Source organism: Schistocerca cancellata, chromosome 3 (assembly GCF_023864275.1).
Source record: "Schistocerca cancellata isolate TAMUIC-IGC-003103 chromosome 3, iqSchCanc2.1, whole genome shotgun sequence".
Taxonomy (NCBI): Eukaryota; Metazoa; Arthropoda; class Insecta; order Orthoptera; family Acrididae; genus Schistocerca; species Schistocerca cancellata.
In genome coordinates, this window is record NC_064628.1 from 284702238 (window position 1) to 284846416 (window position 144179).

A 144179-nucleotide genomic window follows, 5' to 3' on the forward strand; every position below is an offset into this window, starting at 1 on the left:
GTTCTTATGTTTTGCATTGATGGTTTGGGATCACTTTTATGTAGAACCAAATCTCCTACAAAATCTTGAGGGTGCTCTTGTTCTGTCGTTGCAACTAAAAAAAGTGTGATTTTTTTTCACCAGGCGCATTTCTCTTTCTTGAGGTAAAGCATCATCAGTCGTCTGTAATTAAGTTATTTACATTTTGATTTGCTTTTAGATCGAAAAACACTTCCTTAAGAATATGTTGATTTGTACATACGGTGATTTTCTCTTGATTTCTCATTTACACTGTAAATACCGTCTGCTATCACATCGTTGTTTTCCTGCGTTAGATACTGATAATTACGGTATAATTTTTAGTTGTTCTGCAACAGTATGCACTTCTTATGTTTTTCATAACGAGGAGGTATTGAATGGAATTGGAGAGAAGAGAAATTTGTGGCACAACTCGACTAGAAGAAGGGATAGGTTGGTAGGGCATATTCTGAGGCATCAAAGGGCAGCGCTCGAGGTTTAATTGTCAGTATGGAATGTAGTGGTATCATAGTAGATGTGTTTATTGACCTACCTCTTTGATAGATGATGCAAGTCCCCAACAACTGATGCACACGTTTGTGCAGATTTGGAAGACGACAGAACAGTGCTATTTTTTGTTTACATTTCTCGATGCCCACATGGCGCCATGTCAAGTGCGTGTACCTGATGAGGTGTTCTTCTTGGTCTTATGGTATACAAACATGCCACGATTCGGATTTGACATGAACATGATGGAAGAAAACGTTATTGTAAAGCCAGTAAAATTTCGCTATCTAGGGGTTGGGCTGTTGCTGAATGAAGTGAATTACCTTTCCGATCTGGAGTCTGCGATTTGCACAGTACGTGTGTTTTTACACATCTCAAGACAATACTTGTGACGCACTGTTTCTTTCAGTATGTACATCTTAACCATCATTTGTTCAGGAAATTCAAGTAATCCTTGACGCAACCTGGGAAGTGCATCTGCTATTATATTTTCACTACCTGCAAAGTAACCAGTCTCAAAATCATATTCCTGCAAGAAAAGACACCATCTAGTTAATCATTGATTTGATGAATCAAATTAGAAGTTAGCTGAAAACTCAAAGGCTTGTTATCACAGAGAACTTCTATATGACCATAAATGTAGTAACTGAATTTACAAAATGACCACATGACAGCAAGTGCCCCTAATTATGCTGCCGAGTCAGCTCTTTCACACTCAAATAATACTCTGCTCACAAAACTAATGATATGTATTTCAGTCTTCCCTTCATTCTCTATTATTTGAAAGAGACATGAGCTGAGTCCTGAACAGGACGCGTCTGACACAGTACAAAAGTCCTTACTCATGTCTGGATGGTGAAGTATACTGGAGGATGCTAACGCTGTCTTTACGTTGTAAAAAACTTCCTGGCATTTTTCTGACCATACCCAAATTTAATAGTTCCTGATTGTTCAACAGGTGGTCAAGAACAAAATTCCTGAAAAATGATACGAGGCGATAAGATCCCTTTAATTATCTTTTCGTGGTAGCAGGAGGAAAGTTTTTTATCGCACATATTTTATGGGTAAGAAGATATGACTTGATCTGAGAATTTTATTTGCTTCTGGCAAATTTGGATTTCTCAAGGTTAGTAGTACATCCGATTTTGAAAATTTCATGTTTTGTTTTCAACAATAAAATATACTCTTCGCACGTAGGCTTACCTATCAGTAAATCGTCAACATACACTCCTGGAAATTGAAATAAGAACACCGTGAATTCATTGTCCCAGGAAGGGGAAACTTTATTGACACATTCCTGGGGTCAGATACATCACATGATCACACTGACAGAACCACAGGCACATAGACACAGGCAACAGAGCATGCACAATGTCGGCACTAGTACAGTGTATATCCACCTTTCGCAGCAATGCAGGCTGCTATTCTCCCATGGAGACGATCGTAGAGATGCTGGATGTAGTCCTGTGGAACGGCTTGCCATGCCATTTCCACCTGGCGCCTCAGTTGGACCAGCGTTCGTGCTGGACGTGCAGACCGCGTGAGACGACGCTTCATCCAGTCCCAAACATGCTCAATGGGGGACAGATCCGGAGATCTTGCTGGCCAGGGTAGTTGACTTACACCTTCTAGAGCACGTTGGGTGGCACGGGATACATGCGGACGTGCATTGTCCTGTTGGAACAGCAAGTTCCCTTGCCGGTCTAGGAATGGTAGAACGATGGGTTCGATGACGGTTTGGATGTACCGTGCACTATTCAGTGTCCCCTCGACGATCACCAGTGGTGTACGGCCAGTGTAGGAGATCGCTCCCCACACCATGATGCCGGGTGTTGGCCCTGTGTGCCTCGGTCGTATGCAGTCCTGATTGTGGCGCTCACCTGCACGGCGCCAAACACGCATACGACCATCATTGGCACCAAGGCAGAAGCGACTCTCATCGCTGAAGACGACACGTCTCCATTCGTCCCTCCATTCACGCCTGTCGCGACACCACTGGAGGCGGGCTGCACGATGTTGGGGCGTGAGCGGAAGACGGCCTAACGGTGTGCGGGACCGTAGCCCAGCTTCATGGAGACGGTTGCGAATGGTCCTCGCCGATATCCCAGGAGCAACAGTGTCCCTAATTTGCTGGGAAGTGGCGTTGCGGTCCCCTACGGCACTGCGTAGGATCCTACGGTCTTGGCGTGCATCCGTGCGTCGCTTCGGTCCGGTCCCAGGTCGACGGGCACGTGCACCTTCCGCCGACCACTGGCGACAACATCGATGTACTGTGGAGACCTCACGCCCCACGTGTTGAGCAATTCGGCGGTACGTCCACCCGGCCTCCCGCCTGCCCACTATACGCCCTCGCTCAAAGTCCGTCAACTGCACATACGGTTCACGTCCACGCTGTCGCGGCATGCTACCAGTGTTGAAGACTGCGATGGAGCTCCGTATGCCACGGCAAACTGGCTGACACTGACGGCGGCGGTGCACAAATGCTGCGCAGCTAGCGCCATTCGACGGCCAACACCGCGGTTCCTGGTGTGTCCGCTGTGCCGTGCGTGTGATCATTGCTTGTACAGCCCTCTCGCAGTGTTCGGAGCAAGTATGGTGGGTCTGACACACCGGTGTCAATGTGTTCTTTTTTCCATTTCCAGGAGTGTATACTGTGGTTTTGTCTAACAAATTGGGACCTAAAGTGGTATCAAGGACTGCAGTAAATACACCAGAACTGACGTATTACTTTGAACTGTTACGAACGACCGTAAAAGATGAACACCGTATACTTTCTTGACTTTTCCGATAATGCAACCTTCCAAAACGACGATCCGAGATCGATCGTGGAGCTAACATTTTGCGTATTTCCCGTTTCACTGCCTCATTCTTGGCACACGGAGTGGAATAGGTTTGTCGAGCAAAAGTCTCATGGGGACTGACTTTCAACTTGTATACATAACCTTCAATGGCTCTCAATCTACGAGAAAGTACGTTTACAAATGATAATAATAATTCAGAGTTTTGTTATCTGTTGTTCGCTAAGGTATTGAGCTCCTTGTGCCTAGCGAGAACTTTACTTGTATCAGATAAATCTGAGATTACATCAGTTGACACGAGTTCGTCATTCTCATAATCATCAAGATTGCTGTCTGCCCACAGCACTTTGCTGGCTACTAAATTTCAGGTTCTGGCAAAATTTGCCTTGACATGCCTTAGTGCATATCAAATAATTTCTTTCCTCCCAACATTTAAATGCTGTTTCACTCCGAAGGTCAGCTTCTGCATTCCCCCTTCGTAGCAATTGCATACTGAAAATACAGGACACAGACAAACCCATAACTACGGAAAATGTGAAATTTATTGCTCCGCTTTCGAACAACACGTCAGTCTGTGCCTGTTTTTCAATCCGTTGCGTCCGTGCACCAATGACTCCTGAGATAACTCAGTTTTGCCCTGGCAAAATCGCAACCTTTTTTAATTCACGTAAAAAATGTGAAGCAAGAACATTTAATTACTTCCCGTGTCAATAACTATAGTGTTCGGTATACCTCCCATTGCATCGTTTGCTACTGCCTGCACTTGTTCTTCATAAAATTCTACAGTTGACATAGAGTCATTACATAGTTCGTTTCATATGTCCATTCCTTCGTTGTAACGAATCATGTTCGTCACAGCGTTATTTGTTTCTTTCCCACTGCGTTTCGCGGACGATATCCGGGAGCAGGATAGGACCTCCTCTAGTTTAATGCCTGATTCGTGGGTTGAGGTCGCTCTTCCGCTAACTCGATGAAACCTACTGGTTCTGTGTGTTGTGTTTTTTGTTGCTGATTCTGCCAGCCGTGAGGTGGCTGAGAATAGTTTGACCGAGGTGGCCCCCGAAAATTTGGCTGCCACTGATTCCCGCTGCTACAGTATGAGGTTTGTCCGGAAAATACGTATAAAAGTTGAATAATGTCTTTATGTTACAAGTTGCAATCACCGCCAGGTGGGACTACTGCTGTAATCAATCCCACCAAAGCTCACTTCGAGTCACAGCACTCTGCGTGAAGGTGGGAGTGCGCGGCAGCTTGTTGACAGTTACCCTTTTTCACCTGCCGTCGGCATTGAGCTCTCTCTGATTGAGGAACAGCGCGTCAACATCAAGTTTCTTGCAAAGCTAGGCAAGAATGGCCGTGAGATTTTTGAGTGTTTGAAACAGGTTTAAGGAGACAATTCTCTGAAGGAACCAACCGTGAACAAGTGGTTAAAAAGGTTCCGAGAAGAAGTGAACGATGACCCTCGCCCAGGACGTCCGTCGACATCGAATTCCGATGCAAATGTTGAACGAATTCGCGTTTGTGTTCTTAAAGACCATAGATTGACAGTCAGAATGATTGCTGACGAGCTGTCAATCCCCAAAACAATCGTTCACGAAATCCTGACACAAAAACTTGAAATGAAGAAATTGTGTGCGAAAATCGTACCGAAGCTCTTGGCGCCAAAACAGAAGGCAAAGGGGGTTGAGTGCTGTGAGGATTGGTTGGAAGCAGAGGAACGAGGGGACTTTTTCAACCGAGTCATCACTGGAGACGAGTCCTGGTCTTACGAATTCGATGTGGAGCTCAAATCTGAAAGCAAGGAATGGAATCTAGCAGGAGAAACGAGAACAAAAAAGTCGCGAAAATTAAGGTCCAATGTGAAGACAATGTTGATTGTTTTCTTTGATTCTAGGGTCATTGTTCACAAGGAATTTGTCCCTCCCGGCCAGAGAGTGAACGGAAATTTTTACGTTGAAGTTGTGACACGTCTCAGAGCTCGTGTGGCCCGAGTTCAACCGGAGTTGGCAAAAGGGGGCAGGTGGATCCTTCATCACGACAACGCGCCCGCTCACACGTCGCTCGTTGTGCGCGAGTTTTTGGCCCGAAGCTCAATCACCGTAACAGACCACCCGATTTAGCCCCGTGTGACTTCTTCATGTTCCCGAAATGCAAAATGGTGCTTCGGGGCGGCATTTGGGAGATGTGGAAGCCATCAAGGCGGAAACGACACGGCAACTGAACAACGTCGCAACTGAAGACTTTCAGCAATGTTATCTGTGGTGTCACTGCCAGACACCACACTTGCTAGGTGGTAGCTTTAAATCGGCCGCGGTCCATTAGTACATGTCGGACCCGCGTGTCGCCACTGTCAGTGATCGCAGACCGAGCGCCACCACACGGCAGGTCTAGAGAGACTGACTAGCACTCGCCCCAGTTGTACGGACGACTTTGCTAGCGACTACACTGACGAAGCCTTTCTCTCAATTGCCGAGAGACAGAATAGCCTTCAGCTAAGTCCATGGCTACGACCTAGCAAGGCGCCATTAACCATTTCTAGAGAGAGTCTCACTTGTATCATCAAGAATGCTGTATACAAATGATGGATTAAAGTTAAGTATTCCAGGAGCTACGTACTTTTCTTTATAGCATTCATCACGTATCCTGTTTCAGACCTAGCGCCACCTGCGTGAGTTGACGCGTGCATTTCGGCCTCCTCTTGCAACACAGTGTTGGCTCTTCTGCCAACACTACATTAACAACAGTGGAAACGGCGTTGGCAGAAGTGTATCGCGTTTCAGGGCGAGTACTTTGAAAGAGACCATATTGTAATGCCTGAATAATTGTAAAATTATTCAACTTTTATACGTATTTTCCGGACAAACCTTGTATGTTGTTGTTGCCCCGAGTAACCCTCATTATATGTGTGTCTGTTGTTCTGATATCCAGGGTAATACTGGTTATGATCATTTTGTTCACCAGAAGCAAAACCAGAACCGTTTCTCTGATGATTTTGCGCACTGTCATTTTGTGATCTGTAAGAGGTATGGCGCGGCTGCCGCTACCAGCGTGGTTCTGTCCATTGTTGTGTTGACTTGCGGAATGCCGCCTGCTCCCGCCACCGTTGTCATTCAAATGCTTTCCATGTTCTTCAATTAAATCAAGAGATGCTTTACCTGATAAAAAAAAATTTCCACAGTGTCTTCGGGTGCGTGGATGACCTTTTCTCGACCACTAATCGGCAGTTTCCTTTTTAGTTTCCCAATAGCGTGTTTTTCCTATATATTTTTCGAAGTGGTTTCTGAGACTCCCATGTTTCGGATTATAAGCCTTAGGATTAAATGCTTCTCTCCTCAAACGCGCACTTGAACATGAGGCGACCAATATCTGTTCAAGAATACTTGTTCAAATGTTGAAGATCAGGATGCTGATGTAGCTGCTGCCTGCAGCGCGGATTTTCCCTGCATGTATGAGGGTGCGAAATTAGTCCTTTGCCTTTAATTCCATGTCTTAGGCAATGTTCCTTTAAAACTGCGAATCAAAATTACTGGATACGGGAATTTCTTCTCAGATATACATACTTGGAATTGCCGGTGCATCAAAGACTCTCTGCTGGAAGTACCGCTGTCAATGTGGGTACAGCTGGTGTTCAATCGTATCTACATCCGCAACATGCGCTACTGGGACCTAAATCGTTCAAAATGTGTTGGTTGGACGGTGGAACATTTCAGTAAGTTTGAGTCATGTGTGTCGGCGTGTATGTTGTTTCACACGGCGTATTTATTATTTGCTGGACCTATTCTTTTAGATCTGTTAGCTGGGTGTCAACTTCTCTGCGCCACTCAAACAATTCATCTGACAAAATCAGTCTTACTTGACCAAGTTCTGTACGAATGTTTTCGCCTTAAGCTCTTGGTTCTGATACTCCTTCAGCACTCACGGCCTGAGCCGCTGTACGTATCTCTTTTTCCGATTTTCCCGTAATTGTGTTTTTCTCAGAAACCACTCAACAAAAACTCTACTAAATTTTTCACCTTGAGCAGTCAGGCTCTGAGATATTGTCTGTCTTTGCTCAAGTGGCAATTTTTTATCTTGATGAATAACATTTGATACATTAGGTACTATTTATGTTTATGTGGTTTTGAACTTTTTCTCTTCATCCGACAACTGATTCACAATACGCGGTATTTTATGGTTTGTGTCAGTTAGATTGGAAATCTCTGTTTTGAGCTTGTCTATGTCGTAGTTATTTGCGTTTTAATATATTTTACCACTGCGTCAAATTTGCTATTCTGCTTACCTATTGTTCCTTGGAAAACTCAATAAAATTTTCTTTCATTTTTACCTGTTGCTTGGCAGTTTGAGTCAAATTTTGTCTGATTCTTCTTTTGCAGTTGCTTATTTTTGTTGTTTTACAATGAAAGTAAAATTTGCAATTATTCGCATAACTAATCTAATAAGCGGTATTAATGACTGTGCTGGTGGCATAACGTCCGCACAAATTTGCTCTTGCATGTTCGTGTCCTCAAATAAGACGCTTACATTCGCAAAGCGAGATTCTGACACTTCAGTATCCGAATCTACCGTTTCCTTAGTCGGCTCGACTATATTGTCACCTTCGACTGGAAATTGCTTTCGTGTGTTGGGATCCATCTCCATTTTCTCCAGTTTGTCATATTATTCACACTCCGATGCTGGCGCCCCTAAGCTCATACGGATGCTGGCACCGGATCTGTGAGATCCATTCACTCAAATTAACAATACTTCAAAAATTTCACGTATGGACGAGCTCCAGGATTGTGTAAGGTACCGTGTGTATTTTTAATAATTTTATTAGAGAATCATTTCATAAAAATACAACGTAGAAACGAGGAACTACGCTAGGAAAAATATAATATTCAGGTAATGTTTTACGTGGTATGTACGACATACGAAGTCCTGAAAATAACTTACAACTAAAAAAATGGCAAATAAGAGACGTTTTCATGTTTCTTCTGGAAGAGCACCCAATTCACATCCTTCACGGCAAGCAAAATCACAGTGTTTAAGGCAAAGATATTGTCCGCACGATTTACACGAGTATTTCGTAAGACGTCTTGTACTAGTTGTGAGGCAGGGTTTGCAACGTTTCTTTCTTCCTTTATTGGCGTCGGCGTTGTCGGCTCTCTCACCAACAAGACCTAAAGGTCTGCGATTTTGCAGCAGGATTTCAATAATGCGCGTAGTCAGGGTGCGAGGTAGATTGGAAAGCAGGCTTCATTTTACCAACTGATCTTCCATGAGTTTTCATCCGAGCTGACGAAGAAACAGCCGTCGGTGGAGACTTTCGTGCCATTTCCCATATAAATTATCTGGGAATTTATACCAGTAACATTCAATATCGAATAATACAACATGGGCTTTCGCCGTGTACCCCTCTGAACGTTGTAGGTAGAGCACAATTTGTCAACCACATCAACTCCAATTTTGTGTGTGTTATAGTAAGTTATCGTAATAGGTGTTCTTTTATCTCCTGTGTTTTCGTCAATTTCAGCGTCATAATGCATGCTTGAGATCAATAAAACTTTTTTTTGTTATTTTTGTTTTGTGGGACGTAAGAAACGATCGTACCTTCTCTTCTGTAAGCAACTATGCTAGAATTTGCAGCCCTGCTTTTCACATCCTTCATTTCTTTCGGTATCTGCCATTTATTTATTTATTTATTTTTTCAGGGTTCCAACATACGACAGACGGTGCTTCTCTGACAAATCACGGAGAAGATTTACATCGCTGAACCAGCTGTCTGCACAGACATTGCGTCCAGAATTAGTGAGAGGGGCCACCAAAATTTCAACCACGTCACTGATTATGTTACTAAGCTGGAAAGGGCCATCTGTCTATCTGCCAGCATAGATATCCATGTTGCAGGTGTAAAACAGTTTGGAATCAACTGTAGCAAATATTTTTATTCCATATTTTGCTGGCTTCGACGGTATATATTGGATAAAAGAGCAACGTCCTCTGGAGGCCTCGAGTTTCTCGTCACTGGTGACGTTTTGGCCTACAACGTATCAAACTTTTGAAATAAATCTCGAATTGGTGCCAGGCGGTCCACTATTCAGCGTTCACTACGTGATTGTCTATCATCAAATCGAAGAGCTTGTAACAGAAAACGAAACCTGTACTGCCGGCCGCTGTGGCCGAGCGGTTCTAGGCGCTTCAGTCCGGAACCGCGCTGCTGCTATGGTCGCAGGTTCGAATCCTGCCTCGGGCATGGATGTGTGTGATGTCCTTAGGTTAGTTAGGTTTAAGTAGTTCTAAGTCTAGGGGACTGAATGACCTCAGATGTTAAGTCCCATAGTGCTCAGAGCCATTTTTGAAACCTGTACTCACTCATGATCAACCGAAATATCTCGATTCCGAACCCTTTGGAATCCCACAAATCTTGAAGACTTTTTTTTCCCGCCTTGTGCATTCCAGCTATGTACAGAAGTTCAATGAAGGCTTTTATCTCGACTGTGTCCGTTGGGTGACTGTTTCGTTCTCTCTGGTAATTGCTTCGGATAATTTCAGTATATTGGTTCATGTACTTTACAATTACTTCCAGCATTTCCTGGCCAGATAAGCATTCCCATATTTCTGAAATTCTTTCAGTATTTTTTGCTTTCTCAGTGACACCAGGAAGCCTTATGCAGAGAATGTCGCGTTTTTGGGTTTTCCTACGATTTGTGTATGATGTCTTTTTCCAATCGAATGATTCGATTGTTTTCTTTCCTGTCTTCCCATAACAACGATACACATCGCCATTTTCCTCACCTGAACTTACGTCTGTGTCACTCTGTTCGGTCTCAGAGCCGTCTCTTTCTTCTATGCTTTCTGAGGCACCAGTATCGATCTCTTTGTCTCCCAAATCGAGAATAGGAGCCCTGTGTGCGGCATGTTCGCCCTCGTCGTCGCTGTCAACAAACAAAATTTGTTGAAAATCTGTAACTTCTGGATTGCATGTATCCCGAATTTCATTTGAGCCCGTGTAGACAAACAACAGACCTGTAAACGATGTTGACATTCTATAGTTGCAAAACAAAATAAAAATAAAAATCGTAGTTAAGACCATTGTAAAGGAACGAGGAAGACTAGAACGCAAATGCTGGCGCTGGATCGAAGAGATCCAGTTTCTATTATCTAAGTGCACAATAATAATTTCCACTTCACATACAGAATGCTTAAATTTAAAACACAAAGAAACACTACATTGAGGAAAATTCAATGAATCAAGAATACTTACGGGGATGCTGGCGTGGTAACTGTGCGATCCGTCGCTCCTCAGTAGCTAAGGCGTTGCTCTTGCGGAAGTAAACACACTGTTGCCTGTTGTGAATGTCCGAGTCAGGGGGATAGACGAGAGGGGGTAAATAACACCACAGGCGTTGACACGTAGGGGCAGAAACACTACGTAGTGCATCTGTGCGATTCAGCACCAGCATCGGAGTGTTAAAACGTATCACTAAATTTCAATAGTATTTGCAAAATGAAAAAAAGGCTAATGGCTGAATCCACGGTACACTTAAAGGCGTATGCGCCGCAACAATATTACGTAATCTAATACGACAAGATGGTCGCTCATTTGAAAGACACAAGAGTGGTTAGCGCTCCACCTTCCCGATGCGTTGCTTTGTAGTGGCCATGTTGGACGACTTCAATTTTAACTATGTTTCGTGTAACTTACAACTAAAAGGCAATAAACTGGTTTTCGTAATCTTTAAGCTATGAGCCAAACATTAAATACTCGAATTTTGAAAAGTTGTCGAACATGCTAAGGGGAGCTAACTCCTTATCTTTTCTTTACAGTTTGTGTCGACGATAAATTATCCTTTCAGATACGTGTCCGTGTAACATCAATGGACAGCAATCTTCCCGTAAGATTTGCCTTCCAGTTAGTTGGATACGTGAAAATGAAAATACAACATACATTAGACGTACAAAATTTTGTGTCCGACGCCCCACTTGGGCGCCAGAATGATCTGTTATTGACTCCGGTATTTGAACAAAATGACAGAATTTGTGAAAATCAAATTAGAAAAAGGGTATAGTTACTTCCTCATTGAGCAATGGAGCAACGGTAATAGTTAATGGTGGCGCGCATTCTTCCTATTGCGCGTGACACGCATCTAAGAAGAATCCCTTGATTTCAAAATAAATTGATTCCTGAACTTTTTACCATTTACAAGTCGTAGTAATTTAAAAACACCATCAGCTCTGTGGGGCCTCTATCTGACAGGAGAGAGCAGCAGATTCACAGTTGTGAGACAATGGCCAGGTCATATGTAATTTGTGCTCGCTCAGAATGATCGCTAGTCACTGTTAAATGATCCGCAAATAACCTCAGGGACGAGCTTTGCTTTCAGCAGAATGAAATCAATGGCTGACCGCGAACTGCATTGGGCACATTGCATCTCTCTGCTGAACTCACTCCAGCTAGCTTTTCTGAAATAAATACTACAAAAAATCAGACTCATTTACAACTTAATAATTGCGGTGATTACACTTCCTTTCAAGTGAAACATAAATATAACACATCTTTAATATATTTAATTACAAATCAAAAATAATTCCAGTATAGAGAGAGACTTACATAAAATACGTCTGCGCAGTTCAATAGAGACGAAAGAAAATACAATTTGCTGAGAGGAGCTTCGCTCCTCACTTACATTTCCTATAAAACATTGGAAGTCACAATTCCTCCGATTCTCTTGTATCGTTGATGTGAATTCAAAGTTCATACAGGTTTTATTACGTTTATCAAAGACAACATGAACACTTTCCTTCAGGAAAGTGCGCACATTAGCCCAAGAAAATCAGTTTGAAACACTTGTTTGTAATTTAAAAAGAAGACTTCCTTTAAAGTAATGCTTCAGAACGCTATGAAATCATCGCACTTCAGTGATTAAACCTAAATGCTGGACCTTTTTATTAGTGGATGCGGTATAAACTTATTTCTCGTTATTTAGAAGTATCTCTTTTGTTACTATCATCAATCAATGACTCTTTATTTCCCTAGAGCTCATCTTCCATGTTGGCAGACCTACTAAATTGTTGTTCATCATTACCGGTGGCACTGCAATAAGTGTTCTCCCCCTTGTGGTCACAGATATAAAATTGGCGACGACGATAAAAGTTCGTGTTACATGCGACACTCGTAGGTTGTGCGATTTCTCGGTGTAGTGCTCTTGTGAACACCGTGGACTAAGTTTTACTCTGGTTGTGCGGTCTAAAGCACGGCTTTCCGGGCGGGAAGGAGTGCCTAGTCCCCGGCACGAAACCGTCCGGTGGATTTGTGTCAAAGTCCGGTGAACTGGCCAGTCTGGGGATGATTTTTAGGGGGTTTTCCATCTGCCTCAGGGAATCCGGGCTGGTTCCCCTTATTCCGCCTCAGTTACACTATGTCTGCGATTGCTGCGCAAATTAGTTCTCCACGTACGCGTACACTACCATTACTCTACCGCGCAAACATAGGGGTTACACTCGTCTGGTGTGAGACGTTCCCTGGGGGGGTCCACCAGGGGGAGGGAGGGGGGCAACCGCACAATAACCCTTGGTTTGTTGTGGGGCGGCAGAGAGGTGAAGTGGACTGTGGTAGTCGTCCTAGGGTTGTGACCCACTGAGGCTGCAGTGGGGAGGGAGCCTCTCCGTCGTTTCTAGGTCCCCAGTTAACTTACAATACAATACAAGTTTTATTCCAGTGCTGGAAACAACTACGGATCTTGCCGCAGATTCTGCTCCAGATGTCGGCTGGGAGACTACGGACTTCCATGCCGCTCGGGTATCGGTTCAGACATCTGCAGGTTCTGCTGCCCCCCCCCCCCCCCCCCCGCCACCCAGCCGAGGCTCCGCTCCAGCTCCCACTGTGCCGCCTCCGTCACTGGCCAGCGCTGCAGTGACCCACATGACGCCCAGCGCAGCGTCGCCCCTTGCACTAATGACAGGCCTGCCGCCGGCGCGCACATTAGCAGTCTGCACTTGACACATGCACGTCTCGCTGGGACACCACCTGCTGCCGCAAGCTTCGCCGGCCTGTCCACCACTGGTACGCGCATCACCTGCCTCCCCATCGCCACACTGGCGTCCACCATGGATTATGCTATGCTCCCATCGCCGGCCAACATCCGGTACCCCAAGGTACCGTTGTTCCACTCACTGCCGCTTTGCGAGATGTCCACCATCTGTTGGCTGCCCTGCTCCTGCTGTGCCCAATGCCACCCTCGATCGTCTGAGCCAAGGGCAGCCTCTTCCTGTTGGTGGCATTGCTCCAGATCTTCTTCTGCTATGGGACTTCCATTCCATTTCTTGCTGCTCCAGTCCTCATCCACCTTCTGGCTATCCGCTCTCCTCCCCTTACCCACAACGCTGCTCCTCCTGCTCCATGGTGCAGCCTCAGACAGCTGCTTCTCTGAGGGCATTGCGTAGCACCCGACCATGTGCTGGGGGTTACTGACAGCCCACACCAGGCCACTTCCCAAAACCTGGTCTCTCTTGCCTCACACTTGTGGTCATACTCTTGCCAACAATACAGCATTGGCTCGTTGGCTGATCTCTTACATCTCTTGTTTCGTGCACCTGTAATGTTTTCAGAGGGAGGGCTCTGCACAGTGCGAACCTCCATCTGCAGGTCTCCACCTGACGGCACTCCTCCCTGGTCAGCATCCCCACCTGCCACTGCCACAGTCTTCTCCTCTCGCTGTGTCTAACGCTGCTCTCTCCACTTTGTAAGGCTGTCGCGACCAGACTTCCTGGCAGGCGCACTAAATTGCTCCCTCGCCACAGCATCAGGCCAGACACTGCCGCGCCCTCGCCTCTGAGCCTTGCTTCTTCGAGATGGCTCCACCACCTCTCTTTTAATGGGTGCAGGATGCAGCGTTCCAGTGAAATACCCCCGCACAATACTGCTGTACCAAAGCACATACAGCTGGCCGTTGTGGCCGAGCGTAGGCGCTTCAGTCCGGAATTGCGCTGTTGCTATGGTCGCAGGTTCGAATCCTGCCTCGGGTATGGATGCGTGTGATGTCCTTAGGTTAGTTGGGTTTAAGTAGTTCTAAATCTAGGGGACTGATGACCTCAGATGTTAAGTCCCATAGTGCTCAGAGCCATTTTTGAAACCTGTACTCACTCATGATCAACCGAAATATCTCGATTCCGAACCCTTTGGAATCCCACAAATCTTGAAGACTTTTTTTTCCCGCCTTGTGCATTCCAGCTATGTACAGAAGTTCAATGAAGGCTTTTATCTCGACTGTGTCCGTTGGGTGACTGTTTCGTTCTCTCTGGTAATTGCTTCGGATAATTTCAGTATATTGGTTCATGTACTTTACAATTACTTCCAGCATTTCCTGGCCAGATAAGCATTCCCATATTTCTGAAATTCTTTCAGTATTTTTTGCTTTCTCAGTGACACCAGGAAGCCTTATGCAGAGAATGTCGCGTTTTTGGGTTTTCCTACGATTTGTGTATGATGTCTTTTTCCAATCGAATGATTCGATTGTTTTCTTTCCTGTCTTCCCATAACAACGATACACATCGCCATTTTCCTCACCTGAACTTACGTCTGTGTCACTCTGTTCGGTCTCAGAGCCGTCTCTTTCTTCTATGCTTTCTGAGGCACCAGTATCGATCTCTTTGTCTCCCAAATCGAGAATAGGAGCCCTGTGTGCGGCATGTTCGCCCTCGTCGTCGCTGTCAACAAACAAAATTTGTTGAAAATCTGTAACTTCTGGATTGCATGTATCCCGAATTTCATTTGAGCCCGTGTAGACAAACAACAGACCTGTAAACGATGTTGACATTCTATAGTTGCAAAACAAAATAAAAATAAAAATCGTAGTTAAGACCATTGTAAAGGAACGAGGAAGACTAGAACGCAAATGCTGGCGCTGGATCGAAGAGATCCAGTTTCTATTATCTAAGTGCACAATAATAATTTCCACTTCACATACAGAATGCTTAAATTTAAAACACAAAGAAACACTACATTGAGGAAAATTCAATGAATCAAGAATACTTACGGGGATGCTGGCGTGGTAACTGTGCGATCCGTCGCTCCTCAGTAGCTAAGGCGTTGCTCTTGCGGAAGTAAACACACTGTTGCCTGTTGTGAATGTCCGAGTCAGGGGGATAGACGAGAGGGGGTAAATAACACCACAGGCGTTGACACGTAGGGGCAGAAACACTACGTAGTGCATCTGTGCGATTCAGCACCAGCATCGGAGTGTTAAAACGTATCACTAAATTTCAATAGTATTTGCAAAATGAAAAAAAGGCTAATGGCTGAATCCACGGTACACTTAAAGGCGTATGCGCCGCAACAATATTACGTAATCTAATACGACAAGATGGTCGCTCATTTGAAAGACACAAGAGTGGTTAGCGCTCCACCTTCCCGATGCGTTGCTTTGTAGTGGCCATGTTGGACGACTTCAATTTTAACTATGTTTCGTGTAACTTACAACTAAAAGGCAATAAACTGGTTTTCGTAATCTTTAAGCTATGAGCCAAACATTAAATACTCGAATTTTGAAAAGTTGTCGAACATGCTAAGGGGAGCTAACTCCTTATCTTTTCTTTACAGTTTGTGTCGACGATAAATTATCCTTTCAGATACGTGTCCGTGTAACATCAATGGACAGCAATCTTCCCGTAAGATTTGCCTTCCAGTTAGTTGGATACGTGAAAATGAAAATACAACATACATTAGACGTACAAAATTTTGTGTCCGACGCCCCACTTGGGCGCCAGAATGATCTGTTATTGACTCCGGTATTTGAACAAAATGACAGAATTTGTGAAAATCAAATTAGAAAAAGGGTATAGTTACTTCCTCATTGAGCAATGGAGCAACGGTAATAGTTAATGGTGGCGCGCATTCTTCCTATTGCGCGTGACACGCATCTAAGAAGAATCCCTTGATTTCAAAATAAATTGATTCCTGAACTTTTTACCATTTACAAGTCGTAGTAATTTAAAAACACCATCAGCTCTGTGGGGCCTCTATCTGACAGGAGAGAGCAGCAGATTCACAGTTGTGAGACAATGGCCAGGTCATATGTAATTTGTGCTCGCTCAGAATGATCGCTAGTCACTGTTAAATGATCCGCAAATAACCTCAGGGACGAGCTTTGCTTTCAGCAGAATGAAATCAATGGCTGACCGCGAACTGCATTGGGCACATTGCATCTCTCTGCTGAACTCACTCCAGCTAGCTTTTCTGAAATAAATACTACAAAAAATCAGACTCATTTACAACTTAATAATTGCGGTGATTACACTTCCTTTCAAGTGAAACATAAATATAACACATCTTTAATATATTTAATTACAAATCAAAAATAATTCCAGTATAGAGAGAGACTTACATAAAATACGTCTGCGCAGTTCAATAGAGACGAAAGAAAATACAATTTGCTGAGAGGAGCTTCGCTCCTCACTTACATTTCCTATAAAACATTGGAAGTCACAATTCCTCCGATTCTCTTGTATCGTTGATGTGAATTCAAAGTTCATACAGGTTTTATTACGTTTATCAAAGACAACATGAACACTTTCCTTCAGGAAAGTGCGCACATTAGCCCAAGAAAATCAGTTTGAAACACTTGTTTGTAATTTAAAAAGAAGACTTCCTTTAAAGTAATGCTTCAGAACGCTATGAAATCATCGCACTTCAGTGATTAAACCTAAATGCTGGACCTTTTTATTAGTGGATGCGGTATAAACTTATTTCTCGTTATTTAGAAGTATCTCTTTTGTTACTATCATCAATCAATGACTCTTTATTTCCCTAGAGCTCATCTTCCATGTTGGCAGACCTACTAAATTGTTGTTCATCATTACCGGTGGCACTGCAATAAGTGTTCTCCCCCTTGTGGTCACAGATATAAAATTGGCGACGACGATAAAAGTTCGTGTTACATGCGACACTCGTAGGTTGTGCGATTTCTCGGTGTAGTGCTCTTGTGAACACCGTGGACTAAGTTTTACTCTGGTTGTGCGGTCTAAAGCACGGCTTTCCGGGCGGGAAGGAGTGCCTAGTCCCCGGCACGAAACCGTCCGGTGGATTTGTGTCAAAGTCCGGTGAACTGGCCAGTCTGGGGATGATTTTTAGGGGGTTTTCCATCTGCCTCAGGGAATCCGGGCTGGTTCCCCTTATTCCGCCTCAGTTACACTATGTCTGCGATTGCTGCGCAAATTAGTTCTCCACGTACGCGTACACTACCATTACTCTACCGCGCAAACATAGGGGTTACACTCGTCTGGTGTGAGACGTTCCCTGGGGGGGTCCACCAGGGGGAGGGAGGGGGGCAACCGCACAATAACCCTTGGTTTGTTGTGGGGCGGCAGAGAGGTGAAGTGGACTGTGGTAGTCGTCCTAGGGTTGTGACCCACTGAGGCTGCAGTGGGGAGGGAGCCTCTCCGTCGTTTCTAGGTCCCCAGTTAACTTACAATACAATACAAGTTTTATTCCAGTGCTGGAAACAACTACGGATCTTGCCGCAGATTCTGCTCCAGATGTCGGCTGGGAGACTACGGACTTCCATGCCGCTCGGGTATCGGTTCAGACATCTGCAGGTTCTGCTGCCCCCCCCCCCCCCCCCCCCCCACCCAGCCGAGGCTCCGCTCCAGCTCCCACTGTGCCGCCTCCGTCACTGGCCAGCGCTGCAGTGACCCACATGACGCCCAGCGCAGCGTCGCCCCTTGCACTAATGACAGGCCTGCCGCCGGCGCGCACATTAGCAGTCTGCACTTGACACATGCACGTCTCGCTGGGACACCACCTGCTGCCGCAAGCTTCGCCGGCCTGTCCACCACTGGTACGCGCATCACCTGCCTCCCCATCGCCACACTGGCGTCCACCATGGATTATGCTATGCTCCCATCGCCGGCCAACATCCGGTACCCCAAGGTGCCGTTGTTCCACTCACTGCCGCTTTGCGAGATGTCCACCATCTGTTGGCTGCCCTGCTCCTGCTGTGCCCAATGCCGCCCTCGATCGTCTGAGCCAAGGGCAGCCTCTTCCTGTTGGTGGCATTGCTCCAGATCTTCTTCTGCTATGGGACTTCCATTCCATTTCTTGCTGCTCCAGTCCTCATCCACCTTCTGGCTATCCGCTCTCCTCCCCTTACCCACAACGCTGCTCCTCCTGCTCCATGGTGCAGCCTCAGACAGCTGCTTCTCTGAGGGCATTGCGTAGCACCCGACCATGTGCTGGGGGTTACTGACAGCCCACACCAGGCCACTTCCCAAAACCTGGTCTCTCTTGCCTCACACTTGTGGTCATACTCTTGCCAACAATACAGCATTGGCTCGTTGGCTGATCTCTTACATCTCTTGTTTCGTGCACCTGTAATGTTTTCAGAGGGAGGGCTCTGCACAGTGCGAACCTCCATCTGCAGGTCTCCACCTGACGGCACTCCTCCCTGGTCAGCATCCCCACCTGCCACTGCCACAGTCTTCTCCTCTCGCTGTGTCTAACGCTGCTCTCTCCACTTTGTAAGGCTGTCGCGACCAGACTTCCTGGCAGGCGCACTAAATTGCTCCCTCGCCACAGCATCAGGCCAGACACTGCCGCGCCCTCGCCTCTGAGCCTTGCTTCTTCGAGATGGCTCCACCACCTCTCTTTTAATGGGTGCAGGATGCAGCGTTCCAGTGAAATACCCCCGCACAATACTGCTGTACCAAAGCACATACAGCTGGCCGTTGTGGCCGAGCGTAGGCGCTTCAGTCCGGATTTGCGCTGTTGCTATGGTCGCAGGTTCGAATCCTGCCTCGGGTATGGATGCGTGTGATGTCCTTAGGTTAGTTGGGTTTAAGTAGTTCTAAATCTAGGGGACTGATGACCTCAGATGATAAGTCCCATAGTGCTTAGAGCCATTTGAACCACACGACATACAACGTTCTAGTGGCTGTCTCGCCACCCCAGCCGCTGTAAAACCAACACGAGACTTCACGTCCATAGTTTGTAAACATAAGCATAATTACAGGCCGAGTTACAAAAAGCACCACACAACATCTCAGCGCCAGTATCAATTTAGGCAGCGCCACAATCACTGACCTACGTCCTACACTGGTCACGTGCTGCCTGAAAACTGTTCGTGTATGGCCACAGCCAATAAGGCATTCTGCGAGTTCCAACGCGATCCGTTCTGCAGACTTCAACACCGACCGTCTCTGTAAGCAGCAAATCAACAGCACCGCCATTGGTAGCTAGGAAGGAAGTCCAGCGCCTCACGATCCACAAGCCTCTACGCTGTCACTGCGGAGCCGCCGCGCACACGCCGACCACAGCCTCGCTGCACGCCGCCTGCTGTATGCCCTCGACCTGCCGTATGTCCTCGACCTGATCAGTTGTCATCAAGTGCTGACTTCATTCAACATGGATCCCTGCAGCTACGAACGCTATAAGAGAATCCTACTTCAGTGATTAAACCTACACTTTGACTGAACCATCTTACTGGTGTATACAGTATAACCTTATTTCTTGTTCTCTAGAAGTGACCCTGTATTTTGTTCTTGTCACCATGCAGTGACTCTTTACTTTCCTACTACTCATGTTCCATGTTTACTGACTTAAGAAAATGTTGTTCGACATTGCCGGTGGCACATCAATAAGTGTTCACCGCCTTGTGGTCACAGATATAAAACTATACTGTGTACCCAATGAGAGGTTCCCTCTCCTAACAGAAGAAATGAAAGAAAAATATATTTTTACAAAAGTCATTTTATTGTGTTTCTAAAAATATTCACCTTTAAATTTAATATAGCCTACTTGCAATGGTTTTGATCGTTTTTCGAAATACTGGGTGATCAGAAAGTCAGTATAAATTTGAAAACTGAATAAATCACGGAATAATGTAGATAGAGAGGTACAAATTGAAACACATGCTTGGAATGACATGGGGTTTTATTAGAACCAAAAAAATACAAAAGTTCAAAAAATGTCCGACATATGGCGCTTCATCTGATCAGAATAGCAATAATTAGCATAGCAAAGTAAGACAAAGCAAAGATGATGTTCCTTACAGGAAATGCTCAGTATGTCCACCATCATTCCTCAACAATAGCTGTAGTTGAGGAATAATGTTGTGAACAGCACTGTAAAGCTTGTCCGGAGTTATGGTGAGGCATTGGCGTAGGATGTTGTCTTTCAGCATCCATAGAGATGTCGGTCGATCACGATACACTTTCGATCCCAAAGCCAATAATCGCACGGGCCGAGGTCTGGGGACCTGGGAGGCCAAGCATGACGAAAGTGGCGGTTGAGCACACGATCATCACCAAACGACTCGAGCAACAGATGTTTCACGCATCTAGCAATATGGGGTGTTATTTTTTTGTTCTAATAAAACCCCATGTCATTCCAAGCATGTGTGTCAATTTGCACCTCTCTATCTACATTATTCCGTGATTTATTCAGTGTTCAAATTTATACTCACTTTTTGATCACCCAGTATGTTTCCACTCTTACGTTAGGAAATAAAAAAAATTATTTGGAACGATTCAGCAGCTTCTTAAGGTGCTGAAAGTCATTGTTCACGCATTTTTTAGTTTACATTAGGTAAGACTGTATAAAAAAAGTCGTTAGTCGATAAATGAGATTAATGCCGTCTATGAGACAATATTTAAATGTTTTTCTCCGCCATATGAACAGCTATTTGATATTCTGTGTGACAGCTGGTACTGCCACATTGAAGTACATTTTCGAAAGTTTTCCATTGTTTTTCTTCATTTTATCCTTGAGATACGAAAAAAATAGCTATACACCGTTCAGCATTAATTTATTTCTCCCCTCTAAAAGAAAGGTCGCAAGGCATCCAGTGTAACGAAGGAAAGGATCATTATCTTGGAAGTGTTTCGCTATATATCAGGATAGGTAATGATACAACAACGTGACCGACCTCAGAAAGTTAGACATATGTTACTAAAATCATTGCAATTTATTGCTTCCTGAATCAGTTTTGGAGTTTGTGTATTTCATTAACGGTGTGTAAAGTTTCTTATGTTCTCTTACCAAGCTCTCGTGCAGTGATTTTACTTCCGCGCATAAGAAAGATTCTTCCAACGTCTTATTGTGGCCACAATGTTGTACCACTCCTCTCTTGACCATGTCGCCCATTTTTTAAAGTAAGAACTTTTCTTCTCAGCTTTGGTTAATGACAAGGGCTAAACGTAATTTTGTTTCGTTTGCAACTGTATTCTTGCTATAAGTACAGTTGCGATACGTTACACCTGACGCATTTATCACTTCCATGATACGAGGGTCGTTCAGTAAGTATTGCTCCACATTTTTTTCTCAGAACATACTTATTATTAAGAGTCAGAATTTGGTGGTAATATACATCAGCATGTCTTGTCTATGTCCTATTTTTCTACCTAGTCTCCATAACGTTCTATGGCCTTACACCAAAGCTGTGGGAGAGTATGTATTACCTGCTGGTAAAAACTCTTGTCCTGTAGGCATAGCCACGTTTTCACTGCACGACTGGCACTCTCGTCATCTTCAAAGTGTGTTGCCCATAGAGAATCGAGATGGAAGTCCGAGGGTGCCAGGTCGGGACTGTAGGGTGGATGAGGCAATGATGTCCAAGCCAATGTGGCGATGTGTTCCTGGTTCTCAGACTTCTGTGTGGGCGTGCTTTGTCGTGTTGGAGCAAGATTTCTGCTGAATTCTTGTCCAGTCGAACTCGTCAGAAACGGTTCTTGAGTTTAATCAGAGTCTTCACGTGTGCCTCTGAACTGATGGTTCACCCTCTTGGCATCACATCCACGAGAATGACGCCATCACAAGCCCAGGAGACTGTCACCATGACTTTTCCGGCAGAGGAGATTGTCTTGAATTTCTTCTTTTGTGGTGAATGAAGATTGTGCTACTCCATGGACTGCCTTTTTGTTTCCAGCGCAAAGTGGTGCACCCAGCTTTCGTCCCCCGTAACGATTTGTGACAGAAAGGCCTCTCTGGTAGTCTCAAAACGCTCCAACAATTACGATGAAATGGCCTTTCCTTGAATTTTGTGGTCCACTGTGAACATCTTGTGTTCCGCTATGGAGCCTGTCGTGAGCACCTCTTTGAATAACCGAGAGTCTCGATCATTGCAGACGCACTTCCAATACTGACCAACAACTGTAGAGCCTATTGTCGAGTTGTGATGCGCCAGTGGGCACGAATAACAGCATCCGAACTATTCAGTATGTCTGGAGCAGTGGTTGTGAGAGGACGTCCCGAGAGTGGCTGATAATGGAGCTCTGTTTATTTCCTGAGGCTGTAACTTTCTTTACCCATCGCCCAGCTGTACTCCCATCAAATGCAGCACTGCCATACACTGCACACAAACGTTTATGGATGTTTACCACGTTTTCTTTTTCTGCACACAAGAATTCAATAACAGCACGCTGCTTGTATCGCAAGTCGTACGTAGACGCCGTTTTGACGCTGTACTACGGCTCTGCCATCTGCCAGAACGGTTCGAAACTTCACCGGGGCACAGAACAAACATAAAATATGAAGCACCAACAAGGAATTTGATCTATTTATGTTAAACGCTTTTTTTTTAAATATGGGGCATTATTTATTGAACGACCCTCGTACAATAACTTTTGTTTATTATTCAGAAATGACTTTTGGTGTAGCAGCTTCGTTAGTACCCACGGAGAAAAGGTCAAATAAGGTAATATAGAGTTCATAAGACTTCATGTAATAACATATCGCGCCTTTTTTATATCTCTGTTTCGCCATGTTTTCTCCTGTATGTTATTTTCAATGTCTCCCTTTTATGTATTGTCTCTCGGCTGAAGAGCGGCGCCTGTGCTGCTACCTGCCCACCCCGAATGGCAATTGAAATTCAATATAGATTAAAATCATGTAATAACACGTCTTCAAAGTTCAATTGTCTACAATGTAGTGTATTGTCTTACAGTAATTGTTCTTTGACACGGAATGTTTATACCAAAAGCACAATGAATTTTATGTTTTATAAAATTAAAAGTTAAAATATTCTTATTTTGTTTCCTTTCTCATTTGGGAGATTCGTGAGGATGAACTCATTAATTTTAATCATCAACCTACAGCAAGGGCCGAACACTTAAACGATACATTATACCTCGGACAACTGATTCCGGTTCCGGAATACCCAAGCAACTATTGTTTGCCGCTTAGTGATGACGTCGTATACGGGTCCTACATTTCCTTGGTCAATATGTTTCGCGCAATCCCATACACCAGCTGACAGAAATCTGTTTTTCAGGTTCGGCCAGACTGTGCGGTGTCCAACGCGAACAAATCTTTTCCACGGTCAAGTGTTCAAGAAAAATCGAATTTACTGCAAACTTCGATACGTCTGTGAATGTCTTTAGTCGCATGTCGATCCTCTTCTATCTTGTTGCGAATAGCACCGACGGTTTTCGCGACGAAAACCGTTTAAACTGATCTTCACACAATTCATCACAGACGGCAGCACGACCACGATAATGTTCTGTATACTGGATTTTCAGCAGTCTCTTCCGAAGCTGACTGATTACCAACACTTTAAAGTGTGCGATTAGAGTCATTGTTGTAAGTTAAGCCATTACAAAACCCGTACCATTTTCAGCCAAGAGAACTTTGACTTCAAATTCACATTTTTTTCACAATATTGGTAGCCACACACTGTAAAGAAACTACTCTATCAATGTGTAAGGAGTCATTTTTTAACAATAGCACATGACAAATATAAAATAATATTAACGTTTCATCTCAAAAATGACATCCAACGGCCACTTGTAGAAAATTACGAGCCAACCCTCGAGTATAAACCACGCTCTTCTGGGAGGAGCAAACTGTATTTGTATTTTGGAGCATTGGTGGCCTTCATTCCATGTAACTTCCCAATCTTGTTTCCATGCGTTGCATCCGGGCATAATTAAGTGGCCGCTGAAATTGAGTCTTTTGCGAGAACATCCATGTACTCATTTTGTTGGTGGTCTTGATGAGCAATGGTATCCAGTGAAAGCCTATCGCAGTTCGACATCGCCATAGCTCAATCAGTTTCTGCGTCACCTTTCTGGGGAGGTCACTATTTTCTTCCGTGTTGCAGGGCAGGGGAGCCGACGGTATACTTGACGAGTCAGACAAGATCAAGGTCTTGCTCAGTCCATCCAGCCTAAACAGCTGGAGAGCTTGCGTGGTGGCCACTTTCTATGTTGTAAACATTGGTGAGCTCTGAGGCAGGGAGTACGACCGCTCTGTCTGATCATCATGACAAAAGAAGGCCTTCAGTTGTTCCCTTATTTTTTAAACATCATTGTGTATTTGAAGCATATCAAATCAGTTTATTTGCAATATCATCTTGAGTTCGTCGTCAGTTTACTTTTAAAATATCCGGGATGAGAGGCCGTGGTCCAAACACGGATGTTAATATTCGCCACGCCATGTTGACGATCATCGTGAGTACGTCGTCAGTTTACATTTAAAACATTCGGCATGAGAGACCGTGCTCCAAACACGGATGTTAATATTCGCCACGTCATGGTGAGATACGCAAACCAGCCAAAGATATACGTGTCTAAGAGAAGTCTTGCGTGAGTCGATAAGATTACCGGCTTGTGATAGCAAGGAAACCCGCGTTTTTTACGTCGCCGGATACGTTGTCTGGCAAGGTCAACCAGCGCGATTTAAATGGCTGAACGTGTGCATGTTGCAGCCAGTTGCCCCAGAGGCTGTTTCAGAGCCTATGTTGACACTACCGTCGCTATCAAGCGCAAAGTTCTTCAGCTCCTGACACCGCCGTCATATAAGCAGGTGCAGTGCTCTTTGCTTCATTACATCACGTGTAGCTCGTTTATGTGCGCTTACCAAATAAGCTGTCAGATCATTTCGTTCCGCTGATTGTCTGCTTACTGTGTGCTTCCCGAAGCTAGAGAAACAACGCTCAGTTCTCAAGATCTCTCAACCGTATACTGTATCCGATGTACGCCTACTACAGTTTCTCTGAAAACGAGTCTATCGTTAATTTATTCGTAATACCAACCCCTGCCTCTATACTACCGCTCAGTAATCACCTGCGGGAAAGAAGTACTCAGCAATTCTAGAGTGAAGGAAACTGTCGATTTGCTGTTGCTCAGAGGACATTGTAAGGCCGTAACCTAACAAGTGGAATTGCTGTTAATTCACTCCATAGCTCTGTGTAGTTCACTACAGTGTTGTTTTTTATTTGTTCATGCAGTGATCTGTTATTAATGTTTGTGGACGTTAAAAATATTCGATTTGTTATTTTAGCCTAGATCTTCCGTCATAGTTTCTTATAGTACTGTAGTTAGTGCTATAAGCTAGATATGAATTTGATAACGCTTTCTGTCACTCCCCTCGTCTGCTTTTTACACGAATAAAGAAGTGCACATTATATTGCAGAGTATCCTTTCCGCAAAGTCATCTGATTCCTTTTCTCTTATACTGACGCATGCTGTGCTGAAAGATGGTTGATTGTACAGTTCTGAACACGCCTTTTTCTCTTTAGTTAATGATTACAGTTTCCGTGTGATACATACATTTAACACCACAATATTTGGCTGTAGAAATCACTACCACTTATTACGGCCTATGAGTTACTACTACATACGAGAAAGTTTTTTAGACTATGTTTGGGTCATTATGAAGTGAGACATTTGCGTCCTATACTGTGTAAAAATGGCCTTTCATTTCCCTTGATCGATTAAATTAATTAACGAATGCACTGCCATTATCGAAAGATATAATGCATACTACGAGAGACGAAAACATTTCCTGTCGACGATCTGCCATCCTATGACGATGGTTCCTAGTTGGACTTTAGTTCTTTATTATTTTCTGTTTTTATTTTTTACTTTTAATGGGTGTTCAAAAAGTCTCTCCGTATTGCCGTATGATTGTTAGCCGCTCGTGCCGTATGCCGCAGTGAATATACCGAAATAAAACTCAGTGAAATACATTGAATATTCATTTTTACTTACATATTTTCGCATTAAACGTCGAAAGTGTGTCCCCCCCCCCCCCCCACGTTATTGAATATATAATTCAATCCGTCTAATCACGTTTCCAAACAAGCTGTAACATTTCTTCTGTAACAGAAGCAGTGAAAGTGGATATTGCAGTTTTCAATTCATCGATGCATTTTGTACTGCTTTTATAGACAGTTGCTTTCGCTGCACCCCAGAAGAAAAAGTCAGGTGGTGGTAGGTCAGGCGATCGTGGCGGCCAAAGTCCATGTGAAATTATGCGATCACCAGAAACATCGGCAAGCAGTGACATTGAAACGCGAGCTCTATGCGCGGTTGCACCATCTTGTTGAAAATAACTGTTCGGTAATTCACTTAAGACAAGTTCTCCTATGAATGGGTACAGAATATCCACTTTAAGGGAAGTAACCCAGGCAGGCGAACAGTCAAACTTTCACGCGCGGCGAACAAACTGCACCCGTGGTGGAAAATCATACAACACTGCGGAGAGACTCTTTGAACACCCCGTATAAGACACACAAACACGTGAAGTTAATTTAACTCTTTAAAGACGATGGTTGTTATCTGCAAGAAAAAAATAATTAATTCCAGTGACAATTTATAAAAATAACTGACATAAACATACAAATACACTGGCAGCAATTTTTGTTGTAAGCTCGCTAATTTAGGATGCTTCTACCTTGCGCAATAAACAGTGACAATAGTCGAAAACTTAAAAGAAATCAATTTCGTCACTTATCATCAGCTGCTTATACAGTTTACCGACCACCACTAGCAGTAGCGCCGAGGGGCCTGAAAGAGAAAGAACTGGCTACCCTTTTTTTTTTTTTTTTTTTTTTTTAAATCCAGCGAGACTTGGCCAACTGTTACCACAACGTTCGCTAAAGGAGACGAGCGCTGGAGCGCACGGCTAGCCACATGCTGTAACAGTAACCGACTTTCTCATTGCTGGATACTTGATTAAAACTGAAAGCTCCTAACGTGAAAATAAGAGCACCTGTAGCTTTCACATGAAAAGATCGTCCTGGATTTTAAAAATTAAATCTGTCGTCAGAGTTACAACTTACATTTGAATTATTCGTAATATTAGCTCCAGTTAAAAGAATATAGGTTGAATTTAGACACATTATTCAATTTATCAATTGAAGACACAAAGTCTGAAAATGAGTCCGTGGTCATATTTTTGGCGCTTTATTTTACAGGTCCGTCTTGATCACATAAATTTTTACATTTCACTATAGTGAAAGCGTTGTGAAATGGAAGAAGATATTAGGATTGCAGTAGGGAAGGAACAACCAACTACAGTTTACTGGGAGAATTTTAGGAAAGTGTGGTTCACGTTATAAAGGAGACTGCATATAGGAAACCGTTACGACCCATTCTTGCGTACTGCTCAAGTGTTTAGGATCTCCACCGGGTCGGGTTAATGGATGAGACAGAAGCAACTCGGAGCCGGGCTGCTAGGTTTGTGACCGATAGGTTTGAGCAACACCCAAGTGTTAACGGAGATGCCTCTGACCACAAACGGGAATCCCTGAAGAGAAAGCGGTGTTCTTTCCGTGTAACGCTATTGGGAAAATTTAGACAATCGGCATTTGAAGCTTACTGCAGAACTGTCTTACTGCCGCAAACGGACGTTTCAAACATTACAGGATTGTTTTTCCTACTCATCTGTATTAAATTACATTTTCTTTACAACTACAGATGGCTGCCATTTATCACATCAACTCGTAATTTTGTCTAAGTCGTCTTGTATCACTCAGTGACGACACCTGCTCGTACATCACAGCACCATCAACAAACAGCCACAGACGGCTGCTCACGCAGCCCGTCATGTCATTTCTATATAGAGAGAATACAGCAGAGTCTCGGTATTTCGAGTCTTGGAATTACGAGTTTCCTATATTTCCGAGCCTCGTAAAAAACGAAAAAAAGCTATTGTACAGTGTAGTGACCCCAGCTATGTTTCCCCCATCCGCTCATAGCACAAGCAAAAATTTTGTTGAAAGCGCTGTTTTGGATTTTTCATTGTCGGTACAGCACTCCGTTGATTCATTTTCTTTATTGATTTTTTTTGTTTGTACACCTAAAAACGAGTGTTATAACAAAGGAAAGGGAATTTGCGACTTTGAATGTTAATTTATAAAAACACTGAAACGACTTGAGAAAGGAAAAACAATAAAGAAACTTGCTCTCGACTACTGTGTGGGTGAGGTTACTATTGGTGAGTGGCGTGAGAACTGACGTAAATTGAAACAATTTTCCTGTAAGAAATACTATGAAGGATCTCTCAGAATGAGACATCACACCCCAGCACCCGTCAGATTAGTGATAAGAAGGCCCAGCGGACAACCCGTCAGAAACCGAAAACAGGTAGAAGGTGTACTGGAGTATGAAAAAAAAGCAAAATAGAAACAGCGAACGGTCCAAAAACAGAAGTGTAATATAGAGCAGGGGAGGGGGGGGGGGGTGCGGGAAGGAAAATGATGTGGTTAAGTAGTTAAATTGTTCGACTATCAATCACGCTAGCCGTATTCATGAATCCCTCATGTCAATTTTTTTACGCTCTTCGCTTTATTCAAATTTGTGTCTGTGTCGTGGTGTAAGTCCGCTTGCGACAGCGAGGTGTAAGGTAGGGACCTACAATGACAGTTGATTCTGCACAACTACTCTATTAGCAGCTGAAAGGAAGTGGCTTTCGAATGGGAACCGCAAGAGTTTGATGACAAGGCGACAAATCAACCGCATCCCCTACCGGGAAACAAGTCTGGTGTGTCATGAACGGGATTAGTAACAGTACATTTGTCATATGATAGGAATCCCCTACGACGCACCTAATTTGTACGACGGGTAAGGGAGTGAGATATGCCTCCTTGCTCGATATGGATGTTCGTATGACTGCGAATGTGGTCACTCCCAAGGAAATGATGAAAACACAATAGAGTGTCACATAACCTGCAACAAATGAACGCAACAGCTTCACAATCACACAGTTTCTCTGTGCTCTGACAAAACATGTGTTTTTAACGTTTTTGAAGTTGCGTTTCATTTTGGAAGTTTCGACTCTTGAATTCCTTTGTTGTAACACAGTTCACACCCGTTTACTTGTTGTTTTCATTTCTGTGGGACGTCTATATGGTACCTCGCCCGCTCTCGCTATTCATCATATTTACTTGCGACGGTAACGTATTCTTATCACGTGACTCATAACTTATAACCAATGTATAGTACGACAACTGTCAAGACTACAGAAAGAGAACAAACATTTCAATGACCAGACGGACAGTTAACGTTGTCGAAGAAGAAAATTAAATAAATAAAATAATACGAGGGGGTTTTGAACAAAGGGCCCCCGCTTGGTAGTCGAACAACATGACCACTGACCCACGAGACAGTTGTTACTGCGGGTCGTTCTTTATTGCACTTCTTGTTTTTAGACCGTACACTTTCTATTTTGCCTTTGTTCCCTCATTTTCATGCCTGATCTGCGTCCAGCTATTATCGGTCGATCCACTGGAAAAAACATAAAAATGAAGTAAATGAAGCAGGCGAAAAGGAATACAAACGTCTCAAAAATGAGATCGACAGGAAGAGCAAAATGGCTAAGCAGGGATGGCTAGAGAACAAATGTAAGGATGTAGAGGCATATATAACGAGGGGTAAGATAGATACTACCTACAGGAAAATTAAAGAGACCCTTGGACAAAAGAGAACCACCTGTATGAATATCAAGAGCTCAGATGGAAACCCAGTTCTAAGCAAAGAAGGGAAAGAAGAAAGGTGGAAGGAGTATATAGAGGGTCTATACAAAGGCGATGTACTTGAGGGCAATATTATGGAAATGGAAGAGGATGTAGATGAAGATGAAATGGGAGATATGATACTGCGTGGAGAGTTTGACAGAGCACTGAAAGACCTAAGTCGAAACAAGGCCCAGGCAGAAGACCAAATTCCATCAGAACTAATGATAGCCTTGGGAGAGCCAGCCCTGACGAAACTGTAGCATCTGGTGAGCAAGATGTATGAGACAGGCAAAATACCCTCAGACTTCAAGAAGAATATAGTAATTCCAATCCCAAAGAAAGCAGACGTTCACAGGTGCGAAAATTGCCGAACTATCAGTGTAATAAGTCACGGCTTCAAAATACTAACACGAATTCTTTACAGACGAATGGAAAAACTGGTAGAAGCCGACCTCGGGGAAGATCAGTTTGGATCCCGTAGAAATGTTGGAACACGTGAGGCAATACGGACCGTACGCCTTATCTTAGAAGATAGATTACAATAAGGCCAACCTACATTTCCAGCATTTGTAATCTTTGAGAAAGCTTTTGACAGTATTGATTGGAATACATTCTGACAAATTCTGAATGTAGCAGGGGTCAAATACAGGGAGCAAAAGTCTATTTACAATTGGTACAGAAACCAGATGGCAGTTATAAGAGTCGAGGGGCATGAAAGGGAAGCAGTGGTGGGGAAGGGAGTGAGACAGGGTTGTAGCCTATACCCGATGTTATTCAGTCTGTATATTGAGCAAGCAGTAAAGGAAACAAAAGAAAAATTCGGAGTAGGTATTAAAATCCGTGGAGAAGAAATAAAAACTTTCAGGTTCGCCGATGGCATTGTAATTCTGTCAGAGACAGCAAAGGACCTGGGAGAGCAGTTGAACACAATGGGCAGTGTCTTGAAAGGAGGATATAAGGTGAATATCAACAAAAGCAAATCGAGGATAACAGAATGTAGTCGAATGAAATAAGGTGATGCTTAGGGAATTAGATTAGGAAATGAGACACGTAAAATAGTAGATGAGTTTTGCTATTTGGGGAGCAAAATAACTGATGATGGTCGAAGTAGGGAGGATATTAATGTGGACTGACAAAAGCAAGGAAAGCGTTTCTGAAGAAGAGAAATTTGTTAACATCGAGTATAGATTTAAGTGTCAGGAACTCTTTTCTGAAAGTATTTGTATGGGGCGTAGTGATGTGTGGAAGTGAAACATGGACGATAAATAGTTTAGACAAGAAGAGAATAAGAGCTTTAGAAATTTGGTGCTACAGAAGAATGCTGAAGATTAGAAGGGTATCATGTAACTAATGAGGAGGTATTGAATAGAATTGGGGAGAAGAGGAATTTATGACACAACTTCACTAGAAGAAGGGATCGGTTGGTAGGGCATATTCTGAGACATCAAGGGATCACAATTTAGTATTGGAGGGCAGCGTGGAGGGTAAAAGTCGTAGAGGCAGACCAAGAGATGAATATACTATGCAGATTCAGAAGGTTGTAGGTTGGAGTGGGCGCTTTGAGATGAAGAAGCTTGCACAGGATAGAGTAGCATGGAGAGCTGCATCAAACCAGTCTCTGGACTGAAGACCACAACAACAACAATCCACTGGGCCATCTTACAACTAAACCTGATACGGCTGCGAAGGGTACTTTCCCTTGTTAGTCACGGATTACGGAGGAACGGTGCAACAGCACAGAGCGGGGCTTCGTGCCGGGCAGCCGTCGCACTGCCACTCCGGGTAGATGCAACCACAACGGAGAGGTATCTGTTGAGAGGTCAGACAACGTGTGGTTCCTGAAGAGGGGTAGCAGCCTTTTCAATAGTTGCAGGGGCAACAGTCTGGATGATTAACTGATCTGGCCTTATAACATCAGCCAAAACGGCCTTGCTGTGCTGGTACTTCGAATGGCTGAAAGCAAGAAGAAACTACAGCCGTAATTTTTCTCGAAGGCATGCAGCTCTACTGTATGGTTAAATGATGATGGCATCCTCTAGAGTAAAATATTCCGGAGGTAAAAAATGGTTCAAATGGTTCTGAGCATTATGGGAATTAACATCTGAGGCCATCAGGTCCCTAGAACTTAGAACTACTTAAACCTAACTAACGTAAGGACATCACACACATCCACGCCCGAGGCAGGATTCGAACCTGCGACCGTAGCGGTCGCACGGTTCCAGACTGAAGCGCCTAGAACCGCTCGGCCACATTGGCCGGCCCATGAGGTAAAATAGTCCCTCATTCGGATCTTCTGGTGGCGCTGCAGCCGGCGTGCTCGCTTCACTGCGCAGACGGCAGAAGCGCAAGCCGACCATTCGCAGTCTTTCTCAACGGTGTTAGAGTAACTACTTGGAGAAAAAATTGATTCCAGCGCATACCATAGCTTTACTCATCAGTTTCTTGATGAGCTGCTATCATTTCGGTAGTAGCCATAGTTACTGTGATATTTGAAAATTAAGTAACCTACTGCAAGAATTTCGGAAATTTTGAATTGAAAAATTGGGGTCGCTATGAATTTGCGTTTGGTGTATGTTAGGTCATATGTTTCTGCGCATGAAATGTAACTTCATACTGAATTATTCTTAAAAATTAGAAGGATAACGCTGTTGTTGTTGTTATTGTCGTGGTCTTCAGTCCAAAGACTGGTTTGATGCAGCTTTACATGGTACTCTGTCCTGTGCAAGCCTCCTCATCTTCGAGTAACTACTGCAGCCTACATCCTTCTCAATCTGCTTACTGTATTCATCTCTTGGCCTCCCTCCACAGTTTTTATGCCTCATGCTTCCCTCCAGTACCAAATAAGTGATCCCTTGATGCCTCAGAATGTATCCTACCAACCGATCCCTTCTTCTAGTCAGGTTGTGCCACAGATTTCTCTTCTCCCCAATTCTGTTCAGTACCTCCTCATTAGTTACGTGATCTACCTATCTAACCTTCAGCATTCTTCTGTAGCACCATATTTCGAAAGCTTTTATTCTCTTCTTGTCGAAACTATTTATCGTCCATGTTTCACTTCCATACGTGGCTACACTTCCTGACACTTAAACATCTACTCGATATTAACAAATTTCTCAGAAACGTTTTCTTCAGAAACGCTTTTCTTGCCATTGCTAGTCTACATTTTATATTCTCCTTACTTTAACGATCGTCAGTTATTTTTCTTCCCAAGCCGCAAAACTCATCTACTACTTTAAGTATCTCGTTTCCTAATCTAATTCCCTCAGCATCACCTGATTTAATTCGACTACATTCCATTATCCTTGTTTTGCTACTGTTGTATTCGTCTTATATCCTCATTTCAAGACACTGGCCTTTTCCTACTATCGAATTCCAGTCCCACATGACTATTAAATTTCGTCTCCCTTAACCACCTGAATAATATTTTTTTCTCCTCGTCTGCGGAGCTAGTTGGCATACAAATATGTATTACTGTGGTTGATGCGGGCTTCGTGCCTATCCTGGCTACAATAAAGTGTTCACTATGCTGTTCTGCTGTTCATTGTAGCTTATCCGCGTTCCTATTTTTTTTTATTCATTACTAAACCTACTCCTGCAGTATTCGTTTTTGATTTTGTGTTTATAATCTTGTATTCACCGGACCAGAAGTCCTGTTCCTCCTGTCACCGAACTTCACTAATTCCCAGTGTATCTAACTTTAACCTAATTATTTCCCTTTTTAGATTTTCTGACCTACCTGCCCGATTAAGAGATCTGATTTTCCATGCTCCGTTCCGTAGACCGCCAGTTTTGTTTCTCCTGATAACGACGTTCTCCTGGATACTCCGCGCCCGAAGGGGACTATTTTACCTCCGGAATATTTTACTCTAGAGGGTGCCATCATCATTTAACCATACTGTAGAGCTGCATGCCCTCGGGAAAAATTACGGCTGTAGTTTCTTCTTGCTTTCAGCTGTTCGCAGTACCAGCACAGCAAGGCCGTTTTGGCTGATGTTATAAGGCCAGGTCAGCTAATCATCCAGACTGTTGCCCTGACAACTATTGAATAGGCTGCTGCCCCTCTTCAGGAACCACACGTTGTCTGACCTCTCAACAGATATACATCAGTTGTGGTTGCACTTACGGTACTGCTATCTGTATCGCTGAGGCACGCAAGCCTCCCCACTAACGGCAAAGTCGATGGTTCATGGGAGAGGAGGATATCGCTATCACCAAACTCGAGAAGACTGATCGTATGTAAAATGCTTCGTCCCGAACTCGTGCGTCAACGATAAAGCCCGAATGATATATTCGTAACATTCCTCATATGACATAAAAGGTTTGAGAGTCGAAACAATATTTTGGCAAATGATAGTACGCAAAGAGGAGACTATTTTTTCATATGATTAACAGGCAAAACTTCCATATCTACCCAATATTTAAGTTACTACAGATTTGTCCAATGACGTCATTTTAAGGTCCATAGATTAGCTGATGAAACGAGAGATGTTACAGGTTCCTAGAAATCAGAAGCAGTGTTCCAGACATTGCTCTAACATTCAAAATAAGATTCACAAATGTTGTGAGTGTTGTGGAGTCAACTGTTACAGTGCTGTAGGGTTGCCACCAGCCACCTACATGCGAACGCATTTTTCTAAATACTGATTTCCAAACTGCAGTCAGTGGTGTTGAGAGAAAACACATTCGTCTAAAACTCTGGTACAGTGTTTTATAGTTATAAAAATTTTCATTCTGTTGTAATGTAAGCTGTTGCATATCCTTAGCGGAAATTCGTTATAATCAATGTTGGGTGATGTGGAAAAGAAAGGGAAGGTGGTATATCTTATTCTTCTTGTGAATTTTGCTTGATGCAGGAAGGGGAGCTTAACATGCTGCCAGACTTTCCACTACATACATCGGTTTTGTATTCATTGGAGATCATATGGGTATTGCTGAGGCATTTTATCAAGTATTACAGTCAAGGAGTTTTAGTTTCAAGGAATGAATATTTCAACAAAGCTTTTCCGTACCACAACGATTAACAGAATGTGCTTTTGGAATAATGAGCGCTAAGTCGAGCATATTTTGGGAGCCAATTGGAACTTCACTAGAATTTGCTGACGACACTGTTGAATATACATGTTATCCACAGCACTGTCATTGACCTACCAGGGTTCCTGAGTGTTGATGAGCAACATACAATAGACGTCAAGCGTTCTACACAAGGCACGTATCAGACGGGACGAAACTTTAACAGACGTTCAAACGAAGCTGTCCAAATGAGATAGTTTTGAAAACATTTGCTCACACAATGAACGCAATTTTCAGTTATTCTACTTCAGATTTATTATCGCCTCTCGTTTTAAGACAACGAAAGATATAAGAGGTGTTCTGAACTTAAAAGTCTGTAATTCTGTTGCTACTTCGTCACATAACTTGTCTAAAATAATCAGTATGCGATAATAGTTGTTTCGCTGGTCTCATAAAGGACGCGAAGTAAAAACAGTTGCTATCGAAGCTTCTACTGACACTACTTTCTCAGCAGTACAACAAAAGAAACCCAAGTGCCCACACTTCTACCCGCAGCGTCAGTCGAATGGTGCCGGTATTACCCCACTGCAGCCCGAGTCACTCGATCGCGCTGGTCTCGGAGCTCTCATATCGCTGCTCTGCTCACCTCATCTCACTGGTTTGATGGTGCCGCGCCACTCCACTGTAACCGCAGTCATAAATGAAACACTATACAGAAATCGAAGATTGAAAAAACAAGTGAGATATTATCGATGTTGCTTATCCTTTACAGCATCGCTTTGTATCTTTTTCCCGCATAATTTCGATAATCCAAGTTTTCAGTGATTCGAAATGGTCACGCTCCGTTTCACCTGGAACTATCGAAACTCTACTGTCATAGCGGTCCTGCCACACTTCCCTGGGCACTCCTGACAATACAACGGTGAACAGTCGCCGTCGAGGTCAACGTTCCATCTCCCGTAATGCTGCCAAGTCTCAGCTGCACTAACAGGAAGACTATATTTCTATAGTTGATCATGAGAAAACAAGGCCCATACAGAGGCACGAGAACTCATGTTTCCCTCGCTCGGTATGTAAATAGAACAGGATACCACTGTTGTGAAACTGTGTTTCTCCTGGCGTATAAGCGTTCAAAGAATTTACTTACAGCAGCCGGGTGACGTCTTTGACAATCGCCGGTAATTGGACTGGTGCACACCCCGTCATTTTCGAGGCACAATTTCAAAGAGAGAGCACTGTGCAAGGATATTTAAATCATCAGTATGCGAGGCTGCGCTGACCAGTAGCCATGATATGGCTTATGCAGAAAGATAACATGCACACTGTAAGCAGCTGAAGGCACCACACAGACGAAAATGACTGACGTCAGGAATTATCAACAGTGCATATTAATTGCTGACAGGTGAGCCAGTAACATTAACCCTGGTTTTTGACTAGCGAGAGAGTAAGATTCCAATCAGAATTTAAGGGAAAACTTCCGTCACTTGCTAAGTTAATCCCAACTGCTTTTTAAATAAAGTTATCCCTATAGTTGGAAGTGCATGCCAGAATCTCTGTGTCATAGTATGATGTATGAGAAACAAAGATTCTGGTGAGCTCTTCCAGCTATTGGGATAGTGTTTTCAAGGAAACGCCCGACGCCCTCGTATATTTACTTAGGTGACTGCAGCAGCTCGCGTGACATGGAATCATCAAGTCGTTGGAAGTCCCCTGCAAAAATATTGAGCCATGCTGCCTATATAGCAGTCCATAATTGCGAAGTCTTGCCAGTGCAGGATTCTGTGCACAAAATAACCGCTTTGATTATGTCCTATAAATGTTCAATGGGATTCCTGTTGGGTGATCTGTGTGGCCAAATCATTCTCTCAATTGTCCAGTCTGTTCTTCAAACCAATCGCGAATGATTGTGGGCTCATGACATGGCGCATTGTCATCCATAAAATTTCCATGGTTTTTTGGGAACATGAAGTCCATGAACGGCAGCTAATGTTCTCCAAGTAGCCGAACAGGATCATTTTCGGTCAATGATCGACGTAAACACTGTCCACGCCATTAAGGAGCCACCACCAGCCTACACAGAGCCTAGTTGACAACTTGGGTCCACAGCTTCGTGGGCCTACACCACATTCGAAACCTACCATCAGCTCTTATCAATTGAAATAGGGATTCATCTGACAAGGCCATGGTTTTTCAGTCGTCTAGGGTCCAACCGATATGGTCAAAAGCCCAGGATAGGCGCTGCAAGCTAAGTCGCCTGCTGCCATAGCCAATTAACGCCAAATTTCCTCACTTTGTCCTAACCAATACTTTCGTTTGTCGTAAGTCCCACACTGATTTCTGCAGTTATTTCACACAAAGTTGCTAGTCTGTTAGCACTGACAACTCTACACAAACGCCACTGCTCTCGGTCGTTAAGTGAAGGGCGTCGGCCACTGCGTTGTCTGCGGTGAGAGATAATGCCTGGAACTCGACATTCTCAGCACACTCGTGACGCTGTGGATCTCGGAATATTGAATTTTCTAACGACTTCCGAAATGGAGCGTCTTATGCGTCTAGCACCAACTACCATTCCGCGTTAAAAGTCTGTTAATTCACATAGTGCAGTCACAAACACGTCAGAAACCTTTCCACATGTATTACCTGTGTACAAATGACGGCTCCGCTTCAGCATTACCCTTTCATACCTTGTTGTTGTGGTTTTCAGTCCTGAGACTGGTTTGATGCAGCTCTCCATGCTACTCTATCCTGTGCAAGCTTCTTCATCTCCCGGTACCTACTGCAGCCTACATCCTTCTGAATCTGCTTAGTGTATTCATCTCTTGGTCTCCCTCTACGATTTTTACCCGCCACGCTGCCCTCCAGTACTAAGTTGGTGATCCCTTGATGCCTCAGAACATGTCCTACCAACCGATCCCTTCTTCTAGTCAAGTTGTGCCACAAACTTCTCTTCTCCCCAATCCTATTCAATACCTCCTCGTTAGTTACGTGATCTACCCACCTTATCTTCAGCATTCTCTTACACTAAACATACAAATTATAATAAACACACAAATGGTATCAGATAACTGTCATATTAACTATTACAAATACACAAATATCAGTAAACCTATAATATTTATGGGTGTCAGTGCAGGCCACAACAAACAAGTAAAATAATATTCAGCAAATAGGTCGGTACCAATTATTTGGGATTAGGAAAGGAAAACACACAAAACACACTCACTCATCTCTCATCCACATTAACTACTACTGTGTAATTGAATAGTGTTAACTGTGTAAATGCAATTCTGTCCTAAATTTTATGTTCAACTTGTGTATCAAGTAGTAGTGGCAGCAATGTATAACAGTCAATAATAGTTAGTCAACATCGTAGTCATCATGTCAAGACCAATGTTTGCCAAGCCAGATCAAAATGTACGATTGCTGAACAACTGTCAGTGTGCCAAGATATGCAAATACTTCCTCTCTCCAAAAAAAAAAAATATACTACTTAGTGATTTAACAAAGTATGTGTGTAGACAATCTTCTTTCTACTTGAGTGTTCTAGTCTGCTATCTTCATCCTCCTCGTTCCATATAAACCAACAAAAAAATGCTCCTCACTTACTTCACCTCTTATCCACCAAAACTCCAATAATCATCATCATCACATGATCTTAATACTTCAATAATACCTCTTACGTCGATACATATAAACCTTATCATCAATACCATTTACCTTACCTCTTGTCTACCAAAACTTCAATAATCATCAACTTCACACAATCTCAATACCTCAATAATACCTCTTCAATACGTCGATACATATAAACCTTATCACCAATATCATTTCACTTCCATAACAACTCTTTCCTCTAGTCAGTCTCCTCGAACAAGTACAGACAAAATCCTAGTGCAAACTTCAGTTCATCATCCCATACAATCCGAAGACACAATGACCACACACAACCTCTGTGTAGTCCACCTGAGCCAAATCTTCTACTCATTATGAATTATAAAATACATTTTGGTTACCTTTTCCATCACTAAATAAAAGAAATGCATACATGACCTCTAACAGCCTTCAGTTTGAATAACTTTCAGTAAGTAGGTGCGAGTACGTAGTATGAAAGATCACATAAGACTTTAAGTGAATAAATCGTAATATTTCACAGTGTGTACACCACTCAAGAGTCATGGCAAAACCGAAGCAAACATGTGGAGTATTTCTTGTGTCAAGTGTCACTTACTATTTCAATTGCTCACGAAGAATGCAGTGTAATAACTGTCAATGCTCTAAACCTAGTGTTGGTATGTCATGTCGTTAGCTTCCTTTCTATTAGCATAAATATATACAGCTTCCATAAAACCTCCAGCTCATGTGACTTCAATGAAGTTTCTTGTACCAACGTCGTTCGTAGAATTATAGCAGTTCATTCTCTTATCTTAAAATATAAGGTTCTGAGCGTAAGCAAAACATGCACTAGCGAGTAAATATACCAGTAGAGAACAGAATGTTAACAAGTGGTTGTAGCACAATCCCTATAACGAGGCTCTGCCAAGAGAACAATTTATAATTAATACCATAGTGTGATCCTAACTCCATGTTTGTACACCACATATCAGCATTTCTATATACCAAATTAAAGAGTAGTTATGACAACAAAACAGAAATGTATAAATGTGCAATCCATACGCAAAGCAGCAAATATATATCTTACATAATAAACAGGTCATTAGCATCATATCAGCATAAGCAAATAAATGTTCATATGTAATCTTAATAAGTAAACATAAAGGCGCAAGCAGATAAATCACAAGATATAACTTACATAAATAACCATATCAGTACAACTAATCACGTGACAATTATAATTTAAATAAATAAGCACAGCAGGCACATAATTAAAAAAAAATGTGACATCAGTGAAAAAGCAGTGCAGCCAAGCGATGCATAATATACCTAAGTAACAACCCTGTTCATTAATCATCATTGTCAAAATCACATAACACAAAGTATAAATCACGTAATCGCGAGCAAAAAATTATGTCTAGAGTACGTACCAAAGTGGAAATATGTTACCTGAAAAATAAACTCAATTAATAGTTACCTTTTTAGTTTATTAGTTTCTTCTTCGAAATTACATTCTTCCTGGAAATTTCTCGATAGGAAGTCCTCTTAACGTCGGACACACACAGAATTTTCCTGAAGGTCTTAAATATTTTATACAACCGTATCCTGAAAAATACTGAACGTTAATAACATAATTTATCAAGTCACTATAGCTTTATACTGAATTTAATCAGAGAAATTAAACTGTGTATTTGTTTACGGCTGTCAGTGCATTCGCACTGAGCGCTCGATCAGCTGTAGGTACGCGTGACGTAGGAAGTAATTGTTTGCGGTCAACGACTGCCTTGTGCGCCGCGCAGACTTGACTGTTGCTTTGAGTATGTGCCGCCGCCAGAACACGGCGCGGTATCCTTGCATTCTCTGCATGTTTACGTATAACTGTTGGTTTCTCGAAAGTATGTCATTCCACAAAAATTTTAACGTTCGATATGTGATGTATTCCTTTAGAGCGTCGAGATTTAAGAGTTTCTACTTCGATAGTGTTATCATGAATGATTTTGCGAACCCTATATGGACCGTTATAAAGCAGAAAAAATTTGCGACACAAGCCTTTTCCTTTGTGAGACAAACGGTGAGACTTAATTAACACCTTTTGACCAGCTGACAAGATTTTTAAACGACCAGGACGTTTAGCTGATTTCTCTCTTCTAGCAGCCGCAGATGCAATATTTTGTAGAGCGAGATGGACAACTTCAGAATGCCGCAGTTTCCGTGTAGGCGGAAAAGGAACGATTTCAGAAATGCGATTTGTCGGTGCTTTATTTTTTAATATCAATATCGGCGGTAAAGAAGTTGAATCATTAGGGAGTTCATTCAGAATGTTTTGAAAAATATGAAGATACTGATCCCAAGTTCTGTGATTCTGATGACAATAAAGTCGACACAATTTATTGATTTCCTTCATCCATCTCTCTGAAGCGTTAGATTGAGGGTGAAAAAGTGAAATGAAAATTGGTTTAATCTTACGACGCCGTAGAGTACGAAGCCAAATTTTAGAGCGAAACTGTGATCCATTATCTGATATAACCTTATCAACATGACCCACTTCTTTAAGAAAATGTTTGATGAATGCGTTAGATACTGAACAAGCTGTTGGTTTGCGTAAAGGTGTAAAACACACATATTTAGATGTCAATTCCACTGCTACTAAAATATACGCAAAACCATTAGTAGGACGAACCACTGGACCGAACAAATCGACTGCAGCCATGTCCTTTAATTTCGCTGGAATGATAGGAAACAATGGTGCTCTGTGAGAAATAGTTGGCGGCTTAGCCTTTTGACATAATTTGCATTTGGCAAGAACAGATCGAATACGTTTTTCCATATTACTGAAGTAGCAATTTTCTCGTAATTTATGAAAACATTTTCTGGGACCAAAGTGTACGCAACTGAAATGTGTGTACCAAATCAATTTATTAACCCACTCATCAGGAATACAAACTAACCAAACAGAGTTGTCGACCAATTTTCGTTTAAAAAGAATATCATTGTGAACTAAATAATACTGTCTGATCGCTACGCTTTCCTTTCTCCTCCACTTCTCCTTAATGTCCTTCCAGATTGGATCCTTATTTTGCTCCTTAGCGATGTCCTTGAGCGAAGACGAAATAAAATTCTCAATCGCAACACCTTGAATATACATCAAACAATAATTGTTTTCTTTGCAGTCCTCTTCAGCACTTTGTTTCAAACCCATAGGTGCCCGTGATAAAGCATCAGCAATAATATTTGAAGAACCCTGTATGTAAACAATACTAAAGTCAATTTCCTGTAGATACAGCGCCCATCGTGACAATCTTCCATGTGTTAATTTTGCTGACATAAGAAATTCCAGAGCTCGATGATCGATGTAAACTTTAGTATGTCTGCCATACAAAAAGACGCGAAATTTTGTGAAAGCCCAAACAACAGCCAAAGCTTCAAGTTCCGTGATCGAATAATTCTTTTCTCATTTAGAGAGAACACGACTTCCAAATGCAATAGTCTTCTGTACTACAACGCCGTCTTCTTCTATCTCTTGAAATAAGTGTGCACCTAGGCCTTTGTATGATGAGTCCATCGCCAAACAAAAATCTTTAGATAAATCCGGGTGTGAAAGAAGTGGAGCAGCAACTAAAGCATCACGAAGTTGTTCAAATTCTGATTGAGCTTCCTCATCCCAACACCAATTAGATTTCTTTCCAGATAGTTCACATACACGAGGTGTGGCCAAATCGTCCAATCTAACAAAGCGTCTAAGAAAATTACAGACACCAAGGAAACTACGAACATCACGTTTTGTAGTAGAACAGCATAATTACGAATAGCTTCTAGTTTTTCTGGATCAGGAAGAATCCCTTCTGTACAAATAATATGGCCAAGAAATTTCACCTGAGAACGACCAAATTCAGATTTTTTCAAGTTCACTGTAATGCCAACTCTTGCAAAAATACATAATAATGAATCCAAAATTTTGTTGTGCTCACTCCAAGAACGTTTAGCAATAAGAATATCGTCAACATATGAAGTAATATTGTCACGAAGATAAACAGGTAAAATTTCGTTTAAACTACGAATGAATGTTGCAGAAGATACAGTAAGTCCAAACGGTAATTTCCGAAGTCACTTTTGGGTAAAATAGTCATATCCGGTTATTTTTTTCACGCTCTCTAAATAGATTGATAGTCGAAGAGTTGTTTTGATAGATGCAAAGAATAGTGAAAGAGTAGGCAGCAGTGCAGAAAACTAAAAGGGAAATAGCACTACTACAGCTCGGGGCCCTGTGCACGCTGCGGCACATATTCACTTAGCGTAGTGAATCCCCTGAGGACACTAATTATTCGCGTCATTTCGCGGATCAATTTCTACTATTTGCACTTGTCTCTCTGAATTTCTGTCACGTGGAGGATGCCAATTAGGTCCTTCCTGTCTGTTGGATGCAAATTCTTGGTTGTGTCTGTTATTAAAATTTCTGTTTTCCTGGGTATCTGCACGACTACTTCTTGTGTAATTTCGACTGTCACTTCTGAAATTATTGTTATATCTACTACCCTGGTTATTTCTGTAGTAAGAATTTCTATTATTATATGCATAATTTCTGTCTTGATGATACCGATTACTGTTTCCATATGATTGATCATTCCGGTAGGAGTTTCCGTTATTATAACTGTCTGTGTAATTTCTGTTAGAACGTCTGTTATTGTCATAAGCCTGATATCTATTGTCCTGTCTGTTACGTCTGTCAATTTCAAAATTACCGCTATAACGTCCGTTCCGATTGTAAGTAGGCTGTTTAGATTTTTATATTGGTAATGCCACGTAGCACTCTGTATGAAAATCACTGGCTGTGCTGTGTGCAGTATGTGGCTAGTTTGCATTGTTGTCTGTCATTGTAGTGTTAGGCAGCGGCAGCTGGATGTGAACAGCGCGTAGCGTTGCGCAGTTGGAGGTGAGCCGCCAGCAGTGGTGGATGTGGGGAAAGAGATGGCGAAGTTTTGTAATTTGTCATGAACTGATATACTGTATATATTATGACTATTAAGGTAAATACATTGTTTGTTCTCTATTAATAGCTTTCATTTGCTAACTATCCCTATCAGTAGTTAGTGCCTTCCGTAGTTTGAATCTTTTATTTAACTGGCAGTAGTGGCGCTCGCTGTATTGCAGTAGTTCGAGTAACGAAGATTTTTGTGAGGTAAGTGATTTCTGAAAGGTATAGTTTAATGTTAGTCAGGGCCATTCTTTTGCAGGGATCTTTGATAGTCAGATTGCGTTGCGCTAAAAACATTGTGTGTCAATTTAAGCAGAGTTGTATAAATTGGTTTTAAGGGGATGTTTCATATGTCGACCCTTAGCCTAGGATACCTCACTGGAATCTTCTGAATTTTTCTTGTAGTTTGTGTATTTAGTGTAGCTTTTGTTTATTGCTAGCGCGTAATTATAGAGAGAATTTCCTTGGTAGTTGTGGTTTTTCATTGTTGTACTGTAAAACAGTTGTGGCATGCATGTAGGTTTGCACCAAGTATTTCGCAGCTGCGCATGTAATTAACTACATATTATTTTCAGTGCTATGTTAATGTGTTCTCTTATTTTTGCTATTCAAATTGTGCTTTTTTGTGTTATCGTGTGAAATATTGTGACAATAATGGCGTGTGAAAAACGTAACACTCGGCTCCAAAGTAAACTGAGAAATAATAGTGACGACGAGCGTAGCTTATCAGCACCACTGGGTAGTGAATTAACAGACATTCGAAGTAGTAATTTGGTAACTGTGCATAGGGATATGGAGCGGGCGGCAAATAATGGTGTAGACAGTCAAACAGGTAGTGAACAGGGAACCATTATCGATCGATCGGTCGGCAACAGCTCGCCTCAGGAATCCGAAATGACAGAACACAATATTGCAAATACTGTAGACTTAGGTTTTGGGTCCCCACCGGTTTCTCAAATGAGTCAAGACACATTTTCTGCTTGTCAAAATGTGAATGCTGCCGGTGAAAACGCACTGCCAAAAAGCATAGAGAAACAGATTCCAGACACTAATACATTATTATTGCAATTAATGCAAAAAATGGAACAAAATCAGAAACAAACACAGCAACAGACACAATGGGACAAAATCTTCAAAAGTTAGACACAATGGAACAACACCAGAGACAAACACAGCAACAGTTGGACACAGTGGAACAAAATCTTAAAAAGTTAGACACAATGGAACAAAATCTTCAAAAGTTAGACACCACACTTGAACAAACACGTGAAGATTGAACTACTGAGTTACATAACATCGAATCGAAATGTCAAAAAGTCTGTAATGACGTAAAAACACAAATTTGTGAGCATTTCCAACCTATTTTTTCGCGGCATGAAAATGCATTACAGAATCACGAAGCAGCCATAAAAGAACTGCAAACTATTGTTCATGAAAATCATGAGACCTTGCAAGCTAAAATTGACTTAGTTGCATCTACCGATTCAGTTACGCAACTTGCAAAAACTCAGGAAAATTTAAAGGACGCAGTAGATACCCTGAAAATTGGTTCAGAAAGACACATGGAGGAAATAAGTACATTAGCGGAGAAAGTAGCCGAACTTTCTGATCAGGTCACTAACTTATCTACAAAGGTAGATGATGATCTGAATGACACAAGACCCGTAGCCTTCACTGACACAGAAGAGTATGAACAAATAAGAAAATTCAAACAATATCAAAATCAAATTAATACACAGTACAAAAGAGAAATCCGGGAAGTACAAGATCAGTTGACGCAGGTGATACAAGAATTACATATTTCAGAGGACACTCGCGCTGCAACACGGGAAGAGGAACTTAGAAATACGGAAAAGCCACAAAATAATAACACAGGGCATTTCGGTAATTATGAAAGGAATTGGCAAGGTGGACGGAATTTTGAGATGGAACCGCCAACACGACGTAACAATGACCGATATGCTTCTCGCCGACACGATGACTTTGACTACAAGCTGTTCATTACTACATGTAGATTCAAAACATTTAAGAATTCTGCCAACAACATTCATCCACAAGCATGGCTCCATCAATTCTCTCATTGTTTTCCTCCCAACTGGTCATTGGAGCACAAGTTAGAATTTATGTGTGGCTACTTAGAGAATGAACCAGCTGTAAGAATGCGATCGGTCATTCACGATTGCCACAGTGAAGGAGAATTTTACCATGCCTTCCTCTCAGCATATTGGTCACAAGCTACACAAGACCGAGTAAAACATAGCATCATGATGATGAAACACTTTGAACAATCTGAATTTTCCAGTCTTGTCAAATATTTTGAAGACATATTGCACAAGAATCAGTACCTGTCAAACCCATACAGCCCCTCAGAACTCATCCGCATTTGCTTAATCAAACTGCCTGAACATTTACGGCATATTATTTTGGCAGGACATTGCAAAGACGACATTGAAGCTTTTCAGGGACTCTTACAAGAATTAGAAATTGACACAGACAGTCGCAGGATGCGAAAACAGGAAAACAATCACTACAGGTCACATCCGTCACAATTCCGTGACGACAGAAACAATAAATGGCCACGACAAGCCTATTCTTACAACGTAAATCATGACCAAAACAGACACCACCCATATGACAACCACTGGCAGAGTAATAGTTACAGGGAAAGATCAACTTTCCGCGGTAATGACTATCACAGAGACAATAAGAGAAACAGACAGTATGGGAACCAAAACAATTAATATCAAGGGAGACAGAATAACTTTAGACGCAACGGTCCAGCGCGCAGTTACGACTCAGGGAGAAATTCTCCACCATGTGACCGACACGAAAGAAACTGTGTAAACTACCGACAAAACGACAGACCTGAATTCCATCAGAACTGGCGAGCTTTAAACAGAGCTGGGCCCTCTCGGCAAGGCGAATTTGTGGAAGTTAGGCCTCCTAATCCCAGTAACGGCGCGCGCCAACAAAGAAACAGACAATGACTCGCACCGCAGGCAGCCACCTGCGACCGCTGGCTCAGGGAAAAATAACACTGACGCTAACCTTGAGCAAAATTCCTGTATTCTTTACGGACGAATACCGCATGATAATTGCATTCAAGTTGAAACTCGTGTACTGAGAAGAGTAAAGGTTTACACCACATTTCACATGTAAAACCATTTATTGACAGATAATCTGCTTTTTAACTTTGTCTTTGCCATAAAACGTTTCACTTCACGTTACTAGTATGCTTTAGAAACTGTTACCATGCAACAATGTTTTAAGTTAAATATCCAGTCAAGAATCAAGAGAACTTATTCAAACAGAAATTACGAATGCATTGTTATTGCGAACAGACGACACAGTGTTATTGTGTGTATATATTCTTGCTTGTTAGTTGCACGATTACGTAACGACTATAAGGCTCACATACTTAGAACATTTACCAGTACTGCTAATGAGATTTTAATGCAACATTTTGGTTTACTTGAAAATACATTCTGGATTTAAGGTACTTTCTGTGAGATACCAGATGAGACAATGGTTAGTTTATGTGACAGCTACACGATTTTATCATGATGCTACTAATGAGTGACACAATTTATATTATTGCTTTTGCGGTGTTTCTGTTTCGTATCTGCACGGTTTTTCTGAATTCTTCTGGAAAGTAAAACATGTTTAATAGTAACTTTTGTGGTATAGCTACAATGAGACAGCCTTTTCCATAGCACAACAATACGTTACAGCACAGTAATTTCTTCATCATAACAATAAGAGTAATAACTAAGAAATCTACACCCAAAGCATTTCACTTTTGTTTATCATGAGGTAAGTACATTGACTTCTGCAGAACGTAGCTTTCGGAGGACAATAACTACGAGACTTCCACAGAGATGATCTTACAGCAAGACGCACATTTAGCGCTACAGGACATGTATTTGAGTGATTAATTCTGTACTTAAAGATTTTTGAATTACAAAGAAAGGTTTTCCGTAATACATTTCATTCCATTGCTGTAATCTGTAACACCTGAGGGTATAATTACATTAATCCTCAGGGGGGTACACGCTTCCTTTGTGTACCATGTGTTTGGCAAACACAAGGAACCCTAGCTAATATGGTATTTGCTTATACAACTTTACACATCGGTACCATATTTCTCTAAAACATAAATTACACAGCTATCTGATCATTTAACTGAGAGATAAACATGTTTTTTTACTACGTCAGTGACAGATGTTTACGTGATTACACCGTTGGGTAACTTCACATTTACGAAATTGTATTTTGTCTGTACTTTGTGAACTGTTCATATTTCTTCGGACCCATTGTGATACTATGAGAGCTTTGAATGATGTATTTGGTATGAGATCATGATTTTTAAAGTACGTTTGAGGCAGATGACACTATTGAAATGAGCAGAGAATATTTTTTATGGTTTGAAATTATTGCAGAAAGCTACGACTTTTTTGAGATTTGACTGAGGTGTTATGATGTTATTTTCACGACGGCGATGTGTATTATGCTGTTGAGGTATGTTTATGTCAATAAGATGATGCTACCACATATGAGGAATGTGATTACGTGTTTATATGTATATGAATAATGAATAGAAGTTAGGGACTCTTGACTTGTGAAAAAGGATGTTGGAAACCAAGAATCGTACTTTAAGAGTTATGAAATGTGTGTAAATGCGTGAATGTATCACAATGCCGGCGAAAATTTTTTTGGACATTGTTATATTCATAAGATTTTGTTTCTACACATTTGCAACGCAAATTCTTGACCTGTGAAATATTTTTATATGAGACTGTCACTGTAGCAAACTGTTGTCGTAAATATTTCCGTAAGGAAGTTAAGTGACCACCTGCATGTAATGCATCGTGTGCACCCAGCGACAGACGCCTGGAAAAAAGCCATTAGTGCCTTTCAGAGGCAGAGGTGGAGAAAAAAAAGAGACATTAACCTCGCTGTTGACATTCCTTTAGAGAAAACATTGCAAATGCGACACCCTCATTACTTGGAAAGATACTTACATCTGCACACCTGATTATGACAAGCGTCTTTCTCTAGAATTGAGGGAATTTTTACTGCATTATGAAATGCCATATGGCTAATGAATGATGTTTCATGCCGTCCTTTGTACATATTTGCTCATTTCCTTTAATATCTAGTTCTTAGCTGCACTGCAGCATTGGTTAAAATAAAATTTAATATATGTACTAATATAGTTATTTTATGCCTACAGATCCAGTCAATAAGAAATTTATGATCTACTTACAAGAAAACGAGGGCACATAAATAGACATTTCCCTTCACAGGAATTGCATAAATAATTTCTTTACGATTTGGTAACTTATCTGCTAGTGTAAGTTCTCGTGATGCATCACTAGTGTTAAGATGTGACATAGGTATTAGACATGGCCATTTTAGTGTAATATTTTTTCTGCTTGAGCTTTGTCATGTATAGATATAAGTTTTATATTTTTTATATTTTTTATATTTGCTGCTGCTGTTTGCCAGGCATAATGTTACAGAATTTGACTTTGTATTACGCAGTTAAGCCAGTTTTACTACGGATTTAGTTTTCTTGTTGCTGCACATTGGCTCATATTAGTTGTAATGTTGCATTGCTTGGTAATTTAGATTTACTGTAGCTTGCTTTGCAATTTTCCATTTTTTTTGTATTGCTGTTTGTGTTAATTTGTTAGGTGCTGCTGCATTGCCTCGTCCCTTAGTTTAGCATCTGAGCTCAGTAGATTTAAGTTAGCTTAAGAGGGGGTAGCCTATAAGACAACGAGTTATGATGAATTGGAAGAAATGCATTGAGAAGCTATACGAAAAAGGTTTGGCAAAAAAAAGTAGTGTACAGTGGAGAAAAACTATTTTTGACAGAGGATGTGAACAGAATACAGAAGGCAGGCTTTGATAGGACTTTTGGGAATAATGATGAACGAAGGGAGATCTCCATGCAAAATACTGCAGTAAAACAAACCCTGTCCTTTCCTTGTGTTATCCCACTATGTGTTTGTGTACCCTTGTGTATTTGTTTTCTTCCTGTCTCTGTGTAGTTTCATAGATTTTTTTTCTTCTTTTAGTATTAAGCTACATTCACTATGATGAGGAATACTGTTATCCTCAAATATAATTGGCATTAATAATATGTTATTTACTTTGTAAAGATGCTTAGACATTATTTATTCTGTTTTGTTTTAATGCTCATATGTAAAGTTGATGTTTCAAAAGTTATTCTGATCGTTTATGTATCTACTTATCTCATAATTCCTGTAACATTGATTTATATGTTTATTTCTATTCTGTTGTAAAGCCCATATTACTACAAATGTTATCTGTATTGTTATGTTTTTAATTATGTATTTTGTACCTTTGTCATTGTATTCTTATGTTATAAAATCGTAATTGACAGCAGTTCATCAAATTAAGTAACTTGTACGTTCCATTTCACTGCACACGTTTCTGTTGGTCATAGTATGTGGAGAAGTAGGGACTGATAGTGTTTGCACGTGTGTTAATAATTCAGCAAGGGACTGGTTAACAGCATTGCTGGTTCTAAGGACAATTCCAAAAACTTTGTGTGTGCACAAATGGTGGTTATGGACTTGCTATATGAACTGCAAGACTCTTCACTGGTGATTGTGCACCCGCACAGTCACAACAGATGGCTGCTGGTCATCTCTAACAGGACTACAGTGGGCCTGTCCACTATTTCTACAAGGACTGCAGTGGGTCTGCACCTCTGGTGGCCCACCAATACAATACTCTCTACCAGGACTACAGTGGGTCTGCTCTGTGACGACCTACCTAACAATCTTCTTCAAAACGTCGAATGACTCTGCTGTGGGTTTGCTCTGTTGTGGCCCATTACCTGTCAGCATGTCAAGAGTCAGCACTGTCTTTCCGTTGGAAGGACACCACTACTTCTTCAAGACTGCATGGAAATCCACTACTTCTGTGTGCAATTTTTTTTACTAATGAGACTTTGTAAAAAAAACTGTAATTACTGTTATGATGAATGATCAGGACTGTCTTTATGGACTGTGAGAAAATTTTAGCTTTTGACCAACATTGTATCAATAAGTGTGTGCATTGGATATCTTTGTTAGTGAAATTATAAAAACTTTTATCAAATCATTATTGGCCACTGGCCAAAAAAATTTGTAAAATTTTTTGTGGGGAGCATGGGGGCTATGTAAGTAGGCTGTTTAGATTTTTATATTGGTAATGCCACGTAGCACTCTGTATGAAAATCACTGACTGTGCTGTGTGCAGTATGTGGCTAGTTTGCATTGTTGTCTGCCATTGTAGTGTTAGGCAGCGGCAGCTGGATGTGAACAGCGCGTAGCGTTGCGCAGTTGGAGGTGAGCCGCCAGCAGTGGTGGATGTGGGGAGAGAGATGGCGAAGTTTTGTAATTTGTCATGAACTGATATATATATTATGACTATTAAGGTAAATACATTGTTTGTTCTCTATTAATATCTTTCATTTGCGAACTATCCCTATCAGTAGTTAGTGCCTTCTGTAGTTTGAATCTTTTATTTAGCAAGCAATAGTGGCGCTCGCTGTATTGCAGTAGTTCGAGTAATGAAGATTTTTGTGAGGTAAGTTATTTGTGAAAGGTATAGTTTAATGTTAGTCAGGGCCATTCTTTTGCAGGGATCTTTGATAGTCAGATTGCGTTGCGCTAAAAACATTGTGTGTCAATTTAAGCACAGTTGTATAAATTGGTTTTAAGGGGACGTTTCACGATCACTATCCCTTTTCTCTGAAAATTTATTGTAATTACTGTTACTGAAAAAATTACAAGAAGTCCCGTCGTCGTTGTCATACTCAAGTTCTTGTCTTAAAAGTCTCAATGTCGTCTTTACATCTTCCGGCTAAAGCAATTTGTCTTATGCATTGTGGCAGCTTAGTTAAACAAATTCGAATTAATTCCGTCGGGCTATAAGGGTTGGCAAGGAACTGATTCTTTCGAATCATGTCTTCAAAGTATTCTGCTGGCGTGCGGAACTCAGACTGTTTAAAATTACGCTGCATAATAAGACTATGTTTGACTCTGTCTTGCGTGTTTTCGGACCAGTATGCCGATAGAAATGCATGATAAAAGTCATTTAGATTATTACAATCTCTAATAAGTGCGCGCATGCGCGTCGCCGGTTCGTTTTCTAAATATCCACACATAAATTCCAATTTGTGACTTAGTGGCCAATTTGGTGGAAGTGCGTACATAAATTGATCTAACCATGAACATGGATGTATGTCATTCTTAGAATTGCGAAAGATCTTAAACTTCCGAACAGTTAAGAAGTGTTTATAGTCAAAGTTTTCTCCTCGTGGCGACAAAGACCTACCGCGTCTGTCCCAGTCCGAATGTCGATTATTGTCAAGTTCGCGCGCCTGGCGCTCTCTTGTTGCTTCTCGTAAATGAAATAAATTACTTTCTTCAAACCCCTCTGCTATCTGTGATTCTAAATTTCTTCTGCTGTCTTTTCCTACGATTTCGCCTTCAATATGTTTGACTTGCTTTCGTAATGCCTCAAATTCCCTTTTAACGCAATCATTAAATTTTCCCTGATTTTCAACATGCTTATTTATGTTCTGGTACTCTTCGGTTTCTGAAAATGGCAATGGAGCTGTATCATCTGAATCTCTGTCCCCATTTAAACTAAGACTTGTCAATTTATCTGCAATCTCCTCAACTCTTTCCGATAAGTCACCTATTTGTTCTTTCTGTTTATTTACGTCTTCCGTAAGTGTCACGACTCGAGTTTCAGTATTAACACATTTAGTAGTTAACTGTTCATACTCTTGTGTTAGGTTATTTAATGTGTCATTTGGTACTGATCCCTCGATTCTCTCAAATATTTCTTCCTTATCGTGTGCACATTGTAAATTTAACTCTGAAAATTTTTGTACTATCACGCGATCTCTTTCTTCCTGTTCTCTATCCTGTTCCTTTTGTCTAATCTCTACTGCAATTAATCTATTATTGTGAGAATTCAAAATCGCTTGTACTTCTTCTCTAATTTCTTTCTTTAATTCATCTTTCATGTTTCTGAAACATGTCCCTATTCGTGAAACTAACCGTGTTTCCATTGTTTTTAATTCAGATCCTAACTGTGATCCCAGTGAGTCTAACCGTGTTTCCATTGTTCCCATATCAGTTTCTAATCGTGTTGCCAAAGTTCCCATCTCTATTTTAATTGTTCCTATTTGTGATCCCACTGTTTTTAATTCAGATCCCAACTGCGATCCCAGTGAGTCTAACCGTGTTTCCTTTGTTCCCCTATCTGTTTTTAATTCAGATCGTAACTGTGATCCCAGTGAGCTTAACCGTGTTTCCATTTGTGAGTCTAACCGAGATCCCAAATTTAATATTGCACTCATCAACTGCTCCTTGTTAACTTGTTCGAAATTCTTTTCGCCCCTAACATTTCCCATAAAACTAACTTCCTTCGACATAGCCGTAAAGCTATCTGTGTTCGACACTATTCCAGAATCTTCTGTCGTTAATCTCGAATTCTGAAAATTTTTTGATTGTGAAAAGTTTTGAACTGGTTCCGTACTATTTTCCCGACTCACTGAATTGTTTTCTACTTCATTATTCATCATGCCGTTCTCCTGTGTTGGCGAGTTCGCCATGTTAACAATTTCGTCATTCTCTCTATATCATTTTTGCCTTTTTCATTGATCACGTAATCATTTACAAACTATACAAACTCGTCCCTATACAAAAATTACACACAATGAGACTTTATCTCCTACAATACCATTCACACGAAATGCTTCCCGACAAACACGATTAACGAACAATTGAAATCTTCATATTTGCACAAATTGTCAAACCCGTATACGAGTCATCAAAAATTAAATTTTGCAAAATAACATTAGAAGAAAGACAAGACAACTGCAAATGTTCAATTACAAAATGTACACATGCAATATAGACTACAATTACTGAACTACAAATTACTACAACAATACCACTGTCTGCTATTTTTACTATCAGAAGATTTCCAAGGGACGATCCGAAGCAGTGGTCGCCACATGCATGGGGGCTTAATTATTTTTTAGTGCAAATAATTTTAATTTTTTGTCACTGTCTGTCCGGTTACGCAGTCTCGTAACCGGTTGGCCCTGACTAGTATTAGTACACAATCTGACTGCATAGAATAACAACAAAGAATGAAAGAAAACTTCCGTTAACACAATTAATTAATTAAGTCTCCAGCAACTATAAAACCTACGAAACAACAAAACACAAGTGTAGCTGTTCTGTGTGTTGAAGTGTGATTCAACGTACGCCATGATCGGCGTCATTTGAACTCTTCCGTCAGGAGGGTGAACTTGGAGTTGGAGTGGCTGCTTAGGATGGATATAGGGTCCCATATTGGTTTGATTCCTGTGGATGCTATCGATAGGTGGGACTGCACTAGGCATGGCCTTCATCTCAGTGGGAAAGGGAAGGGAAAACTCTCTGGGTTGTTTGCAGAAAATGTAAGGGGGGGACACTGTCACAAGTGGTAAAATACCAGTGGTCACAGGTGTCAGAGGAATGCCTTTTTTAGGATAGGGAAGGGGGAAAGAAAACGAGTTTTAAGAGAGATTGGCAGACACAGTTTGAGAAAACAGATGAACAGGAGTCAGATTTTAGCATACAGATTCCATTTAAACAATGTTTAACAGAAAGTAATTAGAAACTGCCAGTTCATCTTCGCCAAAGCAGTTATAATCCCATTAGTATGCAGTATCAGTTATCTTTATTACACCAGAACATTCCGGGACTCAGAAATAAAATTCATGAACTGCTCATTTGTATTGATGAAATGAATTCATCTAACCAAATTGACATAATCTGCCTCTCTGAGCATCAAGTGACCACTGGCATAGATATGTTAGACATTTCAGGATTTAAGCTAGCTTCTTACTTCTGCAGAGTAGATATGGATGGAGGAGGAGTTGCCACATTTATTAAAAACTGCCATAAATTCAAGAACATTGACATAAATAAATTCTGTTTAGCCCAGCATCTAGAAGCATGTGCAGCAGAAGTAGAGTTCCATAACAGATCATATATAATACTAACTATTTACCGAGCACCTGCAGGAAATTATAATCTATTCATAAATCATCTAGAAGCTCTTTTGGGTTATTTAACAGGAAGAAACAAAGAAATTTTGATTGCTGGTGACTTTAATACAGATTTTTTATTGCAATCTTCCAGTAAACATTTACTGTAGTTAGTAATGTTGTCTTTCAATCTAACTCACACTGTAAACTTTCCAACTAGGATCACTAAATCCTCAAGGACAGCCATTGATAACATTTTATAGACAAATCAAAGGAACAAAATCATATCATAAAACCTGTAATAAATGGACTATCAGATCAGCTCCTTGTTTTAGATGTAAATTCTGAGCAGATTATCAAGACTACTAAGTCTGAGTGCAGGAGAGTAGTCAGTCAACCAAAAATTCAGTCTTTTAGAAAACTGCTCAAAGAAATGAACTGGAAAGATGTTTATAGTGCCCATGACATGAATGAAAAATATAATACATTCATGAACAATGTCAGCACCATGTTTGAAAACTGTTTTCCTCTAAAAGTTACTCAAATTAAACAGAAGTCTATAATAAAACCATGGATTATACAAGGAATAAAGATTTCCTGTAAGACAAAAAGGAAAATCTATCTGTCGACCAAGAATAGCTCCAATACTGACAATTTAGCTAAATACACGGAATACTGTAAAATATTAAAAAGAGTAATTCAGACATCTACACAAATGCATTACCAGAAGAAGAAGATAGCAATGTCAGGGAACAAAATAAAAAGAATATGGGATATAGTTAAAGAGGAGACTGGTAGAACCAGAAAGGAACAGGAGCAAATAACATTAAGGGTAGATGACACGTTAGTAACCGATGGGCATAGTGTGGCAAATCTATTTAACAAGTACTTCATATCCATTACTGATAGAATGGGATTGTCAGGATCAGTAAATAATGCCCTTGAATATCTGAAACTAGCGTTTACAAGTAGCTTCAGGTACATGGATATGTCACTCACTTCACCAAAAGAAATAACTTCCATAATAAAATCATTGAAAACAAAGCATTCTAATGGTTACGATGAAATATCAACAAAGTTAATTAAGGCATGTTCTTGTGAGTTTAGTACAATTCTGAGTTACTTGTGTAACCAGTCAATTATAACTGGGACATTTCCTGACTGGCTAAAATATGCAGATGTTTAAGCCTCTATTCAAGAAAGGGGATAAAGAGATACCATCAAACTACAGACCGATTTCACTTTTGCCAGCATTCTCAAAAATTTTAGAAAAAGTAATGTACAGGCAGCTTCTCAACCATCTGACCACAAATAACATATTATCAAGAACACAGTTTGGATTTCTGAAGGGTTCTGATATCGAGAAGGCTATTTACACCTACAGTGAAAATGTACTTAATTCATTAAATAACAAATTACAAGCAGCAGGTATTTTCTGTGATTTGTCAAAGGCATTTGATTGTGTGAACCACAACATTCTTTTAAATAAACTAGAATTCTATGGTGTCACTGGCAGTGCTGCAAAATGGTTCAAGTCATACCTAGCTAACAGGAAACAAAGGGTGTCAGTACAAGGGACTAGTGAATTAAGTCATCAGTCATCATCAGAATGGGAAGAAATTACATGTGGTGTCCCACAAGGATCCATCTTAGGGCCAATGCTTTTTCTTGTGTGCATTAATGATCACTCATCAGTTACACTGCCAGAAGCAGAGTTCGTTTTGTTTGCAGATGACACAAGTATTGCAATAAATACTATGTTGAGTGTAGTTCTAGAAAGATCTGCTAATGATATTTTTATGGATATTAATAAATGGATTAAAGCCAACTCATTGACATTAAACTTTGAAAAGACTCGCTATATGCAATTCAGAACCTGTAAGAGGTTTCCACCCAGCATATGCATAAAGTATGAAGAGCAGACAGAAGAGGTTGACAGTCTTAAATTTCTGGGATTACAACTTGATAATAAATTCAGCTGGGAGGAGCACACCACAGAACTGCAGAAACCCCTTAGCAAATCTATATTTGCAATTCGAGTGTTAGCAGACATAGGCGACATAAAAATGAAAAAGCTTGCATACTTTGGCTACTTTCATTCCGTAATGTCATATGGTATAATATTTTGGGGTAACTCTTCAAGTCAAACAAAAGTTTTCAGAGTCCAAAAGCGTGTAATACGTATTATTTGTGGAGTAAATTCACGGACATCATGTAGAAACCTCTTCAAAGCACTGGGTGTACTAACCACTGCCTCTCAGTATATTTACTCCTTAATGAAATTTGTCCTAAATAATATATCTCTTTTCCCAACAAACAGCTCAGTTCATACATACAATACCAGGAACAAAAATGATCTGCACAAAAACTTAAGAGTACTTACTTTAGTTCAAAAAGGGGTCCACTACTCAGGAACACTCATCTTCAATAATTAGCCAGCAAACATAAAAAACTTAGTTACAAATAAAGATCAATTTAAAAGGAGCCTGAAAGACTTACTAGTGGCCAACTCCTTCTACTCTATTGACGAATTTTTAATAGAAACAAATGATAAATGATGTATTGTATATGTTCATACTATTAGTATTCAGCTAAAAAAAAAAAAGTTGACATGTTCCACATCCACGAGGATCTCCTCAGCATGGATCTATGGAATGAAAAACTAATCTTATCTTATCTTATGAAACACGCTCTTTAGCATAGGTAGCATGTATTTGTGAACATACATTCCACACTTGTTATTTATTTCTAATATGTACTGCAATCTTCTCAGTGGTTTGGTTCCATTGCTTAAAATTATTCTGTGTACGTACAATGAAAAGTAACTGACCATGTCATACTTTCGTGGGCTGCACCATAAATTATTTCCGTGTCTGCGATTCGCTATCCGTTACAAACACATTATGATTTCTGCCAGTCGACAAGTCCTCAATCCAGTTTTCGACTCAACTACACACACCATACATATAGGACTATGACGTGAAGCTTGATCCCACCCACCACGAGTATTCGAACTGACTGTGTCCTATGTGAGCATCAGCGCATTGCTGACCTTGCCAACGGATTCAGATCTCGTTTGACTGCTGAACTCTTTCAGTGTATGAATGTCTTTAATAGTGGCAACAATGTGACTCTTCTCAAGGAGTTCATATTTATGCTGATTTGCAGTACGCCTTTTGTCGGTATCATCGCTGTTTTCCTTTTCTGTGTTCATCAATACGACGTTTGATTTTGCTGTCATAGATCTGTAAGGAACATTACATTGGAAGGTTTTATTTGCAGGTATATGGTTGACATGTCCTCCATGACAACCTTCGCTTCTCTGGTCCTGGTGTTGTCTCTCGCAGGCCGAATGACAAACTCAGCCAGGATTCTGGGCATCATCCCCTCGGCCTCCATCAGCCACCAGCTGCCATTCCGACTTATAGCTCTGGAGCTCGTCAGGAGAGGCCACCAGGTCACGCTCATGACTACTGATCCCATAAGAGTAAGCACCTGGTTGACTAATCAGAAGTAGATGATAACATACAAAACTGTAACAATTAGAGTAGCATCTTGTTTTGACATGGATTGATGACATTATGCTAGTTACCTCAGTTAACATCGTATAATTGTCTTCATTAAAATCTCTCTTATCATCAGCAGTTTTCTTAATAGGCTTTACTGCAGGTAGTTTTCTCAGTGTAAATGCAATTACCAATGAATTACGCAAAAAATTGAAAAAATACAGATTTTTAACCCCCATGATGTGACATAAGTTACAGTGCTATGCCCGCTGATTGCTGCTTCATCGTCCTTCCAAGTATGACCTTCCTGGACGAAGAGGGATCACTGTTTTGGCTGTTAATTCTATTTTATTTTTTATTAATTTATCAGGTTCCATGGGACAACGTGAGCTGAAATTAGTTGGTCATGGAGCATTTCAGTTCACGGCTTACAGACTACTAATTAGCGAAAGTATAAACAAAAGAAACTGAGCAATTGATAAACCACAAATAAAAACCACGTTACAGACAAAAATTCTCTCAGAATATAAGAATCGTGGCACAAGGAAGCCTTCAGCTTTGGTTTGGCTTGGGGTTTACCACTCAAGTTTCTCTTGAAAATGATACCTGCTGAATAATGTACACCTCCTTGTAGAATATTTACAGGAAGAGTTACAAAGTGAAAATCGTTTTTCCTTCTAGTGTTTGTAGCATGAATGTTACACTTTCTTCTGAATGAGAAATATCGCCAGAATTGTCAACTTTTGAAAAAGGATGTGTTTCTTCTCCTGATCCGCTTCTTCTATTTAAAGGAGTTCTGCAGTTGTCTTCCCAATCCTGATGGATCCTGCTTGAAAGGGTCAGTTGAGATGGTACCTCTGAAATGTTACTGTTTCCATTCCCAGTGATCTACAGAGAAGGGAAGCTCCCTGTAAGATTATACAAACCAAGAGAACAACACCACACAACGAATAATTGCTTATTAAATGTAAATTTCTAAAAGTGGCCAATTAGTCATTAAAGTATGCATACAGTGCTCCGCATGGGCATATTAGTAGCAGCATCCATCAAACTACTAAAGGAAATTAATGGTCACTATAACGATAGGATTTATTGCAAAAGACGTCAAATTATTTATCTACTCAATCACGAATACAGACAACTAATAAGTTGACAAGGAATTGCAAATATGAACTATAACCATAGGACAGGTGGGTAGGTACATAAGGAACGAAACTGTGCTGCAAATATGGAGAACGATTGCAAAAAAGGTTAATGAGTTAGAGAATGTCCCAAAAAATTACGAACAAACTCCAGTATCTCTCCAAATGCATGGTGGGTGCAACTAGCTGGCTGTGAAGGTTGGTTCAGCGAAACGGAATCCTTACTTCTCATACACCTCATCTCGGTGGATGCAAGTCCAGCCCACGCTTACCACCCTAGAGATGTCCAAGGGCAGAAGACGGCTGGATCAGAGCCTGCCGGCCGAGGTGGCCGAGCGGTTCTAGGCGCTACAGTCTGGAACCGCGCGACCGCTACGGTCGCAGGTTCGAATCCTGCCTCGGGCATGGATGTGTGTGATGTCCTTAGGTTAGTTAGGTTTAAGTAGTTCTAAGTTCTAGGGGACTGATGACCTCAGAAGTTAAGTCCCATAGTGCTCAGAGCCATTTGAACCATCAGAGCCTGATAATTCTAAATTCAGCACGGCCTCTGTGTTCTGATATAAGATGGAGACATCTCACCTAGCTGGTCTCTGCTTATATGACACACAGGCGACAAGTGTTCTCTTATTTTGCTCTCCAAAATGTAGCTGGTTATACCGATCCCACCACCCAAGAGCAACAGACCTTGCGAGCTCTGAACAATTATAAATTAATAAACGAAGTTAACAATTTCCAATTCTTGCAAATATTTCGTCATGGTTAGTCACTGAGGTGTATTTCTTCCTTCGTGTGGTGAAGAAGGCAGAAAGATTCTCCCACTAAATGACAGATTTTCATTCATAGCCTTTCAGAAGGTATGCACGTACATACAGCGTGGACTATCCCTGTTAACAAAATAATTACTAGGAGCCAACCAGAGAACTCCTTACTAAAATTGGCCTCATCTGGGCTAATGGCTGCTTCCAAGCTTTTGTGGCTTCATGTTCTCGCTTGTCTTTCAGATTCTTATCTCTGTTAAAAAGGATTCACTTCATTTCAAGCACAGTGCAGCTTTATGGCATAAAAGCCATCTTCATTGCATTGCCCCTCCATTGCATCTGCCTGGAGACTGGCTTCCAGCACTAAAGTTCTTTTCGACTAGCGGCTCTGTCAAGTGAATCTTCCCGCATGTGAGCCAGCTAGAAATTCTAAGTTTGCCATAACTACATGACCATTAGTGTACTGGGAGGAAAGGAGATGTTGAATTAATGAGAGTTGCAATCATTGCCAGTTGTTTTTATTATGCTTTCATTTTTCATGCAGCATTAACGATTTGACATGAATTTCTTGTCAGATATGCACATAGAATTAGTGAAGAGGTTATTTGACAGTTTTTGGAAAAATCTGCCATATAAAATTACTCCTTCCTCTTTCCCAAAATGGATGCTGATGTAGGTGTGCTGAGACACATCTGTTGCACAAGTTCATCAAGGAGATTTTTGTGGGAGTATGTGTACTATTTTTAATTTTATTTTGCACTGTCACTGGTTGATGTGTTTCATCTCACATGTTATGGAGGCATAAGCTTCTCTGGTGCCAAGACAACAAACACTGAAATACACATACACACTTGCACCCAAGCCCGTTCACACTAATATATGAATGCTGGTGTAATGGTGAATTTATTAGGGGTATGTGTAAGAGAACACCAGCTTTAAAAAATTTCACACAAAATTAGTGATTGTTTTTGCAGTATTTACAAGAGAAGGTAATCCCCTGAAAAACTCACATACATATGGAGGACTTATGTTCAAAAATACACATAAATATACTCAATTTGACAATTGCTTATCACAAATTCACACTCACTATATCATAGTTGCAAATCGTTCATCATTTTAGAAAATTGTTTATGACAATAAATTGAACAAATACATGCACAGAAACACACTGACATATGTAAGCACATAGCATTGACATCCAAAACATTATAAAATCAGTCTATACAACGCTTGTGTTATTTTATGACCAGATGCAAGTACAAAGTTGTAAACCATCAAACACACTAAAATATAAAGTCATGGCTTCACTTGTATATATATAAGACCCAGTCGTTAAGATTTAAAACAGTAAAAAATATTCACATAATGACACTTTCATCACTATGTAAACAGATCCAAATAAATATTTCTAGATTAGTGTTGTAGTTGTGATATTGAGCTGTACAAGAAATAGCGCTGACAATCTTAACATAGAACAAGATTATTTTCATATTAGGTTACTCACAACAAAATATTATAAAGTTACAAATTTGCTACAGGTAACAACATCTCTGATGGAACAGGTCAAGATCATTTTACTAACTAGTAATGAACAACTAAATATCATAAAGTTAGAAAAATATACAACTTACAACACTGCCGATGGTGTGTTTCAAGATCATTTTATTAATCAGTATTTATGAAAAGACCTACAGCCCATACCCTGACAACACATTTGCTTAGAAGTGCATGTACATGAAAGCAATAATAATGAATAATAATGTCCCTGAAAATCCACAAATAAAATACAAAATCAAATGAATATGCTTCACTGTTCTCAGCAAAGACACACTGTTCATCACACGAATTCTCTTGACCAATAGGTCGACATATGAAATGACACATTTTCAGAAAAGTTAATGTTGAGAGAGATTTTACATCGGAAGCGTCAAACGATTTGTAAGTTCAGCTTAAGATTTCCTTTGAGGAACTTTTGGCACACCTCTTCCGTAATCAGCGGGCAGGCTAGCATAAATGTTCATACCAATGGCCTGCTCGCAATCAACATTTGGACCACTCTCATTTCTGCCACATCTATCACAATAAATTACAAAATTCGGAGCTCTAATTTATGACCAGTTCTAATAGTTTCAGTGAGTAACATGAAAAGGTTTATGTGCTGGACTCACAAAACTGAGGTGAGTGGAATAGCGACTTTAATACTCACATACAAGTAACAGAAAGAATTTGATGTCATCTGCTCATTCTTTCTTGTAATAACGGTATCACTTTCTCATGGGTTAAGTGTGAACCAGGTAAGAGTTCAAGGCAAGTGTCAGCTGAATACTATTCATTGGTGTAGCGTGTCCTTATGAGGGGAACACAATTATTAAGTTCAGTAGCAATTCTCATGCAGACTCCATACACAGGTTCGCTGATGTATCAGGTCGACTTAAAGCCTCCCTGGTATTTAATGTTGTAGATGCGGATAGTTGATCTATGATGCATAGTTTCTGTTAACGCATAGCACATGTAAATGCCGTTTTTTCTAAAGGTTTCTATCGAGTCATAAGGGAATCCTCTCTTTGCTGGCAAACATGCAAATTATGATAGCAATTGGAGCACCATGATACTGATTACAGTGCAGGCAGTGTGTACTGATGTGCTTCCGTATTTGGTAACAGTTTTTCATGTCTTTCACTGCATTCTTATCTTTTGGTTTCCTGCAATTTTCAAAACAAGTCGGTCATTTTCATTCTCGGATGACTGCCCTGAAACACACAAGATGCAACAACACTAAATATGGTAAACTGCCCAAAAGAACACAAAACAATCTGTTGTGATATTCAATATAACAAAATATATTTTCATAGTTTGCTTCCATACCTGATTCCGTGATCTTACTTTCTCTCTATTTTCAAGTTATGTTATTATTTATCAAGTCGTTTCCTCTATGGGCTGTAACTCTCTTTCTCTACGACATTCATATTACAGTTAAGGACTTCCTCATGATGACAGTCACTGACCCTGAAAACAGTATAAAAAAAAACCACACACAAAAAACTCCCGCAGACTGTGGATGTCAGACATACGCACTTCCTAGTGAATTGTTGCATCTACCATATCGACTGAAAAATTCCATGCTTGACACGACCTCTTATCTGTGTAAATCTCCTAATCATAGGTCGTACTTAACAGCGCCCTCGCTTCTAGTAACTTCAGTACCATACGGTACGGTCTTGCTAGCGTAATTCACATTAGCCTATGGTCATGGCACAGAGGGACCCCGCTTCCGGCCCCCTTTACTTAACATTTCTTGTTGCACCGCTGCCTCGCATCTGACAAATCATCAAAGAAAACATATCTTCCTTGGACAGTGTGACCCCACAATTTGTCTACTTATGACTCAAATCTCGAAATGCCTCACATTTCCTATTACAGTTCGAACTTGCTACTGTCTTCTTGTCAGATTTATTGATATGCAAAAATCGCGACTTCCGCGGCATGTTGTCAATGTTTCTCTTTTAATTAAGTACAAACTACATCGTTCATAATTCCATACATGCAAAATATGTAGACCTCCACTATAGCAACACTCTAATTCATCATGGAAGACACCAAAAGTCCTAATGCGGAAACTGTTACATGTCACAATAACTTCTACATCTAATTCACATAACAATATATTCAATACATGCACTATGACAGCACTTGTAACTTATAACTTTTGTACACTATTCCTGCCGTTAACACCAAATGTACTCCCCCGAATATATAGGCTGTCTAAACACTTTGAGTTCATATGCCCCGAAATATGTTCACTTCACACATGCCTCTGCCAGCTAATACGGTTTCTCTATTCACCCACTGTAGTAGTTTCACAAAAGAAAGCCATATGATTTACCTTGCCATAAATGGTTTATCCAACATGTTATTTCTCACAATCATACTTTTAAAATACTCTGCTGCACTGTTAGACTCGAAGTTTAAGTATTTCGGTAGCTAAGTAGGTCCGTCTTCTCTTGCTTCTGCAGTATTTGTGGCAGTATTGTTCCGTGTACTCCTGCGATTTGGAAATTGGAAATTTGCGGTAACGTCTTATGGGGCCAAACTGCTAAGGTCATCGATCCCTAAGCTTACGCACTACTTAATCTAACTGAAACTAACTTACGCTATGGACGGCACACACAATGACGCCCGAGGGAGGACTCGAACCTCCGACGTCGGGGATCCGCGTGGACCGTGACAAGACGCCCAAGACCGCGAGGCTACTGCGTAATTCGCTGTAAGTACGACGTGCATTTACCCTCACTCTCATAATTGTCTCTGGTTCTCCATGTAGACGTGCACACACGTAACTAATTCTTTCAGCATGCAATCATGATAGTGACAATACATTGATAAATTGGCTGACCCCAATTTTTGGGTGAAGGTCACCGAGCTGGTTCGAAAAATGATATATCTTCTGTACGGCTACATTCTCTGTGTACAGCGTCTTCTTAAATATATTCCTGGTTTTACTCATTTGACTCACTTTAGTGTGCAGAGTGATGATTATCATCGCTTTTCTCTTTCATTTCACACGTAATTTCTGCCTATTTATCGTTACCTTCCCGTCTCAAATCTCATACCATACTGTCCAGAACAGCTAGACTTTGTTTGATAAGCTTAAGAACTAGTTATGTTTCTCTTGCCACATTCATCAAATTCTCGATTTCGCTCTTCGCTCTACACACTACACCTTACAGATCTGTGGCGACACTGTTGTGTGATTCTACATCCTGCATCCTGCTCATCTGATCTTGCAATTACTCACCCTTTGATCTGGTGGAATCACCCCGTACATTCCTTTTCCAATGCAATGAGGCGTTCCTTAGTTACCTTCCTGTGTTCCTCCAAAATTTACAGGACTTTCGTAAACTGTTCCACGATTTGTGTTTCGAATTAGACACTATTTTTTATGCGGTATCCTGCATTTGTAATGTGATCCACTGCTATTCCGTTGGGCTTAAGAATGCGACATACGAGGTTTGGAACCTTAATAATGGCAACTATTTATTTATAGCTCGTACAAAATAGATACGTGTTTCAAAGTTTTACTGACCTTCAAAGTAGTCAGCAGCATTGTGTATAACCCGTTGCCAGGGATGTGGAAATCGTAGGATACTCTTAGCAGTGCCAGTTGCTTTGACAGTTCGAGTGGCGCGGTCTATTACCACCACCACCTAGAGACAAGGCCGCGGCGCGAAATTCATAGCAGGTCGTGACGTCACTCCAAGCGGGCCACCATGTTGTGTTTCGAAGCGTTTGTTTATTTTCACGTTTGTTGGATCGAGTGCTATATTCGTGCTTAAAACTAGCGATTACAGTGTTTGCGTGTAGTGAAGCTACTGTGAACATGGTTTAAAAGTGCTGTGTGCCAAGGTGTCGTGTGAATTACGGAACTCGACCGAAAGTAATGTTGTTTTCCTTTCCGAAAGATGCGAATCTGCGTTGGAAATGTCTTTTAGCGATTCATCGGGACAATTTCCAACCCACTGAGCACACGAAGATATGTAAAAACTATATACCTAGTACAATTGTTATTTTTTCTGGTGGAATATCTTGCATTTTGGATACATTTGACTAAAATTGTGTGCAAAAGTTCGCAGTAAGTAGGCCTAGTATTCGTTATCAAGTGGCTTTATTTTGATTTTGAAAACGAAATATAAATTTGTGGCTCGTGTTACTTTTTATTCATGTTTAAATTTCTCTGCAGTTCGTATTTTGTTACGCATTACCGATACGTTTTATTCTCTATTTGTCAGTGGGTGTTGTTTTTCACTCTCGCATTAGTTAGCATGAGTGCTAACGAATGTTGAAACTGCTGTTTTCATGTTTAAAAAGCGATCTCTCTGTATGAAGCATATCTGTGTTATTTTTCGATGTGTCAAACAATGGAACAAATTAATCTAGAAATAGGTTAAATTTATTATTGACGTTTTTAGCTTGACACATTGTCTCATTCCAACAGCTGCAAATGTCTGCTGAAGGTTTGTAGATTTTCACTGTTGACTTATGCTCAAAATCTGCCATATTTTTACAGGAAAGAAAATTTACATTACAATAACAACGCATAATTGTTTTTGTGAGGTGAGTTAAAAGTGATTGTTTGCTTGGGGAATGTACTCAGCTTTCCTGAGGGAGCTCTATAAACAGCTACACAATATTTATTTAGGATACTGAAGGCAGAGGAATTTAATATTATACACTGTATTAGTGAAGAATTTTTCAAGTGAGTGTAAATAATAGTTGTCTGGTCCAGAAAGAATGTACTTTATCACAGTGCATTTTTCACAAATGTACCTTGTTTTATCATGTATATCGCAATATTATTTACATCCCGCACTCGTACGTTTTCACTGGCTAATGATAAGTCTTATGCAATTACATTACCGGTAAAAAAGAATTATAAACTATAGTTTCTGCTATATCGCGATTGATAAAGTTACTTATTTTAACCATTCGGCAAAGTACTCTCCTCTTTGCGTGGTATCATTTGCCAAGATCTCGTTTCGTTATCTCCAGCGGTTTACGAGATATGACAGGCGTTATGAATATTTCATTCCCGCGCGTTGCGATCGGAAGTGAAGTTGCTGCAGATGCTCAAATTTTTCGAGATTGGAAGCAGATATTGATCCAAAGTTTTACGAAAATTTCAAAACCTCATCTGTATTTCATACTCAGCAATAGAATGTGTAATATGCATCAAACACAAATTCATAGCGACCTCTATTTTTGATGGCAACGTTCTCAAATTTGATACTCATCTGTGAAATACCACAATAGTTATGACCATTATCGAAATGATTGGCACTTCATCATGAAGCTGCCATATAAGGCTAAAAGTATTTCAGAAATTAATTATTTTTTACGGAATAGGTTCTGTAAAACGGTTTGACAAAGATTTGCAGGCCGTGCGTCTCGATTCTTTAAGCGCAGCGCCAATCCAACCCCGGCCCGCTTTGCGTGACGTCACAAGAGCGCGCCGCGGCCTTCTCTTTAGGTGGTGGTGCTATTACCCGACGCAATTCTGAAGCGAATGTCGTGAAGTGTTTCCTTGAGTTTAGATACCGAGTTGAACTTACGAGGGCTTAAGTCAGGGGAGTGCAGTAACTGGTACAGCACTTAGCAGCCCCATCAGTCAGACAAATCTGTAACAGCTTGCATTGTACGTGCTTGAGCATTCTCCTGCAAAATGATGGTCAGGTCTTGCAGAAAGTATCATCATTTCTGTCTCTAAGCTGGTCGTAGGTTGTGTTGCAAAAATGACCTTCAAACTTCTTTTCTCATGTCCCAAGTTGCATCACGCTACACTACCATGGTATAATACACTCCTGGAAATTGAAATAAGAACACCGTGAATTCATTGTCCCAGGAAGGGGAAACTTTATTGACACATTCCTGGGGTCAGATACATCACATGATCACACTGACAGAACCACAGGCACATAGACACAGGCAACAGAGCATGCACAATGTCGGCACTAGTACAGTGTATATCCACCTTTCGCAGCAATGAGGCTGCTATTCTCCCATGGAGACGATCGTAGAGATGCTCGATGTAGTCCTGTGGAACGGCTTGCCATGCCATTTCCACCTGGCGCCTCAGTTGGACCAGCGTTCGTACTGGACGTGCAGACCGCGTGAGACGACGCTTCATCCAGTCCCAAACATGCTCAATGGGGGACAGATCCGGAGATCTTGCTGGCCAGGGTAGTTGACTTACACCATCTAGAGCACGTTGGGTGGCACGGGATACATGCGGACGTGCATTGTCCTGTTGGAACAGCAAGTTCCCTTGCCGGTCTAGGAATGGTAGAACGATGGGTTCGATGACGGTTTGGATGTACCGTGCACTATTCAGTGTCCCCTCGACGATCACCAGTGGTGTACGGCCAGTGTAGGAGATCGCTCCCCACACCATGATGCCGGGAGTTGGCCCTGTGTGCCTCGGTCGTATGCAGTCCTGATTGTGGCGCTCACCTGCACGGCGCCAAACACGCATACGACCATCATTGGCACCAAGGCAGAAGCGACTCTCATCGCTGAAGACGACACGTCTCCATTCGTCCCTCCATTCACGCCTGTCGCGACACCACTGGAGGCGGGCTGCACGATGTTGGGGCGTGAGCGGAAGACGGCCTAACGGTGTGCGGGACCGTAGCCCAGCTTCATGGAGACGGTTGCGAATGGTCCTCGCCGATACCCCAGGAGCAACAGTGTCCCTAATTTGCTGGGAAGTGGCGGTGCGGTCCCCTACGGCACTGCGTAGGATCCTACGGTCTTGGCGTGCATCCGTGCGTCGCTGCGGTCCTGTCCCAGGTCGACGGCCACGTGCACCTTCCGCCGACCACTGGCGACAACATCGATGTACTGTGGAGACCTCACGCCCCACGTGTTGAGCAATTCGGCGGTACGTCCACCCGGCCTCCCGCATGCCCACTATACACCCTCGCTCAAAGTCCGTCAACTGCACATACGGTTCACGTCCACGCTGTCGCGGCGTGCTACCAGTGTTAAAGACTGCGATGGAGCTCCGTATGCCACGGCAAACTGGCTGACACTGACGGCGGCGGTGCACAAATGCTGCGCAGCTAGCGCCATTCGACGGTCAACACCGCGGTTCCTGGTGTGTCCGCTGTGCCGTGCGTGTGATCATTGCTTGTACAGCCCTCTCGCAGTGTCCGGAGCAAGTATGGTGGGTCTGACACACCGGTGTCAATGTGTTCTTTTTTCCATTTCCAGGAGTGTAGAAGAATGAATAATACTACTCCTCAACTAGCGACACCAACGGATCGAACGATGCAAGACCATAAACCAAAACACAGATGTTTTCAATGAAAAAAAAACTTCTGACAAATTCAGATTCTAACGCTGGTATCTCTGTTTTATACGCAACAATGTAAGTTATCACAAAAGTTATTTACCAATAATTTACCATCACTCGACTTCTGTACTTCATTTTCCTTAATCATCGCCTGAATCCTACCCCTGCTATTTCTCCTCTTCATACATAGCCAAGCGCAGTCTTCATATCCCCTTGCTTTGTGTTCATAATGCTGCAAGTTTCACTGGCTTCCGGTTTTGACTACTTACGTCGTGTGTTATGAATGGTTAGATTGCAGTGAGTGCACCTAGTAGGACGTAAATCATCCAACCCTCGCCTACTCCCTTTGAACTGTCACAGGTTAGGCAATGCAGTTTCCTGTGTTACCCTAACTTGGGCTAGTGGATATCGTGACATATTTCAACCTGCAGTACACATACTAATGGACACTTGGTATCCAACGGGATACCTCTACCACCTTACTAATCCCACATACATACGAATATACGCAATAAAAACCTACCAAAGGCACACTAAAATATAACCCTTCAAATTTCAACGTCGAAATTCAGGACAACAGTTGACCGTACTTACCTGCTTCCTTCTTGCTGTAAGAGTAGCACAAGGTAATAAAGCGCATCACAATTGAGTCTAATTTATTTTCTTGAATTTTGTTATCGTTGAAGTGTTTGTTTATCCTTTTCGTATCAAGGACATAATCAGTTAACTATTTGTGCAATTGTAGGCGACAAATACTTATGTATTGACCTGTAAAAACGACAACGAAAATAAAAGGAAAGCCAGGGATCGTAAAATCCTGACCCGGGGTCGACAAATTCCTATTTAATGATCGTAAAAATAACTATGTAGTTCAGAGGATCGAAAATTTATCCTGGACAGGAGTCGCCAAATCCCTATGTGAGGTGTCGGTAGGCAATTAATAAGTGGACAAGGGATTGAAAATTTGATTTTTTGCAAAATGGATTTTTTTGCTTCGTGCACAATGAAAGTTTATGGCGCCAGAGCCGCGCTCACTCCACATCTCCAACGGGCTGGGCTGAGGACCCTTCACCTCTGCACTATACCTGCCTGGAAACTGCCTTTCAGCAGAAAACAGCCATTTCCGCAAGTGAATCATTCCCTTCACGAGCCAGCTAAAAGCTTCAAGGCTACCTAATGACAAGACTGCAGCACCGCACCAAGACGAAAAGAAACGCGGAATGAATGGAGGTTGCAATAACTGACAGTGGTTATAATTATACAGGGTGTCCCAGCTATCTTGTCCACCCAAAATATCTCTGGAACAATAACAGCTACTGGAAAACGACTTTCACCGGTATCAATGTAGGGCTAGGGCCCATGAATGTACATATTTGGAAACATTCTAAAACGAAAGCAAATGTGTTTTTTAACACAAACTTATGTGACAAACTGCCTATTGGCTTCTGTCTCGGGTTCTTCGGCCGTCGTTCATCTAATGATTTTTCTGACGTTTCGCCAGCACGAGTGGTTGGCATTGTCAAAGCTTCACCCTCCATTGCCGGCAATGGAGGGTGAAGCTTTGACAATACCAGCCACTCGTGCTGGCGAAACGTCAGAAAAATCATTAGATGAACGTCGGCCGAAGAACCCGAGACAGAAGCCAATAGGCAGTTTGTCAACAAGTGCCCACGAAAGCCTCAACAATTTTGTACAAACTTATGTTTTTTTAAATGGACCTCCTATATTTTTTCTTCGGCAATCCGTAGCATGACAAAGCACATATACAATGGCGTTGATTGCATCGCAATATTCCCATTACATCCCGAGATATTGAGACGCGAAGTTGACGCTTGAAGCACCCGACATGCGCTGCTAGCGCACGGCCTGAGGCTCAGGCGTGAACCCCATGCTGCCCATAATCGCGATGTGATTGACATGTGTAATCACACCTCCATACTTATCAAGAGGGACACTTACTTGTCAATCACATCGCGATTACGGGCAGCATGGGGTTCACGCCTGAGCCTCAGGACGTACGCTAGCAGCGCATGCCGGGTGTTTCAAGCGTCAACTTCGCGTCTCAATATCTCGGGATGTGGATTGCCAAAGAAAAAATATAGGAGGTCCATTTAAAAAAACATAAGTTTGTGTTAAAAAACACATATGCTTTCGTTTTAGAGTGTTTCCAAATATGTACATTCATGGGCCCCAGCCCTAAATTGATACCGGTGAAAGTCATTTTCCAATAGCTGTTATTGTTCCAGAGATATTTTGGGTGGACAAGATAGCTGGGACACCCTGTAGTTGCAGTTTTGATGCGGATTAAAGATTTAACATGACTTACTAATCAAATATACACATGGCATTAATAAACATGTTACATGTTACGTTATTGGGAAAATCTGCCACATAACACCACATATTACCGTCCCAACGAGGACAAATAGTTGATATTTGCTGGCATCGTCATCAAGGCATCTCATGTTGAAGGGAATATCACTTAAAATTCTATAGTGAAACCACGTAATAGAAAAATTCTGATCGGGACTTGTCTTTTACAAGCAATTCTGTTACCCTGCAGATTTATCAGTATTAGGAGAAGGACTTAACTTTCAGGAATAAAAAATTAAAACTTTGAGACATTGCAATTGTGTCACAGGAAGCAAAGAACTTAAAAGTGCAGTTCAAAACAATGGACAGTGCCTTGAAAGTGGATATAAAATAAAGATTAACAAAAGCGAAACAATGGTAATGGAAAGTAGTCGAATTAAATCAGGCGATGCCGAGTGAATTAGATTTGGAAATGAGACATTGAAAACAGTTGATGAGTTCATTTATTTGGGCTGTAAAGTAACTGATGTTGGCAAGAGTAGAGAGGATATTAAACGTAGACTTGGTATGGCAAGGAAAGTGTACATGGAAAAGAGAAATTTCTTAACACCGAATATAACTTTAGGCGTTAGGAAGTGCTTCCTGAAGGCATCTGTTTAGACTGTGGCCTCATGCACAAGTGAAATGTGGACTATAGGCGGTTCATACACGAAGAGAATAAAAGTTTTCGAAATCTGGTGCTAGTGAAGAACGCCAAAGATTAAATGGGTTGACTGTGTAAATAATTCGGAGCTATTGAATAGAATTAGGGAGAGAAGAAATTTGTGGGATAATTTGACAAGAAGAAGGGATTAGTTGATAAAACCTTCTGAGACATAAATGATTGTAAATTTAGTATTAGGGGGACGTGTGGGGGATAAAGGGAGACCAGGAGAATAGTGCAGCAAGCAGGTTCAAAAGGATGTTGGTTGCAGCAGTTATTCAGAGACGAGCAGTATGCACACGGTAGAGCAGGTTGGAGAGCTGCATCAAACCAGTCTTCGGACTGAAGTCTACAACAAGAACAAGATTTTAATGATCCATTTGCCATGAGAAAATTGTAGTTATGAACACTTATTATTTGTATTTTTTTGTTTGTTTACTATACCTTGGGACAGCGAAATGTTTCTAATTTTATCTCACCTTCTAGGCTGAGAGAACTACGTAGCAACCTGTTGTTGTAATGAGTGCTCTTGGCTGAATCATTTTTCTGTGAAGAACAAGGGTAAACAAAAGAAATAAGATGTACTAGCAACTTTTTACCTTTATCAGGCCTGAATACCATAGATAACAGACAGCTGATATTTAATATTGTACAAGAGATGGATGAGATCTTCCCTAAAAGCGCTATTCCAATAACCTTTAAAAACGACGAATACGCTTTTGTATTGCAATGGATACAAATACAAATTATTTTGTACACGCTGAGTAGACGATTCATGCTACTCCTTTATCAGAGTAAAGTTCCAACTGGTTTGGTTCAAAATGGCTCTGAGCACTATGGGACTTAACATCTATGGTCATCAGCCTCTATACCTTAGAACTACTTAAATATAACTAACCTAAGGACATCACACAACATCCAGTCATCACGAGGCAGAGAAAATCCCTGATCCCGCCGGGAATCGAACCCGGGAACCCGGGCGCGGGAAACGAGAACGCTACCGCACGACCACGAGCTGCGGACAACTGGTTTGGGACACTCTGACAAATGGCACAAGACAGGATATGCGACTTCATTCAGGAATATGTAAGTTGAAAAATTTCAGAATGGAGGCCTAGTCCGTTGTAAGCAAAGTACAAATAGTCCCAGTAGTATCCGAGCGCACAGCGACGTAATCAACACTACAATGGCGACTAAAGTAGTGCTTTACGCTAAGGTGAGAAAACCCATGGGACAGCGATACGCATGTATCCAGAGGGCGGTAGTATCGCGTACACAAGATACAAGAGGGCAGTGCATTGGCGGAACTGTCATTTGTACTTAGGTGGTTCTGTAAAAAGGTTTCCGACGTGATCATCGCCACACGACGGGAATTAAAAGACATTGAACGCGGAATGGTAATGTCAAGAGTACGCTGAGAATACATTTCTAGCATTACCCTCGCCACAAAAAACGTAGTGGCCGACGGCAATCACTTAACGACCGAGAGGAGCAGTGCTTATGAAGAGTTCTCATTAATGAACGACAAGCAACACTGGATGAAATCGCCGCAGAAATCAGTATGGGACGTACGACAAACGTATCTGTTAGGATAGACAGAAGACAGAAGACGACCGACTCGAGAGCCTTTGCTAACAGCACGACATCGCCTGCAGCGCCTCTCCTGGGCTCGTGACCATATCGGTTGGACACTAGACGACGAGAAAACCGTGGTCTGGTCAGATGAGTTCCCATTTCAGCTGGTAAGAGCGGATGGGTGGATTCGAGTGTGGCGCAGGCCCCACGAAGCCAAAGACCCAAGTTGTCAACTTGGGACTGTGCAAGTTGGTAGTGGCTCCATAACAGTGTGGGCTGTGTTTACGTGGAGTGGACTGTGTCTTTTGGTCCAACTGACCCGACCACTGACTGGAAGTGAGTGTGTTAGGCTACTTGGAGACCTTTTGTAGCCATTCAACGATGGAATTTTAATGATTGACAGTGCGCCATGTCATCGGGCCACAACGGCTCGCGGTTGGTTTGAGAACATTCTGGACAATTCGAGCGAATGATCTGGCCATCCAGATCGCCCGACATGAATCCCATCAAACATTTATGGGACGTAATCGAGAGGGTAGTTTGTGCACAAAATCCGGCAAAGGCAACACTGTCGCGACTATGGACGGCTATAGAGGCAGCATGGCTCAATATTTCTGCAAGGGACTTCCATAGACTTCTCGAGTCAATGCCACGTCGAGTTGCTGCTGTACACTGGGCAAAAGGAGGTCCGACACGATATTAGGAGGTATCCCATGACAATTACCACCTCAGTGTACATACAGAATGCCAACGGCCTTGTCGCAGTGGTAACATTGGTTCCCGCCAGATCACCGAAGTTACGCGCTGTCGGGCTTGGCTAGCGCTTGGATGGGTCACGATCCGGATCTGCCGAGTGCTGTTGGCAAGCGGGGTGCACTCAGCCCTTGCGAGGCCAATTGCAGAGCTACTTGGTTGAGAAGTAGCCACACCGGTCACGAAAACTGACAACGGCCGAGAGAGCGGTGCGCTGATCACATGGATGCCTCTCCATATCCTCATCACGTGACACCAAAGGGCTGAGGATGACACACGGTCGGTCGGTACCGTTGGGCCTTCTGAGGCCAGTTCGGACGGTTTTTGTGTTGTGCATTTTCTTTTTGGGTGTATTCAGAATGCAAATTGGTTTCCTGACCGTAATACACACTTGTTTAAAGCGGTCGAGACAGCAAAGGTTTTGCATATCTATGTCACACCTGCTGGTGTTCTCCACTGCTACAAGCCTCTATGTCAGTACTACGTCCCCTACCTCCATAATGTTGTCCACTGGTGGGATATCCCCGTCGCTTCTTGGCAGAAATATGATACATACATTTTAGCTTTTCTAGATTTATAGGAAGCTTTCCACATTATTAACTGTCATACACTCTCTGAAGGCAGCACGGATAAAATACAGGGAGTGAAATGTTATGTGTAACTTAGTACAGAAACCGAACTGTACTTCTAAGAGTTTAAGGTCAAGAAAGCAAATCATTTGTCGAGAAGAGAGGTGAGACAGGGATGTAGCCTATTCCTGATGTTATTCGTCTGTACAGTGAGCAGACTGGGGAAGAAACCAATGAGAAATTTGTATGAGTAAAAGAAATTCATGTTCAGTGAGAGGGAATAAGAATTTTTAGACAGACAAGTACTTGGACGATAAGTTTAATGGCATAGAATTGTCTTGAAAAAAGAAAAACGAGAATAATGAAATGCACTTGAATTAAATAAGGTGACGCTGAGGGCGTAAGATTAGATAATGAAACACTGGAAATAATAGGCGAGTGTTCATATTTGAGGAAAGAAACACTGACTATGTTAGAAATAATTAGGATATAAACTGCAGACTTGAAACAGTAAAAAAAAAACTTTACGGAGAAAGAGAGTACCATGGAACATACATTTAAGAGTAGTTTCTGTAAGTAATTCTCTTGCGTGTAGCCTTATATGAAAGTGAAACGTAGACAATGTGCGCTAAGACAGAGAGTTTCGAATGTGGAGCTACAAATGCTTGGGATTACATGGGTAGATCTGATAACTCATGAAGAGTTGCTGAATGTAGTGTGGCAGAAAGGAATGCGGCAATGTGCAGGAAACACCATGAGATTTCAACGAACAGTTAATTTTGTAGTGGGCAGAAGTGTTGGGATAAAAGCTGTAGCAGCAGACTGAGACCGGATACAGTAAGTAGGTTCAAAAGAATGTAGATTGCAGCAGTTTAAGAGATATCTTCTGGTTAGACTTGAGGGAAGAACTGTATCAAACCAGCTTTCAGACCAAAGACCACAACATACACAATAACATACAGATATTCTCTTTTTAATGTAATGAATATGCTTCCTACATAAATTTTAAAACCAAATATTGTTTTCCCACTCAAGTATAAGTCAATGAGATGTATTCCCAAGACACGTATGTCTTACATGTATTTTCTTTTTCTCCCTTTTTCCGTAGAAAAATATCCAGAATTATACAGAAATAGACCTGTCAAACTCATACGACTACGTGAAGTCAGCGTTTGATTTTGTGTCAATGTCAGACGACAGCCCAGTCGAAATGATCAAAATGTGGCCTGTTGCAGGAGAAAAAATGTGTCAAATGCAAATAGAGTCCCCACAGGTCCAGGCTTTCATTCGGTAAGGATGATGTTCCTACGGCATTAAATGTAAGCAATTTCATAATTTCATAATAAAAGCAGGTTTGGAAAGACTGTGACTCTTAATTTTATTTTGCAGGTCCCAGCCGTCTTTCGACGTTGTTATCCTGGAAAGGTTAGTGTACCAGTGCTACTATGGTCTGGTTCACCAACTGGGATCCCCACCAATGATAGGCTTCGTATCTCTGAGCGCACCATCTCCAGTACTGTCATCTTTTGGGAATCCCAACAACCCCGCCTATTCCCCTGATTTCATGGTGGGCCACACCGACCACATGTCGTTCTGGGAAAGACTATACAATGCCTACATAATAACACGCCTTCATTACGCATGGAACTGTCAAATACTTCCAACTCAAGAGAAGATGCAAACGAAGTATTTTGGTCCTGGTCATCCGTCTGCGCACGAAACTGAAAGGAATTTCAGCCTCCTCCTCGTAAATAATCATTTCAGTATGAACTATCCGCGACCGCTGCTGCCTAATATCATTGAGCTGACGGGGCTGCATCTAGAGAAACAACGGAAGCCACTTCCTCTGGTAAGTAGTACATCCCATGTAATTTAAACCATTAAAGGCAGTTGTTTTACATTATATAATATTACTGTAGAAGGTTTCCCCGCACAGCACGATTCCGGCGAGTATTTATTCAATGCACGCAAAAGAACTGTCTTCATGATGATTGCACAGTGCACAATTCTTCGAATTTAGAAAAACTGAGTGTTATCATGACTGATATGTGTTTTCTTTAAATTCATCGGTCGGCTCTCGTTTTTGGGTAACGATGTATGGTATGCATTCTACAAGAAATCACGGAAATAGGTAAAAAAGGATCAAATTCCCTAAGAGCGTCCCTTTTGGTCGGCCACCCTTTTCGCTATTTACCAAGCACCACTCACCATGCCAGCAATCCACATGCTTCCGTATATTTACTCCATAGGACGAAAAGCACTGATGAACCCTCACACCCTGTCCCGCGTACGCTTCACCATGGTTCTGAGAGACGAAATCCAGATACATTTTCAGTTGCACCTCATATTGCAGCTTCTCGTACCAGCACATTGGATCACGCATTATGTAACGTATCGTTTCCGGTGTCTGCTGAATTGTGACTGTCCTCCAGCCTGGAGCCAAAGGCCGAGGTTCCCCTCATTCGGAAGACGTTTATTTATTTATTTATTGTTCCGTGGGACCACATTAAGGAGAAGTCTCCATGGTCATGGAACGAGTCAATACATGAAATTATAACACGATTGTAGAAACAGATAAAATGAAATATAAGAAACATATTCAGGCGACAAGTCGTAAGTTTAAATAAAGAAAATTAACGATGTAACACTGGAATTTGCTTAATTTTTTAGCTCTTCCAGTAGCTCCTCGACAGAATAGAAGGAGTGAGCCATGAGGAAACTCTTCAGTTTAGACTCAAAAGTGTTTGGGCTACTGCTAAGATTTTTGAGTTCTTGTGGTAGCTTATTGAAAATTGATGCAGCAGAATACTGCACTCCTTTCTGCACAAGAGTCAAGGAAGTGCATTCCACATGCAGATTTGGTTTCTGCCTAGTATTAACTGAGTGAAAGCTGCTAACTCTTGGGAATAAGCTAATATTGCTAACAACAAACGACATTAAAGAAAATATATACTGTGAGGGCAATGTCAAAATTCCCAGACTATTGAATAGGGGTCGACAAGAGGTTTTCGAACTTACACCACACATAGCTCGAACAGCCCGTTTTTGAGCCAAAAATACCCTATGACATAAGCGTATGAAAATGTGCGAAGTAGACCACTTTTCGTGTTGAAATGTCACTTATTTCAGATACTGTTCTAAGGTAAATAAAGCGTCATTTAGTTTCTGAACAAGATCCTGAACATGGGCTTTCCACAACAGCTCACTATCTATCCGAACGCCTAGGAACTTGAACTGTTCCGTCTCGCTTATAATATGCCCGTTCTGTCTGATCAAAATATCAGTTCGTGTTGAATTGAGAGTTAGAAACTGTAGAAACTGAGTCTTACTGTGATTTAGCATCAAATTATTTTCCACAAGCCACGAACTTATTTCATGAACTATATTATTTGATAATGTTTCAATATTACACACAAGATCCTTCACTACCAAGCTGGTGTCATCAGCAAACAGAAATATTTTTGAATCACCTGTAATACTAGAAGGCATATCATTTATATAAATAAGAAACAGCAGTGGCCCCAGCACCGACCTTTGGGGAATGCCCCATTTAACAGTGCCCCATTGGGACTGAACATCACTACCACTCTCAATATTGCGGAGAATTACCTTCTGCTTTCTGTACTTAAAGTAAGGGGCGAACCAATTGTAAGCTACTCCCCTTACTCCATAATGGTCCAACTTCTGCAGTAATATTTTGTGGTCAACACCGTCAAAAGCCTTCGTTAAATCAAAGAAAACACCTAACGTTCGCAACCTTTTATTTAATCCGTCCAAAACATCACAGAGAAAAGAGACTATAGCATTTTCAGTTGTTAAGCCATTTCTAAAACCAAACTGTACATTTGACAGCAAATTATGTGAATTTAAATGCTCCAGTAACCTTGTATATACAACCCTCTCGATAACTTTAGCAAACACCGATGGCATAGAAATAGATCTATAATTGTCAACATTATCCCTGTCTCCCTTTTTATAAAGTGGCTTCACTACCGAGTACTTTAATCGGTCAGGAAACCGACCACTCCTAAAGGAAAAGTTACAGATATGGCTAAGCACTGGGCTAACATACATGGAACAATACTTCAGTATTCTGCTAGATACCCCGTCATATCCATTAGAGTTCTTGGTCTTTAGTGATTTAATTATTAACTCAATCTCCATCTTGTCAGTATCATGGAGGAGCATTTCAGGTAACAGTCTCGGAACACTTTTTTCTACGAGCGCTATATGATTCGCTGTTGGGACTAGGTTTCTATTTAGTTCACCTGCTATATTCAGAAAGTGATTATTAAATACTGTACATATATGCGACTTATCAGTAACACGGACATTCCCACTACGCACTGATTCTATATCCTCGACCTGTCTCTGCAGACCAGCCACTTCCTTTACGACTGACCATATGGTTTTAATTTTATCCTGAGACTTAGCTATTCTATCTGCATACCACATACTTTTTGCCTTCCTAATAACTTTTTAAGCACCTTACAATACTGTTTGTAATGGGCTGCTGCATTTAGATTGCGACTGTTTCTAACGTTTTGATATAATTGCCACTTTGTTCTACAAGATATTCTTATCCCTTTAGTCAGCCACCCAGGCTGCCTGTTTGTGCTAGTACCCTGTTTTGAACGTTCTAACGGAAAGCAACTTTCAAAGAGCACGAGAAAAGTCTACTGTATCAGCACTATAAACATATTGCCACTCTTGTTCCTTGATAAGATTTACAAAAGTCTCTGCAGCAACTGGATCAGCTTTCCTAAAAAGTTGGTAACTATATTTAACATGTGTTGCAGCACAAAAATCTTTTAGACTTAAAATTTGTGCATCATGATCCGAAAGGCCATTCACCTTCTTGCTAACAGAATGCCCTTCTAGTAATGAGGAATGAACAAAAATATTGTCTATGGTTGTTCCCTTGCACTCTCGTTAGAAAGAATACGGTTTGCATAAGATTATATGAATTAAGGAGGTCTACCAGCATCCTTTTCCTTGCACAATCATTTATACAATTAATATTGAAGTCACCACATATAACTTTTTGTATTTCCTATAAAGTGAACCGAGAACCTCCTCTAGCTTTAGCAAAAATGTTGTGAATTAGGAGTGTGGGGATCTATAAATAACAACAGTAAGAAGTTTAGCTCCACTAAATTTAACTACACCTGCACAACATTCAAACACCTTTTCAGTGCAGTACTTTGAAACATCAATTGACTCAAACGGGTTACCGTTTTTCACATACATGGCTACTCCCCCACACCGCAAAGAGCACCTAGAAAAGTTGTCAGCCAACCTGTATCCTGGCAAAGGAAGCCTCTGAATTATTTCCTTATTTAAGAAGTGTTCAGATATACCAATAATTACAGAGTCAACTTCTATAAGCAGTTCACTAACTTTATCTCTAATACCTTGTATATTTTGATGAAATATACTAATTCCCTCATTAATCGGATACCTAAGCTTTGTCGAAAGTGGTTTCTTCGTTAGAGAGACTTCCCTTAAGCAGGAATACCTATCAGCTGACTTCAATCTAAAAAAGGTACAGCTACAGATCACGTGAGGTGATCTGTCTTGATCTGGCTGTTTTTTAAAGGCGAATGGTTTCCACCGGATGGCTGGAGTCTCTTAATACCCTTTGGTAACACACCATTTGTTTCGTGGGCTTTCCGAACGTAGGCTTTGCGACCCGTAACGTTAACGCGGTGTTTCCGCGTGGTCTTCCGAGCGTCAAAAGAAATCGCATCATGGGGGAGGCTTTATCGACCATTTTGTAATAACAACAATCCTTCACAGTTCATCCAGGCTTATGACTAGCTGTTTTATTTTTTTCTTTTACTTCTATAACATTAATGCACCAAATTATTGAACATCTTATTTGATGAATTTTTTTACTCAGCTTTTTGTAAGGAAGCGAGAGATTTTGAACATTATCTGAAATCTCTCGAGTTGTTATATGCTCTTCTTAGGTGTTTTAACAATTTGTCAAGATCTGTGTGCGCTTTTTTTTGATGAAGCATACCAATAGAATCTTTTTTAATCTCAAATGTAGCATTTACTGCTTCATTCGTTAGCGTATCAGAAAGTATTTTGTATGGATGTTTTTGATTTACTGAGTAGTTTCATATATACGTAGGCTTCCTCAGCCATTGTCACATTCAATAAAATTTTTCTGGGTTTGTGACCGCATTGTCAATATACAAAACTACCGACGTTTGGGTCCCTGTTTCAAGTGACCCACAGTAAACAAAAACACTCTGAAGAAGGTCACTTGCAACAGGGACAGAAACGTCGGTAATTTTATATATTGACAATGAGAACACAAATTCAGAAAATTTTTATTGAATAGCATAGTCTCCTTTGTCAACCTTCTACAGCATTGGTTAAAAACTTTCCACATTTCAATCGGTATACAAAGATTTTCCTTCCATTTCAGTCGGTACTAAGATATCCTCCGTTATCACCACCGACGCTTCATCATCACTGTAATTTAGGGTTTCTGTGATTTCCTTAAATCGCTTCAGGCAAATGTCGGGATGGTTCCTTTGAAAGAGAGCGATCGATTTCTTTCCTCACCCTTACCTAATCCGATGGGGCCGATGACCTCGCTGACTGGTCCCCTCCCCCGAATCAACCAACCAACCATCATCACTGTTTGGTGGACGATGTGTCTGTCACTGCAGCAGACAGGCGGTAGAACTATCTGACGTCTTCTCTATCCCTGTATTCCTACGTTAATTCCCGTTTTTGTATTTCCTTCCACAGATGTTTGCTGAAGCGAAAGTCCAACCGCAAAGAGATGTTTCGGTGAACACAGTTTTTATACTTTTAATTGTAGCCAGTTTTCGGTGACCACCCAGGCATCTCGATTTTCAGTTCAGAAAAAGTCCAGGATATCTTCTCTTTGTCTGTACTTCCGATGTCAACGTATGTGGTGTACGGTTGTTTGAGCCGTTTCGAACAACTGTCAAATGCTCTATCCATAAGAACAATTCCATATTCACACGAGATTTTCTCCGCTTCTTCACCAGGAGTATTTTGTCACGAACAGACCCAAAGTCAGTTTTGAAAAAACTGTTATCTTCAATCTATTTCAAAATGTCTGCGCTGTGTTAAATCTCAGAACTAGTACCAGAGATCTGGGTCGTTGTAGTAGCTTTCCTTCTTGCTTTACACAATTCAGTCTTTGAGTTCTCATGATTTCGCATATTTGCGAGGAAATCTAAACTTTTATCCGCTGCTGGTGAACGACTGGCGTAAACCAGCAGTGAGGGAGATTCTAATTGGAAAACGCACGATACAAAACTGGTTGCTCGGAAGTCCTACGGTAGCTGCGGCTCCTAAAAATAAAGGTCGGAAACACGACAGCCGGAAAGCCCACGTAGCCAGACTACTGAAAGTATCGGCAGGCAGCAGCACTTTGCAGAAGTACCCTGAGTCTCAACAGGGACTGGCCAGTAAAAGTGTCTATTTGCATACTTATCTGGTGGCTGATTCGCCCAAAGGCCTGGGTGTAAAAATAATTTCGTGTAACTGTTGGCATCTCAGGAAATGGAGGAGTCAGACGGTTGTCCTGGTAGGGCGTAGCAGACGAACTGTGCCCTTCGGGGAGGAGGTGGTCTGATGGTGCGTATTTCGGAAGTTTGTAGTCATAGATCAATAGTGGTTCTCTAATGGAAAGTTCGGGAGGTGTTCGTAAGTGTTTAGGCAGAGGCCGCCTAACAGAGTTGTCACAATCTACTACACTACTGGCCATTTAAATTGCTACACCACGAAGATGACGTGCTACAGACGCGAAATTTAACCGACACGAAGAAGATGCTGTGATATGTAAATGATTAGCTTTTCAGACACACAAGGTTGGCGCCGGTGGCGACTCCTACAACGTGCTGACGTGAGGAAAGTTTCCAACCGATTTCTCATACACAAACAGCAGTTGACCGGCGTTGCCTGGTGAAACGTTGTTGTGATGCCTCGTGTAAGGAGGAGAAATGCGTACCATCACGTTTCCGACTTTGATAAAGGTCGGATTGTAGCCTCTAGCGATTGCGGTTTATCGTATCGCGACATTGCTGCTCGCGTCGGTCGAGATCCAATGACTGTTAGCAGAATATGGAATCGGTGGGTTCAGGAGGGTAATACGGAACGCGGTGCTGGATCCCAACGGCCTCGTATCACTAGCAGTCGAGATGACAGGCATCTTATCAGCATGCTGTAACGGATCGTCCAGCCACGTCTCGATTCCTGAGTCAACAGATGGGGACGTTTGTAAGACAACAGCCATCTGCACGAATATTCGACGACGTTTGCAGCACCATGGACTATCAGCTCGGAGACCGTGGCTGTGGCTACCCTTGACGGTGCATCACAGACAGGAGCGCTTGCGATGGTGTACTCAACGACGAACCTGGGTGCACGAATGGCAAAACGTAACTTTTCGGATGAATCCAGGTTCTGTTTACAGCATCATGATGGTCGCATCCGTGTTTGGCGTCATCGCGGTGAACGCACTTTGGAAGCGTGTATTCGTCATCGCTATACTGGCGTATCACCCGTCGTGATGGTATGGGGTTCCAGGTCTCGGTTACCTCTTGTTCGCATTGACGGCACTTTAAACAGTGGACGTTGCATTTCAGATGTGTTGCGACCCGTGGCTCTACCCTCCATTCGATTCCTGCGAAAACATACATTTCAGCAGGATAATGCATGACTGCTTGTTGCAGGTCCTGTACGAGCCTTTCTGGATACAGCAAATGTTCGATTGCTGCCCTGGCCAGCACGTTCTCCAGATCTCTCACCAATTGAAAACGTCTAGTCAATTGTGGCCGAGCAACTGGCTCGTCACAATACGTCAGTCACTAGTCTTGATGACCTGTGGTATCGTGTTGAAGCTGCATGGGCACCTGTACCTGTACATGCTATCCAAGCTCTGTTTGACTTAATGCCCAGGCGTATCAAGGCCATTATTACGGTCAGAGGTGGTTGTTCTGGGTTCTGATTTCTCAGGATCTATACACCCAAATTGGGTGAAAATGTAATCACATGTCAGTTCCAGTATAATATATTTGTCCAATGAATACCAGTTTATCTTCTGCATTTCTTCTTGGTGTAACAATTTTAATGGCCAGTAGCGCAGTTAAAAGATATAATCTTATGTTAAAGATTTAACACAATCTGACAATTATAACAGTTACAAACTGTGTATACATTTGGGGCAGCGTAACTCATCACACGTAAATTACCCAGTTCACAATGTGCAGAAAAGGTATCACTTTTTTGAAAACACGTAATTTTCTCCCATTGCGACACATAAGGCCTACAGACTTTCTCTGTAATGGCGCACAATCGTGGCGCCCTGTGACGTCACCCTTGGCGACGCCTCAAACAGCAAGTTATGGATACAAGCGAAAAAAAAAAAAAGGCCACAGCTCAGAAGTTCATGTGACGTGTAAGGTGGGTTAATGATGTCACACTGGCATCAAATTTCATCATAATTCTGCCCAACGCTACAATGGACGTTTCACACGTTGGGAAAGTCGTCACATCACCTCTCACCCACCTTTCAACCTTTCTTTTGATGCCTTTGCGATGGAGGACATCTTTGAAATCGCGCGGGTTTCTTATGGGTGGCCTAGAAAAACATTTCAGACACACCGTTACTGATAATGGACACGAAAAGGCCTCAGGAGGTGGCATAAAGGCCGTCCATGGAGCGACCCATTCACTTGTCTCGTTGACTCCTACACGTTTCGCTGTCGAAAACGACATTTCACAGTGTAATGAAAAACAGGTAGACATTCCTGAGCACGTTCGACACTGCTGACATCCCACCTGCTCCAGACGATTAAATCACACTGACATTGTGGGGTTGCAACTCCATTGAACATATTCTGATCCCTTTGGAGTATAGTGATGTGCCGTCTTTGCTCTGATATACGGGGTTGATTCACTAGGGACCGTTGCAAACCATTCGACGAAACTTGAATGCGTTCCAAATCAGCAAAGGATGTTTTTGCTTTCTCAGTCCTGTTTCGCGCTGTTCTGTGGCTTGATCATGGACGGGTGCAACATTGACCTGTGCGAGAATAAAACGTTTCAGCGCCCCTGCAAAAGCCCCCAGTTCGACAACACCTTCGGTGACACCCACGCTACTTTGTTGTGCACTTTACAATGTACCTGTCATAGACTTCGACAGTCATTCAGCTGAGATGTGCCTTTCGGCTGCTCTAACGCCTGAGGGCAGGCAACCCCTTCAGCACCTCTTAGGTGACAGCCTCCTCACAAAATGAAAGAAAATCGGTTTATCTCTTACCAAATTTTCGCTGCTGCTTCAGTAAAACTACAGCATCCTGCATAACGTTTTTACTACTCTCTTTGCAACAGACGATGCACACGGTATCCACATACACCACGGAATGTACATGCAATATTATTGCATTTCTACAACACATGTTCAGGAGATACGCCACTGTAAACACTGAGATGATTGAAGATCAGCTTTTGCTTAAAATGGAGCACAAATTACCAAACTATATATATTTTTCCAGCGTTTGACAAGCTCCTAGCGACTTCCAAGATACTTATAATTTCAAACCTTTTCTTAACTTTTTTTCGTTCACATGCACGTTTGAAGACGTTTTATACACGAGAGTTAGATTCTACAGAGAATCAGGGGTTTAAAGTGGAAAGAAAATTACCCACACTATACACATTCAGTATTTCATAATGAGAACACTTTAGCGATTTTCCACAAAATTCAAACATAATTTCCAAACTTTTGTAAACTTTTCTTCGCTTACATTTTTAGCGTGAAATATTTAACAGATTAACTTATTTGTAAAGAAATCAGACGCTTGAAGCTACTTTATACGAGGGGATTCGTTTCTTTAAGGAATCAGGAGTTTAGTAGTGTAGAAGAAGTTACTGCATTATCAGTAGACTTACAAGACAACGTCATACGCGTTTGTTAATAGTAGATTGCCAGTCAGAAGTCCATCACAACGCAGCTATCTTGAATGTGCTACAAAAGCGTCAAAACACGACCACCTCATTACAACATTCTAAGTACTGGAAGCACTTATTTGGCCACAATGCTACAGATCGTGTGACGAAAATCTGCAGAGTAATATAGAAAATTTTAACATCGGCTTCGTATTAAATGGCACCAAATTAATAAACATTTTACACGTTTTATTTCAGTGTTATTACGCTGTTACAATGGGTTTCATTTCAAGAAAGGCAGAAACTCAGTATTTTCGTTATTTTGTATTTAGAACGTTCTCATTTGACTGCGTATGCCGCCTACCGAGAAATGTGTATGTAGTCGGAGAGACAGTGTATCACTAAGACGATTACCAGAACGGTGCCTAGACAGAGTGTATAGAATATGAACGGAAAAGTTGCTCTAGGTGCCAATTGTAGGGAGAGGATTTGTCGAAATATTGAGTGAGGTTTTCTAAAGGATCCCACAAAGAATTTCTTTGGCATGGATACTAACAGCTGCAATTACCAACATCAACAGTAAAGAAAAATGGACGGCAGCGAATCAACGGATAAATACCGGTCGATGAAGAGGCAGCAGTTTTATCGGAATTCTTCAGTAACCGAACAGGATGAGATGTTTCCGGAATTAATCATTTGACGAAGCGCCCTGGATCTCAGTAGATACAATAATTGCGACTTAGCATTCAGAAAAATTCTCTGCTGCCATTGAGATCAAGTATGATCCCACTTGTGAAAACATTTCAAAAGAGCATGAGTTCGATCGAGGCTTCTGTGATTATCCCGTAGCTTACGACATGATCTATTTTTGTACTCTGAAATAATTATCAGAATACACGGTGCCAGAATATGACCGAGCGACGTGGTTTGCACACTGGACTCGCATTCGGGAAGACGATGGTTCAATCCCGCCTCCCGCCATCCTGATTTAGGTTTTCCGTGGTTTCCCTAAATCGCTTCAGGCAAATGCCGTGATGGTTCCTTTGACATCCTTCCCTAATCCGATGAGACCGATGACCTCGTTGTTTGGTCTCTTTCCGCCAAATCAACCCAACACAGCCAGAATATGTCGAACAACTAGTGAACTGAACAAGTTACAGCAAGGAAGAGAAGACGCTCGATTGATTGATTTTTATATCAACCACATACACCGTCTTGTACACAAGGCCTCCCTATTCATAGCAGCAGTCTATGTATCCTCCAGTGGAGTGTCGACAAGGACAAAGTTAACGTCGTCCCACTCTCAGCATCGTTACACCTTGGTTCACCTCAACACTCTGCAGGCCTCCTTACGGCATGTTGCAGAGGGGCCCTTGGGTTCCTTTACCATTTACTCCGTATCCTCTCCCAAGCGCGATTAGAGAGCGGTTAGTGTGATTATCCTTAAAAATCTGTATGAGCTACATTTTCTCTGTTTTCACCATCAGTGCCATTTTTTAACATACATAATATGTGGTTCAAATGGCTCTGAGCACTATGGGACTTAACATCTATGGTCATCAGTCCCCTAGAACTTGGAACTACTTAAACCTAACTAACCTAAGGACATCACAGAACACCCAGTCATCACGAGGCAGAGAAAATCCCTGACCCCGCCGGAAATCGAACCGGGGAACCCGGGCGTGGGAAGCGAGAACGCTACCGCACGACCACGAGCTGCGGACGTAATATGTGGATCGACTAATCTTATGTTATGTATGCGTCCTTGGAAATTTCAACTGTAAACCTCTCCACATTGCACATTTCTCTTGCAGCATCCGCATTTGTATGTGTCGAAACGTGCTGCCGTTTATTTTTCCCTACTCTATTTCTCCTCCCTGGTAAGGATTTCACACTGACTACCAGTACTTTTGTATCAGCATCAACTTGATACTATTGGAACCCACAGCAGATCAGCCTGGTGTAGAGTGCGGCGTGAGATGGGACGGCCGATTTTAATGTAAGGAGACTTGTAATCCAATGTGTTTTTAGTCCAACGTGCTTTTATTTAATTTTATTTTATGTGCGCCGCTAATGCGCTCGTAGGCTTTTCAGCGTTTAACGTTACAAGTTTTACAATCTGATGAAGAGAGCACTGTCTCTCGAAACGTGTTGTTTAATTGAGTGTAAAACAAAAATACGGTTGAATGCTATCAATTATTACTGACAAGACATAACAACCGTTACCTCACATTCCTAATGGGTAATATTACTCGTACATAAATATTTCCAAATTTAAGTTGTCTGTGTAAGTTATTAAAATGCATGGAGCTTCCTTATTGACAACATTAAATTCATCTAGAGAAGGCTTGGCCATGGCCTGCGGGACTTCATGTGTGCAGGCAGCTGGCGGCCCAAAGTCCGGCCTGCCTCGGCTTTGCACGATCCTTCTCGGAAGTACTCGGAACGACGCGACATTTGACGGAGTATTGCTATGTGGCAGTTTTCGGTCGGCACAACTCTCTTCAGTTCGGCAGAGTCGTGGTGTCAGCGGTGTTTACCCTTTACTATTCGTTCACGGTATGAAGGACGTTCAAGGATCCAGTGACTGCTCAAAAGCAGGCAATCTAGTGATCTATCGTCATAAGCCTGGGAATGACAGAAGAGAGGGACGATAATGCTCAGTACTTACCATGTAGTCGCATAAGCGACGAATATTGCAAATTTGCTGTTGTTGTTGTTGTGGTCCTCAGTCCTGAGACTGGTATGATGCAGCTCCCCACGCTACTCTATCCTGTGCAAGCTGCTTCATCTCCCAGTACGTACTGCAACCTACATCCTTCTGAATCTGCTTAGTGTATTCATCTCTTGATGTCCTACCAAACGATCCCTTCTTCTAGTCAAGTTGTGCCACAAACTCCTCTTCTCCCCAATTCTATTCAATACCTCCTCATTAGTTAAGTGATCTACCCATCTAATCTTCAGCATTCTTCTGTAGCACCACATTTAGAAAGCTTCTATTCTCTTCTTGTCCAAACTATTTATCGTCCGTGTATCATTCCATACATGGCTACACTCCACACAAATACTTTCAGAAACGACTTCCTGACACTTAAATCTATACTCGGTGTTAACAAATTTCTCTTCTACAGAAACGCCATTGCTAGTCTACATTTTATATCCTTCGACCATCATCAGTTATTTTTCTCCCCAAATAGCAAAACTCCTTTACTACTTTAAGTGTCTCATTTCCTAATCTAATTCCCTCAGCATCACCCGAGTTAACTCGACTACATTCCATTATTCTCGTTTTGCTTTTGTTGATGTTCATCTTATATCCTCCTTTCAAGACACTGTCCATTCCGTTCAACTGCTCTTCCAAGTCCTTTGCTGTCTCTGACAGAATTACAATGTCATCGGCGAACCTTAAAGTTTTTATTTCTTCTCCATGGATTTTAATACCTACTCCGAATTTTTCTTTTGTTTCCTTTACTACTTGCTCAATATACAGATTGAATAACATCGGGGAGAGACTACAACCCTGTCTCACTCCCTTCCCAACCACTGCTTTCCTTTCATGCCCCTCGACTATTATAACTGCTATCTGGTTTCTGTACAAATTGTAAACAGCCTTTCGCTCCCTGTATTTTACCCCTGCCATCTTCCCCTGCCGCCTTCAAAATTTGAAAGAGAGTATTGCAGTCAACATTGTCAAAAGCTTTCTCTAAGTCTACAAATGCTAGAAACGTAGGTTTGCCTTTTCTTAATCTAACTTCTAAGAGAAGCCGTAGGGTCAGTATTGCCTCACGTGTTCCAACATTTCTACGGAATCCAAACTGATGTTCCCCGAGGTCGGCTCTACCAGCTTTTCCATTCGTCCGTAAAGAATTCGCGTTAGTATTTTGCAGCTATGAATCGATATTACAGTACCATGCAGAAAAAGTGTAAAGATTTTGTAGGCAATGAAAGAGCAAAAAATTACAACTATCCATAGATGGAAGTCATTGTTCTGTGCACCAGGAAACGCTCTGTACTAAATTTGCAGGCATGTAGCACGTGAAGAAATTGTTGAAATGAATAGTAAAATTTCTGATGTCACACGCATTATTCCACTGTAAGCTGCAACAGTCTTCGGTGGAACTGAACGAAGAGTATGGAGACTTTATATATTCCTGTGAAGCACGTTGGTCAAGTCAAGGGACATGTTTTCGACTTAATACTTGCTGTTGTTGAATTTATGAACGAAAAAGAGGTGCAGGTCTCGCATTTTAGGTGGACTTGACTACACATAGCGCACAGTGTGGCACTGCACTGTGAGAACCAACTTCTTTCTGATCTGATGGCGATACATTTAAAAAGAAAATTGCATTGTAGAAGGGGCACATTCTGACAACACAATCCATTTCTCTGAGCTCACTGATGTGTAAAGAACACGTGAGGTTTGAAGAATTTATTGTGCCCTTGGAAGATTTACAAGGATAGTTTCCTTAACGTTTTGAGAACACTGCCAATCAATCTTACATCTATTTTCGAGTCCGTGTGTAGTTTCAGTTGAAAGCGCCCCTGCGCATGTGCAGTTGTAAAAGATTGTCCTGCAGAGTACACTAATGGCCATTAAAATTGCTACACCAAGAAGAAATGCAGAAGATAAACTGGTATTCATTGGAGAAATATATTATACCAGAATTGACATGTGATTACATTTTCACGGAATTTGGGTGCATAGATCCTGAGAAATCAGTACCCAGAACAACACTTCTGGCCGTAATAACAGCCTTGATACGCCTGGGCATTAAGTCAAACAGAGCTTGGATGGCGTGTACACGTACAGCTGCCCATCTAGCTTCAACACGATACCACAGTTCATCAAGATTAGTGACTGGCGTATTGTGACGAGCCAGTTGCTCGGCCACCATTGACCAGACGTTTTCAATTGGTGAGAGATCTGGAGAATGTGCTGGCCACGGCAGCAGTCGAACATTTTCTGTATCCAGAAAGGGCCGTACAGGACTGCAACACGAGGTTGTGCATTATCCTGCTGAAATGTAGGGTTTCACAGGGAGCGAATGAAGGGTAGAGCCACGGGTCGTAACATATCTGAATTGTAACGTCCACCGTTCGAGGTTCCGTCAATGAGAACAAGAGGTGACCGAGACGTGTAACCAATGGCACCCCATACCATCACGCCGGGTGATATGCCAGGATGGCGATGACGAATACACGCTTCCAATGTGCGTTCACCACGATGTCGCTAAACACGGATGAGACCATCATGATGCTGTAATCAGAACCTGGATTCATCCGAAAAAATGACGTTTTGCCATTCGTGCACCCAGGTTCGTCGTTGAGAACACCATCGCAGGCGCTCCTGTCTGTGATGCAGGGTCAAGGGTAACCGCAGCCATGGTCTCCGAGCTGATAGTCCATCCTGCTGCAAACGTCGTCGAACTGATCGTGCAGATGGTTGTTGTCTTGCAAACGTCCCCATCTGTTGACTCAGGAATCGAGACGTGGCTGCACGATCCCTTACAGCCATGCGGATAAGATGCCTGTTATCTCGATTGGTAGTGATACGAGGCCGTTGGGATCCAACACGACGTTCCATATTACCCTCCTGAACCCACCGATTCCATATTCTGCTAACAGTCATTGGATCTCGACCAAGGCGAGCAGCAATGTCGCGATACGATAAACCGCAATCGCGAGAGGCTACAATCCGACGTTTATCAAAGTCGGAAACGTGATAATTACGCATTTCTCCTCCTTATCCGAGGCATCACAACAACGTTTCACCAGGCAACGCCGGTCAACTGCTGTTTGTGTATGAGAAATCGGTTGGAAGCTTTCCTCATGTCAGCACGTTGTAGGTGTCGCCACCGGCGCCAACGTTGTGTGAATGCTCTGAAAAGCTAATCATTTGCATATCACAGCATCGTCTTCCTGTCGGTTAAATTTCGCGTCTGTAGCACGTCATCTTCGTGGTAGCAATTTAAATGGCCAGTAGTGTACGTTGACCAAGTCGTATGCAGCTCAGACAGCTTGGTGTGCTGGTGGAGGGGGGGGGGGGGGGGAGAGGGATGTGCCAGCCAGGCTTAGAGCTATGGCACTTGTGCCAGGGCACGGTTCATGAACCGAATTCTTAGCTACCCCTGATTTTGAGCAGTACTGCAGATCTAATTCATGCCTAAAATACACTAAGAAGTTGCGAAGTAAACAACGTCAGTATCGCAAAAACCAGTTCACCACACGACTTAAGGCATAGCAATACAATCAGAATGCCCGCCACTAGCACAGTAGAAAATGTTCTGATGTTATGCAGTGCAAAACTGTATTCCATCTGTAATATATACTGTAATGTTGTTTCCTGTTTAAAGTGAGGATTACAGTGAGAGAAAATTTGCTGTGGGGAATAAATCACAGAGCTTATGATGATGAGGTATAAAAGGAAATATTGTATATGATGTCATGTGTAGGTATGTGTAATGAATATTAGTGATGAGGAAGTACAGTAGAAGAGGCGGATGCGGAAATATCTGACCATAATTACCGTCCATACCATTACGTGGAGAGTAAAAATAGGATTTTTTTTATTTAAGAAATACGTCCTCTTCCTTCCTTCCTAGAATGGGGTTTGTGTATATGTTGGTTCTGTGATATTTTTATTAGATGTTGGCATAGTTGATTAGTTTTAGACAGTTATGGTTCCGAATTCAGCTATTACTTGCAACTAGGTTCAATCATTTGTAATACTCTCCAATCAATATCATTAATTATATTTTTTAGTGACATATTTCCTTCGCCCGAAACTTTACTGGAAAAAAATGTTAGGTGATGACGGTACATAGTATCAGACTGAAGACCCTTTAAGTTATTAAAATATGGTTACGGCTCTTAAATATTTTATTTGTGAGTTTTACGCTATTTGTTTGTGTGCTTGCTTAGTATTTTATCCTGGTTAGGTCAGTTTCAATCTTTTAGACCTAACTTTGAATATCAAAGGCCTGTTTTCTTTTTTAATGTTTTGTATCTCAACAGGTAAAAACGGAACCCTTATAGGAGCACTTTGTTGTCCATCTGTCTGTCTGTCCACCAGTCAAGACCTCTTTCTCTCATGAACAGACAGAGGTATCAAATTGGAATTTTTTTAAGGTGTGCAATCTCTTGGAGGCGTAAAAGGTTAAAGCTACCAAGTTACTGCAATCAAAAGATAGGTCATTTATGTAGCATATTTTGATACAAATTCACTCCTGAAAACCTACGGATGAGCTATCTATATACATAATTCAGTTTATATGGAATCCTCACATTTCTCCGGTTTTTCTTAAACCACATGTGTTTAGGCATTGAAATAACATTGAGACAACTTCAGAGTCGACAGTGATGTTTTTGGTTTCTTGCTTAATATTTTACCCAACGTATTTTCAGGAGTTACAAGACTGGTTATGTTGGTTTCGATCTTCTACGTCTAATTTGGAATGTCAGTGACCTGTTGTTTTTAGGAGTGAAAACAGCACTGAGACACTTAATTTAGAATTATACAGTCATGTTTCAGCCACGAGCTTGACGAATGTGTGTGTAAAATATCATCATGGTACTTGATGTAAACACTGTGATATTCGATATAAAAATGGCAGTTTTTTTTTAATTGCCGATGCTTTTTTTTGCAGATATTTTAGAATATTGTGACATTTGACAAACAATATAGACGGTACCGAAACCTGACATTGTCAGGAAGGAGACAGCGGTCTTAACATACTTTACTGAATAAAAAAATAATATAAAAAGCTTTTACTGCGTAGACCGCAATTTACATTATACGATTAAAACGTGATGACTAGTTTCACCTGCGTTCAACAACCATCTTCAGTTCGTTCAAATAGTAAAAACGAGTTGAATATGCCCTGAAAAGCACCATCGTTTGCAACAGTCATGCAGTGACATGCATTCGTGTTACAGGTCAACAAGACTAGCACAATATGCTGTTAAAAGCATCATCGTGAGCAAGCCAAGTAGTCAACTATTATCTCGCAAGATGCAAGTAATAAAGAAGGAAAACAGCCAGTGTTTACTTATGCAACTTTCTTACCTGCAGTTTGCGAGGTTATGGTTTACAATCTGGCTCGCAGTGATTCTTTTAACAGCATATTGTCCCAGTTTTGTTGCCCTATAAGATAACAGCATGTCATCACATGACTGCTGTTAACGGTGAGATCTTCCAATGCATTTTCAACTCGTTTCTTTTACCATTTGAACCGGCTGAATATGGTCGGTGCATGCAAACGAAAGTAGTCATCAGGTTTTGATTGTACAGTGTAAACTGCGGTCTAGGTATTAAAAGTTTTATTCAGCAACATATACGTGTTAAAAATTAATTTGAGCCTGTGCTATGCCTCGCACTATGGTACAGCAATTGGACTGTGAATGTTTCACCAGTGTAGCGACCTGTTGGCCAAGACAGGCAGCAGGGGACATAAATCACCACTAATATTATTTCTCAGTTTTGATGCTTTTCAGAATATTATGTAAAGAAAAACTTATGTCGACAACTGTGTAATACTAATTCTTTAACTACGTTGCAAAAGCAAACGTTTCTTTTTAACTTTTTATGGAGAGTACGTTTTAAATACATTTTAATATTCCATAACGAATGATATGTAGCTTCCAATGAAATTCACAGATTCGATCGTTCCTTCTCTGCTCGTTATCAACTCCTGAACCTCACCCATCTCCTATTCCAACATCTCAACAACTGCAAATTCGTCCTCTTTGTTTGTCATGACCTAGAGAAAGCATATGACCGTATATGACATTACTGTCTCCTTTTCAAATTCCAGATTAATGCACTTCCAGTCAACTATGTCTGTCTTATTGCAGCCTTCCTCTCCAATCACCCATCCTATGTCATTGTTAACAACACCAATTCCTGTATCTTCCACCCCACTGCAGGAGTCCCCAAGGTTTCATTCTCTCCCCTCTTCTTTACGTCTTACACACTGTTGATATGGCCAATCCACCTCCCCCCCCCCATCCAACTCCTTCAGTATCTTAATGACACTGCTTTCTTCGCTCTCTGTGCTATGCTTCAGAAATCCCAACAATCCCTCCTAATTCTCATCCATCAGAGGACACGTCATCCACACCTTTTTTTCTCCACGACTTCTACTTCACTGTTTATGACTATCCCATCCAGCAAACAAACACACTAAAATACCTTGGACTAACCTTCGACTAACCACTAACTCGGAAATCTCACCTACTAACCTTCCAATGGAAAGCCCACAATGTACTAAATGGCAGAACATGGGACTTCACCCCTCCACTGTTCTTTACACATACATATCCCTGATCTCCCCCATTCTTTCCTTTGCAAATTTTGCGTAGATATTGACCCAACCCAAGTTCTATAAGTCCCTCCATATCCTTGAACGCCATGCTTTCTACCTTGCTTTCCACATCTGCTTACCCTTCCCCACAAGGATCCTTTAGCAATTCTACAACTTTCCCCCCACCCCCCCACCCCCACACCACCACCCAAATCACTCATTTTGAGTACCTCCAAATAACCTACACCACCTGTAAATTTGACTCCCACAATTATATTGTGCCCTACTCCTTTTCAATCCTAGTGTACTGCCGCACCTCTGTCTACACATCCTACCTACCCTTCACCTGCACACCCTTCATGTCCTCTCCGAAAGAAATTTGAATCCTCTCCCTCTCCCAGACCACAAACTCTGCGCTAACATATAGACATATAGCCACCTGCCAGCTCTGTGTCCACCCCACTCTATCCACCGTCACCCAAAGTGCTTCCTCCTCATCCTCTCTCCATACCACATCACCTCCTTTTGCCCTTCCCTGCCGCCCCCACCCCGTTTTCTTCTTAAATGGATAAATCCTAATTCCAGCTACTCCTCTGTCCTTGTCCCCCACTGACAACCCTGACTCGTCACCATCTCTCATCATCCTTAGTCTTCACCCCCACCACTCCCCTACCTCTCTTTTTAAAATTCCGACCGCTGCCATCCTCGATTTTTTTTTCTTTCTGGCATTTTTTTTAAATTTAGCAATTCCTACCACCTTGATTTTTAAATTTCACGCCAACTTTTAAACTTCTTGCCACTTTAAACATAGGAAATTAGCCTATTTTTATTTCCCGCCAACTTTTGAATTTCCTGCCATTTTATACGTAAGACAATTGGCCCATTATGAATTTCCGACCAGCCTCCATCTCGTATTTTTTGATTTCCCCCTACAACCAATCTATGGCGCCAACTAGCGGCAGAAACTTGATCTATGTACTGGAAATTTAATAGATATACAACTCTGCTCTATCCGGTAATTAACTGTGAATCGTGAAATCGAATAATAATGGGTCTTTTTGCTTATTTATGTGAAACTCGTTACATTGATTACGCTACTCCTTGCGATAGCTAAAAATAACAGATAAACTCAGACACTTCGCTAGCGTTCTGCTGAGTCTAGTCAATGATTCTGTGCTGTGTTTTCGCAGGGAGATTCCCCAGTTACGAACACACCATAAAAGGCCCCAGTGCACCAGCACATCCTAAGCAGTCACCTGAAGATGATAGAAAGCTTAATTGCCGAATATCCAATGAACAATGAACGATTCTGGCAGACAGAACTGTTTGCCAGAAAAGTTTCCCATTCCATATTTGGAGGCATTACAACAGCTATGGAGAATATCATACATGATGTACTTGACAATATTTTGGCAAGAATAGTGGTCAGTTTATGCTGCAGCTTCGCTGATGGCACCTCACTGCTCACTGGTCACACAGGCATCTTGTTCTTCAGCTGTTCACATTTCTATCTGGATGGATTACTTGCAGTGTGTGGAGCTAGAACAGTGTTCTACATAACGACTGACACCAGTAATAGTAGTTCATTCACAAAAAAAAAAATGTCGTTGTTGCCAATGAGAAAGAAGAAGAGAAATGGATGCACCCTTTGAATGTAGACCGCCCACAGTGCAGGTACTTTCACCTGGTCTAACAGCAGCTCAAAAGTTATACAGAGTACTTTTACAAACCATTAAGGATGTCGTAACAAGTTGTCCAGTTTAGTTTAACTCACATCAAACCAGAATAGTTTAAGATAATTTAATAGCTAATGGATTTGGGGTGCAGGGGGGGGGGGGGCACTGTACAGCGTGAACCTAACAGCTTCAGATTCGAAATCGATTTATTATGGCTCCCTGACAAGGCACAATACGGCGGAGGCTTATAGCACCCCTGCAATGCTGACAGAGCACAACACTGTCTTGGCACTGACTCGTGACGTAACTGCCTCTGCCAGTAGTAACTTCGGGTCAGGGCCGTCTCGGCTGTTTGTGTTGTGATGCAGCTCACTTACCCTCCACTGTCAAGCAGGCAGCAGGCAGGTGACGTAATGGCCCCCACTGACGGCTGGCTAGCTGCTTCCCAGGCCAGTGCTGGCCGGTGGCCTGATGTGATGATGGCTTCTGGTCTGTGGTTTCAGCATAGACTGCCCTGATGCAGAGTCGAACTGCATTTCACATACAGCATTTCATATAGCGCCAAAGTGTCATGGCCATATGGCAACAGAGCTGCAGTATTAATAGAAGGGGCTGTAGTGTATAATAGCTAGGTATTTACACTCCTGGAAATGGAAAAAAGGAACACATTGACACCGGTGTGTCAGACCCTCCATACTTGCTCCGGACACTGCGAGAGGCCTGTACAAGCAATGAACACACGCACGGCACAGCGGACACACCAGGAACCGCGGTGTTGGCCGTCGAATGGCGCTAGCTGCGCAGCATTTGTGCACCGCCGCCGTCAGTGTCAGCCAGTTTGCCGTGGCATACGGAGCTCCATCGCAGTCTTTAACACTGGTAGCATGCCGCGACAGCGTGGACGTGAACCGTATGTGCAGTTGACGGACTTTGAGCGAGGGCGTATAGTGGGCATGCGGGAGGCCGAGTGGACGTACCGCCGAATTGCTCAACACGTGGGGCGTGAGGTCTCCACAGTACATCGATGTTGTCGCCAGTGGTCGGCGGAAGGTGCACGTGCCCGTCGACCTGGGACCGGACCGCAGCGACGCACGGATGCACGCCAAGACCGTAGGATCCTACGCAGTGCCGTAGGGGACCGCACCGCCACTTCCCAGCAAATTAGGGACACTGTTGCTCCTGGGGTATCGGCGAGGACCATTCGCAACCGTCTCCATAAAGCTGGGCTACGGTCCCGCACACCGTTAGGCCGTCTTCCGCTCACGCCCCAACATCGTGCAGCCCGCCTCCAGTGGTGTCGCGACAGGCGTGAATGGAGGGACGAATGGAGACGTGTCGTCTTCAGCGATGAGAGTCGCTTCTGCCTTGGTGTCAATGATGGTCGTATGCGTGTTTGGCGCCGTGCAGGTGAGCGCCACAATCAGGACTGCATACGACCGAGGCACACAGGGCCAACACCCGGCATCATGGTGTGGGGAGCGATCTCCTACACTGGCCGTACACCACTGGTGATCGTCGAGGGGACACTGAATAGTGCACGATACATCCAAACCGTCATCGAACCCATCGTTCTACCATTCCTAGAACGGCAAGGGAACTTGCTGTTCCAACAGGACAATGCACGTCCGCATGTATCCCGTCCACCCAACGTGCTCTAGAAGGTGTAAGTCAACTACCCTGGCCAGCAAGATCTCCGGATCTGTCCCCCATTGAGCATGTTTGGGACTGGATGAAGCGTCGTCTCACGCGGTCTGCACGTCCAGCACGAACGCTGGTCCAACTGAGGCGCCAGGTGGAAATGGCATGGCAAGCCGTTCCACAGGACTACATCCAGCATCTCTACGATCGTCTCCATGGGAGAATAGCAGCCTGCATTGCTGCGAAAGGTGGATATACACTGTAATAGTGCCGACATTGTGCATGCTCTGTTGCCTGTGTCTATGTGCCTGTGGTTCTGTCAGTGTGATCATGTGATGTATCTGACCCCAGGAATGTGTCAATAAAGTTTCCCCTTCCTGGGACAATGAATTCACGGTGTTCTTATTTCAATTTCCAGGAGTGTATATGCTTCCAAGCTTCACATTTTTAGGCTTTGCTATGTTTTGTGGAACATATACTAAACATTTTGGCGGCCGTTGACGTGGCTTCCAGCCTCTTCCACTTAGGTACTGCTGTTCACCTGTTCGTTCCCACACCTCCCAAGGATGGCCCATCTCCCGCTTTTGGAACAGCTGTGTTCTATTTCGTAAAGCATAAAGACTGTGCCTGCCTGGGATGGTGTTACTGCAAACCACCTCTACTTAGTGTGTATGTGACCAAATATAGTCGGTGAAATACGTTACCTTCTCTTTAACAAGATCAGTCCCTCAGATTGCTTTAAACTAGATTATCCATATGCAAACTAAGGTGATATGTTCCCTGGCGATTAGTCCAGTCAACTTTAGTCCACTCGTTGCTCAAGACTGCTCTGCTCCTACGTTTACTTATGCACTACTTTTCCTAAACTACGTTAGTTCATTTTTAGCTTAACTTAACTTACAGTTATAATTCCTGTTACTGTCTCTTAGTTTCTGGGAATCCAATCCACTGGGATGTGAACATTGGCTGGGTCTGAACTTTTCTTATGTTTCAATTCTTGTACATGTAAACAAGAACTACACTTGTCAGAGTAAGTGATGCTGCCATACTTGGTATAACAAAGATCAAGATTGTTTCTCTCTTGTACTGGTTCTCCTTGTGCTGATCCACATGCTGCCTCAACGTCTCCACAGGATTCAGCCCTCCTGCTCGTTAACGAGCTATCTATGAACTGGTTCAACATAGTCAGATTCCTAGTGCTAAGGCTTCCATAGTGTCCTCTGGCCAATGCAACTGAGGCTGTGAAAAGCCCAGATAGGTTAGTCCCGAAATTGTGGCAGGCAGACAGAAAGCGGGCTCTACTATTTCGCATGCTGTCCCATTTATCAGGAATCGACTTCCTTGTAGCTCTAGACTTTTTGCTGCTATAACCTGCTTCTGTCCATAACAACTGACTACTACTACCACTTTACCACAGGTTGAGTATAACAAATGTGCCACAACCTGCTGGAAGTACAACAGTTGCAATCCTTTTCCATTTCTGACCTAGCTGTAACTTTGCAGGAGTGTTGACCCTCACCCACTACCCTAGTTGGACAGAACGTAACTTCACTCCTGCAACACATCTGTAACTCTGCTTCTTCAATTTCCGCCTGCCTGCTCTTGTCCTCTACAATCATTAGCAACTGCTGCACCCTTACCCTGACAAACTTCTTCAGCATCCACCACATGACAGGAAATGGATGGACTATGTAACATTGGAACTATACCTGCTTCCATTCTACAGGAACGGAAAATGAAATGAGCACCTTTGTTCAATCGATCCTCGCTTCAGCAGTGGCTAGGTTAAGAATAGAAAGGCAAGTTTTTATGGTATGCTCCAAGACCAACTTTAATTCGTGTGGTAGTGCTTTTTCACTTTTCCTAGTTTCTCCAGGCGCTGATCTGGTGGCAACAAGTTTACTTCCAGTCGTCCTTGCGCAGTCTGTTTCATAGCTTCCCGCAATTTCGATATCTCGGAGCTCGTCCAATGACGTTACCACCTCACTGACCTCCTGACCCTAGGGTGACGGTTACAATACCTGCATGCTGGGGCGAAAGTTAGTTGTTTGGACACTTCCAAATTATACAGAAGACTCGTAAACGAAGCTCAATTGGCGAGGAGGTGATTTGACACTATCTCCTTGAGTTGAATTCGGAAATTTCTTGAGGATGAATACACAAGATTCCGAAATACTTCTACAGGCAGTTGAGGGATGCATTTCAAAATATGATGACAGTTTCAGACTGCTAATCTCCGCTTGCCTCAGAATAGCAATCGCAATTCATATTCTTAATTTACTGCAAATTCTTCCAAGAATGGGCTGCGATTTAGTCGACCTTGAAGTATCGTAATAAATACGGCCAACAACTAAAAGATAACACCTCATCCCCAGGCCGTGATGTGAGTGTTACAGTTTGAAAGAATCAAATATTTTTAACCAATAGTTAGCCTGCAATCGTTTGAGAACCGTTGCATAGCGAAACCACATGCTCAACCCAAATATAGGGTGTCTCATTTTTTATGTTACACGTAAGATGTTTTCCGAAAAACTACTTCAGCAACTTTACTTCGTGTACATGCAGTACGCTCTTCCATCAGCGCAGCAGATGACTCAGCTTGCTAAACATATAGATCATGGGTGTATTTTCCATTTTTTTTTATTTGTACCACCTTAGACCGTCTCCGATACATACTGAATCACTCACACAAACATACATCCATGTTCGGTATGCAGTATTTCCACTGTTCGTAAACGTGTTACTTACATCACACTGTGTTCCCATCATTGCCATGAGATATCACTCCAAACTCCGGTTCAGTGTGCAACACATACCACCCATGCTTCGAAACAACTTTCCTGGAGTGCTGTGATAGCAGCGCGTAAGTTACTTGAAAGTAAGTCACGAAAAAATTAAAGACATTTATTTGATTTAAATGGGGAAGGTTTGAAAAATTGTGGCAGGCCGGGATTCGAACACGGGTCTCTTGGTTACTAGGCAGATGCGTTGACCGCTTTTTCTTTTTTTTAGTTTTTTTTTAAGGAAGGTAGGAGAAACAGAAACCTTTATTATTCACAAAATAAACATAGTACGTCCTAACACATTATAACTGTCCTGGAAGGAACCTCGCTGTCGTCCTACCATGCAGCATGAAATAACAATAAAGTCAAAGTGGGGCCACCTCCGGCACCCTAAAGAAAAGCGTTTATAGATATGAAAACAAAATTTGAAGGCCGGCCGGAGTGGCTGTGCGGTTCTAGGCGCTACAGTCTGGAGCCGAGTGACCGCTACGGTCGCAGGTTCGAATCCTCCCTCGGGCATGGATGTGCGTGATGTCCTTAGGTTAGTTAGGTTTAATTAGTTCTAAGTTCTAGGTGACTGATGACCTCAGAAGTTAAGTCGCATAGTGCTCAGAGCCATTTGAACCAAAATTTGAAGTGCATCCCATTGCTAACTGTGTAAGCGTTAGTTTTTCCTAGGTCGCATACTCGCATAGTAGTCCTTAGCTGATCACTTTACTTGGTCGGTTTCACAACGACAGCACCGCCGCTCATCTTTGCTCACCCGGCACACCCCAAGTATATGGCGGGTCCGCAAAAACCGTTACTACGAAACTGGCATACCAATCCTTGTACTTTTGTAGCCGTAACAATTTTGTGTGTCCATCTTGCAAGTATTGCCAGTAATCCAGTACGTTCAGACGTGTGTCTCTATAGACGTAATGGACCGTCATACCTGTGATCCACGCCACTGCGTTCATCTTATGGCGCGGAAAATACGTTTCCTCTGGAAAAAATACTATGTCAGAAGAGACTGCTGTATAGATAGTGCGCCGCGTGAACGCTATTATCTTCCTTGCGAGAGTCCAGACAGCCAATGCCTCGCCGCAGACCAGCCGATGGTCGTCCGTATCCAGCACGCCGCGTTGCTGACACATGGGCGAATCTGCCAAATGTATTGCGTACTTTTTATCATTCGTAGGGTGTTTTCGGTTCACTACATTTTTTAAAATGTATGTGTAATCTTATGGGACTTAACTACTAAGGTCATCAGTCCCTAAGCCTACACACTACTTAACCTAAATTATCCTAAGGACAAACACACGCACCCATGCCCGAGGGAGGACTCGAACCTCCGCCGGGACCAGCTGCACAGTCCATGACTGCAGCGCCTGAGACCGCCCGGCTAATCCCGCACGGCCCACTGCGCCCTTTGGAGCAGTGGTCATCACCACTGCAAGAACTACTCAACAACGCGTACCGTCAGACTTCAATTCTCAACCTTTCCATACACTTCGAATGTAGCGCCGCTCGCCCATTATCATCACTCGCGGCATTTCGCCGATTCCCATACCAGTTCGGGCCTGGTGTGCATCCACACTGAAGAGATCATTGGCCGTCCTCTCCCCAGTTATGCACATGTGGTGTCTGTTCTTTTGGACCTGTGCGAAAGAACAGACACCACACACACACACATATTACATGAAAGTGATGACTTTCAGTTACTTTATCTTGTTCTCTGAATTTTATTGTACTCAATGGCCCATAAATAAAATACAGCACAGGAGATAAGTCGTCTAGCGAAGCTGGGTCAGGTTGATAGTATACTATAAAGCGTGAGCAAAGAGTTTATTTTCTGTATAGAATAAAACATTATACCTCGGAAGGCATACTGCGCGCTTAGTAATAAGTTAATAATCATTTCTTTTTGTAGGATATCAAGAATTTCCTTGACGGTGCAACAGATGGTGTGATTTACTTCAGCTTCGGCAGCAATGTGAAAGGCAGCACGTTGCCGGAGGACAAAAGGCGAGCGTTCCTCGAAGCCTTCGCACAGCTGCCGCAGCGGGTGCTCTGGAAGTGGGAGGTGGACAGCCTGCCTGGACAGCCGGAGAACGTCATGATAGCCAAGTGGCTGCCCCAGCAGGACGTCTTGGGTAAGCTTCTGTACAGTGTACTAGTCCTGTACGAAGAGCTCTGCAGAAACCATCTGTCATACCTTTCTTTTTGCTTTTCCAGCACATCCAAACATTCGTCTGTTCATAACCCAGGGAGGACTCCAGAGCATGAATGAAGCAAGTTACTTCGCAGTGCCTCTGCTTGGCATTCCTTTCTTTGCTGATCAGCACCACAATGTGGCTAAGATGGTGCAAGCTGGTATAGGCTACCGTCTGCTGTTCAGAGATGTCACTACCGATACTGTTCTGAAAGCCATTCACACAGTTCTTGACAATGAAAGGTAAGGATACTCGTCAGCGTTCTAAAACGAAAAATTGATGTTTCACATACATTCACGAACTAACGTTTTTGTTAAATCAAACAGAAACATTTCTATACAGATCATGCTGTTTGTACCTCGCTATGTTCAACTCAAAGTACCACAGTTTTTAATTCTAAACTGGTTGAAATTAAAATATCAGCAATCACATTTATTTGTTAACTGTTGTAACTTCCTATCTTCTGTGCACCATACGTAATTGTGTCGGTTTCAATGTTATTTAGCTCCTTTGCCTCACATAACCACATCTGAACCTAAAACAATGGACTGCATATGGGACGCTATTAACTAAGATGTCTAAGTATCTGCATGGTTATACTAACGTAGTAGCTAGTTTGACGTGCTACAAAATGGGTTCTAAGTGGCTCGATTTGAAATATAACGATCAGCATACACATATCTTTTGCTTTACGATGAATAGTTTGATATTAATCCGTAATGTCTTGCAAAATTAAAAAAGTAAGTTTTATTTAACCTCAGTCATAGCTATAAGAAAAATACCACCTGCAATACATTCGCATTTCGCATCCATACGTTAAGTCTCTGCGGTGGCCCGGTGTAATGTTAAGCGTTTTCGTGGACTTACTTGTTCAAGAATGCTGGTTCTGCTTTCTTGCAGCGCCGATGTCTTCTGCTAGCACCGGACGCTTCTCCGAAGATTTCACTGCTAGGAAGGGGAAATTTTCACTCTCTCGCTCTCTCTCTTCTTATTTAAAAAATACGCTACTCTTGGAATATCATTCAATGCATCAGAACTTATTTATTTCCACTTTGTACAAAAAAACAACTAAATTTTATGACGTAAGCCCACACATTACCGGGCACCCAGAATCAGTTAATTACACATTTTTACACAATTAATACATAAGCTTTTATCGTGGATGACTATCCACGTCCAGTTCACGTACTCGCAACAGACGTTCAACGTCTAATAAACAGTCACTATCTCGAGTCACTCCATTTGTTTTTCAACAATACAATGCTACGTTACTGTTTGCAGCCGGCCACGGAGCTTCTGGGCCGTATTTGATTATTCTTGGCAGGTCGCGCTGATAACTTGGCAGCGCCGACGAATTATCTCCCTGCCAGTTTCGCCTGCACAAACAATAAATGGGTGCAGTATCCCATGCTCATCCTTACACCCTGCTTTAAAATAACGCGTGTTCGAAATGGCTGGAACACAAGTGTCTCCAGACTTTCGTAAAATTCTGTGGGCACTACATCTGTTATCCGCGTTCGAGGTGGCCTGTGGTGGAAGGGTAGCGTCTTTGACGAACAGCCAAGCATTATGGGTCCGCATTCGAACCCAGCCATTGTCGGAACTTTGGCCACCAGCAATGGCGACTGGAGACTCCCAGTCTAAGGAGTAACCCTCGTTCTTCCAACGACCTCGTCTAAGAGGGCCATTGGCAAAAGATTCTGGATTAGTTGACCATTCGGATCTGCAAGAGTGGACTATCAAGGGAGAGCTAAGAGTAAGAAAAAAATTGAACATTCAACAAAAGGGCAATTTCCGACGAGTCAGAGTGCTAGGAAAACTAGAACATCTGAGATAGATATGTATTGACTCAGTCTAGTTATAGTGGGGTAACTGAAGTGAAATGGAATCAAGGTTTCCTAGTCAGACGAATATAGGGTAATATCTACAGCAGCACAAATTGCTGGACGAGTAGGATTTGTTATGAATAAGAAGAAAGGACAGAGAGTGAGTTATCGTGGACAGTTCAGTAATAGTTCTCATCGGAGTCGAATGCAAACCAGTGCCAACAACAGTAGTTAAGGTACACATGCCGAAGAAGAAGAGATTATACTATACAGAATGGGTATTTCAGAATGTAAAAAGTGATGATAATCTTATGATCATGGGGGGTTGTAACATAGTAGAGGGGGAAGCAATAGAAGAAAGAGTTTGGGAGAATACAGGCTTGATAGTACGAACAAGGGAGGAGGAAGACTAATTCAGTTTTGTGATGAATTTCAGCTATGTAGTAAAATTAATTCACGAGATATACTTTACCTATTTTATGAACAGGCTTCTTTCTGATAATTCTAATTTCTTTTGAACATTTTATTCCCATAATTCAGTGGTATCTGTTTCTCGTCTCATGATGACGAAAATTATTTGTAAAATAATTACCTTAAGTTTCTTTGTGTCAGTAACATTCTGGTTGATTAAATGTATTTTTCTTTAAATTTCCTTTCTTTACCTGTGAAATGTGCATCTGTTCTGGTTCCTTTGCGTGCAGGAACTTCGAATATTATTTGCTCATGATACTATTTATTTCCTTATTCCACAGCTACAAGGATAACATGAAACGATTCTCAGCGGTATTCCGCGAGCACCAGGAGAGGTCTCTGGACAGTGCCGTGTGGTGGATAGAGTACGTGATACGCCACAATGGAGCTCCTCACCTGCGTAGCGCAGCCCTCGGCCTCAGCTGGTGGCAGCTGCTGCTGCTCGACGTCATCGCATTCGTAGTTGCAGCGGCGTCCATTGCGGTTTACCTACTGTACAAGGCAACCTGCTACTGCAGAACTTCAGCACGTGGTTTCCTCAAGCAGAAGACACTGTGATGGAACTCGATGGCAAAATTTTCCCATCATGGACATAAGAAATAATATTTCTTAGCATCTCAGATAAACGCAACTGGACGTTAAAAATCGCTGGGGCTATTTGTGGATCCTGGCATGTGATATCTTGTCTTTACATAATGTAATAGAAATTTATTCCTGTTGTGCAGGTTGCCTAAATATAATTTATATCTACTTATTTGTTAAAATAATGGAACTGACAGTGTTTTTTTCTTCTAGTACAACAGGTATCTCGTGTCACGAGCGAAGGGAGACAGCATCCCTGTGGTAGCAATGAAGCGGGGTTTTTCCCGTACGACCATTTCACGAGTGTACTGCGAATGTCAGGAATTCTGAGGAACATCAAATCTCCGACACCGCTGAGGCCGGATCCTGCAAGAACGGGACCAACAACGACTGAAGAGAATTGTTCAAAGTGACAGAAGTTCAACCCTTCCGCAAATTGGTTCAAATTTTAATGCTGGGCCATCAACAAATGTCAGCGTGCGAACGATTCAACGAAACGTCATCCATATGGGCTTACTCATGTACCCTCTATGACTGCACAGCACAAAACTTTACGCCTCGCCTGAGCCCATCAACACCGACATTGGGTTGTTGATGACTGGAAACATGTTGCCTAGTCAGACGAGTCTCGTTTTAAATTGTATGGCTGGAACTGTGTCCCGCTATAATACCTACGGAAATAAATTTACAAACTGCATAAAGTACACTAAGCATAAAAGAGATAAACAGTCCTACCAAGATCAAAACAAACTATCTGTTGTAGGACATGGTTACATAAGTGTTATCACACTTGATCATACAAGAAAAGTTACATATGGATCTGTACCAGTCATGGCTGCAACAAATATGACAGAGAACAGTGACCTAATACCTCATCGGATGTAGCAATGAAAATAAATTACTCCAACTTATCTAAACAGTTGATAACAGAGGTTTGAGAGATGTGAATACTCAGTCATATTTTATCACGGCATCTGTAATGATTTATAGGACAAAATACCAAAGAACAAAAGTTAAAGCAGTTTTATTTATTTATTGTTTAGAATATTTTTCTTTCAAAGAAAATTATTGCTATACAGTAATAGGAAATCAGTTTCTGACCAACAATTCACCACTTCATACAAATAATTGCGCAAAAACAATCTGTTGGATGTGTGCAGAAAGTTACAAACCAAACAATTGAGACATTCTATTCAGTTCCTCATCTTAAGCATGTAAATCTTTTTCATACCATCAGAGCATACACTTTGACTACATTTACTCACGTATTCACCTAAGATACAGATCAAGCTAATAGTTACAGAAAGTTACAAACCAAACAATTGAGACATTCTATTCAGTTCCTCATCTTAAGCATGTAAATCTTTTTCGTACCATCAGAGCATACACTTTGACTACATTTACTCACGTATTCCCCCAAGATACAGAGATCAAGCTAATAGTTACATAGAAACAGTCTCACTTCTAAATTTCTTTAATTTTAAGTTAAAGTGAACTCACATTCTCTTTAGAAAACTGTAACTAATGCTACAATAAAACTTTAAAAAGAAAATATTAATACATAAGTTTGTTATATATTTTATTTCATTTATTGCACATAAAAAAGTTATAAAGCCATAAAATTGGGCAGTAATGTTAACAGCACATTGCTCTATTTCTCTATTATAAGCTATGTTTCAAACTATACGTTCCAGTCGAATATCCTTTGGGCTTTGTAGCTTGAATTTGTATAGAATTATGAATGCAGTTGACTAATTATTATAAAATTTGCAGCTTTTTCATTCCCTTTACCTGTATTCCTTGTTTATCAAATGCAACACTTCTCTTCTAGTTCATTGTTTTACAGCAGTTACTTTCTTTTCTTGATAACAAGAGTACATTACTTTGTACTTCTATAAAGTACTCAACACAATTTCATTTCTTCTCCTGATGTGTTTTACCACACAGAGTACCTCACATTCCATACATTTATTTTTACCTCTACACTGAAGAGCCAAAGAAACTGGTACACTTTCCTGTTATCGTGTAGGGGCCCTGCGAGCATGCAGATCTGCCGCAACACGACGTGGCATGGACTCGACTAATGTCTGAAATAGTGCTGGAGGGAACAGATACCACGAATCCTGCAGGGCTGTCCATTAATCGGTAAGAGTACGAGGGGTGGAGATCTTTTCTGAACAGCACATGACAAGGCAAATCAGATATGCTCAGTAATGTTCATGTCTGGTGAGTTTGGTGGCCATCAGAAGTGTTTCAACTTCGGAAGAGTGTTCCTGGAGCCACTCTGTAGCAATTCTGGACGTGTGGGGTGTCGCATTGTCCTGCCGGAATTGCCCAACTCCGTCAGAACGCACAGTGGTCATGAATAGATGTAGGTGATCAGACAGGATGCTTACGTACGTGTCACATGTCAGAGTCATATGTAAACATATCAGGGGCCCATATCACTCCAACTGCACATGCACCACACCATTACAAGCCTCCACCAGCTTGAACAGTCCCCTACGGACATTCAGGGTCCATGGATTCATGAGTTGTCACCATACCTATGCACGTCCATCCATACATTCAGGGTCCATGGACTCACGAGTTGTCTCCATACCTATACACATACAATTTGAAACGAGACTCGTTCGACCAGGCAACATGTTTCCAGTCATCAACAGTCCAATGTCGGTGCTCAGGCGAGGTGTAAAGCCTTGTGTTGTGCAGTCATCAAGGGTACACGAGTGGGCCTTCGGCTCCGAAAGCCCTTGTGGATGATGTTTCGTTGAATGGTTCGCATGCTGACATTTGTTGATGGCCCAGCATTAAAATTTGACCTAATTTGCGGAAGGGTGGAGCTTCTGTCACTTTCAACGATTCTCTTCAGTCATCATTGGTCCCGTTCTTGCAGGATCTTATTCCGGCCTTAGCGATGTCGGAGATTTGATGTTCTACAGGATTCCTGACATTTACAGTACACTCGTGAAGTGGTCGTACGTGAAAATCCCCATTTCATTGCTACCACAGAGATGCTGTGTCCCATCGCTCGTGCGCCAACTATAATGCCACGTTCAAACTCACTTAAATCTTGATAATCTTCAATTGTATCATGTGATGACCCTACCCCATAGGAAAAATAATTATCAAAATCTGAACTGGGAAATTCTAGTTGGAAAACCAAACTATTTGTTATGTTTCTCAATTGGTCACAATCCCACTTTATTTACGAACTGAAAAGCAGAATGTTTACGAGAAACCGCTCTGAAAATAATTTGAGTCGACAAAATTCTATATATACCCTTCGAAACTTTAAAAACATCAAAGACAATATCTGACAAAATTTAGAAAAGGTGACAAAATTACGTGAATCACATACAACAATGTTAATAATTATATGAACACTGGGAGGATTCACCATGTATCTACTCACTTTTGAGTATAACCAGCATCTCTCAATCCTCCGACTCGTAGCAACACAATATCAAAGCTTTTAATACTGTGTAAACATTCCCCACGTGTTTTGACAACTGGCATCGCGCTCACGGCAGTAAATGGACCAGTAGCAAAATAGCAGCTATTATGTCATTGGGCGGATCTCAGGCAATTATGGCGCAGCCATATTCACGACAAAATACTCTTATTAGTCACTATCACATTGCTGTACACATTACAATACATAAAATCACCCAAAATATTGCGGCTGCAATACTTTTGACATGCAAGAAGAAATATCTCTAATGAGAGGAAGAAGTTTATATTTACTGTTGTTTCAACAATGACTACTGTGCAAATATTAATTCACTAATGGTACTTTCATTTTCAGTAGCAGAAAGCAAACATAAACAAGCAAAGAAATGATCTGAATAGTCCATAATTCTACCACTTTTAATAAGAAAAGGAAGTTTTTAGATCAGGGGATAGCGTTCGGCGAAATATCTTAACTTTTCGTTGCATACGAAACGTTGCGCTGGGCAGCACGATGTCGGCGGGTTGCGATGCTGTGAGCAGGACACAGGCAGATCTGCTCGTTAAGCTTCTCCAGGGAAACGCAAAGTTTCTGCACAGCTGTATCAGTAACCCAGTGGCGATTAACAAACCACAAGACGCAAAGCTCATTACGTAGATAGCGTTCGTTTAAACACTTTGTGCACTTTCCGTGACGCTTTCCTCCATTACTACACAGTTCGTCACATTCATATAGCCGTAGCCACAAATACACAGCTCATAGACTTGTTCCTCTACGTGATGCACACCATAAACAATGACCACTCTGTTCTCGTAGTTAAAACTTCTGTAACGTCATTGAAAGTCAGATATGCTGCACAGTTCATTGAAGTCTCCACTTTCATGGATTGACAGGACGCGAAAGACAACAGTTTCACTACCCGAATATCAGCGCCAGCAAAGTTCATTCGCATAAAAGCACTGTTCGAGTCAGTAACAAAAAGTCTTGTTTTTCCCGCGCTCCCTTCACAGGCGCATCGTCCACCATCCTCCGTCCGACTATCGATATTGCTCTCACTGTCCTCTGTCTACAGATGTTATATCACTGTTGTAAATTACGTAAATCTTTATTAATGTTCTTGAGTGCATTTTTCACAATTAATAATAGGTCAAAAAAGAAATTTACAAACTTTTCCACATTTACAAAGCAAGAAACATATTTATCCATTGGAAAACGAAATAATCACAATTAAATCTTTACATTTAAAAACCACGGTAGTACGTTACATCATCATAATTACATACATAGGTAGGAACAAAAGAAGAAAAATAGAAAACAAAAGAAAATCATGGCAAAAAATTTTATTTGCGTAATTAGCAATGGCTTCACAAACAGCAGTAGCCGATCCAACAGTTTTGGGCCAGACTCTTTTCTTATATAGGCGCTGCCGATCGCTACGGCGTATTCTGCCTGTTTAGATGTCTCTGTATTTGAATAAGCATGCCTATACCAGTTTCTTTGGCGCTTCAGTGTATTTTAATACAAATACTTTTTCTTTTATTATTGCTCACACCTGTAAATGAGTATACAGATCAGGTAGCTATGTCGAGAGGCTTTCTTTAGCTGCACACATGAAAGTATTACTTTCTTTTAAATAACAGTTTAACCTACCACAAATTGTATCCTCTTACCCCTAAAAATACATTCACATTCCCACACCTACAACTGATCAGGTATTTCAATTTGTTCTGGAGAAAAAGGCATATCATTTCATGATACAAGAAAGGTGAAAGGTCTCTGTTGCACTCCTTTCATGTTAATTTCTTAAAACTGTTGTCATTTACGGCATACATTCCACTTCTAAATTTACTGTGGTGTTTCTGACTATCTGGGAGGAGACTGAGCAGTGGAACGTGTTACTTTTACACATAAAAAAGATCGATCTGTCGCACTACTACACTTTAAAACACAGTTTATATGTAATTCATGCCACACAGTCTCATACGGAACCTACATCCGCTTTCTTATATATACTGTATATGATAAGATACTGTCATCCCCCTTCCCTTCTGTATGAAAAAATGAATGAGCAAATGTATTTCTAGTTGCATGCTTGATGGTAGCAGACAAGCCTGTCTGCTAGAGAACAGTAGGACCAACGTCGAAACAGATAGCTACGCTTTCTAAAAGCAAAGAGGTTTCTATTCTTAGTATGGTCTGATCCGTCCCTTGTCATGTTGGTATAGGAAGCTGCCTGTCTGGTCACTTCCGTTTGTATCTGTGAAGCACCCTCGGTAGGGGCCGACGGCAGTCGGTCCGGGGCGAGCGTCTGAAGTAGTAAGATCTCCGGCTAAGCACGTCTCTGATAAGTCCGTAGGACAATGGATTTCTTAAATTCAGCATAACTGAAAATTTAATCACCTTTATTTCATATTTAATTCTAAAATATCTAATGTTATCTTAAATTGCAACGCAGTGTAAGTCCAGTGTGAAGTTCAGAATATCTTCCAGTAGTTGCTTTGTCACTACTTTGTGAGTAAAGTGGAACCACGTGTGGATGATCCGTAACTCTAACTAAGATCATCAATCTTAAATGCGAATGTGCGTGAGATTATAACGTCTCGTCTTGACAATATTTTTCAATATAGCAACTTTTCTTTGTGTTCAACCCACGTGGGGTGTTCTTTGTGAGACCATTACCACGTGCTTATACAATTGTTTGACCCATCAGGTTAATAGTAAAACGATAGTAACCAGTTCGAGGTTTTTCTTTTGTAATTTTTTTTTCGATGCAATTTATTTTAATTATCAAAATTATTATGGAGTTATACTCTTTGTGTAAACGAAGTTGACCACGTGAAGCATGTGGTGTAATCATCAAAGTACCCTCAGCTATTCTTTTTGGGAAGATTTCACAGAGAGTTAGTATGAATTTAGTATACCAGTGTGTAGTAATTTCATGACGGACAGGATTGCGCTACGAACGTAACTTCTTTGGGTGAAAATGTGAGTTTGTAATCTTACGGAACACATCAAATACGGAGCCAAGATTGGGACACTGCATACAACACTGCATTCATAAAATAACACACGAAGAACGTTGAAACATATGCAAGAGGAAATTAACCACAACCAACCGGATCAATTTTCACCCAAAGAAGTATATATATATACACTCCTGGAAATGGAAAAAAGAACACATTGACACCGGTGTGTCAGACCCACCATACTTGCTCCGGACACTGCGAGAGGGCTGTACAAGCAATGATCACACGCACGGCACAGCGGACACACCAGGAACCGCGGTGTTGGCCGTCGAATGGCGCTAGCTGCGCAGCATTTGTGCACCGCCGCCGTCAGTGTCAGCCAGTTTGCCGTGGCATACGGAGCTCCATCGCAGTCTTTAACACTGGTAGCATGCCGCGACAGCGTGGACGTGAACCGTATGTGCAGTTGACGGATTTTGAGCGAGGGTGTATAGTGGGCATGCGGGAGGCCGGGTGGACGTACCGCCGAATTGCTCAACACGTGGGGCGTGAGGTCTCCACAGTACATCGATGTTGTCGCCAGTGGTCGGCGGAAGGTGCACGTGCCCGTTGACCTGGGACCGGACCACAGCGACGCACGGATGCACGCCAAGACCGTAGGATCCTACGCAGTGCCGTAGGGGACCGCACCGCCACTTCCCAGCAAATTAGGGACACTGTTGCTCCTGGGGTATCGGCGAGGACCATTCGCAACCGTCTCCATGAAGCTGGGCTACGGTCCCGCACACCGTTAGGCCGTCTTCCGCTCACGCCCCAACATCGTGCAGCCCGCCTCCAGTGGTGTCGCGACAGTCGTGAATGGAGGGACGAATGGTGGAGACGTGTCGTCTTCAGCGATGAGAGTCGCTTCTGCCTTGGTGCCAATGATGGTCGTATGCGTGTTTGGCGCCGTGCAGGTGAGCGCCACAATCAGGACTGCATACGACCGAGGCACACAGGGCCAACACCCGACATCATGGTGTGGGGAGCGATCTCCTACACTGGCCGTACACCACTGGTGATCGTCGAGGGGACACTGAATAGTGCACGGTACATCCAAACCGTCATCAAACCCATCGTTCTACCATTCCTAGAACGGCAAGGGAACTTGCTGTTCCAACAGGACAATGCACGTCCGCATGTATCCCGTGCCACCCAACGTGCTCTAGAAGGTGTAAGTCAACTACCCTGGCCAGCAAGATCTCCGGATCTGTCCCCCATTGAGCATGTTTGGGACTGGATGAAGCGTCGTCTCACGCGGTCTGCACATCCAGCACGAACGCTGGTCCATCTGAGGCGCCAGGTGGAAATGGTATGGCAAGCCGTTCCACAGGACTACATCCAGCATCTCTACGATCGTCTCAATGGGAGAATAGCAGCCTGCATTGCTGCGAAAGGTGGATATACACTGTACTAGTGCCGACATTGTGCATGCTCTGTTGCCTGTGTCTATGTGCCTGTGGTTCTGTCAGTGTGATCATGTGATGTATCTGACCCCAGGAATGTGTCAGTAAAGTTTCCCCTTCCTGGGACAATGAATTCACGGTATTCTTATTTCAATTTTCAGGAGTGTATATATTATGACTTTTGAACACTATTAAGGTAAATACATTGTTTGTTCTCTATCAAAATCTTTCATTTGCTAACTATGCCTATCAGTAGCCAGATTGCTTTGCGCTAAAAGTATTGTGTGTCAGTTTAGTGTTGATCATAATAGGTAAAGAGCGAAATGCGAAATGTCTGAGTATGTTCAGTTCTGCTCAGCTGTTTGAAAATCAAATAATGTAAGAGGTTCATCAGCACAGTAATTCACTAATTTTTATAAGGGGACGTTTCATATGTCGACCTAAGGGATACCTCACTGGAATCTTCTGATTTTTTTCTTGTAGTTTGTGTAATTAGTGTAGCTTTTGTTTATTGCTAGCGCGTAGAGAGAATTTCCTTTGTAGTTGCAGTCTTTCATTGGTGTACAGTAAAACAGTTGTGGTATGCATGTAGATTTGCAGCAAGTATTTCGCAGCTGCGTTTGCAATTAACTAGATATTATTTTCAGTGCTGTTTTAATGTGTTCTCTTATTTTTGCTCTTCAAATTGTGCTTTTCTGTGTTATCGTGTGAAATATTGTGACAATAATGGCGTGTGAAAAACGTAACACTAGGCTCCAAAGTAAACTGAGAAATAATAGTGACGACGAGCGTAGCTTATCAGCACCACTGTGTAATGAATTAACAGACATTCAAAGTAGTAATTTGGTAATTGTGCATAGGGAAATGGAGCGGGCGGCAAATAATGGTGTAGACCTGGGCTTCCCAACCTTTTCAGCTGGTGGACCCCTTCTTCAGTCTAAAATCCATGGCGGACCCCTAGTCTGTTCCCAATGCCCCCCCCCCCCCCTCTTCCCTCACCCCCTACCCTGATGTATCAATAGTCTTTGGTTTAGAGATGAATGTAAACAACTTGAAGGTCAAAAATCCACTTATGAAATAGGTAGTTCCCTGTCAAAGCAAGTTTAACATTTAATGATGCCTGGGGCCGCATACTTGCCAGCGAGTGCTGTGATTGGCCGTGAGCCGGGGCACAAACGACCTCTGTATTGTTGCGAAACAGTCGATCAGAGAAGCCGCATTCTCCGGCACTAAACTGTGTATGCGTTCTCACTTAGGAAACGCAACGGCTGCTCGGGAATACGACCTGAAGTGAAAGTACACATTTTTTTCACACGAAAAAAAATAGTGATGAATTTAATGTTCACATTTTTATTCCATAATTTTACTCATTATTTTACACGATTTGGTGAAAGGTGGCCGTGGACCCCCTAGAAAGAGCTGGCGGACCCCTAAGGGGTCTGCGGACCACACGTTGGGAAGCCCTGTTGTAGACAGTGAAACAAGTAGTGAAGAGGGAAGTATTATCTATCGATCGGTCGGCAACAGCTCGTCTCAGGAATCCGAAATGACAGGACACAATTTTGCAAATACTGTAGACTTAGGTTTTGGGTCCTCACTGTTTTCTCAAATGAGTCTAGACACATTTTCTGCTTGTCAAAATGTGAATGTTGCCGGTGAAAATGCACTGCCAAAAAGCATAGAGAAACATATTCCAGGCACTAATACATTATTATTGCAATTACTGCAACAAATGGAACAAAATCAGAAACAAACACAGCAAAAGCTTCAAAAATTAGACACAATGGAACAAAATCTTCGGAAGTTAGACACGATGCTTGAACAAACACGTGAAGATTTAACTACTGAGTTACATGACATTGAATCGAAATGTCAAAAAGTCTGTAATGACGTAAAAACACAAATTTGTGAGCATTTTCAACCTATTTTTTCGCGGCATGAAAATGCATTACAGAACCACGAAGCAGCCGTAAAAGAACTGCAAACTATTGTTATGAAAATCACGACACCTTGCAAGCTAAAATTGACTCAGTTGCATCTACCGATTCGGTTACGCAACTTGCAAAAACTCAGGAAAACTTAAAGGACACAGTAGATACGATTTCAACTTAATGGACACTCTGAAACTTGATTCAGAAAAACACACTGAGGAAATCAGTTCACTATCGGAGAAAGTAGCCGAACTTTCGGATCAGTTGACTAACTTATCTACAAAGGTATATGATGATCTGAATGACACAAGACCTGTAGCCTTCACTGACACAGAAGAGTATGAACAAATTAGAAAATTCAAACAAAATCAAAATCAAATCAATACGCAACACCAAAGAGAATTCCGGGAAGTACAAGATCAGTTGAAACAGGTAATACAGGAATTACATATTCTCAGAGTACACTCGCGCTCCAATATGGGAACAGGGACATAGAAATATGGAACAGCAACAAAATAATAACACAGGGCACTTCGGAAGTTATGAAAGAAATTGGCAAGGTACACCGAATTTTGAGATGGAACCACCGAAAAGAAGTAACAATGACCGATGTGCGAATCGCCAACATGATGATTTTGACTATAAGCTGTTTATTACTACACGCAAATTCAAAACATTTAAGAATTCCGGCAACGACATTCATCCACAAGCGTGGCTTCATCAATTCTCTCATTGTTTTCCTCCCAACTGGTCATTAGAGCACAAGTTAGAATTTATGTGTGGCTATTTAGAGAATGAGTCAGCTGTGAGAATGCGATCTGTCATTCACGATTGTCACAGTGAAGGAGAACTTTATCATGCCTTCCTCTCAGCATATTGGTCTCAGGCAACAAAAGACCGAGTAAAACATAGCATCATAATGATGAAATATTTCGAACAATCTGAATTTTCCAGTCTTGTCAAATATTTCGAAGACATGTTACATAAGAATCAGTATCTTTCACACCCATACAGCCCCTCAGAACTATCCGCATTTGCTTAATCAAATTGCCTGAACGTTTACGACATATTATTTTGGCAGGACGTTGTAAAGACGACATTGAAGCTTTACAGGGACTGTTACAAGAATTGGAAATTGACACTGACAATCGTAGAACGCGAAAACAGGAGCACAACAATTACAGGTCACATCCGTCTAGGGTAGGGTGACCAAACGCCCCGGAAAACCGGGATTGTCCCGGTTTTCATCCCTATGACCCGGTGTCCCGAAAATTTGTTTCGGGACGCTCAAAAGTCCCGGAATTCAGTTTTTAAATACATTTCGTGAAACTTTCTCAAATTTTTGGGATTTCGCTGTATTAAAGGAAATACAACACAAGAAATTAATATCTTTTAGCTTATTTGTCTAAAACCTCCATTGTACCGTACTAGTAATCACAATATCAGTATTGATACACTCAGGCAATAATTTACTTTGAGCGGTACTTTGGCCAACAAGTACTAAGTTGTATTATTGTAACAGAGCTATGAAACCGTCCGATTGTCGCGCCATTTACTCACACACTCATTGTCAGAACAGTGTCGTAGTTGATGTTTTGTCAGACAAACTGCAATAGTTTTTTCTCATATTAGTGGTATTATTGCTGCAGTACTGTGAAACGCAATGCCGAAACGTGCCTGCAAGTTCAGTGACTGTTATTCCAAGGAATGGAATTTCATTAAGAAAGGTCGTTTTGATTACGAAGCAGAGTGTTCCGTATGTAACTGTTTTATTAGTATAAGTCATGGTGGACGTTCCGACATAGTTGATTACATCAGGTCAAAGAAACGCTTTAACAGGTACAGTGCACCGAGCTGTAGTAAAACTCTACAAAATTATTTTGTGAAACATCAGTCAAGTGAAGAGACGAAAGTTCGAGCAGCCGAGCTTACACTAGCTTACCACACAGTAAAACATCATTATGTTTGATGATTCTTCCATTGCAAAAAAGTTTAGTTCAGCAAGAACTAAAGTGTGAGCCTTAGTGAAAGGAGTTATTTCTCCCCAGAGTGTAAAGGAAAGCCTTGAATACATCAAAAAGTCTTCTTTCTACGGGATATCCACTGATGCCAGCAATCATAAGGCCACTAAAATATTTCCGTTTGTTGTTCAGTTTTTCGATATTAATCAGGGAATTCAGACCAAACTTTTGAAGGTGAGTTCCCTACCTAATGAAACATCTGACGAAACTTCAAGGTTTTGAATTAATACTATCGAAATGTTTTATCTTTAGAAAAATAAATGTATGGCATTTTGTGGAGACAACACCAATACAAACTTTGGTGGTTTAAAAAGACAAGGCAAATGCAACGTATTTACCAAATTAAAGGCAACATTGCATGAAAACATTGAAGGCATAGGGTGCCTTGCACATGTTTTACACAATAGCATGCAGACATCTGCTGACAGTTTAAGCTGTGATGTTGAAACTAACGTCATGAAGGTATACTCACACTTTTACATATATACTGTTAGAAGAGAGACGCTTAAGGAGTTCTGTGATTATGTGGGAACTGAATATATGAATGTAATGTGTCACTCGAAAACTCGCTGGTATCACTGTTTCCAGCAGTTGAAAGAGTAATCCGCCTGTCTGAACCGTTAAAAGATTTTTTTCTAAATGAAGACAAAGCCCCCAAAATATTGCTTCAGTTTTTCAGTAATCCTTTAAGTGAAGCCTACTTATGGTTCGTTCACAGTCAGCTTAGCACTTTGCAGCATGGGATACAGGAAATTGAGGGAAGCACGAAAAGTGTAATAGAGGTAAATGATGTTTAGAAAAATACTCTGGAAACTGTTACTAAGAGGAGAGAACAGCAGTTCATTTCTTTTAATGTTAAATCTGTCCTTAAAAGAGCAGAAGTATCAGAAGCAGCGGAAAGGTGTTTTAGAGAAGAAGTTAACAAGTTTTATGACACTTGTGTAGAATATCTCAGCAATTGGAGCACCTCATATTTACCCTCATCGCCGGTGTTTGATTGGAAGTTACTGAAGAGAGTGCCAAAATGGGAAAGTGTTGAAGAGACAGTTTCTTATTTGAAGAATAAAGAGATTGAAATCGATGATTCCATTCTCTTTGATCAGTTCGGCATACTGACAAATTTTGTTGAAGAAAGTCTTCACAAGTGGAATGATGAAAAAAAAAGGCACCATTGGAATGTCATAAGAAGTGGGTGAGTTTTTTTAAAAGCAGTGACTGTCCTCAGCATTACTCTGATTTGGTAATAATTGCAAGGTATTTATTTGCAATCCCAGCACATAATGCCAATGTGGAAACAATATTTTCGTTCATGAATATCCAGTGGACTGATGAAAGAAACAGAATGGAGGTGGACTCTCTTGAAGCAATCCTGCAGATCCTGTACAACTACAAAATGGATTGTGCCGAGTTCTATCACTGTGTCTCAAAGAACAAAGACATGATAAAGAAGGCTGGAGGCAGTGAAAAATACCCTTTTCTCCAAGGACAGTCAATTCCATCTACAAGTGCTCAGTAATATTAAAGCTCATGTTAATATTAATTGATTAAAAGTTGAATGGCTGTAAAATTTTGTAAAATCGTAATACATTTCTTTATTACTGTATACATTTATAAAATGTCATTAATTATAGAGATAATCTAGATTATATCAATTTTTTGTGTCCTCTTATTAGTTATAATAATCGGGTTAACAAAATGTATCAACAAAACATTAATATTTAAAATTAAGAAACCTGGGTACATGTGGAATGAGGTGTCCATTGGCACCTGGGTGAATGTGTCCTGGTTTTCACCGAAAATAATTTGGTCACCCTAGTCTAGGGTGACCATATTTTCTTCAGACAGAAATGGGACTTACATACAATTTCTTGGCCAAAAAGTGGGACAATTTTTATTTCTCGTTAAATAGCACTTTTAATGCCAATATTTCTTCTTCCTCTGCAAATATAGCCTTCACTGATATTTGTGTGTATGTGTGTGTGTGTGTGTGTGTGTGTGTGTGTGTGTCTGTGTACAAAACCAAACAAAGAATGGAATGACTGGGCAGATGCACATTTCAAGTTTTCAGAAATATCAGTAGATATTGAAAAGTATTTTGCACTGTTTACAGTAGCTATTACCTGTTTCTGGGAATGCGGAGCTATAACATTGATGATAGTTGCTTCACACTTTGTTCTTCCACACGTAACATTTTCTGCAATCTTAGAATCAGGAATTTTTTTTTGTTTAGTTGAACACTGCAGTCAATTAGAATGATAGTTTTGGTGGTGTTTAACAACGTGGAATGACAGGTTTCCTTTTGCTGCAGCTAGGTTTTTTTGTTCCTGTGTATTTGAAGTTACAACATATCTTATCATTTTTTGCGAGGAACCTGCCGATCGATGATTCTTCCTATGTTTCTCTGATTCCATATGATGCTTGAGATCTGCAGCACCACCATGAGACACAGATACAGCACAGTTACATATGTTGCATTTCGCTGAACAGTCATTGACTGTAGCAGTGAAGCAAGGAAATTTCCTCTGAAGCTCTTCCGAAAACTTTGATTTTCGTTTCGGCATCGCCACAACGTGCTAGCACTTCACGGAACTGATACTGAGTGCTGACAACAATGCCAAGCAAAAGCAAAGAAAATAAGAGTACGCAACAATTATACTGCTTAAGCTGTACATTATCAGGGGGTACCAACGTACGGAATGTCAGTTTCAATTGATAGTTTATAAAATCGACACTCAGAAAATATTTTAACCGCTTTGTAAACGTCTGAAAATAATCCTTGAAAATCGGGACAAATTGCTTGTTTTTAAAAAAAAGTCGGCACAAATTTTTGAGCCTCAGAAAACGGGCCAGTCCTGATTAATCGGAACGTATGGTCACCCTACATCCGTCACAATTCCGCGATGACAGAAATAATAACTGGACACGACAAGGCTATTCGTACAACGTAAATCGTGAGCAAAACAGACACCACCCGTATGACAACCGTTGGCACAGTAGTAAGAATTACAGGGAAAGTTCACCTCTCCGCGGTAATGACTATAACAGAGACAATCAGAGAAACAGACAATATGGGAACCAAAATAATTATTATCAAGGGAGACAGAATAACTTCAGACACAAAGGTCCACCGTGCAGTTACGATTCCGGGAGAAATTCTCCACCACATGACCGACAAAAAAGAAACTATGTAAACTACCGACAAAACGACAGACCTGAATTTCATCAGAACTGGCTGGATTCAAACAGGGCAGGGCCCTCTCGACAAGGTGAATTTGTAGAAGTTAGATCTCCAAATCCCAATGACGACGCACGGCAGCAAAGAGACAATAGGCAATGACTCACACCGCTGGCAGCCACAAAACGTACTTATGAAGCTGACAACGTAGCTGCCGTGGCTAGTAATTATGTAAAAATGGAAGACATTAGGGACATCGTACTCCAGGAATACGACGTAAAACATAACAACATTGCATATCCTGTGATTCACATTACAGTAAATGACGCAAATTTACGGCAGTACTTGACTCTGGCAGTCCCATTTCAGTAATTAGTGAAACAGCCTTTAGCAAATGCAACAAATCGAACGATTGCCCCGCACTTACATAAGATTAAATGACAAGGTGCAATCGTTGGATAAAGTGTAGATGTACGCCAACAAACCAACTTAGAATTCTTTTGTGAAAGCCACAGCTTCTGTATGAACTTTCTTATTGTTTCATTATTGTCGACGGAAATTATATTGGGAGTAGACTTTTTGAATGAATACAAAGCAATCTTAAAATTTCACAATGCTGAAATAAGTTTAGAGAAAGGAGGTAAGTCAATAGCTTTGAAATTTGAAGATTGGCTTTCAAACCATGACGAGGAAATTAATCGGCTTTACCTCCTGTTAGACAACAGTTCGGAATTTTAGACGGAAATTGACACTAACAATCACTCTGCAAGTACTGATAGGGATGATATCGACGGCGTATTTGATACTAATGAGTTAATTCAGAATAAAATTCAAACAACTCAGAATTGAAATGACACTGATAGGCAGGACCTTTTTGAGATTTTACAAGCACATTCCACAGTTTTTACTCACAAAACAGGAACAATCAAGGGATTTCAATACCAATTTAGTGTTCGTGAGCATACTAAATTTTGTGTTAGACCATACGTAATTCCGGCACATTATAGGGACCGTGTTAGAACAGAAATACAATTTATGGTTGACGTGGGCATTATTGAGCCTGAAGTTAGCTCATACAACAATCCATTACATGTTGTTGAGAAGACAAAAGGATCGATCAGGCTTGTCTTAGATTCGAGACAAATCAATACTATCATCATTCCTGAAACAGACAGGCCGCAAACGTTGGAAGAACTTCTTCAAAATTTTAATGGTGTAAAAGTGTTCTCTTCTATTGATCTCATATCCAGCTTTTATAAGATCGAACTTCATCCAGAATGTAGAAAATACACAACTTTTTTTTGTTTCGGCGTTTGTTATCAGTTTCGGAAACTTCCTTTTGGTTTGAACATTTCTTCGGCAGCATTCATTCACTGGCTAAATTCCATATTATCTGAGTTCTTAAAACGACACATCACCTTATATGTGTACGATATTCTAATAGCAGAAGCTTCATGGGAACAACATAATCGCATCCTCAACAGTTTGCTACGTATTTTTGCAGAATCTGGAATTACAGTTAACTTGGAAAAGTTTGAATTCGGTAGGTCAAAGGTGAGATTTTTGGTTCAAATGGTTCAAATGGCTCTGAGCACTATGGGACTCAACTGCTGTGGTCATAAGTCCCCTAGAACTTAGAACTACTTAAACCTAACTAACCTAAGGACATCACACACATCCATGCCCGAGGCAGGATTCAAACCTGCGACCGTAGCGGTCGTGCGTTTCCAGACTGGAGCGCCTTTAACCGCTCGGCCACTCCGGCCGGCTGAGATTTTTGGGACATATTATTTCTTCTGTAGGCATTCAGCCGGATCCTGAAAAGTTAGAAGCAATCAGAGCCATTCCAGTTCCATCCACAAAAAGACAAGTCCGAAGTTTTCTAGGTCTTGTAAATTTTTACCGTCGTTTTCTGAATATGCAAGTTCTAGTAACACCAAAACTTTGTTCTCTCACTGGAAAAAATACTATTTGGAACTGGGACGAACAAGCACAGTTGGAATTCAATTCTTTGAAAGAATCGCTACTTAACGCGCCAATACTAGCTCATCCAGATCTGTCACAAGATTTCTGCCTTAGCACAGATTCTTCTAAAGTCGGTCTTGGTGCCCATTTATTTCAAGAAGCCATAGAAAATGATACTACTGTTCAGAAAACCATTGCTTTTGCTAGCTGAGGGCTAACAAAATCTGAAAAAAATTATTCCGTTACTGAATTGGAAGCTTTAGCTATCGTTTGGGCATTTAACAAATTCCGTTTCTTTCTTTCTGGTAAGCACGTAAAAGTATACAGTGATCATCGTGCATTACAATTTCTTATGTCTTCAAAATTAAATCATGACAGGTTAAAGCGTTGGGCATTGTTTCTGCAAGAATTCCACTTCACAGTAGTCTACATTCCCGGCAAGGAGAACATTGTTGCGGACGCACTGTCACGCGCACCGGTTGGGCTTGAGAAAAGTAACACAGAAGGCAACCTCGAGAAAAATTTCAGTATTCTTTACATTCAGAAAGTCGCCTTTGAAAACTTCATCTCCACATCTTTAAAGGACATTGCTCATGAACAAGATAAAGATCCGATTTGGATAGACATCAAAAGTAAATGGCATGAAAAGACACACACTCAGATTCGGCATTATTACCTGGTTAGAAACAACATACTCTTCAAACGCTGCGCTGTTGATGACAAGCTATGGGTACTTTACATTCCAGACGATTTTGTTAATAAGCTCATTTGGTACATTCATTTCAGCTACGCATATTTTGGTCCACGAAAATGTTATCATATTCTTCGAACGACTTGTTATTTTAACAATATGGAAAAGAGAATTCGAAGAGTCTTGTCTATTTGTAAACTTTGTCAAAAAGCTAGACCATCTACTATCTCACATCGTGCTCCATTGTTTCCTATCATTCCTTCTAAATTAAAAGAATTTTCTGTTGTTGATCTCTTGGGACCCCTTGTCAGAACATCGAATGGATTTTCGTACGTTCTAGTCGCTGTTGAACTTACTTCAAAATTTGTTTCTTTCACTCCGTTATGTAAGGCCACTGGACGGTCTGTATCCAACGCCTTTGTTAAAAATTTCTTACGTGAAGTTGGACACGTTAATAATCTCATTTCAGATAACGGACCGTAATTCAGGGCTGCTGTTTGGTCACGCATGCTTCGGAATCATAAAATCAAACCTGTTTTTATTTCATTGTATTCACCACACTGTAACCCGTCTGAACGGATTATGAAAGAAATCAATAAGCTTTGCAGACTTTATTGTCACAGAAGATATTTACACTTATTTCAAAACGTGCTGAATGAAATGCCTCATGCCTCCACTGCTTTACCACCTATTCTTGTACTGAAGAATGAAGAACCACCAAACAGAATCAGAGAGCTTGTACCTTTTCCGAATACATGTAAACTTCGACACAAAGACATAATTAATTTGGCTATCAAAAATATAAATTCTGCTGCAGACAAAAGGAGAAAACTACACGGTAAAGCAAATGCAAAGAAACTATACAGGGTGATTCAAAAAGAATACCACAACTTTAGGAATTTAAAACTCTGCAACGACAAAAGGCAGAGCTAAGCACTATCTGTCGGCGAATTAAGGGAGCTATAAAGTTTCATTTAGTTGTACATTTGTTCGCTTGAGGCGCTGTTGACTAGGCGTCAGCGTCAGTTGATGCTAAGATGGCGACCGCTCAACAGAAAGCTTTTTGTGTTATTGAGTACGGCAGAAGTGAATCGACGACAGTTGTTCAGCGTGCATTTCGAACGAAGTATGGTGTTAAACCTCCTGATAGGTGGTGTATTAAACGTTGGTACAAACAGTTTACAGAGAATGGGTGTTTGTGCAAAGGGAAAAGTTCTGGACGGCCGAGAACGAGTGATGAAAATGTAGCACGCATCCAGCAAGCATTTGTTCGCAGCCCAGGAAAATCGACTCGCAGAGCTAGCAGAGAGCTGCAAATTCCACAATCAACTGTATGGAGAGTCCTACGAAAAAGGTTAGTTATGAACTACCTGAACGTCAACTATCCAAGGCGATGGATCGGCCGCCAGGCAGCCCGTGACAGAGCACTTCGTCACTGGCCTCCAAGAAGCCCTGATCTAACCCCCTGCGATTTTTTCTTATGGGGGTATGTTAAGGATATGGTGTTTCGGCCACCTCTCCCAGCCACCATTGATGATTTGAAACGAGAAATAACAGCAGCTATCCAAACTGTTACGCCTGATATGCTACAGAGAGTGTGGAACGAGTTGGAGTATCGGGTTGATATTGCTCGAGTGTCTGGAGGGAGCCATATTGAACATCTCTGAACTTGTTTTTGAGTGAAAAAAAACCTTGTTAAATACTCTTCGTAATGATGTATAACAGAAGGTTATATTATGTTTCTTTCATTAAATACACATGTTTAAAGTTGTGGTATTCTTTTTGAATCACTCTGTATATTGGTCAGAAAGTTCTCATTAAAGCTCATTCATTGTCACATAAGAAGAAACACTTGACTCACAAATTCTTTCTGATTTACAATGGACCTTACAGAATCTGACGTATACCATATGATAATTGCGTTGAAGTTGAAACTCTGCGAACTATGAAGAATAAAGGTTTACACCACATTTCACACGTAAAACCGTTTATTGAGAGATAATCTGCTTTTTAACTTAGTCTTCGATATAAAATATTTCACTTCACTTTACTAGTATGCTTTGTCAGAATTAGAATCTGTTAACATGCAACAATGTTTGAAGTTAACTATCCAGTCAAGAAATAAGAGAACTTATTTAAACAGAAATTACGAATGCATTGTTATAGTGAACAGACGATACAGTGTTGTTATTTGTACATTCTTGCTTGTTAGTTGCACGATTACATAACGAATATACAGCTTACATACTTAGAACATATACTGCTAATGAGATTTTAATGCAACATTTTGGTTTACTTGAAAAGATACTCTTTAATTGAAGTACATTCGCTGAGATTAAAGATGACTTAGCATTTGGTTTATCTGATAGCTACACGATTATATCACAACGCTACTAATATGTGACACAATTTACATTGTTGCTTTTGCGGTGTATCTGTTTTATATCTGCACAGTTTTTCTGTATTATTCTGGAAAGTAAAACATGTTTTAGTAGTAACTTTTGTGGTATAGCTACAATGAGACAGCCTTTTCCGTAGCACAACAATATGTTACAGCACAGTACTTTCTTCATAACAGCAATAAGCGTAATAACTAAGATATCTGTACGCAAAGCTTTTCATTTTTGTTTATGATGAGGTGAGTACATTGACTTCAGAAGAACTTTGCTTACAGAGGACGATAACTACGACACTTCCACAGAATTATCTTACAGCAAGACGCACATTTAGCGCTACAGGACACGCATTTAAGTGATTAATTTTTTACTTAAAACATTTATTTTTAAAGATTTTTGAATCACAAAGATACAAAGAATGTTTTTGGTGATACATTTCATTCGATTGCTGTAATTTGCAACACCTGAGGGTATAATTACATTAATCCTCAGGGGGTACACGCTTACTTTGTGTACCATGTGTTTGGCAAGCACAAGGAGCCCTAGCTAATATGGTATTTGTTTATACAACTTTACACATCGGTACCATATTTCTCTAACACAGAATTACACAGCTATCTGATTATTTAAAAGAGAAACAAACATTTTTTTACTACATCAGTGACAGATGTTTACGCAATTACGCAGTTGGATAACTTCACACTTATGAAATTTTATTTTGTCTGTACTTTGTGAACTGTTCATATATATTTTTTTGAACCTTTGTGATATTATGAGAGCTTTGAATGATGTATTTGATATGGGATCATGATTTTAAAGTACGTTTGAGGTAGATCACACTATTGAAATGAGCAGAGAACTTTTTTTTAGGTTTTGAAAATATTGCAGAAAGCTACGACGTTTTTGAGATTTGGCTGAGGTGTTATGGTGTTATTATTATGACGACGATGTGTATTATGCTTTTGAGGTATGTTTATGATCAATGAGATGATGCTATATGAGGAATCTGATTATGCTATGCATTTATTATGATGAAATATTGAAGACATGTTGATGAATATGAATATGTACATGTGTAATAAGGTAAGGAATAAGGAGTAGGGACTCTGATTTATGAAAAGGATGTTGGAAACCACAAATCGTACTTTAAGAGTTACGAAATGTGTGTACATACGTGAATGTTAGTTACCACAATGCTGATAAAACTTTTTGGACACTGTTATATGAGATTTTGTTCCTACACACTTCTAATGTAAATTTCTAACCTTTGAATTTTTTATTTTATATGAGACTGTCACTGTAGTGGAAACTGCTGCCGTAAATATTTCAGTAAAGAAGGTGGATGACCTTGACGTAATGTGTTGCGGAGGCCCATCTGAGCGACAGTCACCTGGAAAAAAGGCCATTAGTGTGTGCCTTTCAGAGGCACAGGTGGAGAAAAAAGGAGGCCATTATCCTCGCTATTGACATTTCTTTGTAGAAAGCATCGCAAATATGACACGCTCAAACTGGAAACATATGATTACACTGTAGAGCTCTTAATTTATGATATTTACTAAAATGCTTAATGAAATGATGAGAAACATTTTACATCTATTGACTTTCTAGTTGAGAGACTTTTTTTGCCTTTGGAGGCGCCATTTGCCTAGTGAATGACATTTCATATTTTGCTTTATATATATATATTTGCTCATTTCGTTTAATATCTAGTTTCTAGCTGCACTGCAGCATTGGTTAAAATAAAATTTAATAGATGTACTAATATAAATATTTTCTGTCTACAGATCCAGTAAATAATAATTTTGTGATATACTTCCAAAAAAATGAGGGAGCACGAAAAGACATTTCCCTTCACAGGAACTGCGTACATAATTTTCTTTTCAAGTACTTGGTAATTTATTTTGTAGAATAAGTTGTGGTGCACCATTTAATTACATAGACATTAAGATGTGAATAGACATTTCAATTACTTGAATTTGTTGTCTTTAGTGTACTATTTTTTCTGCTTAAGCTTTGTCATGTTTACATATTAATTATTGCATTTGCTGCTGCTGTTTGTCAGGCATTGCGCTACTAAATTTCACTTTGTATTATTCTGTTAAGCCAGTTTTACTATTGATTTATTTTTCTTGTTGCTGCACATTGGCTCATATTAGTTGTAATGTTGCATTTGCTTTGCTAATTTAGATATACTGCTGCTTGCTTTGCCAATTTGTATTTTTTTGTTGTCATTTCTGTTTGTGTTAATTTGTTATGTGTTGCTGCATTGCCTCGTCCCTTAGTTTATGCACCTGAGCTCAGTAGATTTAAGTTAGCTTAAAAGGGGGTAGACTATATAAGAAAATGAGTTGCGATGAATTGGAAGAAATGCATTGAGAAGTTTTACGAAAAAAGTACAGAAAGCAGGTATATATAGCACTTTTTGAAATAATGAAGAACGAAGGGAGATCTCCAAGAAGTAAAGAAAGTTTTGTTTGCAAGATATTGCAGTAAAACAAACCCTGTCCTTTCCTTTTCTGTTATTCCGCTAAGTGTTTGTGTACTCTTGTATATTTGTGTTTTTCCTGTCTTTATATGTTTAGCTGATACGAGTCATGTTGTAGAATTTTTCTAATAATATGTTATTTTCTTTGTAAGGATATTTAGACATTATTTACTATGTTCTGTTTTAATGGTCGTGTGTGAATTTGATGTTTCAAAAGCTATTCTGATCTTTTATGTATTTACTTATATCATAATTCCTTATTAACACTGATGTATATGTTTATTTCTATTCTTTTGTAAAGCCTGTCTTACTACAAATGTTATCTGTACTGTTATGTTCTTTAATGATGTATTTTGTTCCTTTGAAATGGTATTCTTATGTTGTAAATTTATAATTGTATAGACACCAGTTCTTCAAATTAAGTTTCATTTCAGTGCACACGTTTCTGTTGGTCATAATATATGTACAGTATGTGAGAAGTTGGGACTGTTAGTGCTTGCATGTGTGTTAATAATTCAGAAAGGGACTTGTTAACAGCATTGCTGGTTCTAAGGAAAATTCCAAAAACTTTGTGAGTGCACAAGTGGTGGTTATGGACATGCTATATTATCAGCAAGACTCTTCAATGGTGATTGTGCACCCGCACAGTCACAACAGATGGCTGCTGGCCATCTCTACAAGGACTACAGTGGGTCTGCATCTTCGATGACCCACCAATACCATTATTTCTACAAGGACTACAGTGGGTCTACACCTTTGCTGACTCACCAGTACCATTATTTCTTCAAGGACTGCAGTGGCTCTGCACCTCTGGTGGCCCACCAATACCATAATCTCTACCAGGACTACAGTGGGTCTGCTCTGTGATGACCTACCTACCAGTATTCTTCAAAACTTCGACTGACTCTGCTGTGTGTTTGCTCTGTTGTGGCCCATTACCTGTCTGCATGTCAAGAGTCAGCACTGTCTTTCCGTTGGAAGGACAACACTACTTCTTCAAGACTGCATGGAAATCCACTACTTCCATGTGCATTTTCTTTTACTGCTCAGACTTTGAGAAAAACACTGCAATTTTACTGCAATGAACGATCAGGACTGTCTTTATGGACTGTGAGAAAATTTTAGCTTTTGACCAACATTGTATCAATAGGTGTGTGCATTTGATTTCTTTGTTACTGTATTTGTGAAAATATTTTAACGAATATGTATTGGCCAGTGCCCAAAACAATTTGTAAAATTTTTGTGGGGAGCATGGGGGCTATGTAAGTAGGCTGTTTAGGATCTTATATTGGTAACGCCACGGCCACCTAGCGCTCTGTATGAAAATCACTGGCTGTGCTGTGTGCAGTCTGTGGCTGGGTGGCATTGTTGGAATTTGCTAATGTAGTGTTGGGCAGTTGGCTGTTAACAGCGCGTAGCGTTGCGCAGTTGGAGGTGAGCCGCCAGCAGTGGTGGATGTGGGGAGAGAGATGGCGGAATTTTGAGAGCGGATGATCTGGACGTGTGTCCATCAGAAAGAGTCAATTTGTAATATTGGATATCATGGACTGATACATATATTATGACTTTTGAACACTATTAAGGTAAATACATTGCTTGTTCTCTATCAAAATCTTTCATTTGCTAAGTATGCCTATCAGTAGTTAGTGCCTTCAGTAGTTTGAATCTTTTATTTAGCTGGCAGTAGTGGCGCTCGCTCTATTGCAGTAGTTCGAGTAACGAAGATTTTTGTGAGGTAAGTGATTCATGAAAGGTATAGCTTATTGTTAGTCAGGGCCATTCTTTTGTAGGGATTTTTGAAAGTCAGATTGCGTTGCGTTAAAAATATTGTGTGTCAGTTTAGTGTTGATCAGAATAGGTAAAGAGCGAAATGTGAAGTGTCTGAGTACGTTCAGTTCTGCTCAGCTGCTTGAAAATCAAATAATATAGGACGCTTATCAGCACAGTAATTCACTAATTTTTCTAAGGGTACGTTTCAGCACATTCGCATTTAAGATTGGTGATCTTACTTAGAGTTACGGATCATCCACACGTGGTTCCACTTTACTCACAAAGTAGTGACAAAGCAACTACTGGAAGATATTCTGAACTTCAACTCGACTTACACTGCGTTGCAATTTAAGATAACATTAGATATTTTAGAATTAAATATGAAATAAAGGTGATTAAATTTTCAGTTAGGCTGAACTTAAGAAATCCATTGTCCTACGGACTTAGCAGAGACATGCTTAGTCAGAGATCTTACTACTTCAGATGCTCGCCCCAGACCGACTGTCGTCGGCCCCTACCGAGGGTGCTTCACAGATACAAACGTAAGTGACCAGACAGGCAGCTTCCTATACCAACATGACAAGGGTCGGACCAGACCATACTAAGAATAGAAACCTCTTTGCCTTTAGAAAGTGTAGCTACCTGTTCCGATGTTGGTCCTACTGTTCTCTAGCAGACAGGCTTGTCTGCTACCATCAAGCATGCAACTAGAAATACATTTGCTCATTCATCCTTTCCTACAGAAGGGAAGGGGGATGACAGTATCTTATTATATACTGTATATATAAGGAAGCAGATGTAGGTTCCGTATGAGACTGTGTGGCATGAATTACATATAAACTGTGTTTTAAAGTGTAGTAGTGCGACAGATCGTTCTTGTTTATGTGTAAAAGTAACACATTCCACTACTCAGTCTCCTCCCAGATAGTCAGAAACACCACAGTGAATTTAGAAGTGGAATGTATGTCATAAATGACAACAGTTTTAAGAAATTAACATGAAAGATATCCAACAGAGACCTTTCATAACCCCAACGCTCTGGAAAAAACTTTGCAGGGAATTTTCTGGCCGTGCTAGGACATTCCCAAGCAGGCTTCTCACACCCAACTTAAACCAAAAATGTAAAGAAAAGGCAAAAGGTCACCAGCTATTTGCTAAAATACAATAATTTCAACACATCTTTAGAATCTACCAATTTCAAAGAGAAAAAGAAAACAATCTGTGACACCTATTTAAAAGATAGTGTAGAGCTAATTTGGTCAGCACATAAAAAAATGGTCCCTGTGTCATTAATATGAAAACAATTTCTGGTTGATTAAAACTGTGTGCCCGACCGAGACTCGAACTTGGGACCTTTGCCTTTCGCAGGCAAGTGCTCTACCATCTGAGCTACCGAAGCACGACTCACACCCGGTCCTCACAGCTTTACTTCTGCCAGTATCTTGTCTCCTGCCTTCCAAACTTTACAGAAGCTCTCCTGCGAACCAGGTCGCAGGAGAGCTTCTGTAAAGTTTGGAAGGTAGGAGACGAGATACTGGCAGAAGTAAAGCTGTGAGGACCGGGCTTGAGTCGTGCTTCGGTAGCTCAGATGGTAGAGCACTTGCCCGCGAAAGGCAAAGGTCCCAAGTTCGAGTCTCGGTCGGGCATACAGTTTTAATCTGTCAGGAAGTTTCATATCAGCGCACACTCCGCTTCAGAGTGAAAATCTCATTCTGGAATTTCTGGTTGTTACCCTTATGGAGTTCACCAGTATTTGCTCATTGCAAGAGCTAACTCATCACAGGAAAATTTATGACTGTTTATAACAAGTAATTAAAAATCAATAACAAGCAATTTAAAAAAACATGAAAGTAACATCAGTATTATAAAGCAGAACATTACAATGTACAATCCTCAAAAACAAAAAAATTATAATAAGAGAAGAAACATGTTTTACAAAGTGATTATAGGAAAAAAATCTATATCTCATAAAACTAATAATTTGAGGAATTAAAATAACTTTGTGGCACTAATTTAATCACTGTACTACGTTTCAGTTAGTTAGCAAACAATGATCACTGTGCCGTTATACTGAAACTACAATTAATTATATGATTGTTACCCTTATGGGGTTCCTCACTATAAATATGCCCCATACAAACGCTAACTGATCACAGTCCAATGAGAACGAATAGCTATCTGACTGATAAACGAAGCAATGCCACAGGAACGAATTTACGAAACAAGATATCACAAATCTAATACATCACACAAAAACAAACATTGATAAATAAAACAGCTCCGAAAGTACAATAGTCAATGTCTAAAAAAAACACCAATAAATAAAACACCTGCAAAATACAAGAGTCAAAGCAAAAAAAGAAACAATAAATTGAACACCTACAAAATCCAAGAGTCAGTCTAGTAAAAAAAACACCATTAAATCGAACCTCTTCAAAATACACGAGTCAAAGTTTCTCTGAAAGAAACACACATGTAGGCATTGGACTATGAACCGTATAATCACTGTTCACTGGCACACTCAGTAGTTCCACTGTTCCAAGGCACAATATAAGGAGGGTGAGTGTGAGGCCACGTCGCCGCAGCTGTCAGTAGGGATTTTTGTCAATCCGTTGCGTGCAATCCCGGCCCTCTCATGAAGTTTCTCTTAGTGGCCCATGTCACATACATCTCGATTTTGTGCCATGTTTGTGTTGTCAAATTCGTGCAGTATCCTCGTTTGACAAGCCAGGTTGATATGCCTGGGCAAGGATGACACTTAGCTACCAGAGAACATCGAACCATGATTTACTGTCACTTGACAGTGCGCATCCGCCAGGAAATGTTGATAGGCATCGTTGAAGTCTGCCAGTTTCTCAGGACAGTACCTGACAAAGGGCTCCACGCCCCTTGTGTTGTTACATTCTTGAGTTATCCTCAACTGGCTTGCCGGTTTGATATTCCTGGGCAAGGATGACACTAAATGGCTCTTCTTTGTGCCACCCTTAGCGACCAGAGAACATCGAACCATGATTTACTGTCACTTGACAGTGGGCATCCGCCAGGAAATAGTGATAGGCGTGGTTGAAGTCTGCCAGTTTCTCTGGACAGTACGTGTCAAAAGGCTCCATGCCCTTTGTGTTGTTAAATTCTTGAGTTATCCTCAACTGGCTCGCCAGTTTGATATTCCTGGGGAACGATGACACTTAGTGGCTCTTCTTTGTGCCACCCTTAGCAACCAGAGAACACCGAACCATGATTTACTGTCGCTTGACAATGGGCTTCCACTAGGAAATGTTGATAGGCATTGTTTAGAGTACATGTCAAAAGGCTCCACGCCCCTTGTGTTGTCACATTCTTGAGTTATCCTCAATTGGCTCGCCGGTTTGATACTCCTGGGCAAGGAGGACACTTAGTGGCTCTTCTTTGTGCCACCCTTAGCAACCAGAGAACACCGAAGTATAATGTACTGTCGCTTGACAATGGGCTTCCGCCAAGAAATGTTGATAGTCGTTGTTGATGTCTGCAAGTTTCTCTGGACAGTACCTGTCAATAGGCTCCACGCCCCTTTATCGCCTGTCTTCTGTCGTTTCACCACAGCCGTCTCGTCACGGTCACGTGTGTGTGATGCATTGTCAGCAGATGGATTTCCGCGCGGTGGACTGCTCGGCCATCTCAGGTCATCGCCTCCACAAAGGGTCGCACTGGTGCAGTCGGCCATTAGCTCCAGGTGCAAGGGAAAGTATTTGCCCCGTACCCTTCTTTTGTTGTCGACCCCACTCCAGAAGTGGCCCGGCTGACAGTGTGTCCTGCTGGGAAATCCGCCTGTTTACAACTAGTCCTCCTCCTCGCTGCTCCTGCTGTCTCGTAAGAGTTTAGCCGGTTCGCTTTGATGTTCTCAACTACATTCACAGAAATTGTTCATCATAGTTATATGATTACAAAATGTCATACATAATACCACTTAGTATTATCTTTCACAGTTTTTAAGAATAAAAGTGAGACTTAATTTTTTCAAATAAAAAAGTTACATGAATCGACAATATAAAAATAAAAGTTAAATGACTTGACAATATAAAAAAGTTAAAGTGGAATGACTTGAGAGTATAAAAATAAAAATTAAATGAACTGACAATATAATATCTAAATCCACATCAATAATGTGGTATGCTTCAAATTTAAACAATTCACTTGCGTTTCAATAAATCAAATGCTACTTATTAATTCACTAAAATGAATAGGATTATACTTTGTGCAAGTATATGTCAGGACAGCATAGGGTTCACATGTTATTTACACACACACATGCACACCTGTTGTCTATTCTACAAACTAACTACCCATAAACATGAATTACTCAAAATTTTACTTCAGTCCACTACTAGTTAATCCAACAAGCTACTTCAATGCTACTTCAACAGTGTTTATACCACTACAACATTGTTCTAATTCGTCCTCTTCTTGACGCTCACGGCATATGTCTTGACACATGATAAATATGGAGAAACTTTCCCTAAACATGCATAGTAAAAAGAACAATGGTTATTTACACGCCAAAACATTTATAGCAGTTGACACACTTGATAAGAGACTCGCAATTATACATTTATCATACTCATATGTTTATACATAAAACAGTAAGACAATTTCATCTAAAATTACGTTATCACAAGAATTAATCACACAGATGACTCTGAGAAGGGTACAAATATTTTCATCATACAGGTTATACTACATTTTCTTACCCATTTTGCTCCCATTTCGTTCTTTCTTTAAGGTACCTTTCGCTTCCAAATCAGTTATTTCGCCTGTGGTGGTTATTCTGGAATCATTTCTCATGAATGGCAAAATTGTGGTCTCCTCTATTCTCTAAAACAGTTTCATGTTAACATCCTACTGAACTTACAACTGACACAAAAGACCCGAATCCTCCTGTAGTTTAAATGACAAATGTTTTGCTTCATTCTTGTTACATTAAACCAAGCTTTCCTTCGGTCCCATAATCAAAATTATTTAATCTTCCTCTACCTTCAAGAGGTAAACTTCTTCAGTTCAACTCATATAGGCTACAGTGCATCCCACACCAGTGAAAACAGTAAGCTGTAATGCTCACAGCATCAGAAAAACACATAAACGTCGCTTTTCTAGGACAAGTATTAACGCAGAATAATTTTTCAGGCTCTGGCTCAACATCAATCAAGACTACAAAAAGGATCCACATTTCTGTTCCATTCTCCATTTGCTGGAAAACTGCTCGTCATCTGACTACCACAATAATATTTCAAGGCCACCTAATTACACAAACCACAAATCTTCTTTCACCTCAAGGGAATCAATCCACTTACGAAATCCACAGATAGCACTTTACGTACTCAGCTGTAAAGAACAAAAAAGACATATATCATCAATATTAACATATCATTGCAGATTGGGAAGCCATTGGTTACACAATCGTATTATTGCATCCTGTTTTCAAAATTCTAAACTTACTCATTCCTTTCTCAGATTTGTCCTATCTTAAAATATTCATACAGCATGCACACTATAGTAAGAGATCCTCATTTATACTAACAGATATAGAATAGTAATAGATAGATAGTAGCACTGAAAGCAGAAAATCGGAAGCAAGGCTACTAACAGCTGGGGACCTGGGTTTGCCAGACGTATAATACCCACAGATCGGATATTCCCCTGAGTTTTGCATTGATTCAACAAACATCTTGCATCTCTCAGGAGCGACTCTTTTCAATTTACACAAAAAAACTATAAACAGCATTTCACTCGTTCACAAAGAAACCTTTTATCTTCACATTTGAACCAACCTAAATCCCAATAGCACAAGGAAAGAAAAAAAACCACAAACATCACTTCAATCAATCACATAAAAACATCTTTATCATTATTTTTGCCAACATATTATTCAAAATGCATATGCACAAATGCAAACTAATCAATTCTTTCTCCTCACCGTCCTCTCTACTCCTCACTGTCCTCTCTATTATACCCTATGTACTCATTTGTCATGTCGCTCATTTGTTCCGATTGGGCGCCTTCTGCACTGATCATTTGTCATTGCTGGTTTTGTTCATTTCCATTTGCTGGATTATGTCAGGGGTTGGCCGGCCGAATTTCAACATCATGTGTGCTCCGCCTACAATCCTGTCCCCACCGTGTTCATCGTAGTATCGCTTCTGGTTGCCGTATCTGTTGCTTTCACAATCTTGTACATGTCCTCGATCATTTCTGTTGTTCCACCTGTGTTCGCGACTGTTACCCCAGTTTCTATACGGCCGGTCCTGATTATTGTTCCATACGCATAGCGACGACCAGTCACGCCGTTGATAAGTACTACGGCCACGACTTCTGTCGCAATACTGTGCCCCGTAATAACTTTGTGCCTGATCAGGCGGGCATTCTCCTGTATTATATTCCAACTCTCGGAGACGTGTCTTAAGCGTTTCCACATCCTCTTTGCATCGTCCCGCAAGAATGACGTGGCGCAAGTGCATCGACAATTTGGTGATGCATATCCTAATTAGTCCCGCAGGTCCATATGGGTCATATAGAAATTGATTCGCCTGCAACATGTGGTCGAATAGGCATGCTGGGCTGCCGAAACCAGACTGGTTCAAATTTGGCAGCATAATTATGCCATGCTTGACCCTATCTTGTGCCGCTTCCGACCAATAGACGGACGGAAAGGCTTGTCGAAACTCCGGAGTGGAGTTGCAGTGTCGCGCTGCCGACCTCATGCGAATCGCTGGTTCGCCTTCCAAATAGCCACACATATATTCTATCTTATGTGAACTTGCCCAGTCTGGGGGAAGACAGAATTCAAACTGGTCGAGCCATGCTCGTGGATGTATTCCTTTTTGCGAATTTCGGAATATCTCAAACTTTTTCACCGTGAGGAAGTGTTTGAAATCAAATCCCTCATTTCCTCCCGGCGAGGCCCTTGAATGTTTCTATTTTTCTCATATCTGCCCCTCAAAATACATTCTTCCCTGTCGTCAAAATCTCCCTCATGGCAGGAGTCCCTCTCTGCACTGCTCGTACGGTTATTTTTAGTGCTATTGGCGAGTTTGGAATTACACCCCATGTGGCTTTCCAGATGCACCACGCGTTCTTGTAGTTCGCCTGTTACAGTTTTGTGCTGCCTGTTCACTTCGAACTGTCCCTTCTGAAATCTAAGAAGCAAACGCACTTCTTTGGTCTCTGTGACCGCTACTGGTGTAGTATTGTTGTCGCTCTCTGTCACCTTCATCGCGTCTACGATGTCCACTAATGCCGTAATCTTATCATGTATTTGTCTGTTGTCCTCCACCCCAGTCTGCTTTAACTGTTCTACTTGCTGTTCGAGTGCGTGAATCGCTTGACTGTTGTCCACTACTGTGTTGCTAACGGACGCAGGACAATGCGTTTCCGCCTCCTGGACCCTGGAGAGTACCTGCTGGTGTTCCCTTTGGCATTCTTCTCTCAGTGCTTGGAAATTCCTAAGTAGCTGTTCCTCGCTGTCTTTCGATTCCGAAATCGCGACTCCGCTTGTCCTGTTCTAAGGCTTGCAGACGATCATCGATTTGTTCAAATGTAAGACCTAATTCTTTCATAATATCACTTTTTATTTCACTTGCCAGATTGTTTATTCTTTGTGAGATATCATCAGACACTCTCTGCATCGACTTGTCGACTTTATTTGTCTGCTGGATTAGTTTTCCGTCTATTTGTTCGCCTAATTCGCGGATCGATTTTTCAGATTTCTCTGCGTTTTCTTTATTTTGTTGCAATAAGGCTTTCATGAGTTCTGCCAGATCAATCTGGTTAGTTGGGGGCAACTTAATTTCTGGCTCTGCTGTGAGCCCGTTCATCCTGTTTTGCATTTCCTCTGAAGTACTGCCCATTGCATTTTCGGAACCATCCGAAACGTTAATATTCGAAATCAAATTATCCTCTTGGTCCATGTTGCTTAAGTTGTTGGACCGCCTACTTTTAGCTTGGTTACGTGTCTGCATTAGTTCAATTTATACCCAGTACACAACACACTAATCAGAATAAATGTATCCCCCAAAAATTATGACAGTCACACGAAAGGTACCCAACCTAGTACGCACTTTTTCACAAGCAAAACAATTTTATATCTTTGATAGAAGTTAGTGCAATTTACAAGCGAGAAAAAAAACACACACATATAAAACACACAAATATAGAAAACAAAACAACAAGACAAAGAACACAACACCGCTCAACAACGGCGTGAATCTTTTGAAAGTCTGCTCAGAAACAATGCAGAAGTTTGAGCGCTGATGGAACAAAAATTAAGATACAACGCTCGCAATCTAACATTTCAGAGATTCCAGAGTCTAGCGGAGTCACAGAACAGGGTCGCCATGGATAATGTTGATGCATTAATTTGTTCTGAAAGAGGTGCTGATATTCAAGACAACAAAACCGGGTTAAAAGCTTTGAGCTATCTGGGGAAGTTAACCTTGCATTACCGAGCAACTGTTTCACCAGGTATCCAGTCTAGCTTACCAACCAGACTAACATTAACTATAATCTCTTAATAGTCATCTTATGACAACTGGTGATATATATATCTGGACACATGTCCAGATAACAGATTTTCTTTCTTTGTGTGTGAGGAATGTTTCCTGAAAGTTTGGCTGTACCTTTTTGTAACACCCTGTATATATATAAAGAGAATTTAAATAAAAAGAAATAAAGCAGTTTATATTTGGACATTTATTTTAACATTGATCATTGTTCTGTTAAAATTTCAACATATTAAACTTGATTCATAACTAAACTGGTGCCTTATTTAGGATTGTGAAAATGGTGAGTTTGTAATCTTACAGAACACATCAAATATGGAGCCAAGATTGGGAGACTTCTTACAACACTGCATTCATAAAATAACACACGAAGAATGTTGAAACATATGCAAGAGGAAATTAACCACAACCAACCGATTCAATTTTCACTCAAAGAAGTTACTTTCGTAGCGCAATCCTGTCCGTCATGAAATTACCACACACTGGTATACTAAATTCATACTAACTTTCTGTGAAATCTTCCCAAAAAGAATAGCTGAGGGTACTTCGATGATTACACCACATGATTCACGTGGTCAACTTCGTTTACACAAAGAGTGTAACTCCATAATAATTTTGATAATTAAGATAAATTACATCGAAACACAAATTACAAAAGAAAAACCTCGAACTGGTTACTATCGTCTTACTATTAACCTGATGGGTCAAACAATTGTATAAGAACGTGGTACTGGTCTCACAAAGTACATCCCACGTGGGTTGAACATAAAGAAAAGTTGCTATATTGAAAAATATTGTCAAGACGAGACGTTATAATCTCACGCACATTCGCATTTAAGATTGATGATCTTAGTTAGAGTTACGGATCATCCACACGTGGTTCCACTTTACTCACAAACTAGTGACAAAGCAACTACCGGAAGATATTCTGAACTTCACACTCGAATTACACTGCGTTGCAATTTAAGATAACATTAGATATTTCAGATCTAAATCTGAAATAAAGGTGATTAAATTTTCAGTTAGGCTGAATTTAAGAAATCCATTGTCCTACAGACTTAGCAGAGACGCGCTTAGCCGGAGATCTTACTACTTCAGACGCTCGTGAGAGTGCTTCACAGATACAAACGGAAGTGACCAGAGAGGCAGCTTCCTATATCAACATGACAAGGGACGGACAGGACCATACTAAGAATAGAAACCTCTTTGCTTTTAGAAAGCGTAGCTATCTGTTCCGCTGTTGGTCCTACTGTTCTCTAGCTGACAGGCTTGTCTGCTACCATAAAGCAAACAACTAGAAATACATTTGCTTATTCATCCTTCCATACAGAAGGGAAGGGGGATGACAGTATCTTATCATATATAGTATATATAAGAAAGCGGATGTAGGTTCCATATGAGACTGTGTGACATGGATTACATATAAACTGTGTCTTAAAGTGTAGTAGTGCGACAGATCGTTCTTGTTTATGTGTAAAAGCAAGACGTTCCACTGCTCAGTCTCCTCCCAGATAGTCAGAAACACCACAGTAAATTTAGAAGTGGAATGTATTCCGTAAATGACAACAGTTTTAAGAAATTAACATGAAAGGAATCCAACAGAGACCTTTCATTGCGTACTAACAGATCTGACAGTCTGTGAGAGTCCCCGAATTCTGTTCTCATCTTCTGAATGGCACTGGAATTTGAACAAATTATCATTCGATTGATAAGACACTTACTTGGAAATACACACGTAGGACTTGGCTGACTCCATAATACTGGCGTCACGAGTGACAACAATAAAATAGGTTGTCATAGCTAAAGCAAGGCAGTTGTGGGAGTGCCGAACAGTTTTCTAGGGTGTTATGGAGTTGCTAGCAGAATGGTGGGGATAACAGTTTTAAATGACACTGTGCGTTTTCGATTATAGTAAGGGGCAGTCAAAAGAAAACGAGACAGATGGAAAAAAGTGAACTTTTTATTGTCTCGAAAGTAATCACCGTAACTGTTAATACATTCAACACACTGCGAGACAAGACGGTCAGTGTCTCCAAGGGAAAATGTCAACGGTTGTCTAGGGAACCGTGGTTGTGCCCAGGCGATATCGACGGCCATGAGTTTCTTTCTTCAGGACTCCAAACATATGGAAACAACCTTGGTCACATGTGGGTGATGAAAGATAAAACTTTTGTATGACGCAACGATCGAACAATAACCATGGGTCACATTAAATGTGGCTTGAAAATTATTTTGGCAGTTCGGGACAGTGATGAAATACAAACATATCATTAGAAAACTAGCTAAAGCGAATCTGAGCACCAGTAACCACTGCTAAGATGGAATTGTGCTCAAACATCGGACAAAATCGCAACATTGGTTAGCTGTGCAAACGGGAATCGTAAGATTTACATACGAAACTAACATAAAAAAAAGAGCTGCATCTTTGTCCTCAAAATATTTCGTCTTTAAAGTAACAAGATCAGCCTGCGAAAACACGAACCATTATACATCATAAAATCTTCACCAGTGTGATCAACAGCAGTGGTATAATTTAAGGCTGGTACTTTGTTTCCAGTTTCTGGGCCAGATTTATTATGATCTACATACATAAATATAGCACACACAGCTCTTTTCTGCTCGTAGTAATTAATATTCAATAGGAGTACACGCACTAAAACCCCTTTTCTTTTTAATATGTCAATGACTAGCGTTTTAAAGTCCTTTTGGACTGTTAGTAAATTCTATATTGCTGAATATTACTCGTGTTAAAACCTTAAAATGGTGACTCCATAGCTCCTATTTAAATAACAGGCTTTCACTGCGGATAGTTTGGTTCTTTTTTTTAAATCATGGTTGTTGGCAACACAGTTTGTCTCGAAAAGACAAAAGTTTACATAGGAATGTAAATACCTCAATTTTCTGCATAAAATTTTTGTATAAAATCTTTACCAGATGAGAGACAGACGTCCTTCATCTAAGTGCTAGAATGTAACAAGTAAGCATGAAATTTGACACCTGGAGTTATCACGCAGCTATCATGCAGTGACGCCAGGCTGAGTCACTACGTGTACTCCAGACAGATAAGAAGCTACTTAAAGGCTCCAATTATCGCCCATTGTTTGTAGGCGTCCAAGCTGCTGTGAAAGGTGCGTATCAAGCTCAAACGAGATAGTTCTGTGCTTCTGTAGCTTCTTCTCTATGAAACGGCGGCAGTGGTGGTTTCTCACCGCTTATGTTAACCAGTTCTTCGAGCGCATTGCTGACATAGTAGAGAAATCCGTTTGCATGTTAATTGTGTTGAAAAACTGCCTTCGCCTTTTACTGACTTAAGAGTCAAACTTGAATGTACAAGGTTTTGTCAGCTACCACGATGGTTGGTTTGGGATTGCATATTTGAGAGGCCCGTTCAAGATCACCAATAACGAAACCGAATGTGACTATCGATTCATAGTGTTCAGGTCCTTCTATGGTACAACAGACATACTATTTAGGCCGGGGTTCATATCCCCTTTCGACCATCCAGATTTAGGTACGCCGTGATTTTCTTAAATCGATTAAGACGAATGCTGGGATGGTTCCATGATAAATAACGCGGGTGATTTCCACTCTCATCTGTCTACGTCTATTTTTCGCAAGCCACCTTATCGTGAGTGATGAAGGTAGTTCTGGTATCACCATAATTTCCCCCACTGCCTTGTTCCATTCGCGAATTGTGCATGAGAACAATGACAGTTGGTAAAGCTCCATAGAAGTTATAATTTCTCTGATTCTCTAATCATGGTCCTTTCGTGAGACTTATGAGGGAGAAAATAATATATTCCCCGAACGTAACCTCCCTAATACAATTGTAGTCCTTTCCATGATATACAGCGTACAGCGCTTCTCTTGTAAGGTCTGTCACTGGAGTATGCTGAATATCTCCTTAAGGTTCAGGGTGCAGTACTGATCCGATACACCATTTTAATCTGACAGCAAGTTTTAATCTCCATAACACTTTCACACCGCTTATAAGATCCCGTGACGTAACGCATTGGCTTTCTTTGGATCTTCTCCACTATCTCTTCTATTATTCCAGTCTAGTGTATAGGTCTATATAGAGTATGGATATTACTTACGAGTTTTAATGCGACACTTTAAGGTCAGTAAGTACCACGTAAAGGTTACCTTCCTTGAAATATGAATAAAGCCCAAATTTACAAAAGAAAAAGCGATTCTTCTCAGTTATGGTTCTACGGACACCCATACCTGTCAAGCACAACGTAATATATAGTACAATATCTGCAATACTTTAGTATTGCCCACTGGTTACCCTTAGCGTTGCTGAATCCAACTTGAGTCCCCAAAAGAATACTCAGTACTTACCTAATAAGCCACACAAAAACCCAGACTTATGTTTTAATGCATGAAATTGTTATATTTCGTTGAAATGGCCTTGCAACACCACAGTATCGCAAAACCAGTAAATAAAATGTCGATCACACACCGTCTTGAAGCTCTCAAAATAACTTACCAGTCTGTGGTGACGTGTGGGTGCTATTCTGTCATTCTGCGCAACGGATTAATCTGAGATGTACCCTTTACCCTGTGGCTACTGCAAGATGCAATTTCCACCCCCACCCTACAACAGGAGTCAGACAGACGCTCCTGACGTTCTAAAGAGAAATGCCTGAAAAACTTTCAGCAATAAATATCTTCTGGAGTCGTCTGCTGTAAGGAAATGACACAAAAATGCACAAAATTTCTTACGTAACTAGTGGGATACTTGGGTACTGGAGTAGTGCTAGTTAGTGTAAGAAAAACATGAAACTAACGAAAATCATTATTTATTTTGCAAAAATTCTGAAAAATCACAATGGCACTTTTAGTTATGAACTGAACAAGTTATTTCTGGGTTCTTTTCGGAATGTGAAGCTACCACTTAAGGATAGGATTCGCAAATGAAATTTCTATACAAAGTTTCAAAGTTTAAGATCGTTATTGACTTGGCAGAATGGCTGAGAGCCGCGCCTACTCAATTTGAATAATTATCCATTAGAATGTTGCTAGGTATGGTTAAGACTGTTGCGTGTGAAATGCAGTGAAGTGTACTGTTGTGGAGGAAATATGGG

The 144179-nt window shown here is 41.3% G+C and overlaps 1 protein-coding gene across 2 annotated transcripts; it reads left to right on the forward strand.

The window, feature by feature from the left end:
- The first annotated feature begins 24985 nt into the window (after positions 1-24985).
- On the forward strand, positions 24986-107715 carry LOC126174957 (UDP-glycosyltransferase UGT5-like). Of its 2 annotated transcripts, XR_007535500.1 has the most exons (8): positions 24986-25074; positions 57961-58165; positions 75957-76138; positions 76238-76697; positions 103104-103326; positions 103409-103628; positions 105965-106380; positions 106479-107715. XR_007535500.1 is itself a non-coding variant. In XM_049921423.1 (7 exons), the coding sequence occupies exons 2-7, from the start codon at positions 57965-57967 to the stop codon at positions 106239-106241; spliced, it is 1563 nt and encodes a 520-aa protein (XP_049777380.1). In that variant the 5' UTR covers positions 24986-25074; positions 57961-57964; the 3' UTR covers positions 106242-107715. The 2 variants fall into 2 exon arrangements, 1 of the variants encoding a protein (XP_049777380.1); XM_049921423.1 differs by having other exon boundaries at positions 105965-107715.
- Positions 107716-144179: the final 36464 nt, after the last annotated feature.

What these genes read in the sequence shown, in the direction of transcription:
- LOC126174957 (XM_049921423.1), top strand. Translation starts at nt 57,965, where the DNA reads ATGGTTGACATGTCCTCCATGACAACCTTCGCTTCTCTGGTCCTGGTG. An exon ending in CAGGTCCAGGCTTTCATTCG is followed by an intron (nt 76,139 to 76,237) that starts GTAAGGATGATG and finishes TTTATTTTGCAG; the next exon opens with GTCCCAGCCGTCTTTCGACG. An exon ending in GCCCCAGCAGGACGTCTTGG is followed by an intron (nt 103,327 to 103,408) that starts GTAAGCTTCTGT and finishes TTGCTTTTCCAG; the next exon opens with CACATCCAAACATTCGTCTG.